Source organism: Anas platyrhynchos, chromosome 8, assembly GCF_047663525.1.
Source record: "Anas platyrhynchos isolate ZD024472 breed Pekin duck chromosome 8, IASCAAS_PekinDuck_T2T, whole genome shotgun sequence".
NCBI lineage: Eukaryota > Metazoa > Chordata > Aves > Anseriformes > Anatidae > Anas > Anas platyrhynchos.
In genome coordinates this window covers 14,138,337-14,244,668 of record NC_092594.1, presented here as the reverse complement: position 1 = coordinate 14,244,668, position 106,332 = coordinate 14,138,337, and the positions used below count along the sequence as shown (strand labels likewise).

Here is a 106,332-nt window from a genome sequence, read left to right as displayed (position 1 = left end):
CCTTTCCATATGCATGGCTTCTGTAGAAGTAAATCACTCATTCACATCATTTGCAAGTAAAAAACTCTTACCAGCTTGAACACATTCCTGCTGAGTAAATTCAGTTCATCTCTTAAGGCAAGGATATACTCCTCACACTTCTCATATAGATATGTGTTTTAAATGCTGTGGGTTGTTGGTTACCTGATGAATCTCATACTCATTATAATAACCATGGAGCAAGATTTGTTGCCATATTTGAAAGTTATTTTTAAAAAGTTCTACTCACGACGGTAAGAAATTGTTTTCTATCAGCCAAAAAAAAAAATCCATACTGTTGTAATCTTCTGAATGTGGCTTCTTGCAGTGAGGCCAAATACACATAAAATTAGGAACTGAACTTTATTAAAATGAAAGTGTGTTAGAAGTGTGCAAGCTGTTTTGGAAACTGTCTGCTGTGTCTACCAAAAAGATTCCAAACCAGTAAATCAGGCCATAGTAAGTATTAAAAGAACAGTTTCCAGCTGTTTATTTATCATGGATTTAGGCCCTCTGTATGCACTGGCAAAACTATGAAAAACTGTACACTGACGTATGTTTTGTATGGTAATCAGTTATAGCAAAAAGCCTATTTCTCAGATCTACAAACAGTATTGGACTTATGATTAGCCAATGGCAAATTCTCATATTTATTGGCATATAGAGTAAAAAGCAGTGTAAGGTTTCCCCATCAGGATGTCCTGCAGCTTCTCTAGTCCACGTGCTGGTATAGTGGCTGACAGAACATGAAGCCCACAGTGCCAGTGTCTTAGGGCACATATTTGTCCTTGTGTTTTACTCATCATTGCACCAGATAATTCAGCAATAGCATTTCTTCTTAGAAAAAGGCACCTTTCCTCTAATAACATAAAATTAATTGCTTAATACTGTTTCTCTAATGAAAACATAGTGATGTTGCACAACACATGAATCATAATGTAGGTAGATATACAGCAAGCTTTCTGAAGATTTCCCACACCTCTGTTGTTATAACTGAGTCATGCAATTGGATCTCAGATAAATCACTGAAATATCACACACATCTTCTGCTGCTTTCTTCATATAAAGGTATAAGGACAATTGACCCCGTTATCTTGGTGTTAAATAGATATAAGCATTTCAGACAGATGGCTTTAGATCACTATATATAGATATATTTGCCATCTCTGAGTCATCACTGGATCAGATATTGAAGGCACTAAACTGACTGAGAGATTCTAAGCACAGCAGATGTGAGCATAATCTCCAGTAATCAACTAATAAAGTAAACGACCATGATTATTTGGATACTTACTGAAGATATTGAGTTTAATAACTGGCTATAATAAGATGGGCAGACGGGCATAACAGCTCAAGAAAAGCAAGACTGTCCTGGGGCAGTATGTGCACGCATTGTACAGCTGATGACATTAATTACTGGAGATAGTCCAGCTGCCTACTGCAACCACTGGAGCTGTAGAGCCAGTTTAAGAGCAGACAAGCAGTAGGACTGCACGCTGCCTGGCATTTGAGAAGATGCACCTGAGAATTCAGAAAGACAGCAACAGCTACCCCAGGGCAGCCAGCCACCTCACCTTTTGATTGCAGGACTTCAGCCCTTGCTGATGTAAATGGGAGTCAAGGGTACTCCGCAGTTCTCAAGCGTCTCTGGAAGTCTGCCGCAGGATCAGGCCATTTTGTTCTTAGAGTGCCAGACAGGCACAGAAATTAAATCATATTGTTATTACTTATTTTGCACAGAATTCTCCATCTGCTGCTTTTCTCAATAGTTCCATTAGAAAGTCATTCTGCCTCGTACTCTATTATTAACAGATGTTGGAGCAGAATGATGTCTCTGTGTTCCTGGGACAGTTCGAAGTCTTGCTGAGTGCAAACCTCCGTGTGCTCCCTAGCACCAAACTGACGCTGCAGCAAAGCAGCTCCCTGCCACATGCAACCCCACAGGTGGGAAGGGACCTCCAGAGGTCACCTCATCCAGCCTCCTGCTCGGAGCAGCTTGTAGAAGAGCGGCTGCTCAGATGCTGTGGAAGCATCACCTGCTCCAGCCACCCACCATCCTGGTGGCCCTCACTGGACTCGCTTCAGTGCGTCAGTGTCTTTCTTGGGATGGGGAGCCCAGAGCTGGGTGCAGTGATCCAGCCCCACAAATCTTAAAGAGGGGACCAAAGACTTCCCCTCAGCAGCTGCCTATCTTCTCACTGACAGACCCCAGAGCACAGCTGGCCTTTGTTGCTGGAAGGATGTGGCGCTGCCTCACATTCACCACACTGCCCACCAGACTCCCCAGGTCTTGTTCTGCAGTACCGCTTTCAGTCCAGCGAACCCCCACCTGTACCTTGAGCAACCACCTCATTCTAGGATGCTTCAGGAGCTCAGCTGACAGCTCCAGGCCAGCCGTTTTGCTGCTGTGACCAAAGCCAGTGGCAGCCCTGGTGAGGGCCTGCCTGCCCCTTCCCTGGGAGCTGCATGTGCCCTGAGGCTTCTGCGCCAGGCCCCAGTGGAGCTGCACTGTAGCAACACCAGCGGCTCGTCTCCTACCTCCCTGTTTCTCACCCCTATCCTGCCCTGCTGACTCAATTTCTGGTGGATTGGTTCCAGACCTGGCCCAGATCCTGTCACAGAGACTTCATGTCCTGGCTTCTTGTCAGCAAGGCTGATGCCCCGCCTGCCTCATGGCCACCTCACCCCTTGCTGCCCGTTCCCTGACACGCTGTTACAGGAGCATGGGGCTTGGTGTCTGCCACAACTGCCAAGCAGATTGCATTGGCCTTTGCTAACACCAGCCGGTGCTGTCAGCCCCTTGAATGTTCCCTCCTGGTCCCGCTGACCCATATACAACCAAGGGGCTGAAGCACTCCCCAGCTGCATTTGTCTCTGCCTGTGGGTGCTGCACATCGCCACAGATTCTGCTAGCACACCTGGGAAGCCAGCAGATGAGAGGGCTGCCTTTGACCTGCACCTTTTCAACCAGTTCTTCCTCATTTGTGAGTAACAACTCCAGCAGAGCACCTCCCCTAGTCCCCTGTCAATCACCTGCTTCAGGAAAATGTCTTCAGTACACTACAGAAACCACCTGGATTGCTCGTGCACGGCCCTGTTCCCATTCGAGCAGATACCAGGTGCGTGAAGCTCTCTGCAAGCACCAGTGCCTGTCCTAAAGAGGCACTCGGATAAAACAGAACTGAACAGTAATTCATGTCTATGCATGCAGCATGGTTAGACCTCTCATAACCCTGCACACACATTAGATGAGGATGAAACTCATCATGCACACCATAGCATCACCCAGCAGCACAGAGCAGGAAATGCAGCTAGAGCTGCGGTGCAACTGCAGCCAGCAGGACAATGCAGGCTGACACAGCACTCAGGCAAGACACTGAGACATCAAGCAAGACAGCGTCCTTTTAAGTCCTCGATTTGATGTCGACTCTGAAGAAGTGGGGATCACCACATCCTCCTCATCACTACCACTCCTTGGAGCCGTTCTTCTCATGATACTTCTGCCCCAAGACAGCCTTAGCAGCATATGACAACTGACGGGCTACATTAAAGTATCATCCTGAAATGCTCATTTACAAGAGTAAACTTTTTTATTTCTGTTGCAATGTCCTGAAAAACAAAGCAATGGTATCTCCCAAGGATCTTGTTGGTGTTAGCATGTAATTTCACTGCATCAGGTGGTCTAAAGGTGTGTTCCTACTGTTCTGCTAACTCCCTAGTTTCTTTGATGCCAGCTGTCAAACACAGTGGTTTGTGCTCAGGCTCTACCATGCATCTATGGCAAAGATTATGACGAGCACTGCAAAAAGCATTGTGAAAACTGTTATCATTCAGAGCTTCATAGTTTTCTCATCTCATCTGGTATTGATTATTAACATTCAATGTACGTAGGTTCATCAAGGCCAGGGCAGTTCCCCAGACCAGTTAGTCTGAAATTTGCCAAGTGAAAATATTTTGGATAGCTCAATAAATATTCCTGTTGCCATCATTTACACTTAATGTGAGTATATCTGTTAAAGACATGTGACCCCACAGTTTCAATCATTTGTTCCACATTTCCTATTAAATTACAAACCATTTTGAACTGTATTTTTCCCCTCAAATAACATAGTAAGCTTGGCAAGTGGGAAGACACAGGGAATAGTTTTATAAAACAATATGTCATTTTTCTTTCTCAAAGAACACGTCAGCCACTAGCAGACTCAGGAGATCTAACCCATATGAGCGTTCCTCGAATGTGTTACAAAACACAGGCAAAATCTTGCAAAAGAAATTTCTTTCTCCAATTTATAAACTTGAGATTGGAATTAGGTCTAATCCATCATCTAATATAGTTAATGAAAAAAAAATCATAAGGAAAAAATGCCTTTCTCTGTTTTCCATAGTAAAACTATAGGATATTTCCAGGCGCTGGTTAAGTGAATAAAACATGTTTTAAACTGTAAGACCTCCTTAACGAGCTCCTCGCTTATCCTGAAAACACGGTACACTGTAATTCTGATGTGACACAACTTATTTTCAGTTTTGTAATCTATAGAGTACATTAAAATTACATGCAGTGCAAAGCATTCTGCTCCCAATCTGCTCACGTCATAGAAGCTGTTTCATACTAGACATGGCAAGAGGTAGATAGCCTGTGGTGTTGGTAAACTGATCTAAATGCCTAAAGATGCTTTCTGCTGTTTTCACAAGACTACCCCTGTTATGCTATCAGTGAATAATTTGAATTTCTAATTATGTGGTCACCAACTTGCAACAACAGTAACCAAAAGAAATCATTTGTTAAAGTAATGACACGTTCTTTTTTATTGTATGATGATTTCTGGCCTGCTGAAGAAGTCAAGCAGTATTTCCAGCAAATCTGGGCATTAACCAACACGAACTACCTTTAGCACACACAGCAAGTAGCATCCCCCCAGCCCATCTGCCGCGTCCTGCTGCACGAGCAATACGTGTAGCTCAACAGAGCCGCTGAGATATCGCAGAGCAGGGTTCTGCTGCCACAGCTGCTCTGTTGCTGAACTCACCCTGGAGTTACAGAGCTGCCCATGCTAACACCCAGCTGATTAACTAGGGACAAGTGAGGGTCTTCAGACAACTCCCTCCCCCATTTCCTGGTGACTGTTTCCACAATCATGCATCCAAGAATGAGTACTTGCAGAACCAGGCCATGGAAATATCTGCCAGAGAATCTTTTTCTTGATACCATAAAACCAAATCTGCAATCCCCTCACTGCTTTAGAAGAAGCTATATTGAAAACATATGTCCTGCAGCTGTACTGCAAGGCAAATAGGAGGCTGAACGACTGGGACAGCACTGACTGACCTGCGACCTGCTCGGGAGTTTTCTCTCTGCTGCCTTTGCTGTTAATTTGCTGTCTTTTTCCTCAAACAGAGGGGATTTGCAGAATCATCACAGAACTAACAGGTGCTTGGGAACAAGACAGTGTCCTAAGGAATAAGAACTAGTGGTGGAAAACCTGCCAATGTTCCTCGACAGAAAAGTTGCACTTTCTTTTCTAAATGGACCAGCATGCTTTTATATGACATGAAACAACAATGATATATACACAAAAGTAGGAAAAAAAAGAACAATACACTGTGATTAATTAACCTTTTTTTAAAATTTCTCTCTGTCCTTAGCATGTCTTCAGATTTCCCTGTCTAATCATTTGTACCTATGGAATACTTACAATTTGTAAATGTCCTCTCTGCCTGAGAATTACCCTGGGAATGTCAATTAGCATTTTGTGTTTCACAGAATATTTTCCTGATGCTCATAAGTTCTGCAATCATTTTTGGGTAAAAAGTTAATAGTACTAAACTACTTGTGCAATCTGAACATTCAGAGAAGAAATCTTGACTTGACTACACTCAGTTCAACCTTGCCCGTTCTGATATTTTCCCAAATATGCTCAAAATTATTTTCCTCACTGTGTTTTTTCTCTTTCATATTCCTATGTCGGCAGATTCCTTCTCTCTGTAGGTAGTTCCTTGTCCTCAGTCTCCAGCACTCTGTGCAGTTCTGCTGCCACTTATTGTTCAGATCCATCTTCTGTTCTCCTGCCACCAAACTCTTCCTGTGCTGAACTGAGGCACAGCCACCACAGCCACCAGATAAAGCCTTTAGCACTGGGATGAAGTTGTGTTTCCCATTAAAAAAAAAAAAAAAAAAAAAAAAAAAAAAAAAAAAAAAAAACACTTTAATTCACTAGCTTATGTATAAATTGATCTTGAAATGCCTAGCTGAATATAAAGCATGCCTGAAACAAGAGCAGGAGAGGTCCCTCCGGAGAGGTCCCTCCGTCCCCTGCCACAGTTTGTGTGAACCCGTGTGGATCCAGCAGAAGACTGATTCAGTGTGGCAGGGGTGGGGGCTGAAGGAGACCAGTACTTCCACCCAAACAGAAACACAGGGTCCTCGCCAAATATGAGGGTATTTTCTGGGGAGGGAGAGGAGTGTGATGATGCTAAACCAGAGGAGAGGAGAACACAAAGGTCTCTTTGTCAAGTTTCCAAGAGACAGTTGCCTTCACCCGTTCATGGTGGCAGAATGCTCTCCCCAGCCCGCTAACGAAGCTCGCCAGACACCCGCCCGCAAATACTTCACGCATCACTTCACTGCACAGACCCTCCTGTCCTCAGCATTTGTCCTGTATCAGTTTTTATCCACTGTGTCCTTGCCGACTCCTCCTGGGGAACCAATAACTTCACCTGTGAGACTGCTGTCACAGAAAGCAGCGCTGCCATTCCCAGTGAGCCCAGTGAATTTGTAACTGGGACTTGGGACCATAAGCATTAATGTATGATCTTTTTCACGGGCAAAGCTGTCTGATCAGATTCTGTCAGCAGGGAATCACAGACCAAGTTCCTGTCGGGGATCATTACTGGTTTGTTTTCCAAGCGTCAGTACAAAAAGCCCCCAAACTAAGAGGTCAGCTGTTCAGTTTGGCACCCCCCAAACTCAGCTGTTAGCAACAGAAATACAGAGAGTGCTCCGAATCAAGAAGTTGCACACAGTCACGCTGCTTCCGTCTACTGCACCTTTAGACACTGAAGGATGTTTGTGCAGCAACAGGAAATTCATTTTGTGCTCATTCAAACACACTTCGTTACCAGATGAGTCACTGTGGTCTTCCTCTCCTGACACAAGTTTGTGTTTGTTTGCTTTTCCAGTTTTCACTTTGCATACGCGAACGCTCTCCTCCATCCACTTGTAAAGTTCACTGTTATCTTGATAATGTTTTTCCATTTCTCAGAACAGCTTCATGTTTTTTAAAATCCTCCTAAGCCCAAAATAACAGCCTGCACTTAAACGCAGGAATAGAAATGTCAGAGGAGACAGATTTTGCCCCAGATCATTAACATCAGTCTATCTTCACAGAAGTTAGGTGATTTATGCCAGCTGATGTTTTGGCTCTGCATTTTAGGCTTCCAATAAGAAAGTATAGAAACAATACTGACAGGGATCTAGAGAGTTATAAAAAAATAGACTTGAAAATATTATTTTAAGATTTCGTTTGCGCATTTTTGTATAAAACCCAAATGTTTACTAATCAGGTCAAAGCATGTGTCTATTCAGGAGCCATCACAGTATTGTTGAAGAATTTGGCAAAATTCTCAGCTCTACGCTAGTTTATAGCTCTTTTTGCCAGAATGCTCTGTCATTTTCCAAGAAATGTGTATTTCTTGGACTCATTGTCCCAGCTGGTTTATTGATTTCATGGTTTGCCTTTCCAAATCACTGTTCCAGCTCATTGATGATTCTATCCAGTGCTGGTTACACAAAATGTTGCTGAAAGTCATCTTTACTTTGAAAAGCCATGTGTTGACCAGTATTTTTAGTTGACAGATATACTTAGCCAAGCTGACAATCTCCAAATTTTCTACTTCTGTGTTTTTTCCGCAGAAGGCAATGAGCTGTTTTCTGCAATAAACTCTTCTGTTTTGCCCATACTTATGGCCACAATCCACACTCTAAATCACTGTCTGCATTATTTTAACATAAATCCCCTTTCAAATACCCTTCTAATTCAATGGCATACTGTAAATCAAATGCACACTATTATAACTGCCTTGAGACTCTACTGGAGCTCTTCAAATATACTCTTTAAAAGCACTGAGTTTATGGCAAGCTTCAGGGTAAATTTACAGCATGATACACAAAGACTTAGTCACAGGATAAAATTCTGCATGCAGAGAAGCTTAATAGTTTGGTCTTCTCAAACACACAGGTGGTTCACTTTAGAAATATATATAGTCCCACTGAAGTTAATGGAATTACGTGTATGCTTAAGGTCAAGTGTATGCCTAAGTATTTTCAGGAGTATCTCCGGTATTCCATTTATCTAAAGAGCTACGCATTTAAAACCTTACCTTTAGCAACCAGCTAGAATTTTTCTCTTCCAGAGTGCTTCATCGACTTTTGGGGTGGCTGCCAGATTCTGGTGCCTAGCAAAACTTGCTAAAAAGACTCCATTGGCTTAGATCATCAAGAGATTGGCTTCAGTTAGTCACACTGATTAAAATAATTTCTAACAAGTGGACCAGGGCAATACAGTCAGACACAAACTACCCCCAGGGGCATGTGTACAGCCATCTCAGCTCATTCTTACAGTTTACAACAAGGAGGTACGCTACCGGTCTGCAGACCTTTAGTAAGCAAAGGGGAACACAGGCAAAATGGCACTGCCTGTCTCACCCCCTGCAAGAAAAAAAAAAAAAAAAAGAAAAAAAAAAAAGATAGAAAACCTCAACACGACTCCCACCCACCTCTGGCCTGCCTCTTGTCCCTGCTCCCCAGGGACCATGGAGAAGCCCACCTCTGCCAGGCCGCCTCTGACTGCTTCTTTCTCTGCTTCGCATGCACGCCCCAGGCTGAAAGCATTTCTACCCGGCTGATTAGAAAGGATATCAAGATGACATCTGTGATGATGAAGACCACGAGCAGCATGAACAGTACTCCTCGTTGTTTGGTATAAATTAAGATATTAGATGTTTTCCAAGAGATTTCTACCAGCGCACAGCAGCTCCACTGTAAACCTGCGGCAACAAACCAGGACTAACTCTGAAGAACAGCAATAAGGAACAAGCAGTCTACGCTTCAAAGCCCAACTTTCTGATCATCTTGTCAGCAGTAATAGGCTCCATAACAGACAGGACATGTTGAAAATGATAAAAAAATAAAAAAGAAAAAAAAATAGACTGGCTAATAAACTGGTACAGCAGTTTTACTGTACCATAAGCCAAGAGAAAATGTCTCAATGTACTTGCCTTCCAAAGGAGTCCCAAAGGAGGAGTCCAGATTGCAATTTAAGTCTAGATTGCCTGATTTATTAAGCTCCTCTTCTGCTGAATTCAGCCGCCTACAGAAACTAATCCCAACATCATACCTTTTTGAGAAAGCTAAATATTATTCTCTATTCACCAGGCAGAGAACCTAAATCAGGAAGATTAAACAATTCGCTGCACAGCACAGGGCAACTTATTGGCAACTTCAGACCACACAAATGCCACTTTCTGCCCCGGTGTTTCGGATCAGCACCGAACACTATGGTGAACAATTGCTTATTTTGTCTGAAAAACAGCTTCTTCCAATCCAACAGAACCCAGGTAACAAAGCGTCCTTGTGCAGTCCCTCAGCTGTTTAGGAGGTCTTCCCACTAGGTCAGTGTCATAACATAGCTAATTAGCACAGATAGATTTATTCATTTACGGCCACCTCAGGTCACACGATGAGGCTGTGGGTGCTAGCTGGAGGCCTGACGCAGTGCCTTCACTCATGTAGATGATTTCTTGCAGCATATAACCACCTCAGTCAGTGACACTCCACGTCGGACTTACCCACGAGCGTGTATAGTCCCAGAACCACGGCCATCAAGCTTAGCGGCTCAACAGATACTAAAATTAAACATCCGATTATATATCATATTTCTGAGGGGCTTAAAATAGATGCCTGCCTTTACTATCATTTATACAATACCATAAACTTGAACAGAGAAATGAAGACAGAAGCTCACTGGTGCGTGATTGACCATGGATGATGTACGGATATTCAAAGCCTAGGGAACGTGCCACCCTAACCACTGGCCAGGTACCTACAGCTGGTGCTTAAGAAGATACTACAAAGAGGTAGAATTATCTCTCAGTGTTGTAATAAACTATACTAAAATAAGAAATGATAGCACAGAAAAATATTTAAATTTTGTTTTAAATAACGTGGAAGAAGTATGAGAAGTTCTAGAGAGGTCACCAAGACAACCTATTACCGAAACCCACTCTTATTAGAAAGCTGAATATAAAGAGTTCTATCGTGAGCATTTTTAACTTTGCTTATATGAACCAGTGTCTTCTACTAATGATTTGTCAGAGTTATTCCTGAACATGGCAGCTGACAGATTTCTTTATGAGATAATTATTGAACTGACAAACAGGGCTATTTTAGACTTCACATCAGAAATGATGTTATGGAAGACTTGCACATTCAAAATACATTTGAATTAAGTAATCAGAAGTGGATTCTAGTTAAATGGAAAAAGAAACAAATGTAGATCTAGAAGTATGATTTCTATTTCAAAAGGACATTTCCTTCTTTCTTCAGGAAGAGGAAACTAAGTGAACTGTCCTGAAGAAAGCAAAAATATGAGCACTAAGGAGCCTTGAAGTTTCCTTACATGAAGTGTGCTAAATCAGCCTGGAACTTGTAAGTTGGGAAAGCTTGGGAAGGGGCTCCAGGAGTAGCCAGGTCATAGCCATTTCCAAAAGAATTTTAGGAGTAAGCATGGAAGCTAATACAAGCCGATAAGGCTGGCACATCAGAGAAAAACAAATCCAACAGCCACCACCTATGCCAGGTGAGGTATTTCCAGTAGGAACAAGCCAGTGGTTCATCCAGTTTAGCAAAACAAATGCTGTGAGGGCAGCTGATCACAATTTCTGAACCGTCCTGGAAGCTGCTAGCACCAAACGCTATTAGCCTCAGTTATAACAATTGTGTTAAAAAAAAAAAAAAAAAAAAAAGGCTTTGTGAGGGTTAGAGAGGAAATAAGGTTTCTTAGAAAAGTTTTGAAACAGCCTCCCAGTAGGGGCAGAGAGAGCAAACACCCAACTAGTTTTATAATACATTACGAAAGGACAATGAGACAATGACTGTCGTTGCTTGGATTAGACACGGAACCAGTGACCAAAAGGGTCCTTCCAGACCTCCACCCCAGGCCCTATCTTTAGCTTACTGCTCTCCCTTTTTCTAGATACCCTAATAAGTAAATGCACTTTCTTGCACTTTACTGAGTTGTACAATACGGCTTCAGGGAAAACAATAACCAAGCTCTTGTGCATGTTTTTCCCAGAGCCAGGGACTGGAGCCATGGCATTTGGATGAAAAAATCTTTATTCTTGCCCAGTTTTCTTCTGTGGAGCCAAAGTGTCTGATCCTGCTGGCATCCAGTTTCAGTTCTGATTTCAGTCCAGTAACCTGGTAACTCTGGACCACGATCTTTTACGCTGCAGGGTTTTTGATGGTCTCTGTGGCCAAGTTTATCGTCACCACCCCTCACAGCACACTCTCGCTGCTGCCTGGGTTAGGTTGTTTGTCACTGTGTTTTCTGGCCTCTCTACCCTGAAGTTCACAGAACTGACATGTAAACTGCTTTTCTCCTTTACTCCTTTCTTTCCCTGATTGTACAAAATTGCTCTGAAGAATCACGTCATCTGTTTCAGTCATTTTTGCTTTTGGCAAGTGTGTTTCAATATCCATTTCCTGATCCTATTCCTAAATAATCATAAATAGAAAAATGTGAATATAAATATGCCAGGATGAAGCTAATGCCAGATGACTCTTATGTCCCCAATGTCCTATATAATACCAATGCAATCAACATTTCAAATCCTGCAAAAGGTTTTTGCATTTGCATTGTCACAGAGGGCTCCACGAAGCTGAGGCTACATACAGCGCTGGGGTTGTGTAGCACACCAGCCAGCCCAGATGAAAGATCACAGCTTGGGATTTTAGGCTCAAAAACTAGAAGCAAGGATGACATTTTCTAGATGGCACCATACTGCAACGTAGGCAAGTAAATGCAAAACTCACTGGGATAAGCACTTCTCATCCCATGGTCTGACAGGAGAACAAGGAACAGCCTCTCCTCTGACTTGGAAAAGAAGTGATGGTTTGCAGGAGCACAGGGGCTTGTTGCTGCTATGACAGAGACGCAGATTTCCCTGTTATTTGAGATCTACATGCTCTTAATCTTTCTCTAAGTCTTCATTTACTTTCTCTTTTAACATTTCCCTGGCTGAGTGACTACTTCCTTTTGTTACCAGCCAGACAAAGCAGACTTCAGCATCTGCTTTCTCATCAGTTAAGAGGGAAAAAGGCACTGACCTAGCGTACGCAGCTTGCTGTTTCTCCAGGACACCAGAAAACAAGAAAATTAAAAATCTACACCAGCAAGTTGCTGTTAATTCCTATGAACTCTAGGTCTCAACAGCCTGATGGATTGATGGATGCCTCTCTGACTTTTACAGTGGAAGATCTGCATTGCATTCAGCAGTTTCCACTGATTTTAGAGAGGCCCAGGTTTCATCTTCTGTACTCCCGAGGATTTTTATTACACCTACACGTATATTGCAGACCAGCACTCTTACACAGAGTGGGTAAGGAGTCCTGTCTCGCTTTGGAGAACAAATGATTCTGATGAGTCCTGGTATATTCTCCAGCTAATCTTTTCAATTTAGCACAGAGGAAATTGAAACAACATTTTCAAAAGCCTTTCTATCTGCCAATCCATATCCCGAGGCAGGAGAAAGCTCAACACATCACGATTTGCTTTGCTCACCCCCCATCCCATACCTGAGGCTTTGCTGAAGAGCCGAAGGGCAACGGGGAGGGAAGCTGCCCACCTGCCTGCTTCTGGCACCTGTGGTCTGGTCGGGCATCACCCTCCAGGGGTAAGGGGAAATCACACCTTTCTGCTAGGGACTGGACACAATCATCTGGAAGAAGCTTAGAAAAAAAAAAAAAAATAGGTTCTTTTTTTCTTCTTTAAATTGAACCAGCCCCCAGCTGGCCAGGCAGTGTGCAGGGCTGGCAGAGGAGGAGCAGGAAGGCCTCTGGCCAGGGGCCACTCCAGCGAGGAGAGTTTTCCACCGGAGCTCAACATTGCTGCTGAGAGCAGCAGGCTCAACAGCAAGGGGCAGTAGCTAGTAGTTTCTTTTAAAAGATTTAAATCATGGCTTGTCCAACCCAGTAGCTGACCTGCTTAAAGAAAACCTTATTTTGTGCTCTACTGAAATAGCCTTCAGGGACAGGAGCCTGCCCGGTGTGCTCGCTCCAAGGACAAGGTTCAGCCGCATCGCCCCAGTGCCCTACCAGACCTCTGCTCTCATCGCACAGTCGCTGAGCTGTGGTTTCCTGAGCAGTGCACGGGAGCACTGCTGCCCACGAGCAGGCAGCAAGGACACTGGCACAACCACCCCTTTCAGAGCTACGGCTTTCTTGGGAAGGCAAACGTCTCCCTCCCTCACCAACATCAGCATCAGATGAGACCATCTCGCAGCCCAGCACCAGGACCTCACTTCTGGCCTCAAAGGTATGTTGCCTTGCTTTGGCATCACCTTCCAAATTAATCTCCTGAGTCCCGATGAACTCGGAAGGAAGGCAGAGTGCTCCTGACCGCTGCCAGGGGGGACATGGAGCCGTGCCAGGCTCAGCCCCAGCTGTGGGAGGAACCCACACCGGCCAAAGGGAGGAGGACAGACTCTGTGCGTAACGCCGCAAATCAGAAAATAACTCTTTCATGGGCAGGTTTGGAGCTTCTCCGTTTATTTTCATTCCAGTGCAGAAACGTCGCGGTCGGTTTCCGACACGCCGGCTGAGCGACCGAGCAGCTCCGAAGCACAGAGCTGCCCTGGGGCAGTGCCTGGCTGTCACCGGGTGCCAGCAGACTGTCACATCAGGCTGTGCCGGGCTCCAGCACGGCTGCAGGACTGACCCCCCACTGCCATTCCACCCAGGTGGCTGAAAAAAGGTGCTCGATACCACCTAGCTTGCAATTATAAGCATAAAGGGCCCTATAAAATGTTGGGGGGGGTTAATAGCAATGTAAGTAGCAATGTTTTCCAAAGTGGAAAATACCGACAGGGCTGCTAATTTCACATGGGATTTCTGTACAAGCTCTCAGTTCTGTTATGTTCTAATTAGTTTTCCTTACCCATGCCCTGAGCACACCAGCAGGCTGGGCAGCTCCCCCCGTGCCAAGGCTTCGGCTGCCCCTGCTGAAGCGAGCCTGTTCCTGCTGCTCTGGGAAGCGCCGTGGGACACCCCGCTGTCCCGGCCCTCAGCTGGGAGCTGGCTTCGGGGTTAAAAAAAAAAAAAAAAAAAAAAAATCCCCTCTAAAAATCAGTTAGGGGAGTACCTGATTGCAAAGATAAATTTAGCTCCCAAAATTCTTGTAGTCTGTCAAACACTGATTTTTTTTGAAGAGTCCCTGCAACCACTATTTTTAATAGTCCAGTTCTTAATAAAAATGCTTCAAGGTTGTTGCTATGGAGTACCTAGATCACCTGCAGCTATAAGAATGAGCATCCAGTAATGTATAATGGATGCTGAGGCTGTACTTAGTTTTGCCCAGGGCTTGTTTTGCCTTAAAATGTTGAGTTTTGTTTTGGGCTTGCTTGTTTCAATAACATTTGTTGTAGTTTTCAAGGGCTTAGCCATAGTCCAGGGAGGATTGTAGTGCTCGAGTTTTACATTTACATATAGCAAGTACTAAACTTTGTCAAATAGTTGATCTTCAACTCACCCAAGTGGAGTTTTAGCAAAATATTGTTCCTGGCTTCACAGATGGACCACTGGCAGGCAGGATAACAGGGCAGGAGGCTGGTCTGCCCTTTCCATGGGACAGGGGAGAAAGGGAGAGGTTCCCTGTCCACCCCCCATTCAGACGAGGTGCTAACCAAAACAGGGAGCCCTCTACACTCCCAAGTCTGTATTTCAAGGGAAACAGAGGACTTCTATCTTTGTGAATAGTGCTGAAAGCCAGCGATACTGGATAGACATACAGAATGATTGATGAAACTGCAGAACTGTAGCCCTTATTAATCCCAGATGGCAGGGGAACATCACCTTTTACATGAATACTGATGTCTGAACCTTATTTACCTGTGACCAAAACAACCACAGCCCTCTAATATTTAGCTTTATCTTCCAACTTAAGATCAACTTAATCACTTCAAAAAGCTTGAGAGTTTGTCAGCTCCAGAACTGAACAGATTTTGCCAAGCTTCTAGCTACCTGATGACACCAGGTTATTTTCATCTTACAGATGACAATGAAAGCAGTTGGTTTTTCAAGGCACTTACCCACCGCAACCTATGGGTAACTGCTCAGCACTTCAAGAAACAGGTGTGTGCTTCTGAAAGTGCTCTTTTCCTTGATCACCTTTGTCAAAGACCACCTAGGCCATTTTTTATGTATTTATTTTTAAACAGCGGCAAAAGTTCCCCTGCCTTTGATCACTCCCGGGATAAGCTTCCAATGCAAACCCAGCTGCAGGTCCTGAATTTACCAGTCAAAATATTCCAAACCTTGCAGCGTTCAGTAATTTCCAATAGCTACTACAGCTCTAAAGTTCAGTGCAGGCTCTCACCTGTGTTTACTGAAGAAAATAAACATCCATAGAGGCCCACCAAAAAAAATATATATATAAATCAGAGAAGGGGGTTAACTTTTTGATTCACTTTTTCCACCAGTGGCAATGATTCCCTGCAAGCACATTAGTGGGGACCGGGGAAACCTGAGTACCATTACCTCAGCCTGTGAAGCCAGCCAGAGCAAGTTAATTCTGGATGACTAACTGCTCCACAAAACCCCGGAGATCAATGACAGAATGGCTTGTGAGAGTCTATGGGATGAGGACTGAGACAGGCTGTAAATAAGCACAAACTCCCCCAATACGTGATCCTGTTCGCTAGTGCTGTGTGTAGACACACAGATCTACCAGACAGCGCCTTTAAAAGGAGTCTGGAACTCAGCAGACAGGAGGTTCATCCCACAAACCGTCCCACTGGTGTTTTCTCCACACAATGTAATGACAAAGGTAACAGGTATTGTTAGAGGCCTTCCGCAGTTACAGCACCCTAGACCAAGCTGTTTGCTGGATGCTGGGCGTCTTTACACTGCGCCGTGCTGGAGAACCTGAAGGCTTTTTACAAGAACAGCCTTCACAAACCTTCAGCTCCTGGCACATGGATGACTCTACAAGGATTTTTTTTTTTAATCACCTCAGTTAGAAGAGCAGCGTGGCTCATGGACCTGCTCAATCCACGGGACCACAGTGCTGAGATGAAAGGCAAAAAGGGCACAAGAAAGCTATCTGAAATCCCCATTTTCCTCTCTTTGTGGAAAAAGTAGAGAAATTGTTGGATCAGAACAGCATACTTTCTTACACAGAACACAAAAATCTTACCTTTTGTCCATTAGCTAGCAATGTATTCAGGTAAATACATTTTACATTACGTATATATCTTCGACAAATTATTCCATTATGAAATGAAAGATTTTTAATGTGTCCTTTGCCATTTAAAATGTTCCTGTTCTTACAGGATTCAAGCAACTGTCCCTTAAAGCATGCCAGGGACACATGAATGATAACACAAACATTGGCAAGGGAGTCTGAAGAGGACCACAAAATTTCTCTTGAATTTTCCTCAACTTTTAGAATCACGAGTTTGTACCTGCCAGCACGTATATAACCTGCTGGTATTAAACCATCCAATAATCAAGAATGATTATGCCTAATTCTGTTCAGGCATAAATCGGAGCAGCTCCACTGAAGCAAACCCAACTTGCCGCAGACCAGAGGGCCTACACGCGGTGGTTCTGGGCATCGCTGCCCCCCACGAAGGGCCCTGTGAAGCTACGGCAATGCGTACAGACACACGGGCTGTTTTCTGTAGAAAGCCAGAAGCGATGGGAAGAAATTCACCAACATCACAAGGACGGGGCCCCCACAGACAAAGGCTGTCCCCATGCTTCTCTGAGCTCCTGCGTTAAGACCACGGCTCCAGATCCACAAAAAAGCTGTGATGCTTCCCTTCAAGATGCTCAGTGCTGTTACAGATGTGCAGCCCCAGGTCAGGAGGACATCCCCCTGCATGTGCAGGAGCAGGGCCAGCCTCAGGCCACCACAGCCCCTGCCCACCTCCCCAGCCATGGCTGACAGCAGCTTTGCTCCAGCTCTTTGAGGCCCATGTCTGCAGCCTCCTGTAGCTCAGGTAGAGCTGCATGTAGCGGCAGCTCCATGAATAGATGAAGAAAATGAACACAGGAACCAAGAGGTTGACCAGCCAAGGGGGCAGCCTGCATATGGACCAAAGTCCAGAGCTCCTCTGCCACCCTTCCTCATTCACTCCAGATATGAGGAGCTGAAGGCAGCTGCATTAACTCACCAGATCCAACAGGGCACATCTACATTCTGGCAAAAACTTGAAGGAAGTTGCATTGTCACCTATGTCTGCCATGGCTACAGAAATAATTGCACACGTAATTTGCATATGCAAATCATCCCCAGCTTTCATTAATCTGTCCCTAAAAGTGCTGCCAAGGAAGTGGGAGGTCTATTTAAGGATAGATTCAGAGGGATAAACTAATTGTTATTTAATAGAGCAATTCTCCCATTTTATTTAAGGCCTTTCTTAGCCGCTGTGCACCATTAGCAGATGAAATAACATCTAATCAGGCTATCACATTATTGTATTTTTGCACAAGCCAACAAATGCTTAATGGTTTTTATTTTAGAAGCAAAAAGATTCATATTACAGGAGATTAATGCTGTGAAAAAATCTATATTAATATCTCTGCAATAAAGGGTATGAGTTAATGGATAGATGACCCAGTTACAAAAACGTGGAGGTTTTAAAAAATTCAATACGATGTATTTTTAAACCTCACACTGTTAAGTCTTTGAATATACTTCTACAAAGAAGCCTTCTGTTATGCAAAAATGTTGTACACCCTGGCACAGAAACACGAATTCAATTTTAATTGAAAGAAATCCTGACACCCTCTCACCTAGGAAGCAGGCTTATATTCCGTAATGAAGGCAGCATTCAGGCTTGATGGGCAATATCCTCTGCTGCCTGCCTGAGTTTTGATCCAGCAGCAAGCAGAGGCTCTGCAGTTATGGCCAAGAAGGTAAGAACTGCTTTCGACCACCCCAGCCCACATTCCCTTCGTCTCCAGGCCAGGCAGCCGAACAGCTGGTGCTGCCACCAAGAGCAGCAGCTTAACGGGCATCAAGGGGCACAGTGCTCCCGTCGCTCCGCTGACGGCATCCTACAGAGGAAGCCTTGTGGAAGAGAACATCACCTGTCTCCAGCAGCCCTCACCCACTCAATGCACAGCAGCTATAGCTCCTGCACTGCATAGCTAAGCAGTTCTACACGCTAAGAACTGAACTGAGCACAAGTTCGTTGTCGGAACAAACTAAAAACTGAGAATGCCTTAATGCATTATAGAAATTTCCAGGTCTTTAATGAACAGTATTTTTACCTGCTCCACAAGTTCTGCTTGCTCTCCCATTTTTTCCTCCCTTCTCCAGCCAGCTCCTACCACTCAGTTTCAAAGCAGCCCAGCATCAGTTACATTTTCTTCATTCCCTTGCCAGCTACTCCAACATCACCCAATGAAACTCTTGAATTTCACGTCTTCTGAGCAAGATGCTTCAGACAAGGCACTCAGCTCAAGCCTGAGCCTTGCCAGGTTGTGGCAACAGTGCCTAGTGAGGCTGAAGGTCTATAAATATTGTAACTTTTTCCTCAGTCACAGAAAAAAAAAAAAAAAAAAAAAAAAAAAAAAAAACTGAATTTCTGAGCAAGCTTGAAAGTATACAGAAAAAAATGAAATTATGTTTTTTAAACAATTTTTTGTCATTTTTATGTCTTAACATGCCATCACAGGGAGTTGGTAGCTCAGAGGCTTGTAAATAATCACATCCCACTACATCTCTGGTTGTTACTCAGCTGAGCTTTTCTGAAATATTTAAGTAATCATTCTCTATCTCTATTAAAACAACAGATGGAATTACCAACCTTCAATTTTATGCTGGAATTCTGCAGCAATTTATTAACAGCTTGAACTCTGTTCTCTTGAGGGTTTAACCTGATGGTTGAACCCAATTACATTACAGTCCTTTATTCATCAAGGGACATATGTAATATGATATTAAATGTGAAAACTCATGCCTGAATAATGTAGTCTTTGTGATACAAATTGACAGAGTATGGAAGCCCAAATTTCAAGCACGAACCCTTCTTAGGTCTGATCTTACATCACAAAAATTCAGGATCAATTCCAATACTGCCAGCAGACTTATCAATGTAAAACTAACATGTTAGTGCTGATTCATTGCCTTCATCCCGTATGATTGTCAAACCACTCTGAAGTCCCAGGCATCCCCGAAATGAGTACATATTTATATCTGTACTCCTCCATCTGGTATCAGTCCCACCGCTACAACCTAGGGGAAGCCCTGCACACACACAGTACCCAGACTATCATTTGCAGCCTTTCAAAGCGTTCCAGCGTAGCATGGAAGACTCCCATACATAGCAAGAAATCTTACACCTCGCTGTGGCAGCTGTATTTGCCATTGTATTTTAACATCGCTCCTTATAAGCTAACTTTGACAGGCTAACATATTGCTTTTTCCATTATGAATCTTCCCTTCCTACCCAGTTTTTCCTCCTTGCTGCATGCTGCTAGCCTTGAGCATTCATTACTGTGCTTCTCCCACAAATTGCCCCATCCCCGTGCTCCATGGGCAGCACACCCTTCCTGCAGCAGTCCGTCAGACTCCCCTGCTTTGTACCCATGCTCCAGATACATTTCCACTGCCAGGCTACAAACAAAAAAGCCAATTAAAGAGGCCAATGAACATCTAATAACCAAGCAACCTTATATGCAGAATATGTCACCTGCTAAGGAGCTGTTACTTATTTTGAGATAATTTACATTTTCATTCTAAGGCTCAAGTGTCCAGCTGAAACATAGCTGCTGAGCAGTAACCTAGAAACACAGGGAACAAAGCATATTCATTTTTATGTTAAGCTATAATTACAGTGGCAAAGTGGTATATTTTGAAACATCCGGCGCACTTAAATTAGCGGGCTGTCAGCATGCTTGGCACATAAGAGGAGGGACAAGGTGGGTGGAAGCGCATCTCCTGAACCACAGATCTCAGGACCGCAGCTATGTGGGCCAGAATCTGTCTACAGTCCAGGTAGAAAAAATAAGCACTTCAAAAGCATAAATAACGTCATTGCAAGTCAGACGTTTTAGAGAGATTAACTGTACTTGAAGAACACAATGACTTGACTGCAAGCAGAGTAGGTGGCAGCTCAGACACAGGTACCTACAATGCAGGTGTTTCACAAGACTGAGTGCTTCCACACACCACACTCAGGAGTACTTTTAATCTTTTAAGCTGTTTGTCTTTTAGATTCTTGAGGCCTGTCATATTCTTCAAGCACCGTTCCCGTATGACATTAAAATCCAGTCCAAGCCCAACAAGTGACTCCCTCCAAACCCTTGACATAGCAGGGCTTTGACTGCAGTTTTCCAAGCAGCTCTGTGTACCAGAGGTTTCCCTTTGCCTGGAAAGGGAACAGACTGCTTAGGAAGGTGATTCCCTTTCAGGTGAATCCCTAGAATACACAAAGACCAGACAAAACAAGAAAAAGGTTGTTCTATTTCTCCTGCTCACATTCAGCTCTAACACTCATGTACACAGTAAGACCACCAGCCTTTTTCTCCTTCTGCAACATGAGCCCAACATGGCATTTTCAAGCAAAAGATATTTCACCTCTGAAAATATCACCCAGGTGTTTTTCTTAGAATTCTTCAAGCAATTTGAATAAAACTGAGACTAAGACTACTGCTTTAGTCATTGCATTGTGCTTTTGGTGTACAAGCAATTTTCCTTTACTCTAGATACAAGTGCAGCTCTAAGGCGCACCATAGGGTACATATCAATCTGTCACATGTTAAAGCAATAATCAGGTAAGATAATTAAGAGAAGCATTTCAAAGCCCTGCCCCAGATTTGGATGCCTTCTGCTGGGAAATGTTTTCCTGTTGTCACGAGCAGTGTAGTGCAGGAACACTTTCCATGGTGTAAATGATAAAGATCATTTTTGCATAGCCTTAGTAAGCAGCACAAGCCACAGGGCATTGGCTGTGCCATCATCCTACAGGCACGGACCAGTCACCGTACCAAAGAAGACAATGGAACAGCTCATTGACTCGTTTGCCTTAGTTACAGATAATATTTACAGCCATAATTATATGACAGACCAAACTTCCCACTTCAGGGTAGACTGTATTTACCTTTCACAAAGAGAGCACAAATAGAAACACCTGCATAATCCAGGGTTTTCTGTGAGCTCAGACTCAAATATTTAGGCCATGTGCAGAGTCAGGATTACTACAAACAACTTCGGTCTGCTAGCATTGGCCTATCATTAATAAACATGAAATAATTGTGCATATTGTTTTTTAAATGCTCCAGGGACTCTATTAAAGCACCCTCTCTGCATAACACAAACATAAAACACCTGCCTCACCACTTCGGGTCAGTCTTGCATTATCAAAGCATTAACCACACAACAGTGCTCGGCTGTTAAAACTGCGTTTGGGAAGCCAAGACCATCTTCAAAAACTGATTTATTTGTAACTTGTTTACTATGTAAAAGTGACATTGTCACAGGCAGAGAAGCAGAATCCAGAAGACAGGGAAGACATCCAAAATTCACACATTAAACCTTTAAAACTCCAGAGCAAAGCTGGGTGCCTCAGCACACTGCTGCGCCCTGAGCAGCACAGCCCTTCCTCCCGCAAACCCATTAGCAGCAACAAGAGTGATGCCTTTGAGGAGCTGGAATCAAACCCTATAAGGGGAATTTTACAGAAGTCACACAGGGTAATGGAGGTTTTATTTATAATTAACTAGGAAAACAGAAGTAAACAGATATTTTAACCCTTACCAGTCTTTTCTTCTGCAACAGCATAAGAAATAATGTGAGTAATTACAATTTAACTGATTCCGTTGTGGTTTTTTTTGTTTGTTTGTTTTGTTTTGTCAGAAAAAAAGCAAAGCAGAAAGACCAGAGATTAGTTATAAATGCAATATTGCTCCTTGATATCCAATCAAACCAGATCTTAAACCTTTCCCTAGAGTCTAAGGTCTTTATTAAATAGTTACAATGTTAGTTACAGGCAGTTAGAAGGGTAGGTAAAAGAGATGCACTTTGTGCTCCTCAGCAAAACAATATTCACTTTGTAATTAGATTCCTCGTTTCTCTTCCATTGTTATACAATAGTACTGCTACACAAAAATGTTGGTTATTTTTTCCATATATACAGACAGCAAAAGAGCTCATGATGCATACTACCCTGGAGCACTACCCCAAGGAAAAAAAAGTGCATCTGTATCAAGCAGGCAGTTTTCACATGAAATCCATACACCACTAGCACATATTGATCCCTCTGAGCGAGAACTAAGTGAATTTCACTGATCCAGGCAGGCAGGTGGCTTATCATCCTGTTGGCAATGAGGAAGGGGAGAAAAGCTCTCTGGAGACAAGGGTCCAGAACAGAGGCTGAACGGGTTGTAAAGAAAAGGCTCTAGACTAACCAGGCTGAGCTTTTTTTTTTTTTTTTTTTTTAAACTATTAAATTGCTCTGTATAGCTCTTGCCAGACAAGGGTAGAATTCAGCAAAGTGACAAGTTTTAGATGCTATGCTAGACCTCACAAGTTATATACAAGAGCAAATGGGAAAACATTACCAGCACTGCCAGAGAAATAGTAAAAGGAGCCTGTAGACCTCAAAAAAAAAAAACTTTCACACCAACAGTGGCTCAAGATCCCACAGTAAAACAAACCTCTAAAGTTTTCTTTTCAGTTTGAGGGGGAAAAAAAAAAAAATCTATAAAAGCTCTACTTTCCTTTAGTAGACGATTACCAGGTGCAAGCAATAAAATTCTGTTTGTCAATGTTTACACTAATCATTTAGATCATATGAAGAGGATTGTTTACAGTGCTTGCGAAGCCATAACAAACAAGTGTTGAAAGGAAACTATTCCGCAGCAGACTACACAGAGGCATTGGACTGCCGTTCGTGTAGGGCTGAGCAAAGAAGTATGAGAAAGGCCCCACACCTATTTTCTTAATTCCTTTGACTTTAGGAGTGACATCCCCCTCAGAAGAAAGCTACGTATTTAATTATCATATCATCCACAAATATCTGATAATGGTCTAGATGCAACCACTCTTAACTCTTCATGGTATTCAGGCACAGATACATTAGGGGAAGGATTCTCCAGGAGCAGACACAGCCCTATTAGGACCCAGCAGCTGTATCCCCATGCAGGGAAGGAGCAGCACAGGAACCCACTGGGCACAAGGCAGAGCCACCATGGCCCCCAGCACAGATTTGCGCTATCCAGTCAGCAGCAGCTCACACATAAGAGTTGGCCTGTTTTAACCATCTCCTTCCTACTGCCAGCAGAGATTGAACAAGGGCAACGAAGTACCATTAAGGGGAAAACAACCTTTTATGGTCTAAACACATTAAAGGAGAGCTAACTCCCTACAATCAGTTAGGGCACTTATTTTCACAGCAGAGAGGTGTTTGTAGCACTGAAGAAATACACACAAACTGTGCTACCACACCTAAACCTACTGCTGGAGGCAGCAGCTGAGAAGTTTTAGGATTTTTTTCACTGAGATACCAACTACCACCTATGATGACTTCTGCCTGGGTTTAGCAGCTTCTGTTTAATCACCCAGCAGCCTCCTGGAAGTGGCAGGCAGCCATTCCAGCTTCCCCAAGAGAAAGCAGCACACAGTTTTAGTCATTTATATAAACGAATTATAGCTATGCAGTACTTGGATCCCAAGTTATTTCCTCCTGAAAAGGAGGAACAAGTACACATAACTTGATACCAATTCTCATCATGAATAAGGGAGGCCATGGCTTGGTGATGGAGCAGGCCTAAGGCCAAGACCTGGTGGTAGTAACAACAGGAGCCCCAGCCAGGCCCCAGAACAGCAGCCAGGCCCCAGAACAGCAGCAAGGACCCCCAGACCTACACATAGCTGGGATAGGGGCTAACAGCCGTGGGCTGAGCTTAAATAGAGCCCTGGGCCCAGGGAAGGTGTGATGGGGGCCCAGGTGAGGCTGCTCGGAGCATTAAGGCTTGTTGGTGCCTTCAGGGTCTGGACAATGGCTTCCACTCTCTGCAGCTGCCAACATTTTATATCCGCTTCTTTGTTGAGGGGGAAGATGCATGTCCCATACATGCACACAGAGAATAAAATCCTCCCGGCATTTTCTCCAGTGCATTCCCACTGTAGAGTTTATGAAATTGTTGTCTGCCTGCATTAGCACCTGTAGGGAAGTCTCCACCATCTTGCTCAGTCAGGGCCTTTATGCAACTGATTGGGAACTTCTGTCATACAGAAATCTGAAGTGGTTTGTGTTGTTGGTTTGGGCTATTCCCTCTTTTACTGAAGCATCCACCGGTAGCATTACGCCATGAACTCTGCTTCTGATAACAGTAAGTGTCTCAGGGTCCATAGGGTGCAACAGAAGGAAGGTATTAAAGCGTTCAGTCCAGAGGTGTGATAGACTATTTCTTCCCTCAGCTTCTGCATGGACTAATCTGAGGACAAATATATACACTCTCCACAGACACCAAGAGAGTAGCTTCAGCCAACGGGAACTAGATTACATGGATTATCTCTCTGATATATGCACCACTACGTGTTATTTCCAGCTTGACCAAAATCAGTGCTGTCAGAATCCCCTTAAATCATAAATACAATTGTATCATTCTTTATTTATTTGCCCGTGTGTTAGATGAAAATTGGTTGGTGATGACTGCTGCTTCAGGTCATGGATAAGGAGAATAAAAAGTTTAATGCTAATATGAAGTAGGCCAAATTAACTGTTTAATAGCTTACTTTATTTTTTATTAGTTTAATTTATTAGTTTAGTTTAGTTACGTATTTATTGTTCTAGAAAAGTTCTTGAAACCTATGAAGTGCTCCATCTTTTCCTTACTGGAATAAAAATTATGTGATAACTCTAAGTCTCCCACAAGCATTCCCAAATATTTAGTTTGTGTTTCTGTCTACAATATTTTAAGAAATAGTCTTAGAAGATTATGTTATATATATATATATATTTTTTTGTATATATATATACATATATATATATATATATATATTTATATATATATGTAAATATATATATATATTTATATATATATATTTTTTATATATATATATATAAATATATATATATTTTTGTTATATATATATATATATTTTTTTTTTTTTTTTCAGTTAGAGAACAGAATCTTTATCCAACTTGCAGAGGAAAGAGTCACTTTTCCCAAGTGGAGTCCTCTACATTCCCGTGATCCTTACACAAACAAATCTGCCAAGTCCTTGCTATGCTCATGCTAGCCCTTGCAAAGAAAAGGGCTGCAATGGAATCCCTCCATATGTTCTAGAGAAAAAGCAATGAATCATAGTGGAAAACACGGGCTAAAGCAAGTCATCTTTCACATTAAATGCTACCATATACAGCATCTCAATTAGTTGGTATTGATACTATAATTTTGTGTGTTGGTGACTGCACATGCAATACATAACAGCAAATTACTGCAGTCAGCAACTGTTGAATAAGTGTTTCTTATTCATTAGCTACTCTTTGATCTAAAAATGGTATTTGCCTATTAACAGCTAAGTACCATAAATGCACATTAATTTAAGTGACATGGGAGACTAGCTTACATAACACAAGAAAAAATAAGGAGAGCGAAAAAGAGCAGCAGTGAGTAAGCATGTACTCAATGGCAGTCTCCCCTTTAAGTTCTTTCCTTTTCTTGTTTGCTGCCTGTAAATACCGCAGTGGTTGCTGCTGCTGGGGAGAGCTCGACACTGCAGTGACAATTCTTCAGCCCCCTGAGGTGTCCCAGACAGTGGCGAGCACTGCAGACTGTGTCCCTTTCCCAGCTCTGCTCACCTCCAAATGTGCTGCTGGCGCTGGACAGGCTGCCTTTTGTAGTGGTGTGCCCAGGGGTTACGCCCCTGCACTTAGATATCCTGATCTGATACTCTGCTCCTGACACTTGTTTTTGCCAAGGTTGCCTTCCTGTGCAACATCAGTGAGCATCATGCTCTCATAACTGTGTAACTGCCAGGATTTTCTCTGGATGAGAGTGTGATGGTAATGTCAGAAACACCAGTAGAGAAACCAGAGCCAGATAATAGCAGAGATAATCTTAAACAAAGCTAAAGTATTCATCAGCTGCTTGATGTATATACTAATTAATAATTTTACTGTTACTGTGCGTAGGTGCCCCAATAGCACCATGCCGTGCTGTGGTACACGTACCAACATAGCTTCTTTATCAAAAGTAGATATGCTCCATTTAGCAGTATAATGTGCTTTTTATTATATAAACACATAGCAAGTGAAAGGCTATTTTCCTTCCTGGATTTAAAAAAAAAAAAAAAAAAGTGTCCTTGCTCAGCTCAGAGCTGTACTACCTAGCACAGACAGCTAAGAACATGAGACAGTTCACTGAAAATCTTCACAAAACTTTCTCATTCTCTTCAAAGAAAGGTTAGTCTATACCAAAAAAACGGAGTCTATTAAAAGATGCTCAGTAAGATACATTGCATATTCTCCAAATGTCTGCCACAGATGGCATTCTGTCTGTAACCATGATTTGAAAAAATACTGATTTATGTTCCACAGAACACAGGGAAAAAATAAAAAATAAAATTAAAAAAAATGGTGCCAGCCACTAGAAAGGAACAGGCTCCACTAAGCAAATTGTAAAGCCGTAGGAATCACTCCTATTACTCAGGGTTGAAATGCTCCTAACAGCCCAAAGAAGAAGGCTGAACGATGTGAAACATGTCAACATGGCCTTATTTAGGGACTGCTGATCTGCAAGGGCTGCCAAACAAGGGGAAAGCAATGGGACCGCAAGAACAGTAGGTAAAAATGTTTAGTGCTACGGCTTGCAAGTCACGTGTAAGGGAAGCCCCCAAACAAGCACGAATGGCAGGATAACACTACACACCTCATGAGTGCACAGCCTGCACTGTCGGCACTGGGAAATAATGGCATCCCGGGGTACAAATCCGAAGACTTTACTAACCCCTTTCTAGCACTGCTTACTGGTGGGGCATTCCCTCCTCCTACCTCCTCAGGGATCAGAGGGTCTGTGGAGAAGCATGTACACACTCTGCGTTGTCTGGGAGTTTGTGTATGGAGGTACCAGGTAGCAAACCAAGATGTATTTCTATCAACATGCCCTAAAAGAGATTGTGCAGAAGACACTCGCTATTCCTGACAGGTGGCGCTCATTCCCAGTCCCCCCAGAATGTGCTGTAAAGGCAGTGCATTCTGCAATGGATGTAAGCCCGGTATTTTTGTATATACCAAAGCTTTGAGGATTTAATTCCCCACAGTCTCCTCAAAATTTCCCATCATCTCAGAGGAATCATTAGACTGCAACGGAGAGTTTACGGCCTGACAATCTCCAGACACACAACAGCTAATATGACCTTTTGCATGGCCTTCTTTTCAATGTCCTCAACAACGTATCATCATGTGCAGCCACACAAAGCTAATGGGAGCTACTGCCAGGTGAGAATAAATTGCAGCAACATCGTGCCAGTGAAATAAATATTTCAAATTCTAGTTGTGACACTCCAGCTTGAATTCAGATTTCAAAACCCTTATCCTGGAAGCACTGTCGTACACGTGATTTTTCCAGCCAGAGGCTCACAGCCTCTGATAGGACTTTCTTTTTTCACATGCACCGGGCTGCGCGTCTGTAGCAACCAAAGTCGGCACTGCTCATTTGAAGCCTGCTCTGTTCTCAGGAACGTCGTTACCAGCGATGCTGGGAGAGTAAAACAATTTGCTTCCACCTGCAGACATTTCTGGCCAAATGCACCAATGCAGGCCTTGCCTGCCGATCCCTTCTTCCTCATTCAGAAAGTAGGGGTTTGGACATTTGGAATAAATGAACAAAACTGACTGCTCATTTTTATTTAAAAAATGTTGTGGGTTTTTTTTTTCTTTCACTGAAAAATGAGACTTTGTCAAACTGCTGCTGAAGTTAAATTGTACAAGGATTACAGAGCTGGAACCAACATCTGCAAATATGAGCCTAGTTTTATTGCATTTGGTTAACTGCAGTATACGGATCACCCGCCTGTGAAATCAGCTACTCAGCTGGGAAACCAACAGATCTTCAGTTTTTGACATTTTAGTAAATACAGATTTCCTTAAGTTATTGTTTTTATGGTCAGAACTGCTAAACTGCATAGTCCACCAACTCAGTCTGCAAGAACAAAATCTCTAGCTGTCATTCAGCACTCCATCTGTACTCCCTGAACCAGATGCCTTCTCAGTCATCATCCAAACTCAGCTGAAATACCTATCCTGACTACCTCTTTTTTTATTAATATTTTTATTTTATTTTTTTTCCCCCATATAATTCAATTAATATGGTATGTAGGGTTTAGATTTTAAGTCGGTGGAGGGCCTACGTCTCCTTGGCCATCAGGAAGTGCCGAATTCCCAAAGGGCTGCTGTGGAGCTGCCCATGTCAGTGGTCTAGGTCCTTTCTCCATTGTGGGATGTCGGGATTGACTTCAGTGAGGTCGCTGGTACTTAGACACGGTGGTAGCTTACACATGAAGATGTAAACGTCAACTGAACTAAGGTTATACCACTGTTTTGGCTGCTGATTTCCTTCATTGTTTTCCTTGAGTTGAGTGCTAAGGGAATTCTTGTATAGGGCATGACCACAGGTGCAAGGAGTATTTGTCTGAAATATGATCTAAGCTGATGATGCCTACATCCAAAAAATAAAGGCAGTCCTAGGAATGAAAACAAGCTTCTGGGTTAAGTGCAATGTTTGTACACTCTTTTGGATTCTGGAAAGCACCACACAGAACATCATATGAACATATAGATAAAGTTAAATTTTTATTTAATGCAGTTACTCAATCCTAAAGAGAATTGCTTAGTATCACTGACTGCTGCTGAACAATACGCTTTTCACAGAATCAGAGGTGGAGCTAGTATCTCACTGTCTTTAAAGCTGCCCTGCATGTCCTTTGTCTTCAGCTCCTTAGAACTGTGCCACTTTTAACAAATTAAGTTTCTGTTTCCCAGGCTCCTTGTTGTTTGGGAGCAAACATTTTGCAAAATTTTAGCAAAGAAAGATATAGCCTTTCTTCTGATGAGTAGATAAGGCTAGGGAAAAATATAAATAAATAAATAAATAAATAAATAAATAAATAAATAAATAAATAAATGGTTGTGTTCCTGTTAGTAGTTCCAGTAACTTCAAGAACCACTTGTGTCCCCTGCCCTGCAGCAGCAACGCACTTGGTAGGGAGATAACACACGAGGAGCTCCACGCTGCCCCAGTAGGATTAGGCCACATAAGTGCAAACATACCTGAATTTGTCAAAGTTATAAAGCGCAACAAACCTGATTTTGCACGTATGCATATATCCTGCTATACCTGCTGATCGTGTGCTCAGTTCCCTGATGACTGCATTTCGGTAGGGAAGCACCCAAATGCAGGGTAAAACACGACTTTATCTGTGTTTCCTCTTCTAACTGCCCTATGTCAGGGTTCCCTGATGCAGGTTTGGGATGCCCAGAGAAGAAAACGGAGCAAAGAGGCGAGCGCTGCCACAGCTCCGGCCCGGGTAGGCCCTGCCCGGCCCCGCCGAGCCCGGGGCGGCCTCGGGTCGGTGCCCCCGGCTGGGGGGACCCCCGGGGAAGCCCGACCCGGCCGAGGGGCGCCGTGGAGGCCCCGCTGCCTGCCGAGGAGCTGCCGCCCGGCCCCGCCGCGCAGCCACAGCGCGGCCCTGGAGGGGCGGAGGCGCTGCCGGAGGTGCCTGGGGGGGAGCGGGCGGGCGCCGAGGGAGCGCAGGGACGGAGACCGCAGCTCGTCCCCGGCTCTGTCCGTGAAATCCGTGCCATGCAGCAGCGTTGGGAGCGCCGCCGTGAACCAGCCACCCAGCCCGCTGCATTTAGGGTGAGTGTTAGGAAGAGAACGGCGAGCCCGCAGCACGGAGCCGCAGAGAGACGGCGGCCCCGGAGAGCTGAGGCTGTGCTTTAGGGCCGGCCGGCGGGGGCACATCGCCACATCCAGCTCCTGGTTATTCGGTGCCCAGAGCAGCCGGCGGCTGGCAGAGGGGTCAGTGTGTGGCTGTGTGTGCCCCGTGCCAGCGGGCAGCCTCGCCTCCGGGCACCGCCGTCGGGTAAGCCCGTCACATCCAGGACAGGAGCCGCTTGCAGCCCGCCTCCTGCAAGCGGCCCCTCGGAGCAGCGAGATGCGGGAACCACGGCACGGGGGGGCTCAGAGGGGGCTCAGCTCTCCGGAACTGGGCTTAGAACTGTGAAAGTCGCGTGTTGGGATTGGATTGAGAAGTGGCAAAAGGTGCCGGCTTTGGTGGACCAGTGGGCGAGTTTCATTAAGTGATAGGATCTGGCACTTCATCTAAGAAGAAATAGGAGTTTGCATGTGATACGTCCAAGAAACAGTCCATCCACGGGAGAGAACAGCAAAAGCTTTGTTGCTTTCGGTGGAGACAAGGTCAAGGCCAGAGTAATCCAGTGACCCATCTCGTGTTACTCCTCCAGCTGGTGCCTGCATCGTCACAGGAGTGCCATGAAGGTGTACATGTGGGGAGAGCCTCGGCGGACTGAACTTCAGGATCACACTTGAAAGCAGTGGAACGAGGGGGTGAGAGCATGTGTTGCATAGTTCAAACATGCACAACTTCGTGCTGGGTCTGTTTTTAGCTTTTCCTTTTTAAAGTTTGTGTTGCTGCCTGAGTGGCAAAGGCTTTTTTTTTTTTTTTTTTTTAATGAAGTCTCTTTAGGTACATCTCTAAGGAGGCTGTCAGGAGGTAAGGCTTTGGGGAAAAAAAAAAAAAAAAGTTTCAAATGATCAGGACATATTTACAGGCGATACTGAGAGTGTGGGATCATATTGTCCCCCCTTCTGCTCTTAGTGCTGTGCTGTGCTCTGCGATGAGCTATTTTAGGAGCTCCGGTATGCAGAGCATTTTTGCAGTTACACACAAAATAAAAAAGTTTAAGAACAAAAGATTGTTCTGGACAGTCAAACTGGAATGAGTTGGAAGGATACATTTAGGAAGTGGTTTCTTGGACACTAATTAGGACCATTTGCTTGGGGTTGCCATTATTTTCCTTTTAGTCTGGAGGGCACAATAGATCAAATGATTTATATATCATTAACAATTCCTGTTAACCATAAGCAGGGTGGTTGGGCTTTTCCATACTGATTACTACGTAACGCAATAACGGCTTGTTTCATTTCTTCTGCAGTGTCCGTATGAGCACGTTAACGTAAAAGACCAATCCAAAAAGAAGCTCTTCAACTCCTTTTTTTTTTTTTTTTTTTTTTTCTGCGTGACTCCTAATGTCTTTGCATTCTGCAGGAGCTGCTGAGACACCCAAGCACCTCAGTTCTTTGTACCTTCCACGGCCGGAACACTGGTGTTCGTTGTACCTGATACTGGCTCCCAGTGAGCGCATTTTAATTGTAATAAAACACAAACTGAACCATATGTGCACGTGTGTTTTAGACGCAGCGTTATTGATCACCCTTTCCCTTTTGTGCTACAAGTAACGGGGTTTGTCAATTATCAGACTGTAATCTGGTAATACGATTCATTTATCTCTAAAAGAAGCCGAGAAAGTAGGCATGTGCCGTATTTAACATCACTTGTATGCACCGCGGCGTTCACGAAATGCTGATTTGGGTAGGTCCGGGAGTTTGGGTTGTTTTGGCGAGGGAACAGGGGACGGCGACACTGTGCTGTGCGGTGCTGTGTGATGCTGTGTGATGCTGCTGTGTGTTGTTTCGAGCTGCTGCGTGCTGTGCCCTCCGCTGGAGGCGGGCGGCGCCCGGGGAAATCCGCCCCCGGGGGCTGAGCCGCGCTCGGGGCTGGGGAGAGGGAGGCTCACCGGCTTCCCCCGGGGTCCGACTAATTTAGGTCCTCTGCAGCTGATTGCTCAGCGGGCCGTTTGGTGCCCGAGTCCCTAAAAGCCTCGGGACGACGCAGGAATTCCGTTTGCAAAGGCAGCACGAAGTGCACGGCGTGCTGCGGGGGTGCCGAGCACCCAGGAGGTGCCGAGCACCTCGGGGGGACCTCACCTGCGGCTCCTCCGCCCTCCTCTCGCTAGGAAGCCTCCCTCTATCTCCCCCCGTCCCGAGTGTCCCAGGGGGGCTGCTAGGATCGGAAAGGCGTTTTTTTGTTTTTGTTTTTTCCTTTTTTTTTTTTTTCCATGTGCGCATACTCCCACGTGGAGCAGCAGCCGCTTTCGCTTGGGCTGGCAGCTCCCGTCGGGCGCTCGCTGTCCCGTTTCGATCCTCCCTCAGCTTTGGCTGACCGAAATGGCCCGAAGCCCGTTCCGAAAAGCTGCTGGTGCGGGCTCGCAGATGCTGAGGTTCGGATCGTTTGAACGTCAGCGCAGCCTTCTGGTAACACAAAACATCCAGGCGGGTTTCGGTGGTGTGCTAACACCCCTCGGACGGGAGAGCAGCACGCTTCAGGGCCGGGGGCCGCTGCCGGCTCCGGTGCCCCGGGCGGCGGGGACGCGGCGGTGCCGGCTCCGGTCCCGTTCCCGGGGGGCAGCAGGGACGAAATGAGGCGTGAGGGCGGCGGGGGCCAGCAGCAGGTGGCTCACGACGAGTCCAGCACCTTCCTCCTCCTCTTCCTCCTCCTCCCGTTCCCCCCGCGGGGCCGGCGGCTGGGGGAAGCCGCCCCCGGAGAGCTCGGGGGGGAGAGAAGGAAGGGTCGGGGGCTGCTGCGAGACCCCGGGGGGTGGAGGTGAGCGGCTCCCCCTGTGCCCTTCGCCCCTCGCCGGCTCCCCGCTCCTTGGCCAGCTCCGAGGGCGCTGAGGAGCATCCCTCCCTCGCCTGCTTTGCCCTTTGCTCTGAGCAGATCGCCAAGCCGGCCGCGCCGAGCCGACGGGCACAGGGCTCGGGGGGGAGATGCGGAGGTGCCGGGGGGCTGCAGAGCCCTGAGGGACCCCGGGCCCGGTGGGGCAGCGGCTGGTAGCCCCCGGGGCAGGGCGAGTCCGGCCCCGGCGGCGGCTCCCGAGCCCGCACCTCGGCGGTGCATCACTTGTCAGAAGCAGTGGCACCTCCCGAGCCGTGATTCCGATTCATCTTGGCACCGGGTTTTATTCTAATGGGTTAAATTGGGTTCCCTTTTTTCAATTATCCCAGGTTTGACTGCGTGGTGTTGCATGACAACTCGCAGTTTCATCGGGTTTGGCAAAGCGAGGTTGCTCCGTGAATCCGTATATCATATCACATCAGATCAGCCTCAAGTTTGCTGTTTAGCGACTCCGTTTGAGAGGCTTTTCATGAAAGTGGGAAGGGTTGATACAGTCCATGGCTGGTTCGGTACGATTTGAAAGAAAAAAAAAAAAAAAAGAAAGAAAGAAAAGAAAAAAAAATGTGGAGAGATGGCAACAACACGGGGTTTGCTCTCAGCTGTGAATAATAACAGAACGAAAAAAACGACACGATGGGGAAAGGCTCCGCTCCCTGCAAGATTTTTAGCAGGCTCCCAGTCCTCGCCTTTTTTTAATTTCCTAATATGTTCTTTGCTTTATTAGTTTTATTTACAACCAGCTCCCCATTAACACCTCACCTGATTACTGAGGAGCTGAGACAGCTAATCAAGAGAATCCAGCGAGGCAGCCCAAACCGAGAGGTGGGATTTAGTCCTCTTTCTGCTCGTTCTCTCTCTTTTTTCGTTTGTTTGTTTGGTTTGTTTGGAGAAATATTTTGAAGCCAACAGAAAATAAAAGGCAGGTATAAGCGTACGCTGGCGAAGGGTCAGAGGTTAGAAATTCACGTCAATTCTGCATTAGAGGCTGTGTAGCGGGGGAGAGGGAGAGGGGAAAAACCTCCACCAAGCAGCTTGTTTATTTTAATTAACATAGGGATCCTCTGCTAGGAACAAGGAACAACCTCCATCTACTGGCTAGATCATCGCCTCTCTTCTCCATCCAAAAGCCATCCCTCATCACTCATTAAGGAGGGTACAATTTTGGAAGAAGCTTCTAAGGTCTCAAGGTAAGATCCTGCATGAGCCTGTGCTAGCAGAGCAGCTATTGCGACCTCACGGATGTCATTTGCGGGGTGTTTCTTCGGCGCTGTGCTTTTTTTTTTTTTTTTTTTTTTTTTGTTCCCCTTTAAACACCACGGAATGGTCGTTTCCCCAGGTGTATTCGCAGACAACATTTGGTGCGTGTGTGTTTTAATCTAGAAAAATCGCAGCCTGGGAAGACTGAGCCATTCAGCTTAATAAAAAGGAGCCCGCGCCCTTTATTTTTTTTTCTTTTTCTTATTTATATACCTTTTTTTCTTGCCGTGGAATGGCTCCTCTCACCTGGCTGCGAGGCTAGCCTTTACGGGTGCGCCCTCCAAAAGCGGCGCAGCACGCTCATTTCCAGCGGCTTAATGACAACCGGAGCACGAATGAGGCTGAGGTGAACACGAGAGAAGCGAGGAGCTCACAGAGCTGAGGTCCTGCTCGGTTCGCACAGTTCCGTGTCAGACAATAACCTGCCTCTCCTGCTTCCCCCTGGCACTGCCATGGCTTCGGGTTACCCCAGCGCCTGGCCGTGGGGATGCGCCTGGGCTTACCCTGCCAAGCGCCTCGTGGTTTCTCAGTTAAGCACCGTCTCGTTCAGAGGCTGAATGCGAGGCTTAATTTCCGTGCATTGCAGTTACGGGAGGTACAAATGCGCCGGGCTTTTCCTTTTTTCCGTTCGGTGCCGGCTGTGCCGGGCTTTCCCTGCCCCGGCTGAGCGGCATTTGCTCGGCTCCGGGCTACAGGCGAGGGGCAGGAGAAAGGGGGAGATGGGAGAGGATGCTGCTGCGGACACCAAGGAGGAATTTTAAACAATACCGGGCTTTTTTAATTTTTATTCTTAGAAAACGCAATCATCTCAATGCTGAGAAAATCGGCTAATTCCATACCGCCGCCGACGGATGTAACCCCACGAAAATTTTCTTTCTTTGTGTCTAGATTGGTTGGACTGGGCGCAGACTTCACAAAGCGAGGGGGCTGAGCGGGAACAGCACCGCACTCCACCGCCAGCCATCAGAGCACGAAATAGCGTTAGGCTTTAGGAACAGACCCGTCTTGTCCTCTCACCCCCCACTTTGCCCCCGGCCCAGGGTCGCGGTCCTGCTGCTGCTCTTCCCCCGACTTTGGCACCGGCGGCACGGCGCGACCCCAAGCAGCGCTGCCCGGCGCCCTCCCCTTCCTTTGCTAATTACCGCCGGTCGATAATTAATTTGCACGTAGCCGTTGCCCCGGACCCTGCCGACCAAGCGCAAGGTCGTTCACGCTGTAAGGGGCTTCAGCCCGTCGCCCGTGGCCGGGAGGAGCGCGGTGCCGGTGACCCGGCTAATCGCCGGACTAGCCATGGGGCTGGGGGCGAGCCCAGACCCGGGGCCGCCGCGCTCAGCAGGCGCGGTCCCTGCGCGGGTCCCCGCGGCCACACGTCCCCTGGCACCCTCGGCGGCCCGGGACACCCGTGCCAAGGTGTCCCGGAAGGGAGGAAAGCCCCCAGACCTCCTGCCGGGGAGCTGGGGTGCTGTGGGCACGGCGCATCGCTCAGCATCCCCGGCGCGCTGCGGCGCAGGGGGAGAGGAAAGCGCCCCGCAAGGGGACACCGCGTTGAGGGCCCGAGTGCTAATGCAAACGGATCCATTGGGGATGAAGTGGTGGATTTGGATTTTAGGTTCCCCGTTGTGCTCTTTGTGGGATTTTCTCTCCCCTTGCCGAGAGAAGCAGCCGGAGCCGGCGGCCTCCGCGCTGCAGCCTCCGGGCTCCGCGGTGCCAACCTGCAGCCGGGGCGCTGAAATATCTGTACCGTGATGTCCCCCAGGCCTTTCGGACACGGAGAAGTCAGGTTCGATGCTAGCAACGAACTTTTCGGTGTCCCTTTAGGTAAGAAGCGCTCCGGCGGCACCAGCACGCCGAGCAGGGCACGCTTTAGGAAGGCCCGGCCTCCTCCGGAGGAGCGTGTCCCTGCCGCTAGCTGACGGCGCAGCCCTCGGTAATTAACCGTGCCCAGCCGGGGGGGGCTCGCTCACTCCCGACTTTTGTTACGAGCCTGCCCAATTATTCCTAGCGGCGCCGAGGGGCTCAGGTAGGGCTGCGCATCCACAGCCCAGCCTGCCGGGATCCGGCAGCCCCTGCCCCTGCTCCGGGAGAGGGTTCGGGCCGGCTTTGGGGTGCCCCGGGCCGGTTTGGGGTGCCCGTGCCCTGCACACGCCGGAGCGCAGCCCGGCAGGACGGCCGGGAGGGGATTTTCTTAAAACCTCTCGACCCAAAGCGTCCCAGGATGGGCTTTCTCGTCTCTGCGGGCAGCGGCAGGTAGCAGCGAGCAGCCGGCACACGCTCCTGCCCTGCCGGGGGGTTACGGCCCCCCGAGGAGCCGGCCGGCCCCTGCCCGGCCCTGCCCGAGCCCCCTGCCCGAGCCCCCTGCCCCTCCCGGCCGCGCCTGGGCTCGGCGGGGGCACGCGGCGAGGGGGGGCCCGGGCGAGCAGCCCCCGCAGCCCGGACGGAGCCACCCCGGGTATTTTTTCCTGACGCCTTGTTGTGCTAATTGACTTGTTTGCTCCAAGGAAAGCCTCTCTCTCCCTCCTCCTTCCCCACGCGCAGGTTTTTCTTTTTCTTTTTTTTTCTTCCTTTCTTTCTCTTCCTTTCTTTCTTCCTTTCTGTCTTTCTCTCTCTCTCTTCTTTCCTTAATGTCTTTTTGTTTTTCATTTCTTTTTCTTCCCTTCTTTCTTCCCTTCTTTCCTCCCTTTCTTCCCTTCTTTTCTTTCTTTCTTTCTTGCTTTCCTTCTTTCTTTCCCTTCCTTCCTTTCTTCCTTTCTCTTTCTTCCTCTCTCTTTCTTCCTTTTTTTTTTTTTTTTTTTTCTTTTTTGACCGTGAGCGCTCTGCAGGAGACTCGGGCTTGTGGCGGCATCTATCCGTTTTAAGGAGATTCCCTTACCCCTTTGAGTCTCGTCGGTTTTATAGCTATTACTCTCTTATTAAAACACACACACACATACAACACATTGATTTCCATCCAAAAGGGCTAATTACATTACTTACAGTAAATAGCAGCCCTGCTGTCCAGGGTCTAGTGTGCCAACAGAGAAAAAAAATCCCGGCTTATTTCACTTGATTGACTTCATCTTTGTGTGAAATTGTGTTTTATGAGCTGTATTCTGGCACTCGGAGGAATGTAGCAACATTCAATCTGCAAATAACATTAATTTTAGCTACTTAGGGGGAAAGAGAAGGGAGGAAACGGGCTGCCTGGATCTTGGGTTACATGGAAGAGGTGACTCGAGGAGCCCCTGAGGATGTCTCTGGGATGCTGTGGAAAGGAAGTGGGGGCTGGGGTACTTGTTTCACTAGCCGCGCTCGGGCTTGGTGTGGAGCGTCCCCCAGGGAGCGAGGAGCGCAGAGCTGCCGCCAGGAAGATCCTTCAGTGGGGATCGAGGTGTCAGGAAACAGCCGGCAGCTGTTCCAGAGAAAGGCAAGGAAGAGTGGTGTGAAAAGTAAGTAGGAAAAAGGGGAGAGGAGGGGAGGGGGAGCAGGGAGAGAGATTAGCCGGGAAGGAATGCATCGCCCGGACCCCTGCGCGCAACCAGCGCTCGCAGCCGGCGGCCGGGGAGCGGCCGAGGGACGAGACCGCAGCGGGGGTGGGGGCCTTCCCTTCCCTTCCCTTCCCTTCCCTTCCCTTCCCTTCCCTTCCCTTCCCTTCCCTTCCCTTCCCTTCCCTTCCCTTCCCTTCCCTTCCCTTCCCTTCCCTTCCCTTCCCTTCCCTTCCCTTCCCTTCCCTTCCCTTCCCTTCCCTTCCCTTCCCTTCCCTTCCCTTCCCTTCCCCACCCCGGGCACAGAGCCGTACCCCTTTGCCCGGCCCGGCCCCTCCCGGGCGCCTCCAGCCCGCGGGGCTCCGGGTTTGGGGGAGGCGATAAAGCCCACCCCAGCCCACCCCAGCCCACCCCCAGCCCGGCCGCGGTGTTTGTCACGGCTTGCCCATCACTAGGGGTTGAGAGGAGTATGACAGGTCTTTGTTGTCTGAATAAAAATCAGTGGCAGCTCAAGGGAGAGAACTCCTCCTACTAAATTATCAAAAATGGGCTGGCTTTAGTCTCTTAACAAATTGGACAGAGCTCCGGAAAGCAGCAGTCCCAAATCCAACCTACAGGCACTGGGAACTTTAAAGCAACCAGGGACTGCTGAAAATAGCACTTCTTTTTGCTTTCTTTGTATTCAAAACTATAGCCTTTCCCGAGCGCTTCTACTGCCCCAGGTCCAAGTCTCTCCAGACAGGAGCCCCGGCTCTTCAGAACAGTAACAGATCCTTTAGCTCGCTTTTGTTATTTTATTTTTTTAAATTAATTATTATCACATTTTCTCCCCCTTGTTTGTTTTCTGCACATCTTCAGGAAGCCCTCGGTGCTTGTGCAAAGAGAAGCTCCTATTGCAACCTCCCTCCCTGCGCTGTGCGCCTCGGTGTAAACCTTTTGGATGATCTAAAGACTCTGGGGTCTGTATATGGAAATAGTGGGGTGCAGAGCAGAAGAAAATACTTGTCCTTTCCGTCCCCCAGCCATGCTTTTCCACGGGATCTCCGGAGGCCATATCCAAGGAATCATGGAGGAGATGGAGAGGCGATCCAAGACCGAGTCCCGCCTGGCCAAAGGGGGACAGATGAACGGCCGAGAAACGGTAAGGAGGGAGCTGGCCCCTCTCGAGAGGGGTCCTGCGAGCGTGGGCCCCCACGGGACAGCCCCGACTTGGGGGCAGCCAAAGGCGCTGCCCCCCCTGCCCCTTCCCCGCAACCCTGAGCTTGTAGAAACTGTTCCCGGCCAGCCTCCCGTAAGGCCGGGTGCCGGGCCGGGCCGTGCCGGGCCGGGCTCACTTGCATTTGTCCCCTCCATACTGCCGGGTGTGCTCTCCGGAGCACGGGGGGATTATTTGGGGTCGCTGCTCGGGGCGCTGCGAGCAGCCCTGCGGTGGCCGTGCCCCGTCCGAGCGGGGCTGCGATGTGTGCTCCGCTTTCCGCGCTGCTCGCACCTCCCAAACGAAATCCTGCACCCCCCGGCTGCTCGCTTTTCCTCGCCGTTTCTGGCCCCGAGCGGGGGGCTGGCAGAGAGGGGGCTCTCCCCGAGCGCCAAGCCCGCTTTGGTGCGGCAGCGGGGGGGTCCCGCAGCGCTCTGTGCCCCCCCTCGCCCACTTGTAGGGCTTCTGCGGCCCCGCAAGGACCGGGCACAAAGTAACGGCCCGGAGCCTGCGCCGCCGCCTCGGGCCCTGGGGTCTCCCCCCCTCTCTCCTAAAAAAAAGCCCCCGCTTTGTTGCGGGAGGATTTGCAATGTAAATCCCCCTCGCCTTTCCCATCGCTGTAAGAAAGGGGCGCGCAGCACAACTTCGGGTCGGAAAATGACCGCGGAGCTGCCGCTTTTACACACTTGTGGCTGCACAGGGGGGTGTTGGGGGCCCGTTTTCCCCGCTCCTTTCCCGGCGAGAGCAGCCCCGGGCTCCGCGGCGGAGCTTTTGTTGCGGCGGCCGCTCCGTGTGCCCCTTTGTGCGGATCCGGCTGCTCCGGGGGCGCCCGGCCCCGGCAACCCGCACGAGTTGCTTGCCCAAAAGATGCTGGTTTTCGACGAAACCCGGCCCGGGGCTGAGCGCTCGCTGCTCTTTGCAGCATCCACCTGTCTCCTCTCCCCAGCTCCGCTCGTAAGCGGCCCGTTCGCCTGCAGAGACGGGCTCGGGGCTGCTTGGAGCATGGGGGAAAATTGCCGGGAGCGCGCACCCGTGCCCCAGAGTTGCAGCGCAGCAGAGCGGTGCTGCCCTGCTCGGAAACGCCGTTCCCCCGGAGCGCCCCGATCCACAGGCAAGAGCGACGGGGAAGCTGCAGATGTAACTTGCCAAACCCGGAGAAGAACCGGCTCTGCTTCCCTTGCCGAGGCCTAAGCAGTCGCCTCCACATGTCCCAAAGCCGTGAGGCTGTTGGGGGGGGGATAGCGGGGTGCAGCCGGCAGCTGAAGCCCGGTAGAGGTGCTGGGGGGTCGCGGGGAGCGTCCCAGCCCCGTGTGACCCGTGGTCGCGGCGCGGTTGTCTTGCAGAACATGCCCCCCCTGAGCCCCGAGAAGCCCGCTCTGTGCGCCGGCTGCGGAGGGAAGATCTCCGACAGATATTACCTGCTGGCTGTGGACAAACAGTGGCACCTCAGGTGTCTTAAGTGCTGTGAATGTAAACTGGCTTTGGAGTCAGAGCTCACCTGCTTTGCCAAGGACGGCAGTATTTACTGCAAGGAGGATTACTACAGGTACAGCAAGCAAAACCGCAGCCCCTCACAAGGCATTTCCACGCGAAACGCGCTTTAATTCCACACGGGCTTGCAAAGGCGGCTTTCTGCGGCCGCCGGTTCCCTGACCGCATGCCCCTGTCCCCTCCCTGCAGTCTCCCCCGTGCCGACCCCAAACGGGTGGCCGGGGGGGTGTGGGGCACACGAGCCCCACAGGAGCCGTGCCTCGGCTGTCCCGCTGCCCTGGGGTAGCCCCCAGCGAAGGCAGCCAGGAGCCAGCCAAAGTTTCCCCCTGCCCGCTGCCTGCCGGTTTTTCCACCGCTCGGGACCCGAGGAGCCCCTTCCTCGGCCCTAAAAGCAGGGGGAGCTTTTAGGGGTCCCACCCGCCCCTGTCTGCGCTCACTGGCGGTGGGGCAGCTTCTGCACGCCCAAGGGAACGGGGCCACCCGGCGGAAAATGTCCCCAGGCGCTGCTCCCAGCAGCTCGGGCCGGGGCCGGGGGCTCCCCGCCGCCCCCCCCGGCCGGGAAGGAGGCGGGTGGGCAGCGGCGGGGGCGGCCTTCCCCTGCTTGCCTCGTTGATGCCCACTTCTCCGTTTCCCTCAGAAGGTTCTCCGTGCAGAGATGTGCCCGCTGCCACCTTGGGATCTCGGCCTCTGAAATGGTCATGAGAGCCAGGGAGTCGGTGTATCACCTGAGCTGCTTCACCTGCACCACCTGCAACAAGACTCTGACCACGGGCGATCACTTTGGCATGAAGGACAACCTGGTTTACTGCAGGGCCCACTTCGAGTCCCTTTTGCAAGGAGAATACCCCCCTCAGCTGAGCTACACCGAGCTGGCAGCCAAGAGCGGAGGGCTGGCGCTGCCTTACTTCAACGGCACCGGCACGGTCCAGAAGGGGAGGCCCAGGAAAAGAAAGAGCCCTGCCCTAGGAGTGGACATCGTCAACTACAACTCAGGTGGGAAACACACACTGAGCTCCCCTGCCCCTCCGCAGAGAGCTCGCTCGGGCTTCCCCTGGGCTAGGCAGTGGGTGAGGGACCCGGGCAGGCCAAACCTTGCTGAAGCACTGGGCAATCAGACAAACAGCCCTCGGAGGGCTGCAGGGGTTGCGGGGAAGCTAGCAGCAGCCCTCCTCGAGGGCTGTCTTTGCCTATTAATGTCAAGCACCCAAACTTAGCCACTTCCCAGGGTAAAGACAAAACCAAACCAAAACAAATCCCTGACAAACACCGCGGAGTTCTTTCTCCATAGGAACCTCAGAGATAGCGGTGCCGTTATCTGTATTTTACGAACAAAAACCACTTCGTCATTCAGACCTCAAATTAAAAGCACCCAAAAGGATCAGCAAAAAAAATAATTTTAGGGAAAAGGCAGTGCATGGCTCCTACGGCGTCAATGGAGTATGCGTGCACTCAATAAAGATAGGCAACACGTAGCAATGAACTCTTCGGGCTAACAGTCCCGTTTTACTGGCACATAAACATCCGAGCTGCACAAGAGGCCAACGAATAAATGCTGTTCCCTGCAACTAAGCCTTAACAAATGTAATTAACGAGAACGGGCTCTGCTCTCTTAAGGGGAGGCAGGGAGCGGGTGGTGCTCTGCCTTAAATCCCCCCTACCTCCAGCCACTTTAAGTCCCCAAACCGTGTCTAGAGACAGTGCTGGCGGCCGGCGGCGGGGCGCTTCAGGCGGGGGTTCACCAGGCGGGAGAAGAAAGCGGCGAGGGTTAAGCCCAATTACCCAGCTCCCGACCCCAAAATGCTTGCAGAGAGCGCAGGGAGAGGGACGCGAGCGAGCTGCGGCCTCCCGGCCTCCTTCCCTGCCTCCTTCCCTGCCTCCTTCCCTGCCTCCCTCCGCCCCAAAGCCGCTCGCTGCCACTGGGGGCCCCTGCGCGGCTCCTCCTGGCGGGCCGGGAGCTGCTGCATCTCCTCGGAGCCGCGGGCCTCGGAGCCAGGGCAATCACGGCGCTAATTGTTCCTTGTTAATTGAAGATGACATCGGAATCCCTGGCTCCGGAGCGGTTTCCAATCAGTGCTGAAAGCTGCTAAAGAAAAGGGGACCTGTAGCACAGCCAGGGCTCGCTCAGTCCCGGCTGCTGAGGGGGTGGGGGGGCGCCTATGCCTCCGGTTCCCCCCCTCTCACCCACATCCCCTAAAAATCCCCCTTAAACAGAAATATTTAGGGACAGCTTCTCGTCAGGATTAGGATGGGAAATTAGGGAAAAACGAAAAGCTGTGGATATGACGAAACAGCCCCTAAGCTTCGGGTCAGGACTCGCGAGAGGCATTATTTGCAGGCGCTGTCAGAGTTCTCGTGCGCTAGTCCTAAAAGTCTCCTTCGTTACACCAGCGGGGGATGTAAGTTGTTTCGCCGACTCCAAAATGGGATTAAAAACCACTGCTCACGATAAAAATGTAGCTCACTTCATCGAGATCTCTCAGAATTAAAACCAGAACAAACAAACAAACAAGCCGCTTTAATCTGATGCTTTGGACTCGCTCTAGCTGGCCGAGAACTGTGACCCGGCAGGGCCGTAATGCTTTGATTTAGTCGTTTAAGGCATTACCGAGCCATGTCCAGCGCTGACACACGCTCTCGACAAAACACAGCTTGCAGCCAAACCGCGCAGCCGGCGCAAACGACTGCAGCCCACCGCCCCTCCGCGCTCCGGCTGCAGGGGGAGGAACAGGAGGCTGTGCCCGTCCCGAAACGAGCAGCGGGAGCCGAAACCGTTTCTCCCGAAACACGAAAGTCTCCCAACAATTGGCGGCCACCGCCCCGCGCTCACGGCCCCGGCCCCGCGAGGCCGAGCAGGGCACCGCTTCCAGCGGGCGGGCGGCCGCCGGGCACGGCCCCGCAGGGACAGGGGCTCAGCCCCGCACCCCGGGGTGCTGGGGGCGGCTCCTGCCTCCCCCGGCCCGGCTCGCAGCCCCCTGTGGCCCGGCCCGGCCCGGCCGAGCCCCCGCTCCCCGCAGCCCCCGGCGCGGCGCAGCCTCCCCGCGGCCGAGCGGGTCCCCAGGGGCGGCCACCAAAGGCTCGCTCCCGTCGCCCCCGGTTTGCTCAGAGCCCCCCCGCTAACACCCGGAGGGGAAGGGGAAGCCCAGGTTGTCCGGGGCGATGTGGAGAGAGTTTCCCATCGGGGGAGCGAGCCGGGCTCGGGTCAGTGCCACTGAACCGCCGTCCCCAGCCGGCCGCGCGTAAAAACGCGTGTGTGTGCCAGCGCCCCCGGCCCCGAGCTCCTTTTGTCCCGGGGAGCGCAGCTCGGGGCCAGGAGGGACCGGATTCCGCCTCCGGAGCCACAGCAGCCTCCCTCTGCTCTGCTCTGCTCTGCTCTGCTCTGGTCAGCGCTTTGATCGCTGCCTCGCAGCTCCCCGGCTGTAAAGTGGGAACGCAACGATAAATAACTCGAAATGATCCGAGGTAAAAGCCGTTCCTACCGGTGAAGTGCCTGGAAGCAACGTGAAAAAATGGGAGAAAGTATTCAAAAGTACTTAAAACATTCAAAGCTTTCTCTATATTACCTCTTATATCACAGAATTAATATGTATTTTGAGGGAAACCGTGTTGACTTACAGCCCACAGGATATAGAAATGAGATGGTGAAGAAGATTTCCCTAGGAAAATATTTTACACAGCTGTTGCTGAAAGAGCTGTTTACTTTATTTCACAGTATACATGTGAAAAATTCTTGGCAATAAAAAGCAAACTGTTGTAGCTCTTTCCAAAGCAAAATTAAATTCACAGCCCCGTGATCCCGTGGCAATGAAATGAGCAACGACGTCTTGCCCGATTTTTCGCTTCCCCCTGCTTCCCGGGCAGCAGCGTAAAGCTCCGCACACCGCGCGGCACAGCCACGCAGCGCTGCGCCACCCGTGCAAAACAGAGCCTGCTCTTATCACTGCATTAGCTAGGCTTGTCCGAGGATGCTGTGAGCCCCGTTCCCGTTTCCTGGTGAAAATGAAAGCCCAAGTCAATCAGGGACAAAAAGCAGCCCACAGAACCAAAGGCAGCGAGCAGGACAGAGGAGCCCGAGGAAGTTCGCTTTGCTGCTGCAAACGTGAGCGATCCGAGGGGAAGAACAGGAAAGCAAACAAACAAGCAGCTTGCAACTGTCTGAAGTGAAACTCAAGGATTGAATTCTGGTAATCTGATTTATGTCAGCGTGCGAGTTACTGCCCACACGCCTTGACTGAAGGCAGTGTGATTGCTTGTGAAAACAAGGAGTAAATACAAGCCAAATCTGGTCTGAAATTGTTTTCGAGGCAAATTTCAACCCCTGGTATTTTCAGAAGTGTCAGCTCACTTTGTTTGAAAGTGCAGATATACTTCCTACCAAGCCCAGAAGCAAACCTAGCTATAATTAACTATTCACCTGATTTTCTGTCAAAGTGTTGTCTTACCAGCATCTGTTCTTGTTGACTCGTCTTATAATTCAAAAGAGAAAGCACCTTCAAGAAGCTTTTTATTTTCTCCTGGTTTCAAGTTGTTTTGCCTCTGTTTTTAGCACTGTCAACATCAGTCTCTGTATTGTGCGATTTCTCTCCTTCTCTCCTCTCTTTTTGGAGAAACCGGGAGCTACTTGGCCTAGTAAATAATCCACTATTTGAGAGCAGTTCAGAAATTCAAATGAGCAACTAATGAAACTTGATCTAGTTTACACACATTCGGAAATATTTTTAATTAGCTGTTCTTTAAAGCTGTTCTTTAATTAATATGGTCTACCGTGATTACATCATCAATTCTCTCCTGTGTGGCTGAGCTATCTTTACAAAATGGGATCCTGAAAGTAACCCAATTGCTTTTAAGCCAAAAAGAAAAATACAGGATGCCACGGTCCCTGAATAGCTGCAACTCTAGTGTGCAAGTCATACCCATAAAAGTGTAATCTGGAACAAAGTCACCTTTTGGAGACACTTTGAAAATCCTGAGTCAGAGAAATCAGGGAAACTCTTATGCTTTGGAGCCACTGCTTGCTTGCTTGTAGAAATGTCACAGATCAGGACCGGCGAAGAGCTACTGCAAATCAGGACTGAGACCGAGGGCCTGAATCAAGCCCCAGTGCAGCCACTTTCTGGAGATGCTTTATGGAGCAAAGTCTCTGAGCAGTTCACATGAACTCCCAGGCAGAGCCCAAAAACATTCATTTTAGCATCAAAAAAAGTCCAGATTTTATGCTTTCCTGATCAACTGTCATAACAAAGTTTCCCACTGCACATCTTTTTTTATAGGTGCTTGTGATTTGGGGGAAAGCTCAGGAACACTCAGAATGCTGGCTTGACCTTTATTCTCCTCACAAGCTAAGAGTGTTTCAGTGGGTGAGATTTCAAAATCTGAATGAGATTTCAAATGACTCTGTGGATGCCCAAAGCAAAACCATCACCACAGGGAAAAGACTTGTTTGAAAATAAATGCCAAAGGAGAGATAACTTCCTAAGTCTGCCCTTAGTAGGTAAAGGCCTGGGAGACATAGCGTGTTTTAAGAATAGGAAAAGGTCATCTTCTTGATCTTTTTTTTTGTCTCATTTAATTATCACATCTGTACTTATTCTTGCACCACGATAGCTCTTCCTTCCTCTCTTTCTTGCTTGCTTCCTTCCTTCCAAATAGTACACGCGTGACGATTTTTGCCTTGTTTCATTTATCCTGCGTGGGGCATGGCCACTAACTCCTCGTTTCCTTTGTTCATTGCCCAGGTTGTAATGAGAATGAGGCAGATCACCTGGACAGAGACCAGCAGCCTTATCCCCCATCCCAGAAGACAAAGCGCATGCGCACCTCCTTCAAACACCACCAGCTTCGTACCATGAAGTCCTACTTTGCTATCAACCACAACCCAGATGCCAAGGACCTCAAGCAGCTTGCCCAGAAAACAGGCCTGACCAAGAGAGTTCTGCAGGTAAGCAGCCAGCATCACAGGCTTGCCAGCATTTTCCCCTACCCCCGCCAGCCGATAGCATTTCCCGTATGCGTAACGAGAGCGATATATATACAAATACTTCTGTTAGCTGCGTCCCTAGTGGGTTTTCAGAGGGGTGCGGTGTTACACAGCAGGAGTGCCAAATATGTGCCTTATCACCCAAAGGCAGCCAAACACTGCAACGTCATTTGTAAGTAGTTGCATCCTCGAGATGAGGAAACAGCCTCCACAGCCTACCAACTCAGGAGATACCCTGCAATCTGTAGTCAATTTGTGGTGGCCTCACTAAGGATAGAGGTAGCGAACCTTCTTGTTTTACACACACTGGGTGAAGCCTTTGGGCTCCTGTGCCGCAGTGAATGTGGCCCCTCAGTGAGCTGATGCCCCGGTACACAGGAGGGGAGCTTTGACTGCTATGATCTCCAGGACCAGCCTGTTCCCTGTTATCACTAAGGGCCTCTGTAGTAAAAAGTTACCTCTCTGCAAAAGCGCCCAGCAGACAACGTTAATAAAAATCCCCGTAAAGGTGCGTGCTAGCTCAGCGAAGTTAAAGTGAGGGATGTGTTACATGCAGAGTGCCAAAGAAGGGCAGCGATCGAGGTAGAAGGAGAATCTATTAGCAGCGATTGCTCGTCTGTGTTACATACCACCTAAAGCATTTCCAGTGAACCTTACGGAACAGAAAGACTAGGTGACCCGTATCAACAACCTGTACAACAGGGATGGTGTAATCACCCCTCCCTCCCTTCCTCGTCAGCCTTTTAAAATGATCGAGATAAATTTCAAGCCTTGGCAAAAATCTGCTCATTCAGCCTTTGCCTCGATCTCTGTTGTGAGTCTTGACCCCAAACCTCTCCAGCCCGAGAGAACACCATGTGGCCATCAAGAAGTCGCTCCCCTTGGGTGCGTGAGCGAGCAGGTTTTTTCCAAGGCTGCCCCTCGAGGTCTGCAGGCTGGGCTGCCGCGTTGCAGCGAGCGCCGTGGCGCCGGGCCCTCCCGCGTGTTGTAGTCAGGACCACCAGTAGCGAGCGAAGCTGTAGAGCGACTTGGGCGATTGGCCACACAAATCAATCGGCAGGACAATTACGTAAAAGCAAGAACAAAGACAAACAAACACAAACAAGCATCGGTAAAGAAATCAATTGGGATTGGTTTGCAGGTTTGGTTTCAAAACGCGAGAGCCAAATTCAGAAGGAACCTTTTGCGGCAGGAGAATGGGGGTGTCGATAAAGCTGATGGCACCTCGCTTCCGGCACCGCCCTCAGCAGACAGCGGCGCACTCACTCCACCCGGCACTGCGACCACTTTAACAGACCTGACCAATCCCACTATCACTGTAGTGACATCAGTGACCTCTAACTTGGACAGCCACGAATCCGGGAGCCCCTCACAAACTACCTTAACAAACCTTTTCTAACATTTCCTTTTTTTTTTTTTTTTTTTTTTTTAAATCTTACTCTTCTTCTTTATTATTATTATTATTATTATTATAATTTTTATTAATTTCAAGCCTTTTTTTTAAAAAAAAATACAAAATAACAAACCCACAAAATATTTGGGAAAATAAACAGCTTGATGTGTAGCATCTGCAGCCACTTGGCAAATGAGTTTGAAGTAATATGTTGCTATAATAAATGAAGATTTATTGTTGATAAATTGTACTCAAATTTTTTTAATTCATCAGACAACTGAGGAGAAGGTTATGAATCATTCCAATAAGTGCCTCTTAAAATTGTATGTTACTTATTTCCAGAATCTTGAAAAAAAGATTACTACTACTACTACAGCAAAAACAAAAACAAACTAACTACAAAAACAGAAGTTTCTTTTCCCTCCTTGATAACCAGACAAAAATCAGTTTAATTATAGCCAAAAGAATGCTGCTTCAGGATTGTTTGTTCACTCCTGGCATTTAAGAACACAAAATTTCATTTTATTTTTATAATGCATCTACAAATTTTGTATGATTTCTCTTTTAAGTGTAGAAAAATAAATGCAAAACGAATTAAATTAATCATTGGACTAGTCAGACTGTAAGTCCCAGTGCTTTTTGCTTACGCATTGGTCACAAGCCTGACCCCGCTGAGCACTGGGGAGTCTCACTGGGACAGCCAAACACCCCTCCAGCAGCTCTTCACCCAGCTGGGACATCCTCGGCCACCGCAGAAAGCTGGTGGAGGGCTGCAGAGCGAGCCCCAGCCCGCGCGTGGGGGTGCCGCTGCGAGTCTCTGCCTTCGCCGTCTGCTCGGGCAGGAGGCAAGATGCGGGGAACACCCTCCAGAGTGAGCTCACTGCTCTAAGGGCAGTATTAAAGTAATAACAGCAGAGTGACAGCTCAGGCTTGGAGTCCCACTGATCTGAGGAATTGCACAGGGAGGGTTTTTTTTTTTTTTTCTCTGCAATCGGTCACACAGCACTGATTTGGAATTAAAAAAAAAAAGAATGCAGTTTGCTACATGGCCTCGATGCCATGCTATTAAAGCAAACAGCCTCTTTAGTGAGCACAAAAATGATTTCCAAGGACGCATACGCACATGTACTGTTAAAACCAGTTTTTGATAAATCACACTTTTTCAGGGAAAATGGAAATAAGCAAAATATAATTTCTTAAGACGTTTAAGGAATATGATTTTAGTACAATTTACTCATTGCTATTTTGAATTTACTTTAGATGTTTCCTGAGATTGTATCAGATTCTTTGTTTAACACAGGAACTTAAAACCTTTAGTTCATTACTATCTTTAACATATGCTTTAACTTTTTAAACTTTGTATAAACGGAAAAAAAAATGTTAGCAAGAATTCTTACAAAATTGGGAATTGGCAGTGAATGATTTTAAAACAGATAAACTCAGAAGCCTTGTGGATGCTGATCTGAATACATTTCTTAGTTTACAATAGTGATCTTTCTCTTTTTAATTTTATTTAAGCTAAAAGTCTGAATGGTCTGGGCAGTGGTGAATGTTCATTTGTATCCTTTTATTGTAGTTGAACACCAATTAGATTGTGGAGAGTCTCAGAAACAAAACGAACAAAAAACAGTCAAGATCTATGTCTTGCTTTTAGTGGATTGTTAAGAATAACTTTGCACATATACCCCACTTTTTAGACACCATCAAATCTCCTTTTTGGTGGTCAAAGTGGCTATTTAATATATTTTAAAGGTGTCCTTTTTGGCTGTATAAATGTGTGGTTACATATTGACAGTTCACTGCCCACATTAAAGTGCATTATTGTAATTTTTGCTCAGGGTTTTTAGAAAATTAGCACAGAAAAGTAGCTTATTTTTAAAAAAAAGATGATGGAAGAGATGTTAACACTGTAATAGAAGAAAGGTGTGTTTGCCATTATATATTTAGCAAGTATGGTTATCATCTTCTAAGGATATTAAATCTTGACTTTTCCTATTTCTATTATCTTATGGGCATTTACCACTAACCAGACCAAACAACCTTGGTAAGGCTGAGATCTTTATTAATACACTTTTACAGGTAAAAAATATTGATACTTATAAATTTTGTTCTTTGACAGAACAATATATGGTACTAGAGATCTACTTTATTAAGTAGACTAATTAAAACTCAGTTCTACTATGTGCCTTATGATATACCTTGGGAGTAAGTTTGTGAAAAATCAGGATATATGTGTTGTTTGTTAAATTAACTGTTTTAAGCCCTTTTGACACCTCACTAGTTTTGTACTGTTTTACCTCTTATTTCTGAAACTCTTTTTATGGTGTATCCTGTTAGAGGGGACAAACATGTCATAGAAAGCAGTTGTGCACTCTTTCAGATATAGTTGATAAATCCAATAATCTTATATATTGAGCTTCGTGTTTATAGTACAGTAAGTGGTCTAGCAAAATTGTCCATGTTTCTTTGTTTATTGATAAATGCATTGTATAGAAACTATTTCCCCTAAATATTTATGGACCAAACAATTGTGATATATCCTATTAAATTTGTGTGAATAAACCATTTTGAATCTAAGGAGTATTATTTCCCATCAGTTTTTTATTTTTATTTTTTAATTATTATTATTATTATTATTTTGTTTTAATTTAAAGCCTACATGTTCCAGTGTGTCTCTTTGCTTTTACGGTCTCTGTGAACAATTGGTATTAAACATGGAAACACGCCCTTTTAAATATTCTAAAATATGGTTCCTTCTTAGGTTTTCAATTTCTTCATATTCAATGTGTATGCTACTGCTGGTGCAATTTAGATTTTAGCCTCTTAACCCCCCTTTTTGAACATGCAAAGTAATGCCCCACTGATTTGATATTGAAACCCTGTCGTAGACTTCTAAAAAAGCCAGAGAACTAGTAGCTAAAGTTATTGCATGACAAATATAACCTAAATAATATGATGAAATGAATCAAGATTTAATGCTAGGTATATTGAACACAAAATAGAATTGCAGACCCCGAAAAGCCAGGTTGCTCTGTAGTTTAATAAATTGTCACTATGATTTCTTTCAGGGAGAACAAATCATGGGGCATTACAGCCAAACATCCCGACGTTTGAAAATTCCCTAAAGTATTAAAAGAAGGGGAAAAGTTTGATCGGAAATCCACTGCAGTGAAGACAAAGACAATATTAGGTTATGATAATCATACATTTAAAAATCTATTGAGCCAAAAAATAAAAATAAAAGACTTGATGTCATTTCCTGAATGTTAACAAAACATATGTTATTTTATGGTGTCTAATTAACACAACTGAAGGCTTCAACAAATTGTGTGGTATTAAAAACAAACTTAGAGAAACTATGTATAAAACCAGAGCAACCTGGCAGCAATCTACCCGGCCCATATTTGAAGAAAACTTTTCTTTCAAAATATCACATTTGTCAAGCACAAGTACCTGTAAAATAAAATCTGAGTGCATTCATTCCACTTGCTTGCTAATGTGTACTAGTCATATCTGTTAAATGGATTTTTGTAAATTCAAAGAGAACTTTTCACTCATTCAAGATCATAGGAAGCAAAACCCAGTAACCTTAGTACTATTGTTTCTGAATTCTTTTTTTTTTTTAAAAAAAAAACAAGACAAATCTGCATGCACTTTTCCATCTGTCACATATAGTGTACATTTCTGTATGATGAATTTCTCTTTGATGTTTCTTGTATAATAGCTTTCATTAATAAACATTTTATTTGATGCAAACATAGTTAACTTTATGTAAACACATAGCTAATTGTTCCAACTAATTTAAACTTTTCTTTTGAAAAGAAGCAGTACAGTGCAGTTCCAATATGTTATATATATAAAATCAAAAAGAATGAGGTAGCAATACTGTTGCACAGCATAAAATTATTTCATTTGGTGTTTACTTTTTAGTTTTTTAACTTGTTGTATAAAACTGACATGTTTTTAAAAAATTCCCATCAGCATCAACAATAAAATAATCCCCAAATTCTTCATCAATATAAGATAACATAAGCAGTATGTAAAATTTTCAATGACTTTCAGAATACATGGATATGATTTGTGGTTCCCTGAGCTGTTTACATGGTCACTATGCAATGAGCAAGTACGTAACAAATAGATGCTCCTAAGATTCCCAGTCCAAATCGCAGATGATTTTTACAAGCTGACAAGCAAGTGTAAAAATAACCAATTATTAGTAATGAGGTTTTGTAACTGTTAAGCAACTATTTGCAGAAAGATTTTTTAAAATATATTCCTATTTAGCTGTATAGCCAAAGCATATGTTAAACAAATTAACATATAAAAGACTTGCCAGAAAATCTTTCATTAAGATGACATTTTTATTATATACTAATGAACCCTATGTAAACAATGTAACTTTTATGAATGATGGACATTAAATATTTCACTTACGTGTATCCGCAGCATTTTGCATGTTTTCTTAAACTCTTCCAGTTTCTGAATTCTAAAAAGAAAACCATACAGTTATTAACAACATAACACAAAGTTACGTACAGATTACTGCAGCGACCTCTGGAAACTGGTAACCAAGAGTGTTCTAACGGCTATAAAAAGGTATCATTTATTGGTGGCAATTATGGGAAGTATTGTTTAAACAACACTTTTATAGTCTGTTGTAAAGTTCTATTGAAAAATGTTAGCATGGAGGACTTAATTCAAATCAGCTTGATCAGAAATTTAAGTATATTGTGAAATTCTTAAACCAAGCCTTATGTGTATTTATTACTGCAGAAAGAAAGGAAATGTAGGAAGGTGATTATTCATATGACAGCCATAATGTGGTTTCCCCTTGTTATCCACAGGAAAATTTTACAAACATTAATTATTAAAATTGGTAAAGAAGTTGTTGATGTTTAGGGCCATGAGAAAACTTATGTACTATAATTTTCCTTTTGTAAATCACTGCATTCTTTAATAAGTTGGATTCCTTCTCCCCCAGTTTCGTACTTACAGACATATTTCTAGTCTAAATTATTGTCCATGTGCTGCTTTTTTATTCTGATTCAAATTAGAAAAAAAAAAAATAATTAAATACTCCTGGTGAAATACAAGCTCCACTGAAGTCAATGGTAAAATTGTCACTGATTGAACTGCAACCAGGACAATTTTATGTTTCCCTGTCTGATTAGTGATAGTAAGGTTTGCTTTTCTTAACAATGTTATTGTTTGGAGATGATCCTGTACGTAGTGCTCTGACTGGTGCAAGTAGCTGCATTAGCCAATCTAAGGTTTTTACAAAGTAAGAATACATGTACCTGTTTCCTGCACTAAGAGTAAATGTTGAAAAGGCAGCATTGTACAAGAAAGAAAAGTAAGGAATAATTTCAGACAAGATTTGAGAGAATGCAAGACAAACCTAGGTTTTCACTTGTCAGAAGTGAGAAATATGTTGGGGTTCTTTCTAGTGGATACATCTAGATGCAGCATTTCTTTGCACTCCTGGTCTTGAAATAGAAACCAATTTGTGCAGTCCTAGAACATCTGACTAAGAATTATTTGCCAGAGAAAAGGTTTGCAGGACCAGGTCAAATGACAGAAGGCTGACACCAAAGCGGACTGAAATTGGTGAATATTCTCTCCCTGATTCCACGGGCTTAGAGCCAGGAGCTGAATGAACATAGAGACTAAATTACGCTCTTGTCTCTAAAGAAAGCATAACCTTCAGAACGAGACAGAATGTATAGGACAGCCATGCCGCTCTGTGCTTTGGATTTCATTCTTCAGAGCTGCTAATCCAAGCACCTGGCACATGCATTAAATTGACTTCAAAATATTTCTTTCTCCTTCACCCAAATACAGGACACAAATTATACTACTGGAATTTCCAGAAGCTACTATAGTGTTGGAGACTTTATTCAGTTATTCTGCAATGTTGAACAATTCTTCTGCGCTTCTCACTTGACACAGACTCATCTCGACACATACCTAGATACATATCCTTGTCTTGCCTTCAGATAACCAGTACTTTCATATCTATTTAAGTCATTCAAACCTATAGGAAGCAACTCTCCAGGCTTACACATTTGAGCAAAATCAGTTGTCATAATTTCTGTCTTGTTGCTTCTCTGAAGGAAGACATTTTTTCCAAAGCAGTTTTTAGGTTATGATTTTGTATTTTCGTACTCTTTTTCTTTTTCATAGCTTTGGACCAAAAAACAGTAGTCCTTGAAACACCTATGTGCACAGATTATTTTGCTAGCTATTCCTGTAGTATCTAGAAAATCAAATTTACTGCAATCATTGAATTCATGGCTTGCATGTTTCTGTGAGAGTGTTCCACACTGCAAATAGTTTTAATCATAACAAATGACATTAAATGCATTCAATTCTATTTTTACTAATATGATAAATATTGGAAATGATAGCTTCTTGGCTGCACTCAGTTCTGGATCAAGTGTGCTTCTGTTTTTGGAAATGGGATTTCAAGCAACCATCCTTTGAAATTTTTGTATTTGCTACTGCTAGAAACAGAGAGCTAGACTAAAGGCCTAATTTAGCTTGACAAAAATCAGTGTTATTTTCTGGTTTGCCCTCTTTTCAAATTTGACTTAGCACAGTAAGGATAAAAATACTGACAATAATTATTTTAGTGCTAGCAAATAAAAGGTAGATATGTTTCCCTTTTGCACCTCAGTTACATGCTTTATTATAGATTTCTGAGTCTGACCAGATGCAAAGTACTTTGAATCTGTGAGACTCATGCACAGAACAAATAAATAATAAAGGAAGGAACAATCTATGGAATGGGTATCAAACTACAAATATAAGCAGTCACTGATAGAAATGTGGTAACTTATCATCCTATGAAAGCTGATTTCACCAATTTCCTTTTGGAGTCTGGACTTACCAGAGTGGAAATGACCAAGTAGCCTTCTGTGACCACATATAAGTTGATCCTATGACTGAGATGCAATAGGGAACAATCTGTAACAAGAAATTTTCAGGAATAATTATCTAAGCAAAATGACAAAATGTTACCCAACACCAGTAAAATAAAACTTGTCATCAGGAAAACGAAGAACACCAACTATATATTAATATTGTATCTTAATATGATATAGCTGCTAATTAAATTTACCAAACAAATACATATGGAGCTATGCATGTCATGTCAGCAGTGGAGGTAAGATAAGTTTAGAAAGCAACCAACTTGGCAACTCAGAGGTGAATATTTTTCATCTGCAAAGATACTCATACAATTACTGGTCAGGCTGCAGCCGCAAGTGATAGACTATACCTCACATTTTATTTTCTAGTTTTCCATTGCAGTATTATTTGACTTGATAAGAAGTAGGCTTTTGAAAAGAAAGGTAAATGGATACTGTAAAGTACATGAATGGGACTGCATGCCTTTTATGGGCCTGCTAGCATATTTGATATAAAATGCTGCACCACTGAAGCTCTGAATATCAGTCTTAAAGAAACTACTGCTTTCTTTCTGCTTTTTTATTTGAAGATGCCTCGTTTCCTGTACATGGATAAGCCTTAACTATATTAGCTGAAGTAATTTTTTACCCTATTTGGTCAAAGCTTTTCTTAATAATCAAACCCTTGGACAGATACATTTTTTGTGAATCATGCTGGAACAAATTAAGAAGTTATAAATGCTGCTGTTCTTTATGAACTATTAGAGAGAGGTTAACATCTACCCAGGAGTGCTTTCTAAGTACAGCAATAATAGAATTGTTCCAAGTGAGTAGATTTCTTCTGCTATTTAACCTGTCACAGTAACATGACACTAAACATACACAGTAATCAGAAATTAGTGTTTCTAATTTAAAACCACTGCTGTTGTTGTGGATGGACTCAATTCAACAAGCTCTCAAAATCACAACTTACTGCTAAAACAGAGGCATTAGAACACTATATAGCTTGGAGTGCTCAGATCATTTATAAATAGCATCCAGATCCTGACGTCTTTTTGTCCTATTGCATTACAAACGCAACAGTCTAAATGTAGAAGCCTCGAAAGTTTGGTTTTGTCCTTGAACCTATTTCAAAACAGAGAAAAAAAAAAAAAAAGACCTATATGGAACTCAGATTCACTTCAGAACAGTTCTAAAAATGTCCAAAGTTTTTTTTTGTTTGTTTTGATTAATTTATATATTTTGTTGTTGTTGTCTTTTGTTGTTGTATTTTAGGACAGAAAAGTAGCAGTGAAAAATGATTTTTGGAAGTAGATTCTCCAATAACTAGACTTGAGGGGCCTCTCTTTTTAGGCTCTGAAGAGTTTTGACATTAAATATTTTATTGCGAATACTTTTTACTTCAAGTAGGTCAAATCCTCCAGTTTCTATTTTTTTAAAACTTTTTTTTTTTTTTTTTTTTTTTTTTTTTTTTTCAATTTGAGCATTGCTGTTTCTTTTGTATAATTTTGCACAACTAAAGTCTGTGCATGATCCCACAGGCAGTCTCATCAGCACAACACATGCTTGTTAATGACAGACGCCTTACCAGGTATAAATCCCACAACTGAACATACCTTATTCCCAGCTGCTTTCCTCACACAACCTTTATTGTCGTTTTTTTTTGGTGAACTTGTCCCTTCTTTAGGATAAAACAAAAGCTTCACAGTGGCAGAAAGTAGGAAATGAAGCACTCTTGAATCATATCTCTGTCTCTTTCACCAACTCCTCTCAGAGAGGAGTGTCTGCTGCATCCCCCTTTCACTGCTGCGTTGATGGGAGATGTTGTGAGGGGTAACTATGGATTAGGCCAAATTTCATACACCAATAAAGATCAATATCTCTTCATAGACTGTACTGGGCCACTGGAACATGGGAAAAAGAAGGGTATACGTGGGCTATGTGGTGCCACGCAACTGCCAGGCCCAGGTGTCGCCATGGCCTGAGCAGGCCCAGCTGGCCCTCACCGCCCACGGCCTGGGCGCCATTTAAGCTGGGCCCTGAGGGGCTGTTGCCTCCTTAGGGCTGGGCTGTAGCTCAGTGGGTTTGTAGCCCTGTGTGCCCTGGATCTGTCCCTAGGTGTCCCTGGGGCTGCCTGGTGATGGCTGGGCAAGGTAGACTTTAGGGAAGAGCTGGAGAACTTCAGGACTTCATGCTTTGGTCAGTTCTGCCTTACTTCATAGATCCTTTGGGCATCAGGGAGCCTTTCACCTCTCCCCTCAGATCAGCATTGAAGGAGCTTGTTAAAATTGCTTCAGGAAGAAAAGCTGAGGCAGGATGCTGGCCCTTGAGGTCCTCCTTTATGCTCCAGGCTGTCCCCAGCTCTCCCCTGGGTGTCTGTGGGGCCTGGGAGCCTCTGAGGCAGGAGGGGGCGAGGCCTGGGCCCCATGTTTGCTTCTATTTCTCAAGCCTTTGTCAATAACTTCTTACTTAAAACCTCATGTCTGCCTAAGAGATACAAAACTATGACTTGGATACTAAACAATGAATGCTGAGGCACAAGACCGAAGAGATCAAGCTAGAGTTTTAGGTGTAGTCCAATGGCCATTGCTAAACAACTTCTGGGATTATGGCCAATGGAGTAAGTATTTTCCAAACAACTGAGGAAATATTTTGTAAACTGAACAATGGGGAGTTAAAGTTACTTGCCATAAGCAGCACATAGTTTTATTCTTCTCCCTGTCGTATCTCTTTCTTTTTTATTTTGGAGAAACATATTTTACACAGATTCATGGAGGAACTTGACATGTTCGGTTGCTCACCGTGTTCTCTGCTGTGCTCGTGCTTCCTCCACATAACACGGTGAGCATGTTCTCTGAGACAACAGGCACATGGCTTTCTGAATATCACTTGGGCTTTAGAAAACCCAGGCCTGAAATATGTTAATTATCTCTTTTAAAGTTCGCATGCTGCTAGTATTAACTGACAAAAGCAAGAAAACCTGGAGGTGAAGGTTTCTTTCTATTCTTAATTTTGTGATGGCGTGCTATAGTAGTTGGGTAAAGCCTTGGGTAGCTCCATGAAGCACACCACAACACTAATATACAGCAGAACCCTGATACAAAAAACAAAAATACCACTGAAGTTCCTCATTCTTCTTCCAACTTGCATCCACATGCTATAACCCTGGCCCTGGAAACATTTGTGCCTCTCTTTAACTTCCTTGTTCTGTGTGATACCACTGAAACTTATTTAAATGGAATTATTTACAGTACTGAAGTTAAGCAGAGGCATAAACTTATAAAAACAGTTTAATATATAGTTTATCAACTCTATTGCTGTCTAAAAGACTTAAAAGAGTCTCAGGTATGTTACTAGAGTACCAGTAAAATATCCCTATAGCTGCTCATTTTTGCCTTGTTTGTCAGTTGCTTAAATTCGCTTAGGAGTTAGTGTTAGAATAATTGGAAGCAGTCGTATGAATGGTCAAGAGTACAACTGGTCAAAAGGAGAAACTGTAAGTTGAATATGTTGTGAATGTCATTGCCATGTATGTGAAATGCATTCTGCACATATGTTCTTATTTTGCTGACTGGCACAGAATGAAAAGGCCTACTTCTGGTATTTCAGGTTACAGCAGATGTTATTTTTTTACCGTTCTTCCAAATTATGATACTTAATATTCAGCACAACTTTAAAGTATCTGTATATGAGACACGTAGTGATAAAGAATGCCGAGATTTGGGGGTTTATTGCCAATGTATAAATAACAAGCACTGTTTTCTTAAGTTTTTGTCTGAGCCTTGAAAGGGATGTGCAGAAGCAGCCTGAGCAGATTTTTGAATACTGTGTAAAAAGGTTGTTTCAAACTCAAGTCAGTATTTCTGTTTTTTACTCTTTATATATTTATATTTATTCTTCGTATACTTATATTTATATTCTTTATATATATATATAATAATTATTTTATTATTTATATGTCATTTCCTTGCTCACAAGCAATAGCAGCTTCATGCTCCTTCCCTTTAGGTAACTACTTTCAGGCAACCCAAGGCTGCTGAAGGGAAGCAGCATCCAACAATCTCTTCACGACTACGGTAACAGCATGTAAAGTGCTGTTCCACCCTCCTTGTGCAGTTCCACATGGTCACCTCAGTAGGATAATGGTTTGCCCAGAGCATGAATTCCCTCGTGTGGTGACTGTCAATTGACTCCAACTGTAAAATGCAGTGAGAGCAAACAGTGGTGGGAGCACATGCTGGTATCCGCATCACTGCTTCCCTGCTCAACGCTGATGCTGACATGTGTCAGAATGGCAGCTACCATCTCCTCCCTGGCTAATAGGAGAGTATGTCCTAGGGTGCTTCTTCACCTGTAGTGCTAATGGCAGTCCTGTTCAGAGAGGTTTCGTTTCAGATCCTCCAGGAAGCTTTTTTCTCCTTCCGCTGTGTAACACTGTTTGGATAACTGACCGGTTACTCACGTCAGAAGTCAGAATCCCGGTGTGGCCGCGTATGGTACATTTTCAGGTGTTCTATTTGCAATGTCACATGTAGATGAAATTCAGAATATGTGCCATTTCAGTTCTCTGCAGACTTTTTCTGACCCAAATCCAAGGTAAACTTTGATCTTCTATGATTTAATATCAAAGTCAAGCATAGCAATAGGAGACTGAACAGGTGAATATCTATGCCTTCCCCATAAGGAACTACTATCTGCTGTATGTTTGAATTCAAACAATGATATGTAATGAGCAGGAGAGTTCACAGGCTCAGCTTTGTAGAATTTAGTCTTGTCCAGTGTGCAAATTCCTTTGTGGTGAATGTCAGCTAACCGTGACCTTACACAGAACGGTGCCACTCCTGTTGTAAATCAAGTTAGGCGATGATTACACTTGAGCAACTTCCAAGACAAGCAGACCTATAGACTGCAGATCCTCATCCATGTGTGCTGGTTTTGCACTGTGTTGTTTGGAGGTAGGATCCTAGGTGAGTGTTTGCTGTTACACAGATGAAGCAAATTATTGGAATTCATTAACCCTGCTTACAGCAGTCCTTAAGTTCAGTAGGTTGTGAAAGGGAGTAAGTAGTGCAACAGGCATTAACTGGGTGTCCGTGTGTTGCCCTTAAGAACAAGGAGTGGTGGCAGTTCTTACTGATGCCAGAAGGACCCTTCCCTCGTGTAGGTGTTTCTGTGCTACTGCTACAGTACACTTGGTATCATTAATTTGACGTTACAGAAAGTGAAATCCAGTGTAAGGTGTTGGGAAAAAAGAATCCAAATTTGGTTAAATGTTTAGTATGATGGCAAAGGTACAAAATATGTTTAAAATTGGTGTATACAGCTAGGCTATTAAATGGCTTGGTCCTTGTGCACTGATACCACAGTGTTGTTCTCTAATGGGTTTACAAGACTGGAGTACTTGCTGTATAGGCTGCTGGGAATAAGGGTGGTAGTCAGGCACGCAGGCACAGCATGGGTGCTCTAGCCATCTATCTGATAGCATCTTCTTTCTTCAGAGATGTTGTGCTGCAGCTGTGAATCTTGAAACACTTTTTCTTATTTTACCTTTGCCTGTAATTGTATCACTTCAGTGAAGTTTTGCCCAAATTCACACTGGAATTGTGAACAGGATCAAAGTCTGTGGTGTAATTAAACCCATCCCACTTGCAAGAATTCAATCTCTTTTCCAAAAGCTACTTCATATCTATAAAATGAGTATGCTTGTATGTGCTATTGTCATCTGGTTCCCATTATCTAAGCTTTGAGACTTATATATGAGGAAACATTAAGTAAAACATTTTTATTAGACACTTTTAAACTACATAGGAAAATTGAGAAAGTATTCAACAAGTAGGGCAGTAGGTTAAGTGAACTAGCATTACCCAAGGCAGCATTTGCACCCTGGATCATATGGTGTGAGAATGAGGCTGCACAATTTCAGACTTACCCAGCAGTGACCGCATCCAGCTGTGTGGTAATAGGTTCAACTTTGACTTCTAAGTCAGATTCAGTCAGAGCCCAAACCTTGGGCCCTGTGGCCTTCAGTTGTTCTCTGAAGGAATTATTCCTCCAGAAGATCTTTTTGAAGACCTGGCTGATTGCACTGTCTACATGCTACTGCATGTTCTGAATTAACATAGCAGCCTCTGCATCATACATTGCATGGACTGCAAAATCCATTTTGCATCCTAGCTCTACAGTGTGGATTCTGGATCTAGTGAGTCTTAATGTTGGTTGCACTCCTGCGTAGTTGCTCTGATGTGGGTGTCTGGAGCAACCATAAAGGTGTCGTGATTCTTAAGGATGCTTCACAGTCCTATAGATGTAACAGATGCCAGTTTTTCTGTGCACCACTATGAGAATTTCCTATTTAAAATGCCAGAAAAATTTCTGAATGTAGCAAAACTACTGCAATTTTCTGTAGCCTTATTCTCAAATATTTATCTTGTAGTGGTGTCAAACAAGTTGGACTGGCCAGAGTCTGGCCAAGCTGCAGACATGTAGAAAATGGAGCATTGTGATGGGTTGAATGCAGGCAATTAGAACCATGCACCATAATTTATACTTAACTGAAAAATCACAGCTTCATGTGACGTGGTAGAGCTGTACTCGAATATCCGCAACAACGTACAAGTAAGAATTAAGGCTTTTTAAGAGCTTCTGAAGAATAGTAAAAACCTGTTTTAACAAATATGCTCGCACACTGGCAAGTAAGCTACTGCTCCCTGTGGTTTTGTACTTTATACATCCTCCACTAAAATATGGCCAAAGGCCTTTCTTAATAGAATAAATTGTGTTTGAAACTAATTGCCAGCTGATTAGTCATCTCCAGAGTTCTCCGTTCTGTCAGGGGCGGTGTGTAACTAAGTATTGGCAATGCCACATTTTCTTTGTAAAGGGTGAAGTCTTCTGTTTTCTTTTGGTGTAATTGTACGTATAAAATAGTAATAACAGAACTACCACCATGTTTAATCAGTCAGGATCGAATTAATTCTGTTTTAAAGGGTCTACTCCTGTGAAGTTCCAGATGAATTTCTGTGGGAACTGAAGCTACCCAATACTCTGTATTTTTTTCAAGATCAGGATAGAAAATGTTATTTTTTCTAATGCCTGGCCAGCACTCCATTTTCATAATAAACTTCCTTTATTTTGAAGTCTTTCTTGAGGATCAAAATAAGATGGTGTCTTCTGTTTTTAAATGAAAATTTAATAGGGAGTTTGAGCTGTTAGAGGAAAACAGAGCTTCCTTCTCCATTCGTCTTCAGGCAGCAGCATAATATTACTAATCACGGTTGCATAGGAAGGCTTTAATAGCAGTCATTCTCATAACTCAAGGAGTACATCTGAGCACACAGCCACCCTTCATTAGCACCTTTTTAATAATTTCAGTGCCTTCAGGACAGCATGTTCTGCATTGCTCCATTAGAAGTGATGGACATGTACTGAAGACAATGATCTGCAGCTTTATAAAAAATAAAAAATCAGTTCTTTTGGCTGTAAACAGGCAACTGAGCAGTGGACTTGAAGAAAAAATCTCTTATTTCTTTGTCCGTGAGAACTAAGGCCTCTCTGCCACTAGAGGGTGAGACAACTACAAACCAAGCACTGAAGTCGAAGTCGTTCCTGTAGTGGGTACAAACGTAAGTCAACGTGCAGACTACCTCAGGCGTTACCTTGGTTATTAATTTTTAGAGAGACTGATGTACACGGGACATAGCAAGTATTTTTCAGTTGGTCTCATGTGCTTCAAGACAGAGCTGCAAAGTAATGTGGGAACAATCTGTGGTAATGAGCAACAGTGGAACAAAACTCAGTGTCTAGACATTAGATTTGGGCCTTGGGAGGCAGAGTTACAAATATAAATTCTGATCTTGATTCAAGTACTGTATCACACTGCTCTGCTTCAAGAAAGCTATGTCTGGCTTAGACTGTTTCTCCCTTGTAGTCAAAATTCTGAAAAACAGATCTCTACCTGCTTCCCTTTGATCTGCACCATCTATACCAAAGGTGTTCTTAGTTGTTTTCTTGTGGTTTGGCTTTGTAGCATTTTTTTTTTTTTTTTTGTATTCCTACAAAATGGTGTGAGGTTGCCCTGGTGTACCTTTCAAAGCCTTGAATAAACCCTGTTTTGTGCAGTTTACTATGGCCATGTTTTGTTCCTGGCAAAAGCATTAACGCTAGTAACATGTGCAATGTTTCTTGACAAAACATTTTACAAATAAGCTGTTTTGATGCTTGCAGAGTCTTTCAGGGAAGTCTTTAGAGAGAAGGATCTTCTAGCTAACAAAAAGTATGCCATCCACTTTCAACTGATAGTAGGTACTCTTAAATCAGAGATTATACAAATCAATATGCTGTTTCTTCAGGAACAGTACTTCCTGATTTAAACGAAAATGAAGTCCCACAGGGCAGGGCAACATCAAGTAATTTTTTTGTTCTTATGAATGTCTCTGAATAATTCCTTCTTCAAATATTTTGACAGTGCGTGCTGCCTTGTTACTGTGTTGTTGCTTCAGCAATCCAAAGGTCCAAATTCAACTTCCTCTTTTTCCTGAAGAAAGACCGTAGGAGTTTTACAAGCTCAATATGAAAGAGCATGTGTGGGGTCAGGAGAAACAAAACTAAGTGCCATTTTAAGCAGTAATAAAAAGAGGCAAAATCAGAGAACAGGATTGTAGGCAGTTCTGAACTATTGCCTGGGAGACTTCAGGAGTTCATCTTATGTTAAATGAAAGACAGTTGTGGCAAGAATTACAGTGATGTCTTGGGATCCTAGTTCTAATCAGAAAGGGCAGCTTCCATTTTGTTTAGGCAATTTAAAATCCGTGCTACAGATGGATCAGAAATTTGTTGGGAACTTTTTGCATTTATCAACAGTGTTTAAATTTAAGGGAAATCAACAGGCAAGTTTGTGAAGTTGTGTTGGATTTTGCATTTTCTGGCCTGAGAACTTATCATGCCCAGGCTTAGCTGACTGCCCGAATTTTATTGGCTGCATTTTAAGGCATAAAACCAGCACTTACTGCAACTTCTCGATAGGGGAAAACAGGGGTTAAGATTATATTATGCTAAATGGAAACTCACTGTGCTGTTTATATATTGGGTTGCTTATGGTTCTTGCACAATGCTTGCACTATTTCAGAAGCTATGTTTTTCCATTTTTTAAAAGTTATTACAGCAATGAATGTTTGCTATTCTTTTTTTTAAATTATTATTTTATTTTAACTAAGAAGAAACAAATGATGACATTCCCTTGTGCTGACATTAAAAATCCCTGGCTCTTTTCTATGGGCTCTTTTCTGTTAGTGTCCTAAATACCATAGAAGTAATAGAGCGTTTACAGTTGCAGGCAATGACTGTTTTCTTCATTTCAGAAGATACTCTGAACTCTACCAAATAATGTTAACTCTCAAATCTATCCAAAAGCTTTATTGGAGGTACAAATGAAATCATAAGGAACAATCAACTAAAATACTGTTATGCTACTCTGGATATCACAGAGTGGGAAGTCTAAAAGAGTTTATTACAACGCTGTCATATGTAACAGTTCCTTATTCTACCTAGTCTTTAGCATCTCAGTGATATCTACAGGATTTGTAGCTATCTAAATATGCTGCAAGGATATATTCTGAACCTTTTTTTTTTTTTTTTCCTGGACAGTGGAGTAAAGCTGTCACAGCTTGGAAAACTGCAAATGTGTCCTGCTTTTATCTCAGCCCGTCACAGCAACAGTACTAGATGCTAGCTGCCTACTGGTTTCCAAGGCTCAGAGCCAGACCTGATGCCAAATTAAATGACTGAAAAACTTAACATCAAATTCAATCACACTCTCAATCAGTTTTAAATTGCTGTTAGCAGAAAGGCCTTTGCAGCTGAGATGCAAGAGCTGTGACTTGATTTTAGAGAAAAACCTGAGGTTAAAAAGCCTAGTTTTGGTCCCAGTTTCTAAGGCATTGATTTTCTTTCTCAAGAATGAAAATATCTGAGGCAGAAAAGCATTGTTTTTTTTTGTATGACACCTGAAAATGGTGTTAGGAGAGGACCAGTGGTGTTTAACTTGATTAACAGAAAAGCAATAAAAAAAAAAATCCTAAGAGGAGAAGGACCCATGAGAGAGAATAGTGCTCAGGCATGACTTGTTCTCTTCTCATAATCTCATTTTGCTATTTGTGCTCCACTGTGTCCCTGTGCTTACTTGCACCCTAGCAGAGTTATGGTGCTGTAGCAGAGCTCTGCTCATGCGGGGTAACTGATGGAGGGGCTTGGGGGCTCCAGTAGAGGAAATGACTCCCAAAAAGCCGGGCCTGACTATGAACGTGTCTCTTCACCAGGGCATGCCTGATGCAACTGTAAGCTGCTGCAACTTTTCAAGAATTCTTCGAACTAGTAAGTAAACTTATGCTGTTTATTTGCTTTCTGGTAGCACAATTGTGGTCTATCTGGGAGAGAAAACAGTTAATTACCCTTTTCTCTTCACCCAGTGTTCCCTATTGTACATAGCAGTTACTCAGGTTGTCCTGGAAAAAAAGGGCTGCTGCTTTAGTGCCACTGCGCCGGGGTTTAGGGAACTTTTCTTACCGTGTTTGGGCTCCTTCTCTTCTCTCTGTATGGCTTGACCACCAGCTTTGGCTGATATGACATTCTTCCCCACAAAAATGTGAATGGCAGGTAGCAGCACAGTGGTTTTCTATTGCTTGTTTCAAATGTGGCTGTCAGATAAAAGCTGAAAATGCTATTCTGCAAACAGCACCTCCAGACAGGCTGTTACAGGACTTAGCAAGCAGCCAGAAAAACCCTACCATCCATCTAAGACCTTGAAAACAAGGATAACTTTATGTTACTTCCATGTTCTAGAGTATGACAGTATTTTTTTAGGCTAGAAAAACTTTGCGATAAGCATTTGAATTACTCATTCTAACAGTTTTCAACTTTCAGCGTAAATTATTTGTTTTAAAGGTTGAACATGTCATGCTAACAGCATCTAACCAGCAGCTACGAAGTGTATGAGGGATTAGAGGTGATGGTCTCAGAAAGCAAAAGATAATGACTGGGACAGCAGGGTTCAAACAGTAAAAAACAACGAAACCAACAAGATGGGGAGAACCCCGGAAATTCAGTTTTGAGTTTATGACATGATCCAAAAATAGAGGGTAATATCAGATCATGCCTGTCACAAATTGTCTGAAAATGTGTTTTAGTCACGTTGTTTCTGGCACTTGAATAAATCGAATAGATGGTAAGACAATGGGCCAAATTCTCACTGTGGTTATACATGATGAACTGGTAATAGGTACTTGAAAATCTGTTCCTACTCATTTGTTTTTTGTGGCATGCCACTAAAACCCATCAGACTAATTTTTTCCACTTTGATTCTATCTTATTCCAGCCAGATCTAGGCAGAAGAAGGTTTAAATAAGATCATGTAGCGGGGGAAGGTTTGTGGAGGGAAACCCTCCCACTATGAATCTGCCACCCTCCTGCTTTTTTAAAAATTCAGGAGTATTGCCTTTTCCACAAATCAGCCAACTATTGAGTATGACACTCCAAGACAAACACACTCGATGCTCAAAATATGTTTCTCATACACCAAGGCAAATCATAATTGGTTAGAAAGTGAACTTTCTGAAATACAGATGTACAAATAAAGGCCTGGTTTTATAGTGCACTATATGTTGGAGAACCATCTACTGTGCAAGCTGAACTCAAAGTTGAAAAATGTCACCATTGCAGACTGGAAAGTTTTATTTCTGCTTTTTGCTCACTTTGGGGAGGGAAAGCTAAAATTCTCTTCATTACAGGACATTGCAGTGTGGGTAAAAGGTTTATTCTTACAATCAATACTAAAAGAACGAGTCCTGCTGGCTCTGACACATTTCATCTCTGAGGTCTGTTCTTAGGACGTATCTGCATCAAGGTTGTTGAAATTCATAACAGCACACAACATCACAATGTGAACGTAAGGAAAATGAGATAATACACTAAGCATTGTGTAACCTGTTGTATACCTTTGAATCAAATGGCTATTTAAGGATTTTAAAGCTTTTTGCAGAAAACAGGCCACATATAATTAGGATGTTATGGCTGAAATTTTGTTTATTAATGAGATAGTGCTGGTGGGTTTGTATGTCCTCTACTCAGCTTGCATATGATGAATATAAAATATTAAAGTCTGGAGTATATAAAGAGGCTGTAAATACCAGATACGTAGGTATATAGAAACATTGAGGACGTGGGTTAGAATAAGCCCCCATCTGCTGGTTGGAGAGGTAATAATCCCTAAAAGCAGTTCAGTGCTTCCATACCCCGATCTCTCCAAAGGTGCTCCTTAACAGGCAGTTTGAGTTGGCGGTTAATTTAACATGAGGAACAGAACGAGTGAGTCCTGTTATCCTGTGAGTTTGTCTCGTAACAGGCAATGTTCCAAACTCCTGTAACACTTTGCTCTGTGGATTGTGCTGGTTTCTAATCACAGCTGATGTGCTGTGGCTGCATTTCCATGAGAGGGGCATCTACTCATCAACCTGTTTTTACAGTGTTTACATCTTAGTGACAAGACTAAAGACTCCACTTCTCTTCTGGGCAATGGTTGCAGAAGTTACTAGGAGAAAGCAAGCAGACAGCATAAATCTTACTTTTTTAGCCAACTTGACCCAGACATTAAAATTCTATTAATCCTTTGTGAATCCAAATGGGTTTTGTGAGAAGAAACAGGCTATTTAAAACAGACTATACATGAGGGTAGTCCCTCTTAGCACTTTCTTCACTGAGTGGCTAGCCTGTTACTGTGGTTATTAACTAATACTATTCAGTAAACACTCCAAGCACTTCAGGGATAACAAAAGATGCAGTCCCAGCACCTAGGACTACACATGTACGGGTAGGTACAAGACTTGGGCACACAGTGACTGTGAGTAGCCAGGTGGGAGTGGAGGGCTGCATCTGACTCCAGCTGTTTGACAAGAAATGGGATGAGATTTCCTCAGATTTAGCTTTGGAGTTTCCAAACAGCTAAGGCCAACTCTTGCTTATGATGATAGCATAATCTGTTTTTTGTTTTTTTTTTTTTTTTAAATCAAAATCAATGAGCTGCCAGGCAGAGAAGGACCTGGGAGTGATGGTGGACAGTCGGCTGAATATGAGCCAGCAGTGTGCTCAGGTGGCCAAGAAGGCCAACGGCATCCTGGCTTGTATCAGAAACACTGTGACCAGCAGGGCTAGGGAGGTGATCGTCCCCCTGTACTCGGCTCTGGTGAGGCCGCACCTCGAGTACTGTGTTCAGTTTTGGGCCCCTCGCTACAAGAAGGACATCGAGGTGCTTGAGCGGGTCCAAAGAAGGGCGACGAAGCTGGTGAGGGGCCTGGAGAGCAAGTCCTACGAGGAGCGGCTGAAGGAGCTGGGCTTGTTCAGCCTGGAGAAGAGGAGGCTCAGGGGTGACCTTATTGCTCTGTATAAGTACATTAAAGGAGGCTGTAGCGAGGTGGGGGTTGGCCTGTTCTCCCATGTGCCTGGTGACAGGACAAGGGGGAATGGGCTAAAGTTACGCCAGGGGAGTTTTAGGTTAGATGTTAGGAAGAATTTCTTTACTGAAAGGGTTGTTAGGCACTGGAACGGGCTGCCCAGGGAGGTGGTGGAGTCACCATCCCTGGAAGTCTTCAAAAGACGTTTAGATGTAGAGCTTAGGGATATGGTTTAGTGGGGACTGTTAGTGTTAGGTTAGAGGTTGGACTCGATGATCTTGAGGTCTCTTCCAACCTAGAGATTCTGTGATTCTGTAATGACTTGCACATCTCCAGTGCAGGAGAGGTAGCAAAGCCTGTAACAGCTAGGGGCAGAGGGGAGGGAAGGAAAAAGGGGCAGCAGAATGCTGCTATCTCTGGCATTACAAATGAAAATTTGAGGGAAATGAGCAAAAACCTGAACGTGCTATCCAAGTCTCTATCACTGGGGATGCAAAAGGGGTTGTTTGATCAGGTTCTCTCCAGACTTGCTCTGGCATTAATGTTGCTTGATAAAGTAATGTGAAACTCAATTGCTCATTTAAATGAGAAGCCTATTTCAGTGTGTTGAGAAAGTAAGATTTTTTTTTTTTAGATTGAAGTGTTCTGTGCAAGTCTTAGCAAATTTCAGCTGTGTAAAATTATAAGTGATTTTTCTACAAGTGTTCTAAACTTCCAGGCAAATATCTTTTTTAAGAAGCTTGAACATATTCTGCATATATATTGATTCAGTGCACAGAGCTACTTACGTGCAGATGAACTACAAAGCATGGTGTTAAATCTCACACTCTAGGCAGCATAATAAATAAAAGCTACTGGCACATCATGAGATCTGGGACCAGTACATTGTTTTCCATAACTACTAACAATTGGGAAAACTTGAAGATAAAATAGTAACTCAGTTAGTGGACTTCATTTTTATCTGATTCATCCCATTTGGTAACTCTTCTACCAAATATGGGCATATCTAAGTTTTCAGTTCTAGAAATGTGAACTGAGACAAAATTGTCATTTAAGTAGTATTATGTGTTTTCAAGGAGTTGACATGTTAATTAATGGTGATGAAAATTGCAAGTGCTCTTTTTTAAGAGAACAGTTTCATAATGGAAGTGAAGGTGAGATTTTTTGAGAGAGGCTTGGTTGGAGAAGGGAAAGTACTGCAGAGATGTTAGTGGGCTTCCTTTGCATAGAGCCTTTCAAATGAATGAAGAAGCACAAGAGATTTATGATAAAAATTTCTCATAATAATAGTGTTAGTGGCAGTTTTCTGCTGTGAAAAGTGAAAGTAAGTGAGGCATGGTAGATCTTAAAATGAGTGGAGGCAGCAACAAGAAATGGTTAATTTAAAAAGGTAAGAAAAGCAAACGGATGCAGCATAAAAATATATAAACTGTAACAGAAATATTGAAGCAGTTCTAGAGGACCTGCTATTTAATAACTGGAGATAAGTCTGGTTAGGACTGCTTTCCTGTGCTAGGTGTCCTGGAATTGTTTTTTCAGAGGTGTGGACAGAGGTCATGGGAGTCATAACTGAATAGAACAAAATGGGAAGGAATAGTAGTAGAGCAATCACCACTTTTAACTGCTGCAAAGTGTGCCCTGAATCTGTCAGCAGGATTTCAGTTTTTGTTTTTCAGAAGAAAAAGTATAGCAAAACATATCAAACCTAACACTTTTTGTCTGGGCTCCCATCATTCACTAGAGGAAATGACAAACTCATTTTAAGTGATTTTTATGGCTGTCCCTTCCCCCTTTCCACGCGATTCTGTTTTATGCATTAATTGCAATTCTCAGGTTTTGTTCCAAGCTTATTAAAAAGGATTATCACCTTTTCATTCCAATATTCTCTTAGTTGCCTATAGTTATCACTACCTCTTTTATAACGGTTGATTTTCAAACCTTTTGATCTGCTTTGGTACTTCACAAACTGTACTTTAAAACACAACCATAATTATTTTTCCTTATGAAGAAACTCAGTTTTGTTTTCAGGCTCCTGATTCTTAGTTTAAGTGATCTTAAATAGTTTAAATTCATTGGACTTTATGGCCCATCCCATGAACACTCCTTAACTGTAGTTAAACCCAAGGAATTTTCAAGCTTCAGAATGAGGTTTATAAGGGTATACACAGGGGATTGACTGGCGCAAGATTATAAAGAGGAATTTCAAAGAAGGGGAATATGCTTAAACACAACCCTGGTTAAAAATCCTAAATAATCGTTCTACAATCTACAGCATTAAGCAAATAAAAGAATCTATAAAAAGATATTAGAGTAGTAGGAACAAGATAATGAAATGCTTTTAAAGAAGTCAAGTAGTGTTATAGGTTGAAGTGGTTGACACGTGGTCATACTGTATGCATGGCTCTGTTACATTTTGGCTGTACAGTGATGTGGAAGTTCAGTGTTACTGGGAGGGAAGGTGACTTCATTAAAGGTGCTGTTTCTCAGCAACCACACTAGATAACTTTTTTCCCTTTAAGGTAAAAACCCATTGTAACTTAAATGATCCAGGCACCAAGCTTTACCAAAACTTTACGCTTCCATCTTGTATTTGGGCATAATAATGCCTAGGGCTAGTTGTTCCTGTCTTTTTAGAGTGAGCCTTGTTACTGTCCGCTTTTCCTTTTCTCCTTGCACTTTCCTTTTCCCATGCTGTACGTGGCTGTCTTGTGATTTGGCTATTTTAGACTTTAAAAAAAGTTAGTTTACACTGGTATTGGATATATTAAAGGTCTTTGATAAATCACATGGCTGTTGTCATTATATCACCTTTGTTCCTTCTATATTAATGTGGGTCTTAAAGTAAGCTCCCTGTAGAGAAATTAAGGAACAGAAACATTTATTTTAACATATTTAGCTGTTAATGTTCTTTGCATCATTCATACTTAAAATTTGTTTTGGAAGATTGATGTTCATGCTTCAATATAATAATGTCATCATTAAGCCATATAGATTGAACTCTAAACTTGGAACCTGACACAGCACACCTAAATCCTCACATCAATGCTTGTCAATCATAGCATACCCTTTTTCAAGAAAAATTCCACTGTAATCCATGGAAGATAGAGAAACATTCCTCTGAAGAGAAACTACACCAGCAACTCCAGGAACTGGCTTATGAAATATAATTATACCCAAAGGGAGCAGACACATTCATTGGTACCTTATGCTTTATAAAGCCATGGGAGTCAGCCAGCAGATAATAGGTGTGTTACCTGTCACGGCTTACTGCTTAATTATGTCTGCTTTATACGAATTGGGATCATATGCAAGCAATACTGGAACCCTATATGCCCCTAAACTTGGGAGACAAAATTGTCTTTAGATTATAATGTCAAGAACCTACTTAAGTATAATGAATGATACAGACAGAGGAAGAATTGTTTGGAGGAATGGAGGCACTGCCTTTTTCCTTAGTACACAGCAAGCCTTTAAGGGCTGACAGGCACACGTCGAGCCGTGCACAATCCCTCTCGCTTTGTTAGGGATCTAGGCTGGTATGACTTCTTACCAAGGGTGATCATATGGGCATTTGCTATGGATTTATATTTTCCTGCATAGCCACGTGTTTGAGGCTGTTTGAGTTCATGCTCAGATGCAGACTAATTTCTTTTGTGATCATTCGGTGTTGTGAAACCAAATGAACGGCTCGCAGATGAAGAATTTCATGCAGCATCGTCTCCCTGCTAGTGGTCTGGTAGACTGCCTGCATAGTAGCTGGTGACTAGGTTACTGTGACACATCATAATACTAGGTATGTTTTAGAGTTGGTTTTCCCTTTGTATTTTCTTGTGCTGCTGGATTTTGACCTGTGTTCCCTGAGGGTGTGTCTTGTTTCTGATATATTGCCTAAAAGTTAGGGTTACAATCCATCACTTACTGTTTGAAATGTTTGCTTTAGTTCATGCAGCGTGTTGTAATTCGGGTTGTGAATAGAAATAAAGGCAACTTGCTTCATGGATCTATTCCTGTGCAAAATAAAATAAAGGCAAAGAAATCTGAAAGGCAAGTTGTCCTAAATGAAACAACATCTGAATTCTAATTTTTTTTTTCCAGAACACAGAACTGCAGGAATAGAAAAGAGTAGTTTCTGAAGTCTTTAAGAGACGAGTTGCTTGGAAGACTTTTGGAAGTGAGAATTAAATTTGGCAGAAGATACTTAAGGCTCAGCTACCTGCTAAAGCTTGTCACCTCTTAATTTTACATCTGTTGTTGATCACACTGCAGGACTTGATAATATGTTTATAATCATGTCACTGCAATGGAAGAGACAATGTTAGATTGTCATGCGTAGTCAAGTGGGGGGCTCGGTCTTTCATGTATATTTGATGACAAATAATCCCACTGAAGCATAGCTGGTGTACTGCGCTAGTACCCTTACGGGAAGGACTTGTTTAGTTGTTATTCTTTGCTGCCTCAGGCATAAGCATCTTGATCTCTCAAGACATTTTAAACAAAGTACAGTTCACTATTTTTCCAGACCTCTAACAAAGGAGTAGTTTCATCTGTAATCTCAGCTTTGTCCTAAGGGTTGTCATTTTGCATTTGTTTAGCAGCAGAATCAGAAGAGCCTGGCCAATAGGAGCTGCCAGGTGCTGGCAAATAATCGTTCAATGTTCCTGTTAAGCAAAGATTTTGTGCGTTATCAAATTATTTACAATTAGACTTTAAAAATAGCATCTGTTCTAGGGTGCTGTCCTTAGGTTCTTTCCTTATCAATGGTAAAACTTGCTAAATTTCATTTGAGATGTACATTTGTTTTCTAACCTATTAGTCCCACCCTCATCGGTGTAGGAGATGCTGCCACACCGCAGCAGCACAACATGGAGAAATGCCTCAGATCCAAGCATGTTATGTCTGGACATTTTGGATGAGGCTAACTTTAAGTAAAGGATTTGAATATTTATTTGTTAAACAGTTTTGCATCTGGAAGAAGAAACAAGTGCACACACACACATTCTGCTTGCAGAAGCTGGGTGGGAGTTTGCTGCCTGCCCTTAGTGAGCCGTGCTTGTTTGTGCATTCTAAAACCATTTTTGGAGTTCAAGTATTAACATCGGTAGCTGTATTTTTGAATGATTTAATTGAGAAATTATTTGAGGTTTCTCTATCATTTGATGAAAGCTTTTAATCCATTTAAAACTAAGAAGCACATGATTAGGAAGACACGTACTTGAACCATTCAGCAGATGCATCAATACAGCAAACTATTCTTTTGGAGAGTGACATTAGGAATGCTTCAGAGCCTTCAACATTGTTTCGGAGCTTGCTAGCAGATTTTCGGTTGTGAGAAGGCACGTTGAATCCTCATTAATTTTTACTGTGAAAATGTTTGTGTAGAAGTTGCTCTTGGGAAGTGAGAGCTTCACAAAGTAATGGTAGTTGGCTTTTTTGGCTCCAAGCAGTGATGACTGAGTTAGTGTTACAGCTTTGCTAAAATATTTTAATGATGATTGTCCTGAACTTGCTGTCAGAGGCAGAGCATTTAAGTGCAAATGCAGAGTGTGCCTTGGCCAACCACTCAGCAGGGCTAACACACCTAGGAAGCAAGCTCTCAAAGCCTGAGTGTCATCTGCATCTCATTCATTCCATGGTGCCTGCAATATTCTCAGAGGAGCTGCCAGGAAAAGGCAGGCACATCTTCATGTCAACATGCAGTAAGACGCAGCACTTAGAATTTTCTGATAATGCCATTTCTGCAGTCTTTCAGCCCTTCTGCAGCCCCTGCTGTCCCCGACGAACGTCTGAGGCTTGCTGCCCAGCCGCTGTCACCTGCAGCTAGGAACAGGGAGCTTTGCCCTGGCAGCTCTGTGCTCATCGTGGGGCCGAATGCAGCTTTCTCCCTTAGGGTTCCCTGCCTTGGCGCCTGACCTGGGAGCTCTGCTTTCCCGGTCTGCCGGGGAAGCCTTTCCCTTTCTCTCCTTTGCGGGAAAGTGATTCAGCAGCTGGAAGGTTTTAAGGATGTGCTCTGGGAAGTCTGATTTCCCCAGGGCAGTTTCCCCATTAAACCACAAGCCCCAGCAGGCCACCAGCCAGCTCTGTGTCTGCCCTGTCCCTGCTGATGGGCAGGGAAACATCCCTTGCCGAGACTTCCACGTGGTGCGGGCCAGGCTGAGCCAACTGTGGGAGTCTCGAGGGCACGTGTGTTTACAAGTGAGTGAATATTTCATAGTAAAATATGAAAAGTCTACTTTGTGGTCTTTTAAAAATATTTCTGGCACGGCAAAAACAAGAAAGATGGGAGACAGGCTTTTCATATGGGATTACTTGGTGCTAGTGCAGCATTTTCTCCTTGCCAAGTTTTTGGTTAAGTTGGAGAGTGTAGTATTTCCCTGATTATGATGAGGCGAGACACTCTTTAAATAGAAAATAAATGTTATCGCCATCTGCAGAGCAATCTGATGAATTAAATGAGTTACTAAAATCTTTTGTTGCCCTTTTTGAATAAGCTGGTTCATATGGATTTTATAATTTCAGAACTGGATTTTTAAATATCCTAACCCCCCAAATTCATCACATTTTTTTTTTTTACGTGGTGATAGTCTTGGTCAGATCTTATATTCCTTTTTGATGCTTGGTACTAATTTGATATGTGTATAGACACCCAAGGATTTGAAATAAAATTTTAAAAATACCAGTGTGAGCTTATAGATGGCATCTGATGGGAGAAGTCTGGATCTGCTGGTATGCTGTCCCACGTCGATTATGGTAAATGGTGGCCTAATGTATCAACAGATACTGCTCCACTTACCTCGTGTTGTTTGTGCCCCGTGAACGTCTATATTAGGTATGTGGTATGTAGCAAAGATACAAATCTAAAAAAAATAATATATATATATATATATATATATATATATATATATATATAAGGAATGGCCTAGGCTAAGGCCCAGGGCTGTTTTCATTCTGCTCCTCAGCCATGGTTGGCTGCATGACCAAGGACAAGCTGGGCTGTCCATGCCTTGATTTTCCTCTGTAAAATGGGAGAGGAGACTTCAGTTCTGTCTCATCTGTTTCGTACGTTGCTGTAGCAAATGCCTCTTTCTAATGTGCGTAGAGCCTGCCCCAAAGTCTTAATCTCTCTTCCGGACGTGTAACATGAACAAGATAATTATTCTGCTGTCTTGCAATTAAATTTAAAATCCTATATGTCTGTGCCAGTTATTTATTTTGAATAGTTTGAAACATTGAAGGTGTTGGCATTTATATACCATCAGTCAAATATAGCAGAAATCATGCTTTATCACCAGAAACCATGTATCTTACTCAGGTTTAACAAGTAACTTCATGAATTAAAACAAGGGTTTACGCTCCCCAGAAGCTATAAACATCTGTTTAAACATGTTAGGGATTATTAGGGCAGTACCTCAGCCTTGTTAACTGGAAGTGTGAGCCAGGTTTGCAGTCCAAAGCAAGCATAAGAACTGTGAGGTAGCGAAAAAGGTGGGGAAAAGCTTTTTCTAGCAGAGTGAAGATTAATTGGACATATACAATAACTACACACAAGCCTTTAAACTTTCGTTCAAATCTAGTCCAGCCATAAAACCACAGCTGTTCAAGCTAACAAAGCATTATAGGTCTAGACCTGCAAATGAGCAGTACTAGGAATTAAAACCTGCAGTAAAAGTCTTAGGGCACATTTTGTCATCACATGTGTGCTTCCATTGAAAACAATTCTATGTTAAGGTTTAGACTCTGGTGTTCCTTATGAATGCCCTCAAATTGTAGGACTGAACAATAATCACTCTTGGGTTCTCAAATACCAATATAATGTTGTAGGATTAAGGAAACTGAGAGACAGTTTGTGTCGGGTGTCTGAAACAAAGCCCTTAGTATTTTCATTATATTCTTCCTTTTCCCCCTTTTTTAATCATTGTTAGATAATTAAGCTTTGGCCTGTCAGTTAGGCCTATTATGCAGTAATCATTTTCTCAGCATTTCTTTGTTATCCCTGCACCTTGGTGAGTCAAATCTCGTGTTTTTTTTTTTTTTTTTTTTTGTTTTGTTTTGTTTTTGTTTTTTTTTTTTTCATAACGAATTGAAACTTCTTTATTCATTCATGCAGCTGAAACCTGTAGTTAAGTTACTTGATTATGTCAACCTCTGTTTCTTATATCTGCCGAAGGTGCTGCTAAAGATGCTTTTCATTCTCAAGATTCTGATCACATTTAAATTCATCCAACTTCCTTCCCCCCAACACTTTGTATACAGACTACTGCCATCATTTTCAAGCTGCAAATTTCACTGCCTTACCTCACGTTTGGTTGAGTAGTTCTCAGTTTCAAATGATATTATTTCCTATGACAAAAGTAGCCTGTTAATTACAGCCTAATATTACATATAAATAATTTTTTTTTTTAGTAGTTTGTTATCCAGAGTTGTCTTTCAGGGATCCTGGGTGTTTTGCTGCTCTGTAGTCTTCAAAGAGGGTGGGTGGAGTAACGTGAGGAACAGATGGAATATTAGGTAGGTACAAAAAATGATGCTTTTGAGAAGAGATCTTTTGACAACTGTGTGGTGAAAAATTTCTTGAATTTAAGAAACTGCAGGAAAATGGTACAAGCATTTCACTCTTTTTAGTATGTATTCTGTGATGTGGAAGGAGCACAGCAAGCAGACATTAGAATGCTAGAAATCCACCATCCATAGCTTGTTAAGTGCCGGGCTAAAAAAAAAAAAAAGCCACAGACAAATCACTGTCATAGAAATATGCTTAAGCCTTTTGCCAAGAAGAAAATTTTGCTGCCAGGTTTTTGAATGATTTCAGTGTATCCTCTGTTTTGAGAGTATTACGATTTTAGGTTCTTATGTTATCTTTTCAGTTTCTTAAATATAACCTTTTTCTTATTAATAAAAAAAAATCCTTAAGTGATGGAACAATAATCAATTTAGAACACTGTGTATTTTCTATGAATGTTGTTTGGGAGGGTGAGTATTTGAAGGCACCAGTGTTGAGGGGACTTCAGTGGTTAACGTAATTGCCATTTTTCAAATGAAAATAGTAAATGTAGGAACTCCTGAGTCGCAGGTCCTTGACTAATTCTTCATCCTAGGCTTCTATTTACACCTTTTGGTCAGATAATGGTTTGGAAGAATTTAAGACACTTTATAAAAACAGTATTTATCAACAGTAATTTTGTGGAAGATACACAGAAGCTGTCTAAGGATCAAAATTAAGCCTATTTGATCTATTCTGCAACTTGGTCTGTCTTCCTTACGACATTCATGAATAGGTTAATTTTGCTGAAAAGAATATTTTGCATTTTTTGATCCTTTTGAAATATTTATATATGCTGAAAACAAAACCAGACCTATTCTAATGTTGCAAGTGGCATTGCTGCAATGTGTGTGCATACATGTATCTCCAGCTAGAGTGCTTCCAATCTGATGTTTTTTCTGTCTGGAGTCAGTATGATAAACACATGACAATTGGGAGAATGTGGTCGATTTTCTTCAGAAAGACGGGGACATCCGAGCAGTTGCTCAAAACATGACAAAAATCTACCTAGATAGAACCTTGTGTTTTCAATTCTTAAATGTGCATACTTGTGAATAAAATCCCCACCCCAACAACAAGTAAAAATCCCCCCAGTCTTTTAATTTTGGACGATGTGAACGATGAGTTTATAAATAACCATGGATCACTCGTTAGCAGTGTGTGATCAGCTTGCTAATATTCAGAGAAGAAGTGATACAGTGAGGTTGATCAGACATAAGAACATCTCAATAAACCTGTTTGAAAATGGATCTCTTCTAGCAGTGCAAATCTCATATTTACCCTAGAAATTTGGATATTAAAGGTAGTAATATGAATTCATAAAGTGGTTATTCTAACACAACTTTCAGGAAATTGCAAGTGTGGTTGCTCTCTACAGAGTAGTAGAATTGGGCCAGAAAATACAGAAATGAGTATCCGAACTGTATTCAAGCATCAGAAAAGTGGTGAGTTGTCGATCGCTGAACGTAGTAGCAGAGCACTGAGAACCCTGTCTCTGTCTGCACAACCAGATTTGTTTGATTTGTGCACATAAATTCAAGATAAAAGATTAATTTGGCTCTCAGAAAAACAAAGCAAAGAGCAAAAATGCATTTGAACATTATTCAAAGAAGTTATTAGAGGCAAACAGGAAAATGGCAAAAATGGTGCTTTTTAGTGATGCATTTGACAATTTTGATTCTGACAGATTGAGTTTTTTCAAGCACTTATTCACTTCCCGCTTTGTTTTGAAATTTAATAGTCTAAGCGTGTTTAAAAATTTAATGACAGATTTTTTATAGTCTCAAATTTAAATTCAGAAAAGCAATGACAACTGCTGTAGTGCAAAGCTAACACACCTAATATCAGTACCTGAAATTAAGTTTGTTTATTGTCTAGCATGCAAATTATAGGGTGTATGGTAGAATAACTCTTTTTTGATATTGTTTTGGTCGTAGTGATGCAAAGTTTTTAAAAACTATTGTTAAAGGTAGAAATTGACAAAATGCAACCAGTGACAGATTGTAGCAGGAATAACATAATTTTTTAGTATTAGCTTGTGATTTTAGGAAATTGTTGAATCCTATAAATCTTATTAATTCTCAGAAATGGCAGTCCCAGCCTTCGGACGAGCCTAGATGCACACTCAGACACCAGTTAAAACATTCAGGTACACAATCATTTTTGTGCCCTTAGGCTCCATCCTTCCTCCAATCTCTCCTTTCTGACGATCTCTCCGATACATCTGCCAGTTACGAGTCCGATGCAGTTGACATTACGGACTGTCCTGTGGATGAATGATCTGCCCGTGCTTTTTCTTCCCGTTACCTGCCTCCCTCTCGGTATTTGTTAATTTACAGCGAGGCGCGTTTATTTTGTGCAGTTCCCTGAGCAGGGGTCCGCAACAAGTACTCGCAGTTGCCATGGTGACATAATAGCTATCGAAGGATGTCGCAGGCTAAAAAGCACGATTTTAAAAACATGTTGTAACAACATAATGTAGATTTGCTTTCTTGGAGAGCGCTCTTTTGTCTTTGGCTTCTGTTAGCCATCAACCTACTCGCGCAGTAATCACGACTTCATCCTTGGATTTCAAACAGCATGGCACAGATTGGAGCTGACTGGGTAAATTAAGAGGGAATTAATGAAAAATAAGGGAAGCGAGACTTTCCTGGAAGCACGTATCATGGTACTGAGTCTAAAATGGACAATGTGGCTGTTGAATGACGTGTAGCAATATGTTGTTAAAAGGAATACCAGGTTTCTGAATTCTGGTGGTAAAGAAGGAAACGAGAAACTTGCGTGGAAGGAACTGGAGCTACAGTGGAGCAGGAAGGAAATAAGAAAAGTAAGAAATACACATCTGTTGATAAAAGGGGCTTTTTTTCTTTGCTTCTGTCACACGCAGTTGTTGTTCCCCTCTGTCCCCCACCCCAGCAAACTGTTTGCTTATTTCTCGTTTGGCTGTGGCCCACTCAAGAAGTCACCTTAGATGCTTGCAAGTGAGTTCCTTGTCATGGCCTGCCCTCGCGATTTCTACCCTTATTCAGTTAAACTACTAAGACCATTTTCATTGTCAAATTCAAGGCAGAGGCAGGCTACTAACATACTGCTATGAGATATGGTGCTGGAAGGAAGGTACTTCATATAGGAGACTTGTAACTAAATACAGTGAGGAAGATGTGGAAGAAACTATGGTGTGTATTTATACTGCAACTCTAACAACAAAGAAAAATGGAAGACAAAGCAGCACGTTTACAGTTATGTCGCCCTAAAGGATATCTAAGCTGAGGTAGTAAAGGCATTCTCAGAAATAGTAACAGATCACACCGGTTAAAACAAAGCCTGGATTTATCATACCCCAACAATTCAGAGTGGTGTACGCAAAGTAATTTCACACTATTCAAATGGCTTCCAAATGTATGGTCTGCTTCTGTTTTCAGCTTCTTCCTAATCTTTCTGCTTTTCCTCCTTTCTCCCTCTCCCAAACACCTCACATTCTCTGGATTTCAATATATGATGTTGATCTTCCTATCTGAAGCGTGCCTAGACAGGTGATAAGAAAAAATAGGCGTAACTTTTTCATGTATTTATTTTTTAAATCATAAAAGATTATCTCTGTAGGAGGCCTGGGATTTAATCGGGTATTTGGATAAACATATCCTTCTAGTTATGAAAGATTCCATTGCTTTGCTTTAAAATCCTAATTTTCTCAATATACTTGTAAACGTTTTACAGTTATTTCTTGTTTCCATCGTAACACCTGGAAAGTGAAGAAAGGCGCTCACTGTGTTAACCAGCGGCTGAATGCATGGAATTAGCACTTGCAAGGTGTGGAGCTTGGGAGTTTTACTGTTGACCAGAACACCTGAAGGATTTCACCTATGATGAAAAACATTCCCTGCCTCCAAACCTCAGACTCACAATGAGTAAGGCAGGTTCACAAGGAGGGGAGAGGCAGAAGCAGCTTGTGCAGGTCTGCTGTGGGGCAGAGAACGAGCCCTCCTGCCTGCTGGCACAGCCCAGTGCCCTGGATCTCTTTTTAACATTCCTTAAAATAACATTTTCTTGATTTAGCATCATTAACATCTAATCTTTTTGTGCTTTCAGCTGAAATTTTGCTCTAATTTTAATGTTTAATTGATTAATTTATTAAAAAAACAAAAACAAAAACAAAAAACAAAAAAACAAAAAACACAACTTTCTCTGGTTACAGTACCTTTACTTTCCTGCAGAATTGCAAATTTACTGCTGTAGACCCAGAATGCAATTTTGTAATGCTATTCAAATTATCTAGGATGTGGCATAGCACAATAATAGTAGTAAAATATCATGAGATGTTGTAGCCATACCAGCAAAATACGGCAGAAGTACTCTCATACAGAATACATTACTTGGAGGCAAAAATTAATTTCCCAAAATGAGAACTCGATAGCTTGATTGGTCTTTGCTGACTGCTTTTTGGAACTAGGATTGTGATGCGGTACCTTGCTAACTTAAGGCACTCCAATTTCAATGAAATCAAGCTGCTTCGCTGTAGTTTTAGCTTAATTCTGAGTACTGCATTTTTGTTTTTACTGTAGTGCTGTATGGTTAAATGATAGCTGGGAATAATATGTTGCACTAACTGCTAGCAAGATGATTTACTTACAATTTATAACTATTTAATACATGTGAAGATTAGTGCAATATTATGATCATTTTAAGAAGTGACATTAATTTCAGTATTCAATTTAACTGCAGTTGAACTATAGATGTCCAAATAAAACCATATGTTCAGATCCTTTTCTATGCAGTGTAAATGCAATGTTTTAAATAAGCAAAATCCTAATTAGTTACTTAACACAAAAATGTATCTCTATACTTGAGATCCATGCATGGATCACACACTATAGCAAGTCTGGAATAATATCACATAGACAAGCCCTCGGCTCTAAGAAAGCATAAGTATGTAATTTGCCTAAAATTTAGCTTGAGCTATTTGATGTTTGCAATGCAAAATAAGAAGAGGAATCAAAGGCAAAATGAAGGGAAATTTAGCCCTGCTCAGATTCAGTAAGAAGGTGTGACTTGTGTACTACCCATCTGCATAAATACTCAGAGTGACAAACTGAAGTGTCAGATGTAATTACAGGTAGTAGTAACTTCTATGCAGGACTTAGTTACCACATTCTGCACACATCCATGTACTGCACTGGAAATCCATAGGCTATTTTATCTGTTGGCTTGATATAAAGAAATAATGTAAACAAGTCGCTTAATTTTTTTACAAGCCTTGCTGGTAGCGTTATAATTTGCTTCACATTCCTTAACATTTCCACATGACTGAAAAAAATAAGGAATACTCTTTGATTTAACAATGACATATTAGAAATGGGAGCATGTGAAACATGCTGGTGTTTTGCAAAAATAATTCTCCTGAAAGTTGCTCTGTGCTTATGCTGTCGCCAGTGCTCTGAAATTATACTTCCTTTGTCTATGCAAATTCTGCAGTGAAGTTTTCTCTTTTCCTTCTGTGCATTTTGCACTCATGTTCATATATCTGTCATCAGAGCATTAAAAAATCATAAAAAAGCTTGGTGGTGTAACAGTCCTGACAGTATATTTTCAGCTTGCTTTTATTTATTTTTTTTTTCTTGTTCAATTCACAATCAATGTTTGGAAACATCAAAGTTTCCAAGATGAAGAAGGTTCATTTTTTTTTTCTTTTTTTTTTTTTTTCTTTTTTTTTAATTTAGATCTTTTATTTAGCATATTTCTAGCAGCTGCGTGACACTAACCCCCCCCAGGCCCAGAAGCTGGGTCAGGATCCTCGGAGGTAGCAGAGGAGACTCCGTGGTGGGGTTGCTGTCTCTGAGGCTCCTCCTGCCCATGCCAACTCTGCTCGGCTCCTCCCAGGTCATCGCTCAGGCACCACAGTGTGATGATCACAAAAAGATGGAGCTCCATGGTAAAAGCATTAGGCTTTTTGCCTTATTTCCTTGGCAAGCTGCTGCAGGCCTTCGTGTCTGTATCTCGGCAGAGCTCTGCCTCGCCACTGGTGTGTGCCCCGTGGCTGGTTTTGTAGGGGTCAGCCCTGTGGCACCCAGCTGCAACGACTGTGCAGCACTCCTGAAAGTGTCTGTGCCCAGGCGTGTGTGCAGATGTCTTCTAGAAAATGAGCAGCTTACCTAGGGGATGAATCGAATTTGGGTCATGTAGCTACTTGATCAGGACAGCACAAAACTAGGGAGTTCAACTCCTCAGTGGCCTTGCCAGATCTCGGGCTGCTCGCACAGCACCGTCCTGCTGATCAGCCGGGGAGAAGATCTGAACCTTGCTCCTGCCTCTTCTGCCATTCACGTGGATTACTAGATGTAGTAACACGTCTTCTGTATGGCTAACCAATTACTATTCCTGTTGGGCAAAAAACCAAAGGAAATGTCCCTGCAAGTCCTGTGTTCATGCGTGCTGCCATCTCCTATTAGCAATGGCAGAACGCAGTGGGACTTGTGTGACTGAAGGATGTAACCCAGCATGGTCTTGGGTACGCTGTTACGGCTCACTTCTAACACCTGGACAAGATCTTTTTCAGAATGCTATTGTCTAGCCTCATAAGTCTTTCTAATTTGATGTTATTTGATGTGAAATATGTGTAAGTAATGTTAATTATGCAATAGTTTTTGAAGAATATGTTTTGATTGTACAGTGGAAATGTCAGTCCCATTAACAATCATTATTACCTGTCAGAAAGTAGAAGAAGCTTTGAATGAATGTTAATTTTTTTCTCTCATGCAGATGCATACCAATGTTTCATACACGTTTTGTGATCGCTAAAACAATCTTTTTTTTTTTCTCTCAAAGTTTTCTTTACTTGGACTGAGGCCAGAAAAGAGAGAATGAGGCTCTGATTTCAGGCCTCCTGTGAGTCAGCTTGTATTGAATGGTTTTGAAACAAAGCTTTCAATTTTTAGAAAGTGGTTCATCTGCTAAAGTGTTTCCAAACCTTGCTCCCAGTGGTCTCTGGAATTTATTAAGGCAGAGGCAAGAGTTCAAGAAGATTGGAGAGGCGGTTTGGAGGCAGCAGTCCAGAAAGAAGAAACTCATTCTGATTTGTCTTGTTCTATAGCTTAAGCTAGCAGCTTTAATAACCACTTGATCATAGACCCCCTTGGCATTTTTTGTCTTTAGTATCATCCTATGGATTTGGTGAACTTCTATTTTTGAACTTCTGTGAAGTCTGGCCCATGTTGCAAGAACTGCCTGCTACTAGGAAAAGCCATTTTAAATCAACTCGGGGGTGATTGGCATAGGATTCAACAGGACTTCAATCCAGTTCTGTTGTTGGCCTGCTAAACTGTGGGAGTTTGAGAACTAAATTTAAGAGTCACTGAATCTGGGTTCAGTGATCTGTTGCCATCAGATGACATAGTTCCTCTAAAAAAACCTCTCAATTTGTATATTTAAAATTCTTCTTCTTTTGCTGCAATTACTCAAAGTAGGGTGCTACTCAGTTTTGATTTCCAGACTTAACTGTGACAAAAACCCCTACATTTACTGAAGTGTTTTAGATACTTTCACATTCGGTGCTCCCTTTCACCCAAGCATTTACTCATCAACTAACTCTAGAGGATGGGTGCCCATCTCCTCAATTTTTTTCCAGCCACCAAGGTCCCAACTCGTAGCAGAAGATTGTGTTGTTATCCCTGATGTTTGTCACCTTCCATTCAATGCTACTGAGATTTTCCCCCTTTTTTATTGAGCACATGTAAAATTTCAACAGAACAAAAAGTTGCCATGTATATTATCATGAAGAAAATTATCAGCAAACATAAATTTGCGTGGAGAAAAAGAAATAGAAGAGCATTAGAGGGCGCAAAATTATATTCTGTATCCCACCCTTCTATAAAGCTTATTTTATTTTTTTGTACACTGTCCTTCTCACTGATGATCAGGACCGAGTGAGAATTATCAGATTTTCAGTGCAAAATTGTCTTTTTTTTTGTTTGTTTGTTTTGTTCTTGCAGGAGACCTGCAAGCTGAAAATGAGGCCAATTCTTCTACACTTTGCTGTTTTTTCATTCCCTGCTTACTTTAACTGTTGCAAAATGTAGTAGCAGGCAACTGGGTGTCTTCTTGTTTAGGTTTAATTAAATACAAATCCTCCCAGTTGCCCGGCGTATTGTCTGGTTTCAGGAGGAGTGAGGAAGTAGGCAGGGTTATACCGTGCAGTCTGCCCACAGTTAGGAAGAATGCTGTGGGAATGAACAGATAGAGAAGAGGAAAACAGCAGTAACGCTAATTCCAAGCCAGGTTTTCATTAAAAAAAATGCTGAACATGTGATTTTTTTTCTGAATTTATGGCTATTTGTTCACACTTGTGTGAAGTACTGACAATAGGGAAGTCTTTTCTGGGCAGATAATGTGCCTTGCTTGATTTCTTTGGAGTACTGTTCTTTGATGTTTGTGTAATTAAGGATCGGTCCATATATTTAAAGCCATATTTAGTCACTTAATAGGCTGCAATAATTATCTTTGGAGACCTAACTTTTTTAGAATACTTAATTGTCAGCGTTTCGGGAATCAGATGGAATAAGGTGTTAAACAACAGCAACATGCTTTGTGAGCATTAATGTCATTAGCGAACAGCAGGGGATAGCCGGCTACCTGTACGCGTTTCAGTCTGCTGCTTGTGGGTAATTGAAATGACTTTTACCAGGGAAGAAAGGCACTAGTGGCAACGGGTAGGAAAATCATTTTTGATTCTCTGATTTAATTGAATTGGATATTCGGGAACACAGTTTCCATTCATAAATAGCTATTTTATTAAGGGAGAGTAGTCCAGGAAGCCTTCGTTTTCAGCTTTTGTGTTATGTCAGATGAAGCATTAGTTTGTGGAAGTATCTGGAATAAAACTCTATATGCCATTTTTCATTCACAAAGGAAAACCCACCAGAGATGCCTCTTTTCCATCAATTAAAAGAATAAATCAGAGATGGGGGACAAAGGTTAGATAAAAGAAACATAAAGCACTTAGGGATGGGTCTTGAATGCATTTGTCCATCCAGAGGGGTGAAGTTCATATAACAAAGAATGTGCATTTTGGATGTTTACTTAGAATATTTAATAACTGTATATTTTCCTCTTTTTTACATACATGTCCTAAAAATAAGTACTTGATTTGCAATAATCTTGTACGTGTAAGTTTATCTAATAATACTGCAAATGTAGCAGCATTATGCTGCTTTGATCCCGTCATTAGGAAATGATGGGAGCCCCTTGCAGGTTATGTATGTATAGTATACATAATCTGTGTACTCTTTAAAATAGCATCCAGTTTCACTGTTATCGTTAAATTCCGCGGTATGGGATTGCCATAGTTGTGTATGAATTGTGAGCTCCTGGGGGCTGTTTCTGTAACGCCTGGTTACGTTGTCACCGTGCTGCAGGTACTCCGGTTCATTGCAGAATGTGCAAAAACAATGTTCAGTTTTTTAAAACACGACATCAAGTAACTTTTGTATTTTACAGTAATCCTAATACATCAGTGCTTAACATAAATCCTTGCAGGAGCATTTGCTCTGTGAACTCTGAGCATTAAGTACATAGTGTGAGGCAATATGCAACCATACAATCGGTTATATAGGAAGTAACAATGAATATAAATACACACTTTTTAAAAGAACAACAGACATGAATCTCCACTACTTAGATTCTGAGAATGAAATAGCTCATGGGAAGCCTTGAGCTAATAAAGAGTATTTTTTGAATGCAGTGAGTATAAGAGACTTGTAGAAGAGTGGTTAATACTCTACTCCTCAGGCAGGGTAAACAACAAGGGAAATTACTCCTGCATATTAGGCTTGAGAGGCTGTGAATTTTAGAGCAGATAAGGAAATACTATAAACATTGCAGTGTTTATGATGTGGAGAGCAAAGATTTGTTTAAAAATCTAAAAGATTTGTTTACTAAGCAATGCAGCAGTGACTTAGGCAGGTGATGCTAGGTTTTTGCAAGAGCTCAGAATTACAATGGAATTGCACGAGCTTCAGATCTGAGGAATGATGGAAGATGTCTGCTAAATGTCATGTAAACAGTGTTTGCGTTCCATCACTGGGACATTATTTCAGGTAATTGCAGAAGAATAAGTAATTAGAAAGCCTGGTGTTAGGTGGAAATTGTCTTTGGAGAGAAATCCTGGTCATACAGAAATGAATGAAAATTTCCATTAGCACTAATGAGCTGAAATTTCACTTCAAAAAGTTACTTTTGTTTTCAATATCCCTTGACCTAATACAACCCTTTTACTAGATTTATTTTGAGTATGCTAATTACAATAACATGCAGAGCATTTTATATAACTACATCAACATATATACACATGTACATGATACATATGTATACACAGATGCTTGCATGTAATGAATCAGACACAGGTACCATTCTAGAAGGAATATAAATTATGTGCCCAAATTAAATATCCATGTAGTATACTCCCATGTAAACCACATCCTTGATGCTAGGTATGGCTGGACATACCCATACTTGGTACTCCTTTGTGGACAGAATCAATATGTGTAACCAAACTTATTCTCTTTAAAGTAAATATATTTATAATAAGTGATTTTGCAACAGATAGATTTTATTAACTCCATTGGAAGTCTGAGTGCTGTGCTTTTTCTCTATATTTATTCAAGAATGTAGATACATTCACAAGAAAGGTCAAAAAAAGGTTTATTATGAAGCTGAAGCTGTCACTACTTTTTTTTTGAAAATTTTATCAGAAAGTTATGCTCAGCAAAACTGTGCAGCTTGCCTTTTGATGTTTTGTCAGATGAAAAACTGTTGTGAACATATCTTGAAAGAGACCATAAACTAATGTCCTTACATTGGCCTTTTAATTAACTATTACCAATAAAACTCCACTATTTTTACAGTTCAATAATGGAGTTTTTCAGTGGATGCTGTACCGGGCTGGTTGCCAGCTGTATTCTAACAAGCATCCTCCACCCAAAAGATTGGTGAAGGGGGCAAGAGAAATCTTTCTAGCTTCCATTTAATGAGTATGTGCGCATCAGCCTGGGCTGTGTATGTAACTGCTGGCAGGATGAGCATTATTTGAAAGTTGCAACAAAGAGCTTCCTTTCAACTGAATGCCTGGTGACTATTTAAATAGCAAGAAAAGTGCAGAAAAAATAGGCAGAGAAGGAAGACCTGTACGTTTTAAGGCAGGCACTGCCATGTAGCACTATATATGTGTCTCTATATATAGTGTGTGCATGCTCATTTCGTGACGAATCAGAACCTGCTGAATGCTATTTCCTTCTGCTATTTCCGTAATGCTCCATCCCTGAATAAGCCCCCGTGTTGCCTTAATTAGAATGCCTGAGGAAAGGCAGCATTTTTATTGGAGCTACTCTGTGAGCATCATACTATGGGTTAATTTAAGTTTGGTAATGTGAAAGGACTTAGGATAAGTGCAGAGAGGGGAAGGGAAGTTTCTGGCTTGTCCGTGTGTCTCAGCATCCTTCACGTTCTGCTGTACAATGGCAAGCAAGCAAATAAGAATGCATTTCTTTTTTCCTCAGGAAAGAAGGAATTAAATAGTTTTCATATGTTTTAATAACTGGAAGACTCCAAAAAAGGTGGCTTTCATGTTCCAAGATGGGTAGTAATACGTAAGTAACTCTGCAAGAAGTTCCGTCTTCGAGCTCTGTGATACAGCAGGTAGTATCAGATTAATTGCCAGTCAACCATTTGACATATCTCATCTTTTCAAGAGTGTTTGGATGCTCCCCATAATGAGCTTTGGAAAGGTATTCATCTCCCCAGGAGAGAAAAAAGTTTCTGTAAACTTGACTTTAATAAGTATTGCTGCGGGCAATGAAATCTATACAAGCAAACCAAGCCCAGGAGATAGGTTGCCTTCTGGCAGGCTATTAGAAAGCATTTTCTTACAAACTTGCAATTCTTCAGAATAATAACTACTATTATTTTTATCTGGAGATATTTGCTGTTTGAACTAGTATTTTTAAAAGCCTTGGGATCAGAGCACACCTGAATCACCCTTACCAGTAGTCCTGCTGAATGGGGATAGAGCGGGCTCACACCTACAATTTAACCAGCCATAGCTTGGTTCTCGTACAGCCTGAGCTTTGGGCCAGGTGGAGCTCTCAGCCTGGGCACAGTTCCCTGGCTCCTATGGGGGAACCCTAAAGCTGTAAGGAAAGAGCTTTACCTTACACTATGTCTATAAGATTTTTTAAGTTGCTGATGGTGAGGGGGTGGAACTTCACCCTGCTAAATCCCTTGCTGCATCAGATTTGCCTTCCAGATACTCTCTGAGCTTCCTTTCCTTCTGGAGCAAGGGTTTCCAGAACAGGCAGGAGCAGTGTGGGAGCAGAGGGATACATATGAGTTGGCAAAGATCAGCACAGAAGGCATTCTTCAGTGATGGGTCAACTGTGTTCAGATCACTTTGGACCCTAAAGGTTCTTTAAGGGTGAAAAAATGTTACCCCAAAGAATAATTTTGAAAAATAATTTCCACTTCTGTTGCTGTTGTTTGGAGGCTGGGTGGAGAACACATCACAAACTCCCAGAAAGGTCAGCTCTCAGGGTCTGGGAAAGGGAAAGCACAGAGCTCTGCTGCAGCCCATTTCATGTGCTGGCACTGCAATGGGATAGCGAGGCGAGCCTCCAAACTCTGCGGAAGACAAGTGATGCTTTATTGCAGCCTTTTTCTAAACGTTAATTCAAAAAGACAACTGAATGCATCTTTTCAGTTAGGAGAAACCAGTAAGAATTGTACAGCACCTACCTCTTCAAAAGAGGGGCTCCAAATATATTAGGCAAAAGCTCCTGCTTTGGGAGCGGAGCTACTGACTGCCACTGTGCAGTCGAGAGAAAATCCGAGCTGTGGGGGAGCCAGAGGCGTTGCTCTACACTTGCTGTCCTGCCAGCTAGCAGTGCTGCGAACCTGCAGGGCTCCATGCAAACCTGTCATTTTCGGATTATTGGAAGCAATCGTAGATCAATTTCCTTTTGTTAAAACAAACAAACCAAACCAAAACAACAACAACAACAAATCCCGCTAAAATAACTTGGAATAGCAATTTGAAATGGTGTATCCTGAACACTGGGACTTGTCGATTTTTAAAATTTTATTATGCAAATACATACTCTAAATTTGTGAACTGGATGTGTGATCTATAAGAATCTATTTTCCCTCACCCTCCAAAAAATGGTGTGCTTGCCACTAAACAGCAGCCTGCTTCCAATGTTCAGGAGAGTATGTAGGGAAGAATGGGCATCTGACATCTACGATAAGATCTACAGGCAAAATTCAGGTTTGCTTCTGTAAATTAAAAAATAGATCATGATATGAAATAGAAAAGTACTTACTTACAATAACATTAAGAACTTACTTGGCAGACTTAACTTTGGCTATGAATATAATTATTCAACGTGAGAGAAATGCGTAAAAATTATATTTAACGCTGGTTTGCCAGAATTTTCTCATTTTATTAATTTCAGTGAAAATGCCTGCAAGAATGTTACAATAGAGGATTATATTACTGTGAAATACAGCAAGTGATAACTTTACTTTTACCAGAGACCTGGTTTCTTTAGCTAAATTACTGCAAATATTTTGCTGTATCTGTTGTTCGGTACAGTAATTTTATAAGTCTTACACTTTGATCCTGCGCTCTTGGGACAGGAAATACAGTAACTGCAGCACTGGCTTCTAGACATCTCTAAATCTATTTCAAAACATAAATGTAAGTCCTGAAATCTCATTGTGGGGGACGCTCCCTCTCCAGGGCTCAAACAGTGACAGTGCTCAGGTACAGGGGCTTAAGAACTGTCCCCCCCCAAGATTAGATCACACAGAATCACAGGATCGTAGGGGTTGGAAGGGACCTCCAGAGATCATCGGGTCCAACCCCCCTGCCAAAGCAGGTTCCCTAGAGCAGGCTGCCGAGGTAGGTGTCCAGACAGGCCTTGGATATCCCTATAAAGATAGATATCCTGTAAAGGAATAGCAAAACAATGTGCTGCATTTGTAAATAACATCTCAAACATGACACAAGTGCTACGTAATTTTTTATTTTGGACAGCAAAGAACAGAAATGATTTTCTGCTGACAGGTGGTATTCTGAAGTATTAAGTTTTTTCTTTAGATGAAGTTTTCCCATTATGTCTCGTTATTTCAGTCAGCATTTATGCTTTTATGCCTTTTCCTTTTTTTAGGACATATTCTAACAAAAATAAATAATTAAACCACAGATGAACTGTCAAAAGGGAACATTCATATTTTAACGCAACATTAACATTTTGGTAATTAACATGGCAGTTAATGCTTTTAGCAGATGTAACAACATTAGACTTGTAAATTTTAATTAAAGTTAATGGTTCACGATAGCTGTAGGGATCAGGCATCCTCTCTGGATACTGAAAACATGTCTAATGTGATTAGAAATACTAATTGAAGAAAAAAGGACTGCAATAGTAATGACTGTACTTCTTTACCCTACTAAATTATTACAAACCTGCAGCAACTTTTAAAATATATTTGTAGGAGGGGGCTTGAAGAGTCAAATGCTCCCCTTGAAGAAATTAAAAGGGGTCAAAAGAACATTGCAGATGTTTTCTGGGAGTTAGAAGAGGGAAAAATCATTAATTTAGAGTCACTTCTCCTTCCTTATCCTCCTGAGACCGTATTCCCAAGAAATGCTGTAAAGTTGGTTGGTTGCATTTCACATCCCTTTTGGATTTAATTAGGAACTAATGTGTTAGCTTTAATTCCCTTTGAGGCTTTGAATTCCAATGGCAGGCACAGAAACAGGACTAATACTGGGAACTGTGACTTAAGTGGACATTGCTCTGCTTCAGTGCAAGTTAAGAGATCGGTGGAGAGTCCTTTCCACGGCCTGTTGATACATGAAACATTTTAATAAGCACAGGGAAAGGATTAGTTTTACTAAGGGTAATTACAAGCTGTTAGCCACCTATAAAATGCACTTACATTTTATTGTAAAATGCCAGCAATATTTATTTCACTTGTTCTGTGGACTTTTTTCTCTAAAGCTGTCTCAAAGGTCTGCTGAAGGTAGTAGAAAAATCCCTAGTTCTTATTCTAGCAGGATTGCCCCCTGAAAATCATGTTGTTTCTACTGGGAGTTCTGGCTCATAAAGATAAAACACTGGAACCTAAGTTTGCTTTTTTGACTGACAATAGTTATTTTTACTATAAATGCCGTTATTCCCCACTAGTGCCTTTAGCTCTTTTTCTGTCAACACCCTTCCAACATCATCATAAATTATTATTCATTTACTTTGCAGCGCAGGCATAGGCTCCATTCCACTAGGCAAAGTGCAAAGACATGGTGAGAGACAATTCCTGTTTGGAAGAGCTACACTCTAACTGCTTGTGACAAAGGCGAGGAGAAAAGATGCTGGGAGAATGAACGCTGTTTCCTCTCAGTTAATTTCTAGCTGAAAGTCTGAAACGAGTAGGAAATTTGGTTAAGCTTACATGGAAAGACTGAATAAAGCTATTTGAAGAAAGCTTAGCAAGTAACACGGCAATTCTGAACATGTGCAAAGATATATATTAGTCCCTGGGGGGAGAGCCTCCATCCATTATATAAACCTTTTTATCTTGCGTTGGAACTAATTATAAACACTAAGATGTGTTTAATTACGGACCTTATGCTGCCTTTCTGCAAAGGTGTACATTTTGTTGAATTCCAATAAGAAAAAAGACGTGAAGTGTGCATTTTGAATAGCTGTCCAGTTTTGTCACTCAGTGTGATACAGTGGGTAACACAGCAAGTTTGAATATGCACCTTTATAACCCATCCTGTTACATATATTCATTATAAATAGCAGTTAGGGAAGAGTTTCTGGTGCAAGATGCCAGTCTCATGCAGATTATATCTGATGAAATTAAAAACCAACCAACCAACTGTCAGTGGGATCGTACAAGCTTTATGGATGGACACTCGAGATGACATTCTGCCTTCCCTGAGGGCAACAGCAAAACTTCCCTGAGGTCAGTGGCTTCCTGAAATACTTGTGTGTTAAATGGCCAGGAAATGCTTTTATTCTATCAGTCGTTTCCCACTGGAAAGTCCTGTACGTTTTACAAACATCATTCTCAATGTTGCCTGTGTTACTATGCAAACATAATAAATTGCTTCCATTGATCCCTCAGGGCTTCAGCACTGCAGAGTACAACAGTGAGGATGTTGGATCTACCCAAGCATGCCATCAGGTGGGAGGTGGAAATTAAGGTTTAGATTTTGGTATATTTTCTAGACACCATGTCTTCATTTCCTAGGCACCAATGAAGCTAATGGGATTCTGCACATGGATCCATAAGGATGGGCATTTATTTTGACTCAAAATGTAACAGATCTGGGTTTGCTTTTTTAATTTACTGCAATTTTGTAATAACAACTCAAGGAGAACACTGTTTGTGGCAGCTATGACTTACTAAAGGAAAGGACAAATTTGACTGATTTTTGTTATTTTTTTTAAAGAAAATCCCAGATCCAACAGCCAAGGCCCAGGTGTTCAGCTGTGTGAATCAGTATGACTGCACTGAAGTCCCAGCAGCTATGCTGACTTACACTAGCTAAGGATCTGGACCTCAGTGACACCATATATATAGTTTATAGTTTTTATTGGCAAGTACATGTTTATAGACTTTAAGGAAGTTTCTAAACCTGTGTTGTATCGTAAACACTACTGCCTTGGACAAACAGACATAACAGTTATTTGGAAGTTGAAAGGCTTACTCATTTCAGGAAAACTTTCTTTAATATGAGTTTCTGGTTTTCTGTGAAAGAACCTCGTGCATGAAGGGTCATTGCCAGACACCAGCGAGATAATCTCTGCTGTTGCAGAAAAGTAGTAGTCAGGGTCTGGCATTTAGAGCCGGATAATCAATTAATTTACAAGGTGAAAACTTAGAAATATATAAGGGGAATACTTCCCAGTCACTGATTAGAGACTCATTGTCACGGAATCCTGAGGTCCTGACTGGACCTTTAGATAGACAGATGATATCCTAGAGAGAAAAAAAAAAAAAGCCTGGAGAACAGTAGCTTGATGCAGCAGGGTGTATGATAGGTATTTGTTATGTAGGAACAGCTGAGGTGAGCAATACAGACATGTACATCGATTGCTAGGTTCTAGAACGGAGTCATTGCCAAAGTGTGCAACTTGAGTGTGGTACAAATTGCTTTACAAGGAATTGGAAATTTCTGGCTCAGCAGCCTGTCATGGAAGTTTCTAACCTGAGGGGCAGTTGTGCTGCCCTCAAGGAACATGGGGAATGCTAGGATTGGGAAATGTGGTTGGAGTGGGAATGCAGGACGTGAACTTGCGGGAGAAAACATCTGGCAAGACAGTGAAAAGAAACCAAAAGTGCCCATGGCTTCCAGAAACTTTAACACTGCTTTTTGTTAAACACTTCTGTGATTTTCTCTAGTATATAGAGGAATCAGAAACAGTGCATTGTATTGATAATGTTTTGGGACCCTAAATAAAAGGAGGAGTAAAATCTTTCAAGTTACTGCATTCAGAATTTAGAACAAACACTATTCTGATTTCTCTTTGTGTAAAACAGACACATTCTGTTATTTGTTTGCTGACTACATTGTACTGCCTATTTCTTAGTGCAATCTTGTCGTGCTTTTAGATTCCTTAAGCTCAGTGTTTCTCACACTTGTACATAGTCACAGCTTTCTGCACAGCAAAATTGTGAAGTGTTCAGGGCTCTCTGATGGCCCTTAAAACTCAGTTATCAGCCTTCTGGTTTTAGATGTATACTTGCACATTCACCCACCCTAATCTTTAAAAATTATAATATGGATATGAAAAAGAGTATCTCCATTTTCATTAGATCACAGTTCATCGCCACAAAATGGCGAGCAAAATCACCTTTGGAAAGAAAGTACAAAGCAGTTCCAATCCTCAGTGTTTGCTGTCTGAGCTCTAAGAAGATGTGAACCAAACAGTAGTAATTGTGTCCAAACTCCTCTTGAATACCTGCATTTACCTGCATTTCTAGCCCCTTCCTGCTTACCATCAGCCAGGTGAATAATCAGAGAGAGAGATACTTTGTCATCCTGTGGAAGACGAGGCAGACAAAGCACCTTCATATCCAGTCTCCATCTTTCCTAAAAAGCCTGCCAGGCTGCTCAGCTCCGCCAGGCAGTAAAGGGGCAGGACTGGTTGTCGTGGTCCCTGCTGCTCTCTGGCAGCGGGCAGTAGCAGATGTCTGGCAAACGCATGTAAGAAGAGAATAGATGGGGTGAAGGCTGTCTCTGAGGATAGCCTCACGGCTTCTGGCAGTCTGGAGCAGAAGGATGTCCTGAGCTGGCAGTCATTTTATCGTGTATGGTTTAAATGATTACTTATGGTCTTTCCTCTGAAATTGTTTTTAAGCCACTCCTCTGTTTGACCTGCACAATATGTCACCAATAGACAAGTGCTGTCATGCGTTTAATTTGTAACTTCTGTCTGCTATCTTTATTTTATGCTTTTACTCTGAATTATTCTTTTATCAATACTAATCAATAAAACGATAGTAAGAATTACCTTTTCTATGACTTTCATGTATCTACTTTCTCCCTTCAGTCATCTCATTTACTCATCTTGCATTTAAGCTGAAGCTTTCCAGCATTTTTCCTCCCATACAAATTTTTGCTTAGCATGAATTTTCCTTTTCATTCCTCCTCGACGTTTTCTAACTCTAGTGATATTTTTTGTTTGTTTTTAATTATCCTGGATAATTTGGTATTACTGGCCAACTTGGTCATCTTATCTGTTTTCTCTAGTTTTTATAAAGAGCATGCAAAACAGCCACGGACACAGCACCGATCGCTGTGAGATTCTGGTAGAAATCTTCCTCCATTGTGGATATGGATTATTTATTTTGAGCCTTTGTCCTACCTGAAATCTGTTACTAGCTAAGTATAGGGCCTTTTGTCTTACTGCATGACAGCTTACTTTCTTTAAGAAGCTTTAGTGAAGATTTTGTAAAAAAGACTTTCTGAAATATCATTATCTTATATCATCCAAGCTCACCCTTTCCACAGAACTTTCCATAAACTCTGGTAGGTTTGTGTAGGAATGCCCTGTAGGAATAGCTACCTAAGCAATCAAATAGTTTTTCTAGCTTTATCTTTGCTAAATCCTTCTTTCTTTAAATCACACTCATTGTTTGGCCCTGCAAAGCTACAAGAGCAGGCTTCCTGCTTCTGATGTTTTTGGAAGAAGTTTTACAACAACGTTTTATACCATTACTAACATTTTCCTCAAGTTGCCTTTGGCCTGCCTTTTACAGTTCTACATTTAGCTTGCCAGAGGTTTTACTATTTTCTGTTTTCTTCATCTGAACACAATATTTTTAAGAGTGCCTTTTTGCTTTTAATACTATGCTTTACTCTCATGTAGAGCTCTGCTAGTCTTCAGGAGTTGCTCCTTTGATAGATGAAGTATACTTGCTCAGAGATCCTAATGCAGGTCATTTTCCCTTGGACTCTTCCCCTTAATATGCTTTCGATAAACATCCTTGATGTCGCGTAGTCCTCTTTTCAAAGTTCACTGTTGCTATGTTAGATTTGTCTTTTTTACTTCTACAAGGGTGTTGAATTTGAATATATTGTGATCAAAATTCTAAAATGCTTCTTTGATACAGAAGTTCTGAAGAAGGCCTGGTGCCCTGCTTGGTCCAAAGCAGTTCTCTGAGCTCTTCTGATGAATTGCTCCATTTCATGGTTTATGTTGTCTTGAAGTTTAAGTTCTGCATAATATTCTATCATAATATTTATCCAGTCCAGATAGAAGTGATCCCTCTCTTCTCTCCTGCTGTCACAGCCTTTCTAATTTCCCCTGCCATGTCACAGGCAGATGTGCTCGCTTTTTTACAGTTTGTAACAAAGAACCAGGGTAGAGGGAAACGAAGCCTGAAAATTCAGGCTTCAAGGTTTTACAGTAGAACAGTTGCTCCTTTTGATTAATTTCCTGTAGTTTATTGATTTGAAGAGCCTAAAGAATTGTTAACCAGTGAGCTGATATGTTACGCTCTTAGCTCTGTGACCCCAAAGACATCTATTCCCATGCTCCGCTGTCCTAGTGAGCTCTGTTGCCTGAAATTTTTAAAGTTCTGAAATCTATATTTTTTTTTCCTGAGTTTTAAGTTTATTCTGTTAATGAGCACCTCGAGAAGCTAGACATACAGAGGCCTGGATAATAAGGGTAGCAGGAAGCACATTAGGAATCATCTGGGGAATAGGTCTGAACGTTTGAGTTCTTGCTTGACTTACATGTTGTTGCCTAACAGTGCCCAGCTGCTTTTAACGCCAGTAGCTTAGTCCTGGCAGAGACCACAGGTTTCTAGTTCAGTGCTAATCCACCTGTAACACTGCCACTCCAGACAGTATCTTTTGTCATCATTCAATATTTTAGATATCCTTGAACCCGGGCCGCATTTATAAGTTATACATATCCATAGAGTTCAACGATCAGAAAAAGACTCACGGAGCCTTCTGAAATTGAGACTGGTATTTCAATGGGTTGATAAGGGCAAGCCTGGTGAAGTGCAGCAGCAGCTGGCAAACAGCGAGGTCTGCCAGTGGCATTTAGGAAACATCTGTAAATGAGGATCTGTAGTTACCAACTGTTCCACATCGTTGTGTATTTGTTTTGCGAAAGGTAGTAGTAAATTATGCATGTCCGTGTATCGCTGCACTGTTATTATGGTTGGGCTCAACTACTCGCAGACGGTTAAGGATTATCAGAATGAACACCCGAATTAGAATTAGTGGGGACAGCACTATCTCCCCCAGATAGATTGGAGAACTACCATCTAGTCTACTACTTGGGGAAGTTTTAGTTGACCATTTAGGATTGATTGGTAATTCATAGGAAAAAGTGGGTCTCTCTCTGCCATCTCCGCATACTCCCTGTACCTCGCCATCCTTCCCTCTGCACTCAGAGCCAGTGCTTTTATCAGATCCTAGAGATAAAACCAAAGGATGCTTCAAAATGGGGTGCAATGAGGTGGTGCAAGCAGTGGTTAAACTGGGGGTGTCAGCAAGTCCTGCAAGACCTCTCTGCCTCCAGAAACATTACCTAGGGTACCCAGAGGGACCAAACGTGTCAGCAAGACCCAGTACGGGGCATCAGACAGCTGTCCTCCTTTCTTCTGCCTCTGGCCTGTTTGATACCAGGTGTAGAGCATTTGCTGGCAACACCTTCAGAAGTCAGTAGGACTTAGGGACAGAGCCATGTTCTTCCTCCCAAATCCCTAATTCCAGCACGTCTTCATCTGTTTCCTCTGAACCTTTGCTAGCTGGTTAGTCAGCGTCCCTCCGGCCTCCAAGAGAAGCACTTGCCGGAGATAAGCCTGCTCCTTAACAACCCCTAAGGCTAGTCGATCTTCGGGAGCCTTTTCTGCCTTTCTGATTCTGTCTGATGTAAAGGCTCCGTTACAGGGAATGCCAGATGAGTTTATTAAAGTGAAATGTGCATTGAAAAGCAAAGAAAAATATCCTTCTGCAAGTAAAGCTTTGTACAGCACAGCTCTGAAGACAATCTTCCATTGTACATGGCAGATTCTCGAGTGTTGTCAGAGTACTGCAGAGTATCGTCACTCGGCAAATTCTAAATTAGTGGGTGCACAGCATTTTATTAAAGCTGTTTATATTAAGGGCTCTTTATGAGGGACATGATGACGGGCCAGTTAACTGAAGCAGTGTCTTCAGTTTTAGGCTTTCTGGTTCTCAAGCACCAAAAAGAAAATGGAAGCAGACATCCTTTAATGGGAGTAAGGTTGGACTAGAGGAAAGAGGAGATGCTGCAGCAATTGGTAATGGCAGGCTAACGCAGCAGTTGGATTCAGGCAGCTGAAGAGAGGTCAAAATATTGTGGGAACGTAGCAATGGTAGCTACAGAGAAATAATAAATGGGGAAAACCAAGGGAGAAATGAAAGTAAGTGCAGTGAGTATAAAAATAGGACTTCATGCAAAAATAAACCAAACCAAATGGAAAAAAAAAAAAAGAACAACCCGACAAATCAAACCTGTGCACTAAGATTAAACTAAGGAAGACAATGAGAAACCTACTAAAAAAAAAAAAAAAAGAATAAGTAAGCTCTGGATTATTCTCTTGAATGTACAATGTGGAGAAAGCTTCAAATGCTGTGTAGGATTCCCCTGGTAACTGCGAACTGCTCATTCTCTAAGTGTGAGGATCTAGACAATAGCAATAGCTGGATATTATAGTAGTAATTGCCTTTATTTGAAAACAAACAAAAAACCGCGTAATAATACTCAGTATGTTGTGGTCATCTGCACACCAGATCTCATTTCCATGATCGTTTATCCATGGAAAGTCTTCTCCAGAGTGCCTGTGGCTGCGCAGGGCGCTCCCGCTGCCTGTTGCCTCCCGGGCGCTGAGGCGCTGCCTGAGCCGCAGAGCGCCGCTCGGCACGGACGGGCTTTCCCCAGGCCCTCGGGCCTGCTCCCTCCTGCCTCCAGCAGCCTGGGCTCAGCCCCTCTTCCCCGGTTACAAAACAAACGCGCTCCCCGGCAGCCCCCCCCCCCCGCCAGGCCGCGGCCGCAGCCCTCAGGCCCCGGCTCCCGGCTCCCGGCCGCTGCCCCCGGGGGCGGCGGTGCGAGGAGGAGCCCGGCGGCCGCCCCGCCCCGCCCCGGCTCCCCGCCTGCCTCCCCGCCTCCCTCCCCCGGCCCCGGGGCTGCCGGGATGTGGCGGGGCCCGGCAGGAGCGGCGGGGGGCGGCGAGCAGCGCGGGGCTGCCCGAGGGGCCGGCGGGGAGCCCCGCTAGGCGGCCGGCACGGCGCGGCGCCGCTCGGCTGCAGGTAACGCCGGGCGGGCCGGGAGGCGGGGGGGCGCCGCAAAGCAGCGGGAGGAGGACGAGGAGGAGGCGGCGGCGGCACCGGCGGCCCCCCCACGGGGAGCCGGGGCCGGGCCGGGGGCCGGGGGCTGCGGCCGGGGGTCGGGAGCCGGGGCCGCGCCCGCCCGCCGGGAGGCGCTCCCCGCTGCCCCGCTCCGCCGTGGTCCCGCCCCCCGCCGCCTCCCATTGGCCGTCGCGGCCCCGTCGCGCAGCGCCATTGGGCGCCGCGGCTGTCGCTCCGCCCGCCGGACGGGGCCGCGGCCTGCTGCGGGGTGAGGGGGGCGAGGCGGGCCCGGCCCGCGGGGAGCCGCGCCTCAGGGGGCCCCGGAGCCCCGTCACGGCCCCAGCGGGGCCTGCGTGTAGGGAGCCGCATCGCTGCCTCGCTGCTGGCACCCGTCTGGGCCATAAAACTGCGGGCAGGGCACGGCCGAGCCTTAAAGATGTTTTAATTATGGAGATCGGGTGTTGGGGTAGCTGACTTCGCAAAGCACAAGTGGAGGCTTTCACTGGAAGAGTAGAGAGATTGCCTCTCTCCTAAAACATGCTGTACAACGTACCAATCACTCATTGAAGTAAAAAAAAAAATAAAAAAGTTGGGGGGGCAAGGAATTTTATTCAACTAGAATTTTATTCAACTGAAAATCCTCTTTTTGATTGACTTATTCCAGGGTCTAGAAGAATTAGACAAGTTGAGTCTCATTCCCACCTTAGATTTTTTTTTTTTTATTCCCAAAGAAGGCGAAGATGTACTATTTCAGAGTTGTTCATCCAAAAACTTCTGGATGGATGCGTCTTTCATGCCAGTTTCTCATAAAAAGACCGTCAGAAACAAAGGGCACGAAGTCAGTTGGTGGCCTTACTGTGAGCTGTGGTACCGTCTGAACTGTAAGGCAGAGCAAGGAAGCCCACACATACTTCTCTTTTTTCTTTGTGTAAGAGTTAAGTTGAACGCAGGCAGCCCAGTATATTTGTCCACTGAGATAGTTTGGTGAGGCAATTTGCCCATGCATGCGAAAAATGTGTATTTCATAAGCTTAGGCCAATATCCTGCGTTCACATGAGTGCTGCGCTCGGTTGTGTCACCATCGGTGCCTTGTTGCCGTCTAAAGATTGGCGTTTCTCCAGACATCTGTGCTGAGCTGATGAGTTCGTGTTACCTTGGAAGGTCTCCTGGGAAAAGTCAAGCTGCAATAACCTCTCCTGTACCTCCCAGGGAATCTCCTGATTGCGTGGGGCTTATCCAGGAATCCCTCCTGATCCCCAGGTAGCAGTGCTTGGGAACAAGCGGGAGGGGGAGATCATCTTATACAGCTCGATACTGTGCATGACTGTAGGAGTTTACTGGCTGATTAATTTCCAGAAAATTTCTTCAGTTTAGCTACATTGCATGTGCTGGGCCACAGAGATGAAAATAACTGCCCAAAATTCCAAAGTGGTGATAAGAACAGCCTGTAGAGCACTCGTGTGCTGTGTTTGTCGTGATTTGAACCCCGCTGACCACATGGGAAGTAATTTAGCCCTGCAGGATACAATACAACATTGCTACCTGGCGCCTTTTTAATACAGTGTTAAAGGGATTCTTTTTGTCTGGTTAGTTTAAAAAACCAACCAACCAAAAACAAAAAATGAAGAGAAGTAATCCTGTTAAAATGAGTTGCTTCTCCGGTGAAGATAATCCTGTGTGTCTGCCTCTGGAATGTGGGACGTAACTGGGATTCAGTCATTTCTGCAGCTAAAAAATACTCCGTGTATTTCAAGGGCAGTTATTCCCTACTGGGCCAGCAGAGCACACGTGCTTATGTAAGGGGCTTTGTTAGGAAATTTGAAACAAGATCCCGAACAGAGGAATGTGTAAGAAAATGGTATAAATGTACAGGTTAGATTCTTGCTGTACGTAGTTTAATCTTGTGGTACTAGTGACTTCTCATTATTGATTATAGGTGACAATTTAAATATACTGTTTACTTCATCTGCCGTCTGGGAGCTTGCATTTGAGTCTCTTTGCTTTAATCTGCTAGGGCCGATTTATAACAAAGTTATTACAGTTACATTTAGTAGTGAGGTTTGTGTTGGACCAGATTAATTGCTTTACAATGTCATCAGAGTACATGTAGATTGTAGATTAGGTACTTGCTGAAGTCTTCAGGGAAATCTGAGGTAGGTGTTGCAAAGCATTGAAGAACCAGTCTCTTTCAGTTCATTTTAACGTTCTGCTGTCAGTATGCAAGGCTTGCGAAGCTACTGATTCCTTGAAAACCAGAAGGCAAAAACATCACAGGTGAACTTAAAGTTCATTCTAAAATAAGTAGAAACTTGCAGTGGGAAAATGCATAGCATTCTGTCCTGCAGAGGCCCTTCTTCTGTACCCTTTTCTTCCTCATCTGAGAGCAGATCCAAAAAAGGAGTTGTCTTTGCAGCAGTAAATTTCCAGCACTTGCCCTGAGTGAGATTCAGAACTGTGAGCTAGGTGCGTGGGCTGCTTCTGAAGCTTGTGGAGATAATTAGGACTTAAGAGCGGGAGCAGTGAGCAGCCTGCACACCCTGCACATGTACAATTAGTCATTGAGGATACTCCAAAATGAGAAATGGATCTGGCAGGTTTTAGCCAGTGGTGGTTTAGTGTAAAGCACAGAAACAGCTGTGAACTTGAGTGTTGGCTTCCTTCTGAAGCGAGTGTGCTGGCTGCTGCCTGCCTTGCTTCTGGGCCCGAGGATCCTGCAGCACTCACCACAGTCATGCATAGTTGCAGGATTCAAAGGTAATGCTAGCGAGGAGATGAGAAAAAAATAGTTGAATGTGTCCCATAGTTCTTCTCCGATTCTATTTAATGCTTCATTCATTTCATCATCTCAGGGGTAGCTCAGGTTTAAAGTTCTATGCTACAGGTAAGAGCGGGTTCTTTTTCCAGCCTGCAAATGGGCAAATGATACCTGGAGTATGATACCACAAGGTGTTATCTTGTATTGGTTTCGAAGATACTTAGACACTTCTTGTAAGAATTTTATGGAATTTATTGTTAAATACCTGTTCCTCTTCACTTGTAATGGTGCAGGCCAGGCATTACCAGCCGTGCCTGGGGTGCAGTTGTGTGCAGCCAGCCAGCTGAACGGGATGGTGACTGGCAGCAATGGTTTGTCTGACAATGGTTCCAGCCTCTTCTTTGTCCCGCATCTTTTTAAACTCCGATGTGAAACTCAGTTGGTTGCACTTTTACTACATATCTTCAGCATCTCTTTACGGATAATTTATATTCACATACATGTTTAAAACCATCCCCTCGATATGGAAAGGGTTCCTCTTCACCCTGACCACCTGTCGGAGTGTGGCGGTTTTGGGGTTGTAAGGGTTTCCAAATCACATCTTGGCTTCCTTTCTTCTGAACATCTTAACTACTTTGTTGTTGTTATTATTATTATTATTATTATTATTATTATTATTATTATTATTCATTTTGACTTGTTAATCTTGTCATTTATTTTATCTCCTCTTCGTACTTACCTGTACAGGGTTTTGGTGACAAAACTTGGCTTAGCCTGGAATAGTTTCTGTACTATGTTGCCTCTTGCCTTTCTGTCATAGCTGGTTTGAATTTAAATACTTTTTATCACCCCTACCTAAGGATGAAGTAAAACAATAAGTGGCAAGCTCATGCAATAGTGCACCATTGCCAGAAAGCAGACGTTCAGTTTTTAGTTCAGTACAGTGTGTAGATGCAATACGTGAATCGTGATCATGTCACAGGGAGAAGTTCAGCAGGGAGTGAAGTATAGCCTTTGTAACTTGGTATATGGGATGGAGAAATGGCTATCAAATTTATTTCCAGGTGAATAGAAGCTAAACGAAAATGGAGAAGGATCCTGATGCCCAAATGGTTTCAGGCCTTTTCTTCTCCAGTTTGCATGAGATAGCTAACAAACGGCTGAAAAAAGCAAGTCAGTGCATGTACAACCCTTTGGGAGCATCTGGAAAGATAAGCTATCTACCTGAGTGACAAATGAAATGGAGATGTAACCAAAACAATGCTCCTTAAATTGTGCGAATGAATGAAGAGGAAGAGAAATAGATCTGTGAATTGTGGACTTTCATTTTCTGTTTAGACAGTGTTGACAGTAAATGGGCCCTTAGTAGTTGGGAAATGACAGTGGCTGGCACCTGTGTTTTCAGGGTCGGAATAAAAAGCGTGCCTGATAGATCTGGATGGATGATAAAATGAACTGTAAGTGTATTTCTTTACTTCTTTTTGTAAGTAATTCTGTTTGTTTATGGTTACTTCTGCTCTTGTTAAAAGCAACACTTAACCCAGCTTAATTATCTGTGCCTTTTCAGTCTTTTTGGCCTTTTCTTTAGAGCTTTGAGTAGATAGACAGCCCAGGAGTAGGGAACTTGGACAGAAGCTGTTTTTAAAAGCACGAACACGCCAGGATTAGTAATTTCCATATAGATAGATAATAGCTACTTTTTGATCAACAAATGCTGAGAATTTGTCTTGTCCACCTTCAAGATTGTCCCTACAGAACTGTCATCCTACAGGGAGTATTCATCTGGTAGCATGGTAAAAAATGAAATGTTTTTGGAAGCACCTAAATTAAGGCTAATCCTACTTCTGTATATACGTGGGTATTCAATCATTTTTACCACTTAGAAGTTGCAAATATATATATATATTTTTTTCTTTAGCATGGCTGCTTCTGCAGACAACTTTACAAACAAATATGTATTTGCTTCATATTTTAGAAGTTTTTTTTTCAAATGTGAAGCAAATATTTATTTTTTCACCAGTTAGCTAATAATAATCATTCTGCATATACAAATGTTTGTGTATATAAATATATATATATGCATGTTTTATAAATATATATGTAGAAGTGTAGGTGTGTGCATATTTATATACTGTTTTACATATATATATGCATACGTTATATACACACAGTGTGTATACACTATACATATACACTAATTGCGGTAATTTACAAATTTTGCTGTGCTAATCATTAACTTGGCCTTTCAGTCTTGAGTTTGCTTTATCCTTTGCCAATTAAGGTCTTGATTGTATTGGCAGAGATCGAGTGAGTATGAACTTAAATGCATTTTGCTTTATTAATGCAGATATCAAACTCCAATGTTTAGGGAGTGAGAAAAAATGAAGTAGTGTGTTAATTATTTGGCATACATCAAATATTTGTTCATCAAGTGAATGAGTAGTTTAAACAATTTGCATTGCAATAGACTTTAAATTAAATAAGTAATGTTTTAGTGAGTACACTGGATTGTGTTTTTATCATAACAGCGGACCAATAAAAAGTTCAGTGTATTTGAGAAACGAGCAGCGTGGGCTGGGCCAGGACAAAGGAAAGGGCAGGTGGGTGGTGGTCGAATTGTTTGTTGTAAACTATTACACTTTCTTGTGTATAGAAAATGATTTGGGGCTGGAACTAGATGACCTTTGAGATCCCTTCCAACCTGAGCCATTCTATGAACGTGTGAAAAAGATCCTGGGGAGAATTAGGGTTAACTGTGGGTATACGTGGGGGTCAGTGTTACAGGTTGGAAAACTTACTGTTTGCTGAAGCTGCCTAGCTGTGACTTAGTCTAGAAGCCTACTTGATTTATTTCAAGTATTGTCTGTAACGTGGGTTTCCAGGTACTCATTTGGAATATTTTGGCCTTTGAAGAGAGATTGCAGAGTCCTCTGATGTGGGACTGGCTGCCCAGTGGGAATGGAGGAGCCTGGTGTGAGGAGCTCCATAGACTGTGTGCGTCTTGCTGTCCTCTGGTTCCTCGTGGTCCCATGGTGGGAGTAAAGCCGAGGCACCGCCTCTTAATGCTACTGGACCTGGTTCTTCTGGTGCTGAAATTAATACCGAAAGTGCTTTTTGTTCCCGGGGAAGCCCTGGGCTTTGTTTCAGAGAGGGACTATTGTATCGCGTGTGAATCTGGACGAGTGTCAGTGCCCTGGTACAGGGTGTTGCAACGTTTGGCTGCTGTCCAGGAGTTTGGGAGCAGGAAGCAGGAGATGCTGCTTTGGTTATATTTCGCTCGTAAACCTTAAGCGTGACCAGCCACAGCCCTACTGCATTGATTGACTTTTTTTTTTTTTAATATTTAAAGTGTTTTGTCATATCCAATACTTTCTAATGCTGTTTTTAAGCAGAGCGTGTAACTCTGTGACTAGACGGTGTTGTAATTTGTGAATTTCTAATCAGATATCATTTTAGTTATCTACTTTGCTCAGGAATAATTTACTGAAAAGACACTGTGTATGTCTTTGGAAAACTTGTTTTCCAGTTGGAGTCTCTTGCCATTCATGTGCAATATACCATATTAATTATGAGTCTTTGAATCCCAGTGGTATAGAGGCAGATGAATAACTTCTTGAAATGTATTTTAGCACAGATGAGTTGAGTTTCATCTTTCCAGTTACATTTAGGGAGAAAAGAGGAGAAAAAACAACAGCACGGTTTGCAGTAAGAGAGTAGTTTTAGGCAAACTGCTGGGGGCATTTTCTTAATTGTGTCTTTTGGAGGTACTCAGGTACAACAAGTGTATGAAGGCTTTGGATATGTTGGAAATCTAAGAGTAACTTCTGAGGTCCTGCGTGCAGGTTGCTGTTCTCCAAGGATTTGGTTATCCACTAAAAATACTATGTATGAATCTGAAGGGACTTTAACTTTACAAGGACAGCATTTCTGGTATGGCATCAAAACATACGCTTGATTTGTTCAGTGT

At 43.3% G+C, this 106,332-nt stretch overlaps 2 protein-coding genes and 4 long non-coding RNA genes across 16 annotated transcripts in view; 5 read left to right on the top strand and 1 right to left on the bottom strand.

Moving 5' to 3' along the window:
• Positions 1–12,644: 12,644 nt before the first annotated feature.
• On the top strand, positions 12,645–18,382 carry LOC119717574 (uncharacterized). Its single transcript, XR_005267360.2, has 3 exons — positions 12,645–13,607; positions 15,342–15,421; positions 16,621–18,382. It is a non-coding gene; the product is annotated as an uncharacterized lncRNA (long non-coding RNA).
• An 11,068-nt stretch (positions 18,383–29,450) lies between these two features.
• Positions 29,451–31,727, top strand: LOC113844321 (uncharacterized). Its single transcript, XR_003498801.3, has 3 exons — positions 29,451–30,166; positions 30,775–30,877; positions 31,486–31,727. It is a non-coding gene; the product is annotated as an uncharacterized lncRNA (long non-coding RNA).
• A 2,009-nt stretch (positions 31,728–33,736) lies between these two features.
• LHX9 (LIM homeobox 9) lies at positions 33,737–51,592 on the top strand. 10 transcript variants are annotated; one of them, XM_027463105.3, is made up of 7 exons: positions 33,737–33,887; positions 34,134–34,252; positions 38,806–38,924; positions 40,322–40,524; positions 41,107–41,462; positions 46,202–46,404; positions 47,585–50,401. In XM_027463105.3, the coding sequence occupies exons 3-7, from the start codon at positions 38,808–38,810 to the stop codon at positions 47,840–47,842; spliced, it is 1,137 nt and encodes a 378-aa protein (XP_027318906.1). In that variant the 5' UTR covers positions 33,737–33,887; positions 34,134–34,252; positions 38,806–38,807; the 3' UTR covers positions 47,843–50,401. The 10 variants fall into 10 exon arrangements, with proteins under 10 accessions (XP_027318906.1, XP_038038650.1, XP_071898243.1 ...); XM_038182723.2 differs by lacking the exons at positions 33,737–33,887; positions 34,134–34,252 and adding exons at positions 38,342–38,546; positions 38,642–38,710; XM_072042141.1 differs by lacking the exons at positions 33,737–33,887; positions 34,134–34,252 and adding exons at positions 38,343–38,505; positions 38,642–38,710.
• Positions 51,593–52,197: 605 nt separating this feature from the next.
• Positions 52,198–56,575, bottom strand: LOC140003153 (uncharacterized). Its single transcript, XR_011811203.1, has 3 exons — positions 56,361–56,575; positions 54,726–54,802; positions 52,198–52,322 (listed from the first exon to the last, which is right to left on the bottom strand). It is a non-coding gene; the product is annotated as an uncharacterized lncRNA (long non-coding RNA).
• A 23-nt stretch (positions 56,576–56,598) lies between these two features.
• On the top strand, positions 56,599–81,484 carry LOC106019439 (uncharacterized). Its single transcript, XR_002405507.4, has 3 exons — positions 56,599–56,943; positions 65,058–65,112; positions 80,437–81,484. It is a non-coding gene; the product is annotated as an uncharacterized lncRNA (long non-coding RNA).
• Positions 81,485–99,436: 17,952 nt separating this feature from the next.
• Positions 99,437–106,332, top strand: part of NEK7 (NIMA related kinase 7) — a 66,480-nt gene continuing 59,584 nt past the window's right edge. Inside the window, exons 1-2 of one of the 2 annotated variants that reach the window (XM_027462474.3) lie at positions 99,437–99,571; positions 100,732–100,870. In XM_027462474.3, coding sequence (XP_027318275.1) covers positions 100,749–100,870 — 122 coding nt within the window. In that variant the 5' untranslated portion in view covers positions 99,437–99,571; positions 100,732–100,748. The remainder of the gene's footprint in view (positions 99,572–100,731; positions 100,871–106,332) is intronic. The other variant, XM_027462475.3, reaches the window with a different exon arrangement.

Excerpts from the sequence above, each read along its gene's own strand:
- LHX9 (XM_072042142.1), top strand. The coding sequence starts at position 37,519 with ATGGAAGAGGTGACTCGAGGAGCCCCTGAGGATGTCTCTGGGATGCTG. Across the intron at positions 38,925-40,321 it reads AGATGAACGGCCGAGAAACG|AACATGCCCCCCCTGAGCCC; the intron begins GTAAGGAGGGAG and ends GTTGTCTTGCAG. Across the intron at positions 46,405-47,584 it reads TGACCAAGAGAGTTCTGCAG|GTTTGGTTTCAAAACGCGAG; the intron begins GTAAGCAGCCAG and ends ATTGGTTTGCAG.